This window comes from Oenanthe melanoleuca, chromosome 5 (assembly GCF_029582105.1).
Source record: "Oenanthe melanoleuca isolate GR-GAL-2019-014 chromosome 5, OMel1.0, whole genome shotgun sequence".
In the NCBI taxonomy this organism is placed as follows: domain Eukaryota; kingdom Metazoa; phylum Chordata; class Aves; order Passeriformes; family Muscicapidae; genus Oenanthe; species Oenanthe melanoleuca.
The window spans coordinates 45,791,964-45,931,276 of record NC_079339.1 but is presented as its reverse complement, the minus strand read 5'-3'; the positions used below and the strand labels follow the sequence as shown (position 1 = coordinate 45,931,276).

Genomic DNA, 139,313 nt, shown 5'->3' with positions numbered 1-139,313 from the left:
AGTGATAGGACAAAAGGAGACAGCCTCAAGTTGCACTAGGAGAGTTTTAGATCAGATATTAGGAAAAACTTGTACTTTTAAAGGTGGAAGTTAAGGGTTGTCAAGAATTGGAAGAAGCTGCCCAGGGAAGTGGTAGAGTCAGGAACCCTGGACCTATTTAAAAGACAGGTATTTGAAAAGCACTTGAGGACATGGTTTAGTGGTGAATGTGATGGTGCTGAATAAGTGCTGGGATTTGATGATCCTAGAGGCCTTTTCCAACCTAAACAACTCTATGTTTCTATGATGCAAAGTGGACAATGAATTACAGAAATAAACATCAAGCTATAGACTAAACCATCAGGTTTAAATATTAGACAGGTTTTGCAGAAGAAAACTTCCACATTAAAATCTCTATGTGACCATAAAGAACGTGCAGTAATTGATCCCTGCTTCAGGCATCAAAACTGTTGGATCAACATCCTTATCTCCAGTCGGCAGAAGAAGAAAGATGTCACTCTGGAGAGCAGGGCACACCCTGGTGTGGTCCCTCCAGTCCTACTAACCCTATCAGCCCCAGATTCTGCTGTTTGGCTGAGCTCTTGTCTTGCTTTAGTTATGATGAGGTGGTCACAACAAGCACTGGGAGGAAAATCTGGTTAGACCAGAGCACACTAAAAAACTGACATCAGGGTTATGTCTTGAGGATACCTGAAAACCTTGCTGAAGAGCCTGATGTTGCCTGATGTGCTCTTCCTTCACCATCCCATCACTGGGAACTGGTGTTATGATAGCCAGAGAGAAATTAGATTACTGGGGTTTGATATTTGGAGAGGGACCAAGAAATTGCAATGAGAGAGATGTGTATTCTGTGATTTGGGTGATATAAAATCATGAAGTGCTTTTCACGGGTTTCATCTGGACACATGTTGCCAAGGTCTACATCTTTTTAAAAGATGCCCAGTACAATTAGTTCCAAATCAGAACTTTCTACATTTCTGAAAGATGCTTTTATTTGGGCATGCTTTATTCATGCAGGTATAGTCTTGGCACACAAAGCAATCAAATGTTTAAAAAAAAAAAAAAAGCCAACTGACAACTGATGTTATAAGTATGTATTTGTCTTCAATTACTGAAGTCTTAACATATATTTAATTTTATATTTAATATTAATATATGTTTCTTTAAAAATATCCCTTTAGAGCTGATCTTCCATTAATAAAGATTTTATCTATTTAAGCCATTTCCTTAATTCTTTGATAATTGCAATGTCTTCAACCGTATTTATAGCACAGAAACAGTTGTCTAATTATGAGTTTACAGAGAAGCTGCCCTTGAAAGTGGCTTGAGACTAAGTTTTTTTAGTATTCAGGAAAAAATACTGAGAATATTAATACCAAGATAGCTGGCATGTTCTTAACTTGTTTTACTTTTGGCTTTAGTTAAAACAAAAGCACTCACTGCAACATTTAAACTCTTGTCCTGCTGCTTCTGTCTTGCACCATGGCCCAGTTTGATATGTGCATGGGGACTGGCAGTTCTCCTGATCAGACTGAGTGTCCTGCCAGCCCAGGCTGTGTGATGTGAGGGTCCAGGCAGGGCTGTGAGCCTGAGCAGCAAACACAGAGCACGTGGGATGTCCTGGGAGCCACCAGTGCCCTGATGGAGCGTGCAGTCCCTCAAGGGGACTTTCCTGGGGAGAGGAGGGATGTGCAAATGCTGGACACTGTGCAGCACCAGCACCCACTCTGAGCCTTTGTTTCAGGCAGTCATTGGACAAGTTAAGGTTCAGTTACAAAATATAGAGGTTGGATGTAGGTAGTTAAACTCCCTGTATCATATATTATTAAATTCTATAAAAAATACTACATCCATGAAAGAAGCATTATTGTACTGACTGGAGTCCTGCTCAGCCTCCAGGGATGCTGGGGAAGGTGCAGGACAGGGCAGACACAATGCATGGGACCAGTTCTGCCTCCCCTAACAACTTGAAAAGAAAATCCTACGGGTTTAGACTTCCCCTTGTATTATAGCAAGGCTTTAGGAAGCTGATTTTATCATGGCTAGATATATCAAATCCTTTTCAGTTGGTTTCCTTGATCTGTTAGTTCTCATTAAAAAAATAGTTACATGGTATTTATATATCTGCCTTGAAAGTATTTTATATGATATCTCACTGTGGCTGAAAGAGAAAGGAAGTTTCTTTGTAAATAGCAGCTGGCTGTTTTCCCTTCCTATGCATTGATATAAATTTCATGAATTCATTTTTGTGCAGCACAAAAAGAACTCGGAGCTGAACGTGAATAAATTTCCCGTTACGTTCACTTCCCCTGCACACGCACTCAGAAATGCTTTCAGTGTTCCAGTTCCATTGAGCACAGCCCCAGTCGGAAGCAGAAAAGAAAATATAAAGAAAAGCAGCAGCATGGCAGACACATCCCCGTGAATGAGCCTGTGAGCCAGAGACAGCCTCCCCTATTTTGATTTGTAATTTGAGGATAATTCAATTAGACATTTCAGGCAATTTAAACATTCATGCATTGTCCAGCACCAAAGCATGAACCGCTCAGCAGCAAACGAGAGCTGACAGCCTTAGCAGGCCGAGGGAAAATCCCAATGTTTGAAAGGAAAAGCTCCCATCTAATTGATATGCCTACTGGAAAATTAAAAAAATAAAGGGGAGGGAGAGGAGAGGTCTGTGCAGGAGGTACCACGAGGGTGAGAGAGGTGCAAAGGGCAGAGTGAGGGGCATGGCCTGGCTGTGGGCTTCACACCTTATTTGCAGCCATTTGCTTCAAACAATATTTCAAAGCCTGGGTGTTCCTTTTAACAAGGGATTGAAATATGAATGCACCTGGTCACCCATCTGCTCACTTCTTCAGAGGTAGCTGAAAGGCAGGCAGGCGTTCAGGAGCAAAATGGGAGCATTCTCATTAACAGCTGCTTATGAAAGCCAGGTGCCCCTGCTCTGAGCCACACTGAGCTGGCTGAAATCATCCCCCTGTGCCAAGGTCCTGGCACTGCCTGCCCTGGCCACAGAAGCCAAATCCCCCCAGGATAACCATGAGGTGCATGGCTCTGAGCCCACAAATGGAGATATTGGCTGCTTGGGCAATAGCTTAGACATGTTAAACTCTGGGTGTGGTAATAACAACAACACAAGAATTTCAGGTGGAATTTCGAACAAGGATGTCTCAGAGCCTTGCTTACTTTGAATGCATTGTCCCTTGTGACCTCTGGATCCAGGGAAGAAATGCCATTTGTCTTGTCCCCAGGAAGCTGCCCTGGAAGCAGCAGGTCACCCTCACCTATCGACCATCTGGCTGGCAGACAAGACAGCTTTGACAGACACAGATCTGGGATGCTCAAAGTCATTCCTTTGGTAACTTTTAGAGGCAGGTGATGAAAGCACCAGGAATCATCAGGTGAAATCTTCTGGCAGGCTATGTGCCTCTGGTGCTCTTGCAATGGCCCCTCAGAAAATCTCTGGAGCAGAAAACTCACCTGTAAAACTTCCCAGGAATGTATCACACCTAGCCCATCTTCATTTTAAGTATTATGCAAGACCAAGTTTGGATGGTAAAAGCCTAAAAAGTACATACAGTACATGTGGATGGCAGATACAGTAGTCATTTTCCTTGAGTCATTCTATTTGAAGACTCAGCATTCAGTGTGTTTATAACCTATGAAGGTGTGAACAGTTTGTGCTGAAATTTTCCATGCTAACACTGCTTTAAGCTGACCTTTGCATTTGTCCAGGAGTTTCAGAACAGTCCTGTTGCTTCCAAGAATGATATTGGGGGAAAAAAAAACAATAAAACAAAACCTAGCAGCAACTTCTGGCTGTTTTATTAAGAATGTCTAATTCCTTGGGTATTTGGAGTTGGGGTTAAATCTGATGAGAAGAAGATCAATGCTTTCATCACCAGTTGCAAGCTTCTGGAAACTCATGGTTTCCCTTCTTCAGAGGCCATTTATCCTGGATAAACAAGTCCACTGAAAAGCCTCTCTGAGGTGAGGTTGCTCCATTTCTACCATTCCAATGAAAACTAAGATACTGAATTTCAATCAATTCTTGCTCAAGAATTACTCAGTATATGTGAATAAAGTCAGGGGTAGAGCTAAATAAAAGCAATTCAGCTCATGTATTTTTTTAAAACTATACTTTTGGAAGATCAAAACCATTGCAAATTAAGTTCTAAATTAGTGGTGAGTTTTGCTCAGCAAGGAAGTTTGCTGCTCTGATCTTTGGATATCTTGGTAGAAACAGACTTTAGCAGAATAGAAAAACCACTTAGTAGAAACAAAACAGAGATGCTTTCCACTCATGGTATTATTCCACCTTGAAACAGGTGATGTTGGTCACACATGCAGGTAGAGACCCTCAGATCAAGAAATGCCTCAGATGAATGACCACATAAATCTGCTCTGCTCTCCTGTTTCCTGACACCTTGGGCACTGCATGGACAAAGGTACAATTCTGCACTCCCTGCCTCCTGCATGGAGGCACAGACACACACTGCCTGTATAGAAATGAGCAGCAACCAGCTGCAATTTTCCATGACAATGCAGCACAAACTGTTCAGGACATCTTTTGAAGAAAGCTTTTCTCCCTGCCCCAGACACTGAGGCAAAATTGTTATAATTTGATTCTTCTTTGAAAAATTCAGAAATTCTAATCTTCTTTGGAGTGAGGGTAGGAAGGGAGTGGGAAATATCTCTGGATTTATCATTTTCCCCAATTTTTTTATGTACTGAAGGTGCATATCTGAAGTTACTGAAGGTATATGGGAATGTAGGAATGGACTCAAACTGACAAATTACTGATTTGGCAGCTGTGGTTTTTGGCTAGGTTTTTTTGTTGTTTCTCATCCCTTCTCACCTGAAATATTAATTGAGGTCTCCTAACTGAGTTTTCAGCTGCATTTAAGAGACTCATTGGTTTCAGGTAATGGTCTTTCTGAGCCAAAGCTGTATTCAAGGAGATTGTACAGGAGAGAAAAAAAAAAAAAAGGAAAATTTAGCAAGCACTTCCTTAGATCAAGCATCAGACTGTGCTGTCCACAGGGTCACACTCTAACAGCCCTACTAAAAGCAGTAGAACTACTCCATAGCAATAGGCTTGGGGTAAAGCACCAGAAGTTTATTTTTGTAATTGTAATGTTGTGTTGGAATTGTGTTGATAAGATACCAGATGGAGCCAAGCAATTTTAGAATTAAAATTTATCATTTCTGAGAGGAAAAAGAAAAGTCTTTTCTAAAATGCTATTTAGTGTACAAACACTAGGAAACCAATCTATCATAAATCTGAAAAATGCTCTAAATTCAACACTCTCTTAGAGAGTCTTAAGAGTTTTGATTAAAAAAGATGAGTCTTATAAAGAATTCCCATTTGGTATTTCTACTGTGCTGGCTGGTGTCTAAACATGGTGACAAATTCTCTGTGCAGCACCACGGGATCTGAATTGGTTTCACTTCTGCTGTCAGTACCTTGAGGAATATCAATAATAGTGCTCTGTCATTTGTTACAGTGGAGAAGAGGTTTATTTTCTACACCTGTGGCTTATGAAGCCTAAGCACCTGAGGCAGGATTCCTCTCATCTAATTTTAACCAAACTAAAAAATGTGGTGTTTAATATATCTGAAGTCTCCAGAACCTTGTTTTCAATGGAGAAAGATAGCAACTCCAGATGGCAACCCTGAAATAAGTACCTGTGCCTGGGGGGGCTGAACAACCTCATTCTCTTTGGTCACACAAGGACAACTGCTATAACACAGGACAAGGCTCACAGAGCTTGAATTTACTGATGCTGAGGGGGCAGATGATGCTCACTCAGGCAGTTTGGCAGGGCAGGTGGTATCCCATCCAGTGATGTCAGATACCCATCTTAGTGGAAAATAATGTGATTACTTAGTGAAAAAATAGGTGATTATAATCAATAATCAGGATACAAACAGTCCACCCAAAATAGGGCATAGTCATAAAAACTTGTAAAGAAAATGCAACTTTATTCTGGAAAACACAGTTGACTAATCAATACAAAACAAATTGTGTTTATACAAATTTAGGAAGTATACAATTTAGGAAACTTGAAAACACCTTGTATGTGTGTGTGTACATAGATGAAATTTAGTCCATCCTGCCTAGATGAATGTTATTCTAATAATAATAATTCTTGGGCAGACAATTCCTTTGAGGTCACTTGCACAATCTGAGGCACCCACTGCAGGGGCCAACCCAGCACTCAGAGCACAGGATTTCCCTGCAGCTGTGGGCTCAGGGCTGCTCCCTGAGAGAGACACAAACCCAGCCTGGGACCTCAGGGGTTCTGGAGAGCACATGGGAGAGGAGCCCAAGGTCCCAGCCCAGCTTGCTGGCAAGGCCAGGACTTTGTTGTTGAAGTGAACATAGAAATGCAGGTTGCAAATACATTACAGCATGAAGCCTCTGCCTACAATCCTTTTTCTTTTTTAGGTTAGTGCAGCAGCCACAGGACACCCCCTTCACATCTGTTTTTCCTCCTGTTTTGGGCAGTTTCTCCTAGAGGGGAGCGAGCTGGGAGCGTGAGCAGCCCCAGGGCTGCCCTCTGCCCAACCTGGCTGCTCACAGCTGTCAGCAGAAATGACCAGAGCTGCCCAAACAGCCAGCTCAACCCTTGTGATGGCTGCAGCCTGTCAGTGTCACCTGAATTCAGCCCTGCACAGACGTGCCCTTTCTCCAAGGGAACCGAGCAGCTGAAAACAACATGACACTCCATCAGCTTAGACAGCTTAAAAACAATCAGCACTCAGATTGGTTTTGTGTTTTCAGGGGTTTTCTGCCTTGGCTTGCATTTAATCAGCAGAAATAAAAAAATAAAAATAATATTAAAAAAAAAATTAAAATATACTAGATATCAACCCACCTTTTCCCAACCATTTCAAACTCTCAAGCACATTTACACCAGGAAAATATGCCTTTATTCCAGGCATGCTCTTGTTGATGCTATTTGTAGCATGAACTGAATTTTTTTTTTAAGTAGCTGCTTCACATTTGTTTTTCCAACCTGTTAACCAGTCTCCTGCTTACACAAATAACTTGTCTATACAAGGTGAGATCTGCTTCAGGATACTTTGTCAGATTATGCATCAGTCTTCAGAGTGTGTCTGGAAAACAGTCATTATGTAAAATCTTGCTTTGACCTGTATTCATTTTCATGTGTAACTGAATTAAGACAGTGGACTGTAAATAATGTGTGTGAATGAAACAGATCACCAGCTGAGGCTGCAAACCCTTGATATCAGAGAGGGGAATTTAACTATCAAAGGTGTTGCAGAAAGTGCAGTGCCCAGCAGATGATTGTGGCTGCTAATGATTAAGGATCTGCTGAAGCTGCCAGACCTGAGGAACTGAGGAGGGGAGGCAGACTTGAGGGTTCAGGGTTTTTACAGGGCTGTGCACTAAGTGTGCTCATTTGAGTGCCTGGTTTCCCATGGACCTGGCTGCTGTGATACCTTGGCTGCTGGTGGGTTCATATTCAGGCTTTCCAGACTAAAGAGAGTGAGTTCTGTTACACAGAGAGCTCTGGAGCTTGGAGTAGGGAACATAATGTTTGTTGAAACCAAAGTATAAAACAGTTGTCTAAAATATACTTTTGCATAAAGGAACATATTTTAAAACTACACTGGATGCACAAGTGGTGAGATTATTATTTGCAGGATAGAGGGGAAAGCCCTTCAATAACAAAGACAGAATTGACCCTCTTATCATATGATAGTGATAACTAAGCTAATATACATTAGACATGACATTTGGATGCTGAAGAATAACCTATATTCCACATTTGTTGTGACGATTTACAGCAATGGACTTGACCCAAAAAATGCTACTTGAGTGCTCAGTGTTATTAATAATAATAATTCAGAGAATTCTCAGATGGATTACTTCAACTTCCTTTCTGCTACAGCTCTGCTCTCCTTTTTATTCTGCGCTTTCATTTTATTCCCTTCTAATTAAATGTGATTTTCTCAGTGGATGCTTATATTTTTTTTCTTTGAATATTTGACTCGATGGGGCTGAGCAATGAGCATCCCATCCCACTCCCCACCTTACCACCCTGCTCAGCCTCACAGCCCCTTGTGCTGCGTGGAGCCATCCTTAGAGAAAGTCACAGCTCTGGAAAAGCACTGGAGGGAAAAGCTGTCCTGTTTTGATGAAGCCCATGGTGCAGATCATGTCTTCCACTCTGCATTAATGCTGAATGGGAAGCACAAGGGCCAGCCTGTGCATTCTTGGTACAACTTTCAGGGAATCAGTTTTACTGATAGAATAAAGGAAACAGGCTGGGTCTTTGAAATCTGAAACTAACCTGGTAAAGGAAGGTGTTAGTTTTTTTTTTTCCTGGTTCTTCATCTTTGTCATTCAAAATAATTCAACAAAAAGATAGAATTTTAGCTAGGAGTCACAGTTTCAGACCAAACTTAAAACCTCTCTGTGCTGTAATAAATGTGAGAGCACTCCAATGGACAGTACCTGCATCCACAAGCCAGCAGCGCCTCAGGAGATGTTGCCAGCTGTGTGGAAACTGAGTGTATGGAATTAGGGATGGTGACAGGAGCTTGTCCCCTTGACAGCTGGCAGGCTGAGGGTACCTGTGTGAGGCTGCAGAGGTGTGCTCTTCTGTCCTTACCCCTGCACAAGAGCCTGTGGGCCATGTCGGGCTCCGATGGACTGCAGGTACCCAGATAATCTTCTGCAGACACAGCATCCATTCTTCTCTGTTTCTTCTCTGCTCATTGCCTACATGGGTGTCATATCATAGAGGACTTCATTTTGTTTGTTTGTTTGTTTGTTTGTTTGTTTGTTTGTTTTGAGCATAAATGTTTTCTGGATTTAGCTTGCACTTTTAAGGCTTTGGACAAAGGAGGGACCCAGCACTAGATACCCTGTGAAATCTGTGGGACACCAAAGCCTTAGTTTAGACACCAAACCCTGGACCATGTGGGTGAAAGAGATGACAGATAAACCATCTCTTGCTGACTTTGTATTAGCCCTCAGGTGCCACAGAGTACAACTGTTCTCTCTCAGCCAGCATTGAGTCTCAAAGTTGGGGTAAACTGAGACCTATTTTGGAGACATCAATGCAGGGCCCACAAGCAGCATTTACTGGAGTCAGAAGAATTTTTTTCCCTAGTTCCCCAGGGCACTAATTATTTCCATTTGCAGCAACCACCTCCCTGAAGGCAAATGTGACTGCTCAGACAGAGCCCCTTAGCTCCCCATGGGAACATGTACCTTATGTTTAAAGACAGTGAGTTTTGTAGGAAGGGATAAATTTGGCAAAAAGTCATTTGTCTGATTCCATTTCCAGTCACTTAGTTCAAATGATTGAGGCAACAGAACTGAAACCACACTTCAAAATTTTGTTCTCTTTTCATTTCCCTTTTCTCTTTTGTTCGATATTTTGATTTTTTATTGGTTAATACTGTTATCATCAGTGGCTTTTTTTCCTCTTTATATGTTTTATAGATAGATATATATACTCTATGTATATGTTGTATTACCATGGCTTATAGAAACTTTTTTCTTCACAAAAAAAAAGCCTAAGGTAATGAAAGAAGGAACTGTCTTATGGGTAACTTATCAATTTCTGATTGTCAGCACAGAACAGAAATAGTGCACAGTCTTGCCCCACTAATACTTCATGCTTCAGTCTCTCCCTCCCATAGAATTGTGTTACTTCATTCAAAATACAGCAACTGCCATAAATCTGCTCCATTCACAGAAATGAGCTGAGATCTGCACCTTGTAAAAGGTCACCTCTCACTGGAGCAAAGGATCTTCAGTTTTATTGAAAGCAAAGATAGTTCTTCCTCCTTTCACCAAACTGTCAGGAAAGAAGAAGTGGTCCTGTTTGGAGCCAGGATCTGCCCCATTCCCTCTCCCTGCCCGTGTGGCTGTGGCTGCTCCTGCACAGCCCTGTGCCCTCTGCCTGCAGCCCAAGGATGGTTCCAGCATCCCAGGGCTTTTCATTACCTTATCTCCATTATTTAGGCAAACACAGAACGCTTCTCCAGACAGGTTCCAGGGCGCCAGTTTATCTGCATTATTACAGTAATGCTCCTTTATCCACAGTACCCAGCCCTTCCTTAAAAATCAATCACTGCCTGATTAATGCTCTGCAAATAGGGGATCTCCACACTGCAGTACTAGATGTACTGCCCTCCTCTTCTGATCTGCTCTGCTGTGTTTCACTTCTTCATTCTTGTTTTGCTCTCCTGACATCACCTGACTATTCTCCTTATTCAGTCACTGTCTGTGGTGGAAATTACTGCCTCTTCTTGCTGCTTTTTTACTTGGCATTTTTTCCTTTTGGAAGAAATACATTTATTTTTCAATGGATGACCCAGTTCAAAAGCTGTTTATCTTTTCCTAACTTTCCTAAAGATAAAGAGAACATATATGCTGGCATTTTCTTATAACCACTCTAAACATCTGCCTCCCTTCTTGATTTGCTTGTCCAAACCAGATAGGACAGGAAGGTTTCTATTTTTTTTTCTAGCTGGGGGAGAAAGTCCATAAAACAAAAAAGAACATGCCTCAGAGAAGCATTTCAATCAGAAAATTATCTACCCCGAAGATGTGAAAACCAATTTTGCTATATTTATCCGTTTCATAGCAAAGAAAAGTGAAAATGTGAATATATCCAGCAAAACTGGCAAAGCCTCTTAGGCTTCCACTGCCCAAATGGGCATAAAACTAAAACTCTGTGTTACGGTCTAATGTCAGCTTTGTTTTTTTGTTATATATGAAAATATTCTACAGAAGTTTTGAGGTATTGAGACAACACAGAATCAGAAAAATTTTATTAAAATTAACATTGCTCAAATGTGGAATTAAAAAGAACCAAACAACAGCAAGACAAATATGCAAAAAACCACAAGGAAAAATGATGCAGAACCACTTCTCTAGAGAGAGCCAAATCCATTAAGCTAATTAGTTGAGCAGCTGATGTTCTGACTTGACATTGTTTCTTCATTTAGGATCGTTAATTCTTCATGCAAGAAGATTTCTCGTTATTTCTTATCCAAACAAACCCTAATATCTGGATATCCTTCTGCTGATAAAACTTTCCTCTAACAGTCACAATCTGAAATTTGAACAGTGTAACCCATGTGACCTATTACATAAATTCTATTTTCTCTTCTCTTGTGAACCAATGACCCACACTTTGTAAACAACTTCTTTTATTCCTCCCTTAACAATTAATTTCAATCCAAAATAACTTTCCCTTTGAAATTTTTAGTTTGGTTTTTTTTTTTGTTTGTTTTTTTTTTTAAGCAGGGAGATATTTACTGTTGTGTAAATCCCATCCTGTCATGTTCTTCTTGTAAGACATGGACACAACAAACAAAGCCAGACCCCAGCAGATATCCAACAGACAACCCAAAGGAGGTGGCAGCCAGTCAGTCCTTTTTGCAGAAAGCCTCCTCTAGAAACATCAAACACAAGGATTGCTGCAAGGATTGAAAACAAGCTTGCTTGTTTTCATCAGCTTCCACAGCTTCCCAAAAAGTACTCCATGGGCTCCCAAGGGCCCTGAGTGTTGAAAAGCATTAAGTCAGAGAGTGAAGACCTGTCTGTGCTCTGAGTGCAGCAGTGTACAGAGGTACCTCAGCTGGCATTGGGTGAATCATCTCTGAAAGTGACACTCCCATTTTCATGCCAGAGTATAAATAGGCACCCATTTGTAGGACCTTATATGCCCCAACTCCATTCCCCTGCAAGAATTCATTCATGCATATATTTTGTATAAATATTCATATACTTGAAGAGCACATCTATCATCCCTCTTCTCCATCCCATGCAGCCACGACCAAAGCTGATGGGCACTGAATTTATGTGACACTAAGGAAACAAGCAGCTGTCCTTCAGGGTGGCTGCTCCACACCACACTCACAGCAGCAAGCAGGCAAGCACTGAGCACCAGAGCCCCACACCTTCATCCCAGACAGAGTGGGGGGAAGCTGAGGAGAAGGCAGGCTGCAGTGGGTGCCACTGTGCCCAGCCCGTCACCATGCCACATCAAAAGGCTTTGCTGCCTGTTCAGTACATTCCTGCTCCTTTCCTCCCCCACAGAAGTTTCTGAGATTAAGAGCTTGGAAGTTCTTCTAGTCATGGCAGGAAGAGTGGGTGCATTACCTAGGGTGCCTTTAGCCTCTCTGTCAGGATCAGGAGAGGAAAGTGCTTGCATCCAGCCCAGAGCTTCCCCTAGGTGAAGTGTACAGGATCTCCACCACTGTCTCTGGGATGGGTAATTAAATTGCTCCAACACAGGCTCACACACTTGAAAGAGCTGGCAGAGGGCACTTAGCAGGAAATCTGGTGCAGAGCATTGTCCTAGGTTACAATATAAAGATGTGCCCAAAATTATGTATTCTATCACCAGCTGCTGAAAACAGGTGGGACAGTGATTCTTTGTGGGAGATATCCTCTGCTAATGGGCCATCTGTTAATACCAGATGGGGCGATGTTCTTTATCTTTCCCACAACCCACCTTCCTCCAGGCAGATATCTTCTGCTAATGGGCCATGGAGTCCCACTGCATGACTGATAAAATTACTTCATCCCACTGGGAGATGCTCCACCCGGGGGAGGAGCCAAACAGTTCCTACCTAGATAAAAACTGAGATTTGGAACACCAAAGCTGCCCTTACCCACTGGTTTCCAGAGGACAAGAGTTACCAGGATCATTGCCAGGATTCCTACAGGATCCCTACTTCAACAAGACCACTTCATCTGGACTGCTGCCACCACCCTAACTAGAAGGGTGTCAGGTTGTATCCTGACTTTGTCAGTGGTTTTTCTTTTGTACTATTGCATGTATTTTATTTTTCTCTTTTTTCCTATTAAATTGTATTTCTTACTTAGAGTCTTTCACTGGTTTTGCTTTCAAAACCATCTCAAGCAGGGAGCAGGCCTTCAGAGGCCAGAGCGCTTGTTTTCTATTGCTCTTCCTACTCCGTCATGCTCTATAGAAGATGAATGACCAAGCTTGACTTTTAGCAATTTAATTTTCTGAGTGTGTTTTGTCATTGATCAAGAAGTGGCCTGTTTTGGACTTTAACTGATTGCCTCTGAATTGTTACTCTAAACACATGCCTGCAAGCAAGGCACCCTGTGACATCTTTGCTAAGCTAATCGCTTCCTGGCACTGAAGCTTAATAGGTGTTACTTCTCTGCCATGCAAGGCCTGAAGTTGTTCTGCTGAGGAAAATTGAGAAGAAATTGGATCTCAGGAGAAAATATTTTCTGCAGGCTTATATAAAATTCTGAAGAATTTTATTTAAACCTTAACCTTTAACTAAAATACCTCATCAAAAATAAGGAAATTAAAATGTCTACTTTTCTAAGCAGCAATATATTTTTCTCCAAAAACTCCAATTTTCTTACATATCTGGAGAAAAGAGCAAACTGGATTGCCTTTATGGGCTGGATTCTGCCATCCCTCCTGCTTTGAACCCACTCCATTTCCCAAGCCAAAGCTGTTCTCACTGCTGATGACTGCTGAACAATAGCACTGGATTTTCACAGAATCACCCAGAATCACTAGGTTGGAAGAGACCTTCAAGATCATCGAGTTCAACCCATGCCCTAACACCTCAACTAAACCATGGCACTGAGTGTCACATCCAATCTTTTCCTAAACACATCCAGGGATGGTGACTCCACCACCTCTCTGAGCAGACCATTCCAGTACTTTTTGGTCTGGTATTTGCAAAATTCCACCTTTTTGGTCTTTTGGGGTGGTTGGTAACTGCATTTCAAACCTTTGAAGGAGTGAAGAAGTTTGGATTTTTAGCAGAATTTTCCCAATCAGCAAATCCTGCCCCACGGGAGGGACTGCACACACTGCCCCTCAGGAGAAAGATGGGCTACAAATCCCTTGTGCAGAAGCAGCAACTTAATGTTCCCCTCCTGCATCACAGGCAGGTGTCCTACATTTACCAAGGAGCTAATTCAGGCATACAAATTACCCTGAAGGGATCAGACATGTACCACGTCATGAATGACCACTGGTACTCAGAATCCAGAACCTCACTAATACAAAACACTGAATGCATCAGATGTTCAGAAAACTAAAAACCATCTCTCTAGAGAAAATGCAAACTATTCCCACAGTCAGCTGTGCTTCCTCCTTCTGCCCTTTTATTACTAAGACCTTTCTTTCCCAATTTTCCCCTTTGCTTAAATTTAAGAATATCTCTTTTCTTCATAACAGGAAGAAATATTTCATCCCAGAAATGTTTTGGGTCACTGACAGTGATGCACAATTTGTATTTTGCTCATTAAGGACTTCCCAGCCAAACTTCAGCTCTTCCCTGACTGTCGCTTCAATTAATCTTCTGTTTGGCATTTGGCTGCCTATTAACACTAACAAAATTTTGTTATGAAAACATATCAAATTGCCCTTCTTATGGTATAATCAGTCTTTTTGGCATGAAGTACAGTCAGATTCAATCTCAACTATAAGTTCGCTTCTAAATTTTAAAATGTGATGCAATCTGTAAAGGTTCAATAAATTAAATTCCTTCTGCCCCATGTGATACCTGAGCTAATCTACCTTTTCATTTAATTTGATATGCCCTCAAAGTCAGGTATCACATCCAGAAAAAGTTTATCTGTTTGTTGAGTGGGTAACATCCTCTCTGGAAGTACTGGAATCTACTAAAAACTGGCAAACAAATGTTTGGTTTGGCTTTGTTTTGCTTACAGGTCCTTATGGAATTTCCTGCACTGACCCATTGAGACTCCATAGCTACCTCAGATCTCCACCTCTTGGGCCTTTCAAATTCCTTTTGAACCATCTTTTGTGCACATATCTTTCCACAGAGACAAGGGGATGGGCAAGTTCCTTTGACAGTTCTCAGAGGGCTTTACAAATAAAAACCTCATTTTCATAAAATTGCTCTGAGGGAGGTCAGTCTTACCTCCCTTGAAGTATGACAAAGGAAATGAGATATAGATGGTTTGTCTAAGACTGGCACTAGTCTGGGACCAAGAAGGTGGAAGTCAGACCTCTCTTCTCCATGTCCTATCCCAGAGTATTCCCATGAAGGTCATTTGGCTGCTGACAATTACTGGAGTCAATGTAATCACTGTACCTCAATGAATAATTTTTCTTCCCTATTTGTATATTACAGAGTGGATCTACACAAGTCTCTTATTTAATTTGCCTAACAAAAGCATAAAATGGTTGCTTCAGTACTTCAGTGACAACTTAAAGCTGTATATGCTGGAATTTGATGTAATATCAAAGTGTGCAAATTTTGAAATATGACTCTCTGTGATGGCAAAGGAGATCAGATAATTTGAGGACAAACAAATCTAATTATGTAAATATTATTCCTTTTATTACAGATGTTTTGTTCCTGAGCATTAATATAGAGGGGATTTTAGCTTGGCTAATCCAATAAAGAGCAGTGACTTGGAATAAAAACAGCAACAATTACTCCAAGTCCTCTGCTTTCTCATGTAGCAAGAAGCATATTCCATCATTATCTTCTAAGCTCTCAAACACATCTTTTCCATCTCACCCACTGCTGACATTTCCCAAATGAACCACCTCCATGGACAGCAGTGTTTCTGCAGTCACTCTCTCCTCACAGCAGATCCCACAGCTGTCTTATCCAAGGTACCTAATCAACCTGCTGGGGAGAGCTGAATTATTACTAATGTAAGAGTGATTGAAATGAGTTATTCCCTCCACTTAATTGCAGTGTGGAAAATAGAGACTTTGCATAGATAAATACCAAGATATTACAAGTATGGAGCAAAAACCCACTGAAATACCTAGGCTGTTCTGTCACTACTGCCTGATTTACTGGAATATCCTGTTAACCAGCTGAATGGTGATTCCAAGTTTGTTTCAGATTGTCATCCTGGCTGTAGCTTTGTATATGAATGAGCCATAACTATTACAACTTATCTGATTTCTTAGGAAAGATTCTCAAGGGTCTAGCCCCAGTCACTTTCATTTCATAGGAAGAAGTCTTACAGAAGCCTTTGAGGTTCTAACAAAGAGTTTGTGCATCTTTGTGATGGCAGCTGATTCTGAAAAAAGACCCTCCAGCAACAATGATCACAGATTCCCAGCCCTGGATCTAGAACAGAGCAGAATAAAATAGAATAAAATCCAGTACAACAGAATACATTACTTCTGTTATAGGGGACCTACAATGATTATCTAGTCCAAGTGCCTGAGCAGCTCTGGGCTGATAACAAGTTAGATCCTAAGTTTGTCATGTCAAAAGGAAAAGTTCTGTAGAAGTCAAAGAAAAGTTCTGTACCCCCACATCAGTCAGCGAAGGAAACTGTCCAGCCTGTGTGAACAAACAGCTCAGATTTCTCAGAAAGAGAGACTCCATCAAAAGTACACATAGTCTGAAATAATTTTTGCTCTTTCACACTGGGCTCATTCTTGGAGAATACCCCTCTTATGATTTCTAGTCTCCCACAGGCCAGATGGTGAAACTCTGCTCCTGAGAGGGTGCCCTGAACCATGAAACCAGTGGGTACCACACTCCAATCTCCCTATTTGCTCCAAGCAGTGCCTCACATTGCAAGAGACTGTAATGAAGTCATTAGGTCTAATGGAGGAGAAAATAGCTATTTAAAGTAGATCTAACACCAGAACTGGACTGAAGTGGAATTTTCCATTTTATACATGTGAAAGATTAGCTGCTACTGCACCTCAGTGCTGCAGAATTAACCATGGATCCAATTGTGACTGTTCAGCTCTGCAAAGCTCCTTTCTAAATTCTTGGTCAGCAATAAAGCAGTCAATGTTTATCTAAAATGCTTATAGTGCTTCCCTCTCCCTTGTGTCCTAGTCAGTTTACCTTTAGATTGCAAGAAAATACCTTGTTTTTCCACCCTGGAAACCTTTCCCAGATGCCTAGGGAAGCCCTTCACACACCAGGTGCTGCTTTTAATGAGTAAGGCTTTTAACTTTCATAACTGTGGTGTCACTACCAGAAGTGCTATTTGCTGCATGCTGCGATTTAAGGAGGAAAAAAAAAATAACCAAATGCCCCAGAAACCCCCCCAAAACCTCAAAAAAAACCAAAAAATGAAAAAGCCAGTAACACAACTGTCCACTCAGCTCAGAGCCTCTCCCTGTCCTGGGCTATCACAGAGCATGAGCCCTCTGAAGGTTACTTCTCTGCCAATTTCAAATATTGACCTTGATGTCCTGTCCCTGACAATATTCTTTAAAATCCATCATCTGCAAACTAAGTTTAAGTCAGGAAACCTAATTAGTAACAGAGACAATAAATAACAAGCTTAAGGGGAGGGAGGAGAGAACCTCTTGCAGGTGGCCAGCTCTTAGCTGAATAATTCTCTGTGCAATGGTCATGCTTCAAAAATTTAATTCTCTGTAATTTCATTTAGGATGGGGAAAACAAAACAAAATGAGCAAAGTGATATAGGATTTCATTTATATTCTGACAAGTACATTCATCTAAAGTTTAACCATAACAGCTGCAGCTATGGTATCTTTCTTCCAAAGCATTTAATGGTGTGAAGCAAGTGGCAATACAATTTTTTAAAAAAATAAAATTAAATTAAAGGGACCTACTTGTCATTATTATTTTCTATTTTTATACCAAAAAAAAGAAGAAGTCTCCCTACTGTCAGGCTGATTGTATTAATCTGAGATTCCTATGGTCCTTCAGACTTGATTGCTTTTGATTCTTGCTTAGTAGAAGTGGTGATGAAGAAGCTGAAATCATAATTCCTATTTAGAAGGCAAAGAGGAGGCCACTTCACTTCTGTGGTGAGTAGCACATTTTGTTGTTTTAATTAAAAAGTTGTTCTGAGAAGCTTCTGCAGTATTTACAAAGACACTTTGAGGATCACTCCTGCAGTTTTTCTGAGCTATGTTGATGTTGCTTAAACACACTGAGGAATAGAAGCAATCATTGAATGTGAAATATGTTTTCTATCTCAAAAATCATAAATCAATCCTCTCAGTGATGAAAATATGTTTTCCTTTATGAAGTTCTTAAATTGCTATCCATCTCTATTAAGGCTCTTAGAGAGAGATTTTCAGCAACAGAACACCCTCTAAAACAAACAAAATGAAGATTTAGGTATCAAGAGCTGAAGGTGTTTAGCCCAGAATTCCAATCATTTTCAAGTGTCTGTTCCCTTTGAGAAGAATGACCAGAAAACTACAGATCAAGGCTTGAACTCCCTGAGAATTTGCCAAGAGTGAGCAGCATTCTACAGCCATTCTGCATTCTCTTCTGGAGACAGCAATGGCTGTCAGTTCATCAGTGCATTACACAACCCTCTGAGCTAGCCAGACTCCCTTGAGACTTAATTTTCACTTTTAAAAATCAATGCACTTCACTGGTACTTTCAGCTTTTCATATGACAGCAGCATTGAAAATTAATATTTTACTGAGATTACTGAGAGTAGACTTAGGAGAGCATATAAGATTTGGATCCACTTCAGAAGCATGTGACAGCTCAAGTAAGATCCTGTTGGCTTAGAGAAACTAAAATAAATTATATTTAGGGTTTTTATTTGATGATGCCAGGATCCTTCACATTGTCTGTGACTCAGATCAGCTGTTCCTTTTGCTCTGGAATAATGACAAAAGCGTCTTAGCCTCTTAGATTTAGCTCTAACCTCAGCTCAAACTACACAGATGTATTTGAGGTGCCTGCTGTGTTTCCCTCTGCTCAAGGTACCAGCCAAAATAGCTCTCCCATGGCAAAGAGTAAAACTATTTGCAAGGGATGTAAAGGTCCCAACATCAAAAGTTCATTTCCTAATCTCTGGAACTACCCTTTATTAGAGCTGCATTTTAAATATCCCAAGATGCTATCACTTACCTGAAAACTAACTTCTGGTTAAAAGTTAAGATCCAGTTTTCTCTGCTGGAAATTTGTCAGGGAAGCCTCAGACTGGCACAGGTCCACCTACACATCCCAAAGCTTCTTAGTGTGACCTTTCCTACCCACACCTGGAACAGGGCAGGGACTCTTCAGGTCCCTACAGGCCATGCTCTGTGCATTCATGAAGAGGTAAGGGAGACCAAAATCTCACCAAACAGCTCCTTGTTTTGAATTATGAGGGAGTACATTATGTCATACTTGAGGCTGCTCCATAAACAGAGGCCATAAGAGGTTGTTTGTCCTGCTCTCCTTTACACATTCTGAGCAGCACTGTGAAGCCCAGGACAGATGTCACAGTACCCAGGAAAACACTCTCAAGCTGGGACCAAAAAGAGCCTTGAAATCCTGCTGTGGTTTCCAAGCCCTGTGATTCTGCACTGCCTTGTGACACTTGAGGCAGCATTAAATTCCCTGCATCTAATCCTCTCCTTGGAGTGAAGCATCTTCAGCAGCCCTAATGTTTGATCTCAGCCCCACAGCTGGGGAAAACTAGCAGCTGGTTTGTGATTCAAAAGGAACAGAACAATAACCCATTGAGGCTACTCCTCCTGTCTGTGGATGGGTGAATCAGATGAATAATTGGACAACATAGATCAGTTAAGCCCAATTCAGTTAATAGAAGTAATTGGCAAATTAGTACACATTAGGTGAATCAGCTGCAATTCATTTTGACAGAAATGTTAAGAAATACTAAAGTAGTTATAATGAAACAGATAAATATTAGTGCAGAAAATATTCCAAAGAAGGTAGTCTCTACGTGGAAATTTTTATCTGTAAATGCTGGGAATGCATAGGTTGAATTCATATATACATATAATAAGTAGGAAACATACCTTCTTCCTGGCTTGTACAGCTTTTATTACCCTGACAAGCCTTAATGGGTCTTAAATAATCATTAGACATGGGCTAAGAAAGTTCTGACTGGCATCCAGGCATAGATGTTGGGATAGACAGAGGGTCTTGTGCAAGGAAAAGGAAATAAACAATTTTAAATTTAAAGGCTGGCCTAGGAAAATTAGTTAGTAAAATAATTTGGTCCCCTAACATTCTTCCTAGGAAAGCTTGGAAACATGTCTGGACAGCTGTAACTCAGTGACACAGACTTAGAGCAGATAAACATCTGATATTTGAACAAAATCAGTGTCTTCAGGGTGGTGATCACAGGGAAGAAAATGCCAATAGCATGTTTTTATCATTGAAAGGCTTGGAAAATGCCTTGGTAAGGTAAGTTAATAGGATCTCCTGAGCAAAAGTTGAGCTGCAGCTCCTGGAGCACTAAGATGATTTAGGAAAATGCTGGGCTCTGACCTTTGTGTGGTCAGAGTAAACCAAGAGGCAAGAGCAGGGGAACAAATGTGCTATACACGTGTGACCCAGAAACCCTCAGTTGTTGGCTTGGCTGCACAACGATGGCAATGCCTGGTGTTGAATAAATGTATCTGCAGGAAGAAGATCAAGTCATGGCTGCATCAGTATAGCAGTTTAATAACACCTCCCTGCAGTCCATGAGCTCCTGAAACACATTTTGCTGTGGTCACTTCACTGTACCAATCTTTGCTCCTTCTGAGCTATATCTGGGGGTTTGAGCCCTAACAGGGACAAATTGTGCCTCTCTGTAGACTTGGGTACAACTGCACTTTGTACTTGCCTTGGATTTCACAAATCAACACTGTACACAGGGTTTTGTTAGCAGTGCAAATTAGGCAACAGTTTTATTTATTTATTTATTTATTTATCTGTTTATTTATTTATTTATTTATTTATTTATTTATTTATTTATTTATTTATTTATTTATTTTAGTGATCATCCTTTATATTCTGTTTTACTGACACTTTCCTGCATGGCAAAGATTCACAGGTGTAGCAAACCTTTTGTAAAGTACTTCACTGCCATCAATTTGACTTCACCCAAAAGCAGTGGAGCTGCCAGAAAAGCTAACCTGTCCAAAAAATCTGTTACCTATAATATTTTTATTCTGTGTGTCAAACTTCACAGGCATGCTATTGTGCCGTTCTGAAAGGGTTTAAAGTTGCAGAACAACCATAATAGTTATGTTGTTCAGTCACTGAATTATACCTTGAGAAAACTGACCTAGCATTATATGGTGTCTATCAAACTTAGAGCCTCCAGCTCACAGTCATGGCTTGTCAGGCTGGTGGGGGAGCTGGTTAAACACAGTGCCAGAGCAGGTACCTGGGCAGTGCACTGAAGGCTGCTTGCCAGTTGGCTGGAAGCCCTCTGGTATCCATCAAATCCAGCAAAATACTGGGAAATAGCTCACAATGTAAACTTCCAGTGACTGAGTCATGGGTTCCACTTGTTAATCCTCTGTAAGTATGGATGAGAAACGAGCTGCTCTTCCCAAGCTCTGCCAGCTCTTCACAGTTCCCTGTTCCTTGTACACGTTACCATTCACAAACCACAGGCAGTGACAGCTGGAACCCCAGCTCACAGCTGCAGGACTGAGGCACAGCAGGTCACCAGGGCCAGGACTCTGCCATGTGGCCTTCTGTCCTTTGACCTGAGGCATTTCTAGTGGTGGCCACTGACTCCACCAGTGCCCAGGGTGGATCCAGGTTCTCTTCCTCATCACTTTGCAGCTGGGGAGCATCAGGACACCTTCCCCTTCAATGGCTACTCTCACTGCTGTCCCTTGATGTCACACCCCGCAGGGAGAGGCAGAAATGGATAGAATAATTCAGAGTTAGAAACCAAGTGACAAATGGAGAGCCCTTCTTTTCAAATCCAATCAAGCCAAACAAACTGTAGCGCCGCTGCCTCTGCCTGGCTTCAGGCTGGCTGCTCAGCTGAAGACCCACATCATTGACTAAGCAGCTCTTGTGCAATCAAGATTCAGATCCTGTTGAAAAAAAAATAGACTTCAGTTTTGTCCAAGAGTCACATTAAGAGGCAACAAGAAACACTGTGGATAGAACTCTCCCAGAGCTGCGTGCAGCTGGGGGAATAGCACAGGATTCTTGGCTGCAGAACTCTTTTCCAGGACACGCTAGCAAAGACAAACAGCCCTGGGCTCTGGTAATCCTCATCCAGCCTGAAAGGAGGCTTTGCAGGCCAGAGTTCAGAGACATCTTCTGTCTCAGAACGTTCATCAGTCCTAGAGCATATCGACTGCTGTCACAGCATGGAAAACAAAGCCAGAAAACCCCTGTGTTTGAGGGCTTTGAACGGCCCTGATGACAGGCAGCAGAAAGATGACGTGTGAGATAAGGCATGGCTGCAGGTGGAAGGGATGTGCTGTGGAAGCCTTTGCTGTGTGAGGCTGCGTGCAGCTCAGGTTCCTCCCGAGGCTCAGGAAAGCCCCTGAGACGCCCAGGCAGCGTGAACCCGCGCTCAGGACACGGCTTACGTAACCCAGCACCAGTGGGGCTTCAACCATCCCTTCATCCTAAGTGCCCCTTGTTGTTGGGAATTTCACAGTTCAGCACACACCAAATTAATTCTTTTACTAGGTCAGGCCTGGTAACAAGCGTTGATTTAAGCAGCTTATTGCAACAGAAGACTAAACAGTGTTCCTAAATGGCAGCTCTCTGTGATCCTACAGAGGATGGATTCTGCTCCTGCTGACACACACCCGAGACACAGCCCTGCTGGGAGCGTGGCAGAGCTGAAAGATTTGCTGCTGCTGTTTGGTAGCATTTTCAGGGAACACCAAATGTTATTTACTTCCTAATCTTCCTACAGAATATAAAGAATTGCTGCTCTGGGCTATTTCAGAGAGATAATGTGAGTGACTCATTTGAGTTGTATATTGACCTCAGGCACTGTAAAGATATATTTTACAGTGCTTTAAAAAACTACTAATGCAGATTTCTGTATTTCTGAAGATCCCTAGAGTGCACTTCAAAGATTTTCCTGAAGTCTTAAACCGCACATATCCGGTCAAGCCCCATGTTATTTGTTGTTATTAGTAAAACACCCCTAATCACTGGTCATACCATCTTTCAGCTATATCCCCTATGCCAAAGCAGCTGTTTAATAACTTGCTAATTTGCCTAGGCACAACAGCTCCATAAGAACCATATTAATTATAATCAGTGACAGATACATACTAAATTCTATGTTGAAACATGGGAGCAGTTTCTGTGACCAACTCTTATCTCTAAACCCAGAGCTGAAACCAAATCTCAATTCCCAGAGTGTTAAACAGTTTAAAGACCTGGATTCAGCAGGTCTGTCTTTGGCTTGTGATTAATTTTAATAATTCCCCATCACTGTATTTGCTTTTTTTTTTTTTTTTTTTTTAGTTTTGCCAGTCTGAACATAGATGCTTTGCAGCAGATTTTGCTAGGAAGGGAAAGAGCTTTCACCATGTTACTTCCATGCATTATCCACTGAAGTGCCAAATCACAAATTCTACTTTCCAGAAGTGAGTTTTAACAAGCCTTTTCAGGCTGTGCTCTTCTCAAATCAATCTCTTCATCCTTTAGGGTTCTACAATTCCCACTGCACCCATCTGAGCTCACCCACCTCAAAACCAATGGCCTCAAATTCCCTCCCTCTCTTTGTCTTTCAGTTCTCTTTCAGATTCACCAGCTCACAGCATATCAAAATACAAAGATCTCTCTCCTACACATCCCACTTTCAGGGAGCCAACAGCACTTCTATTTCAGTAGTGTGACCCAGCCCCTACACCTGGGCCCCGTTAATGTGGTTACCTAGCAAAGCTATAACCTGTGTCACAGGCACAAGATTGAAGAAGACACAGTTGAGGGATGGAAGGAGTGAGTCCCACTGGAAACACAGACCACAGCTCCTTTTTTTCTGAGGGCAAAGCTCCAATTGCTTACCACTTAGCATGGCACTGCACCCCCATGAGGGAGTGGCAGAGCTCGGGGTGAAAGGAGGGGATCCCAAAATCAACAGAACATGGCTCACCCACCAGCATTCTGCAGATGAGCAAGGAAGTGCCTACAGGGAATCACTGTGGGAAAAAAAACCCAAAACCCCTTCAGGAAATCTTGCTGGGCACCCCTCTGAATATCTGTATATAAATGCACACAGTATGGGGAATAAACATGAGATAAGAGAGCTAAGAGTCCTAAGAGATAAGATCCTGGATGAAAGAAGGATGCAAGAAGGACAGTTAATATTTGAGAAAAACCTACTGCAAGCTCAAGAGCATGCTGTGCTGGTGCATCCCCCTCCCTGCTCCTCCTCAGGCCACACTATGATCTCAGAAAGGCTCCTTGGCCACCATGCCCTGAGCAGATGCTGCTGATGGAGCCTGGGCTGCTTGCCCCACCCTTGAAGGTGACTTTCACCATCACTGTTGAGAAGATGCAAAGGCACCCAATGTGAGCACTTCACTGAACCCAGGGGGAGTGTTCCACAATCACCTTGTGCACACTCTAGGTCTGTGTGCATGGGACTGTGAATGTACTGTACTAAGTGTACTGTGAATCTTCTCTCTTGGATTCTTAGGTATGTTAGGTGTGTAAGTAAGACCGGCTTCTGAGTGAGTTGGTGTGTTTATAGAATACTTTATAAACTCTTTAAATTAGGCCATTGATTAAGTGCTGTTAAAACCTTTAGGCCCAAAAAATGCTGCTCACATCTGGAGATCACTTTGGCAAGGGAATCCACTCTGAATCTTGACTCAGTGGGAGGATCTCTCTCATTCCCTTTTATCCCTACTGTCTTTTCATCCCCAATTTCCATGTAGATCATTTTAGGTTGCTTTCAGTTTTAGATTAGCCAAATCAATTTCTCTCCAATGAAAACACACAGAGGGGCAATATTTTAAGCAAGCTAGCTTAAAACATGCCTTACTGTTTTTCCTTTGTTTCATTGGTTGGCTTTATTTTTGTTGTTTTTGTAAATGGCATATCTGCAAACATTTCCATTTTTATATTAGTAAATGCAATGAGGGAAGACTGACCTTCCATAAAACCTGAAACTCAGGCAGATTGTGAGAGTGGCAATAAAGACTAGGAATTTAATACCATTCCAATATACAACTTAATGTTGGCTATTTTTCTCATCAGTGCATTACAGAATAAATACAAAAAATACAACTGGGATTGCACAGACTTAAGTATTTATTAAAAGAGGTGGTAAATAATTATGCTTTCAAGATTTTATGCAAAGTCCACTGAGTTAATTGATTCTCCTTAGATTCCAATAGGCTTTGGCTGAGTCTCCTAATGATATTAAAATCCATCTGTTATTAAACATCATGTTTAATACAACAGTATGCAAATGCTGGGATTTGTAAATATCATTATGCAAAAGTTCAAGTTCAATCATGCTCCTCTTGAAGTTTGCAACATAAATTCTGTAGACATCAATAAGAATAGATTGGGGATATCTTTTTAATTGCACTGTATACAAGTATTGACAGAAGAATACAATACAGTAGTCACAAAAATAAAGAGGCTTCTATGAAACCTACAAAGAAGAGCAGCAGAGAATCAATGAAGTAAGAGCAGTATTTAAAGAAAAAATAAATCAGACCTGGCAGTTTTGGAAAATGTACTGAAAAAACCCACAAATTAATTGGCACAGTTTAACAACCTAATTTCTAAGTGCACTTCATAACGACTCTCCTTACAAGCTGCTGTTTTCCCAGAAGATGATGACAAAAAGCCTCATTAGAACATCACTGTTTTATAGTGACAGATTTTATTGCATTGCCAGCTGTGAATCTAAAAAAAAAAAAAAAAAAAAAAAAAAGACATCCCCCCTAAAAACTTATATAAAGGTTCCTAAAAACCCTATTTTCTTTTGGAATTGTCAAAAAATAGCAACATAGCACTTCCATGTTTGTGAATACCCACAATTCTATTTTTAAAAAAAATAGAAGTTAAAGAAAAGCGATTTTTGTTTTAGCTTCAAAAATAATGTAAAGGAACATTTAAGAACAAGTTATTTCAATGATTAGAGAGATATGTACAACATGATAGGTTTGAGTCCAATCCATGTTTATGAACACAGACTTAGAGCCTGTTGATCCTGAGTAACTGTAATTAAAAACTGGCAGGAGCAGGCTCTTAGCTTCACCCATTATAAGCTTTTTCACAATCTGTCCTAGGCTAAAAAGTTTAGATATAGTATATACTCTGTATATTTATACAAAAGGTCTTTTACAGCTCTAATCCTGTTATTGCTAGGCTAAAAAAAATGAATATTTTGGAACAAATTACATGAATCATAAAGGATAAAACTGAGATGCAGCTTCTGATGACTGAATTTCTACTTGAGCCATTTTAAACTGGGTACACTGCAGCCACTTGCGGAGCACAGAGGAGCTGTTGTTCATTTGTCCTGAGCCCTGTAACATCCTCAGGCTGTGATGGTTCACATTGCTCTGGATGGCTTGGAGGCGCAGCTGAAGGCCAGCAGATAAATGCTGTTGAAATAACACAAAACATTTAGTTTATCACCTTTAATATACACATTAATATAGCAATGTGAAGGGTATTGGTTGTTGAGTTTCTAACACTGCCCCATGTTAAATTTCTCTCTTCCACATCTGTGGTGTTGCCACGGAAGGCAAATGTGTTTACAGACACAACTCCATACTGAGACCAACCCCAAAACTTCTCTTCACCAAAAATCTCTTAACTCATAAATCCCACATCCACCTTGTTCTCCCTCACAAAGAGGACCATGTGGCACAGTTTTATCCAAGCAAATAGGCCCACAATATCTTCTTCAGAACCCAAATCTATCTCCTGAGCCAAGAGTCCCAATCCTGATTTGTCAGGGAACTCTCAAGCCTAAGGCATAGAGAAAACCACAGTTCAGGGAAGAACCAATCTCAGTAAATAGAGGAAAGGGCCCAGTGCAGAACCTGGCTAGAGGAAAGTGCTCCAGAAGGGAAATGGAGAGCAGTACTGACCAGAGGGCAAGCATCTCAGCAAATGATGCTCTATCTATGCTCACACTTCAGAGTTTCAGCTCAACTGCATACGCTACAATTACCTATTTTCAGAGAATTTGGAGATCACATCTTATTTCCAGAATTTACAGAAATGTATAATACTAACAATAAAAGAATAAGGTACTAGAAACAACTTACCTTTAGGTTTGACTGTATCATTGGCAGCCACATTGGTATGAGCTGCAAGCAGAGGCACATTTTGTTATTATACAAGTGATTGTAAACATGCTACAGGTACTGTGAGACAGGGAAGGATACATCTAATTCATTCAGCCATTTGAACTGGCGTGGTCTGAACCAAAAATCTGTGAATGTGGTTATTTTAAGTACTTGGAGATGGTAACTCTCAAAAGGAAGCCAGTTTCCCTTGTCTGTAGCTTGATAAACCAACAGTAGCAATTATTGATTTCCTGTTTAAGGCAATGATGAAAATACAGAATTAAACTTGTTACAGGAAGTGACTTCTTGCTTTCCATGCAAGGGTGTTTCTGTATGTGCAGGTGAGAAATATTGGAGTAAACAGAGTAAACGTTTTGCATGGTGAGGTATACAACAAGAAATGAAAAAAAAAAAAAAATACATGCAGAAGTAGTTCTTAATAACAGATCATATATTTAAATGGCAACCAACATTTTTTAAGCCACTAGTCCCATCAGTGCTTCACTGCAGAATATGTTCTGTAGGCTGGGGAGCACAGGTAAAAGCTATCCAGAATGACCAGGTGAGAAGGACTACAAATTTGTCAGCTGTGATTGGACTGGACTGATATGTATTTCAGACTCCTGCTCTTCAGGGAACTTTGACTTCTAAGGAAGTGTAACATGACAACCTTGTGAAAGCCAGAGAGGCATTTCTAGCAAAAGTATTCATGTTTTTCAATATTAAATTAACCACTGAGGTTACTGTTCTAAAATGTTCCATTAAAATTTGCAATTTGCCAATTATGCTGCCGGGAGCTCCAAGTTAAACCTAATCACTATTGACAACATTAGATAAAGTGCTGTTTCCTTGTGCAAGGAATGATAATTGTTTCAGTTTCAGTACTCTTTTGCTGGAGAATCATATGCAGCTCTGTCAGGAATCATTACTTAGCCTACCACATGAAGAACCATATTCAAACCTCAGCATTTACAGACAGATGAATGCCAAAACAGCTGGAATGCAGCCAGATGCAGCAGACAGGAGTTCTGTATATCCCTCCGTGGGCTCTCACATTAATGAAGTGCTTCATAAGATGCAGTGACCACAATCCCAATGTGTGTTTTTGGTGAAAACAGGTCTGAGAGGCCACACCCCACTGCCATCAACAAAACACCCCTGACACTTTTGTCTGGCACTGATGGAGTTCCTGTGGAGTTAGCCAGTGGTGGCAGGACTGGTGTCAGAAGTACATCAAGCAAGAAGGGAAGCCAGGCAGAAAACTCGGGGTACCCCTCTGCATATGAACCAACTCACTGGACAACTTTTACAGTCAGCTGAGAGAATCAAGCACTTCACATGCAGTTCATCTTGTCCCAAAGCAAGAATCTAAAATAGATCAAGATGAATCATGTCCAAAAATACTGACGGCAAAGGGCAGTCATGGAAACTAGCTTTTATCAGTGTCTCTTCTGGACAAGTCTGAGGTCAGATACAGATCTTTGTCCTCCAGCACCAGTTCTGTCTTGCAGGGTCTGGACATATTTAGGGAAATGAAACATTCTGCTGCAGGCACAAGTAAGCAAGCCCTCCAGTGCTACAGCTGCCAGATAGATAAGTCACACAAGAAGACATTTTTATGGAAGCACTTGAGTTTTAACTAATCCTCAGCCAGCCTTTTCTTCACAAAGGAAGAATACAAAACACTAGTTAGAAAGAACAGCTGGAAGAACAGAGTGCTGTCAGACACTATCAAATTTTTTGAGTTTATATTTTCAACAGAACTATATTGACTCCAGTTTAATTTTTAAAGGAAAACTAGGCTGGTAGAACAGGCTGGTCAGGCACAGTTCTGGCTCCCCAAATCTGCTGCCTGCCCATCTCTCTAAAGAGCTGCACAGCAGCTGCTGGAGCTGCCCAAAACCCTTGGGTCTTTCTGCAACAACCCTGAGCTGTTCCTGTCTTTACTGCAGGCTCCCTAGTTCCTCAGAGATATATTTGATGGTCAAAGATGTGACCAGCAAGAATACTGGTCTCCAACATCAATGCCTAACCTGGTGTGGCCACTTTCCTGGTTTCTTTGACATAGAAAAGCAGGAGAAAAGTTGAGCACTTTCATTTCATTGCAGTCACTGAAGAAGAGACTGCCTCAAATTTGATATTTTAAATTAGAGACACCACTCACTGGTTCCTGTGTGAATAAGCTTTGCACCACGGTGTCTTTGAAGGACTTCAAACATACAGTAAGTCCCTAAATCATGGCACTCATTTTTCAGATTTACAATAAATATTTTTACAATCAATTCAGAAAAAAATTAGTCATCTGGAACTATGAATCCTAAAGTACTGTTATTCATGCATATTGTTCGTGCAGGATTTCACTTTAGGGCTGAGTAAAGTGGATTTGGTCACCCAAATTTTTTTCTTCCATCTCCCATCCACTAAACATGAAAGCTTAGCACTTTAACTCAGAGTTCCACAGTTTTATGAGCTTGATTTTATAGTAACAACAATGTCCTTTTAACCTGACTTAGCATTACATTGATATATACTCTAAAACATATCCCTCTGAAAGCATTCATTTGATTTGTGACAGGGATTTGGCCCTAAAGGCCTCTTTTTTCACAGCTTTAAAGCCACTCTTCATCTTTGTCAAATTCTGAACATCCTGGACTGGCTAAAAGAGAAGGCCATATGTCTTTCAGACATAGCTATAATCACTTTAACATCCCTTAGTGACAGAATTTCTGCAGTGAATCAAGCCATTACAAATCTGTATTTTCACAATGAGTGTGAATGCTTTAATGTCAGTTGACATAAAGATCTTCAATTTTAGCTACTTTATTTTCAATTCTTCCTTGATCATAAAAGACTGGAGTAAAACAAGTCAGAAATTTCCTTTATGGCAACAGAAGAACTATATTAACCTTAACTACTTCTGTGGAAACTCTCTTGTACTCAGAAAACATAAAAAAGGATAGTAAAATTGATTTATGCTTGTGAGACTACCTCAACCCTTCTACAAACACTATGATAACCCATGGAAGACCGACTGTGGATTTCCAAACAAACAACTCATACACATATAATAACATGAAAACCACTGTGGAAAAAGTTTGTCCACCTAAAAGAATGTGAGGCTCAGAACACAGAGGACATTGCAAAGGACCTATGATGATTAAAAGATACAGAATGGCTAAAAATTCAGGCAATAGCTAGAGATTCTCAAAATCAGTGACATTAGCTGTGTCTATTAGAGGAATTAGATCATTACTGACATTAGTGGCAATGGAAAGAGGAAGTAGACTAGATGTTAATTTTAAAAAAATCAGGAGAACTTGAATTTGAGAATTGTGGTCTTGTCTTCCTACCATGGATTTTATTTTTCAATATGCTCTGCTAGGGTATATTGTAGCATTAACATTCAACTTCAGTTTCTTCCACTTTCTTTTTTTGAGTGGGAGGGGAAACAGAGGACAATACATTTAGAAATCAGAATAATCAGGCAATATCATTTAACAGATTTATGGTATGGTATACCTACCTTTACAAAGATAGTAGAGTTGCATTCTTGTAAAGCCTCCATTAAGCTGATCACATGCAGGCACACCATTTCCACCATCTTGGAAAAGAAGCATCAAGCATAAAAACAAATTAATACCCAGCATAACAATGTGGTAAGATAAGCCAACAGTCTCTAAGAAGGATCTTCCTTTATTTATTAGGCAGTTATACTGAACCACAAGGTGTGCATTTATCAACCACTGACACACAAGATTAAATGTTACATAAGCACATATGGGATGTTTTTACTTTATTTAGTTTTGTCCCAGTGTGGTAACATATATCTGTTAAGTATTTCAACCCTTGATGTATTTTAATTCTTACCACACATCAAAACAATCAACACATCAAAAAAAAGTTGTCTTTGTCTTTGTTCTTTTCAGACATCATAAATTGTTTTTTATGTCCTCACTATGTAATTCTCATCAATCTGTGTGTCAGAAACTGGTATTTTTATTTATTGAATCTTTGAAAATTAACATGCTCACAAAACCTATCTTTTTATTCCCCATCAAAAGACAATTTATTGTTTTGAACTGAGAGCTAGTCTGTAATTCTTCCATTTTGTATCATAATTTATGACAGATGTAAATATGAGTTATTTGGTAATAGACAGCTTTTTATGTTTTATATTGTGTTAATTCACAGGTACAAGACAACACTCTGAGCCAGCAATGACTATTTACAGTGCCTGTCTAAACTACATGTAAATTCCCCTTGATAATAATAAACTTAGCTTTTATGTTGTACTTTTCATCTTCAAAGTGCAACAAAACACTAACTAACCCCACAACACGCCTGTGAGACAGGCAAGTATTATTATCTACATTTCACAGAGCAAGAGCTGAGGCAGAGAGTTAAGAACTGTGTCTCTGAAGCTACATAATGATATACTTTCAGAACAAGGATGGGAACTTGAGACTTCCCAGTCATATTCTTGTCCTAGGGCTTGACAAGAGGCTTTTGTGTCTGACCAAACAACTGGCTGGTTGGAAATGTACACTTCCCTTTCCTTATTGGGCTCTTATTGTACAAAATTGCTCCAACAGAAGAGAGTATTTGGGATAAACAAATGTTTAAAGGCTATTTCCAAGCAAAGAGTAGGAAAGATTTATGGACACAGTGAACATTTCCGTTTTAAATCTTATCTCTAGAGATGCCTTCCTCCAGTCACTCATTACTCAAAAATGTTTCAAGAGATATTTATGTAGTTTATTTTTGATGAGTAACCCTTGAATTATGGGTGGCCAATTGTCAGCAGTTGTTTATTTTTTCACAGCACATGGCAAAAAAATCATAAAATGGATATTCACAGAATTATCCTAGAACAGTTCATTTCTGCTGTAAGGCAGAACCAGATAAAACAACAGACCACAGTTAAGAGCAGGAATATGCACAAAATGAGATGGGATGAACAGCTCTTAATCCAACAAGCAGCGACTCAAGCTCCTGATGCTGTTTCAGGCAGGTTCTGGTTAGATCCTGTTTCAGGCCCACTGTGAGGTTAAATCACTACTAATTAGCTATCCCTTTAATTTCTCAAAAGCATCAAAGTCACTTTATGATGTTATTCATAGCCTGTTGTATCCCATTAAAACAGAGCCAAGCCTCCTCTGAGTTTAATCTGTACTAAATGTGTCTGCAGCACCTGACTTACCACTTTGTTATGTGCCATTAGCTGCAGGATGCTGGGTGTCACTCTGCTCCAGAACTCCAGGGCTGTGAGGATGGCTGTAAAGCTAAACTCATTCTGATTCTGAACTGTCGGAGCTACTGCTGTTTGTTCACAATACACTGTCCAGAGCTGAGCAAATATAAATGCATGGAACAGGGAACACATGTGCAGAACAGATGTCTGTAGAAACAGAAAACAGAAGAAAATGTTTATTTAAACAAGTGCATTGGGATACAGTGCAGAGGCTTTCATCCCCTGCCATGTGTCTGTCTCACTGTGCAGTTTTGCCTCTCCCATGTTTCTCTCCCATTAGGAACTAGTAAGTCAAATATACCTGAAAATGTCTTTTCCATGTTTTAAATATGGTTTTATTTTTTCAGACCAAAAACTGCATTTGCAAATATGCTCCCATGCCATCTAAGTGCCAGGCACTAAAGTCAGTCCCTTTAAAAGAAAGTTTGTTTAGCAAAACAGGTATTCAAAACTATTTCTGAAACTTTCTTAATGGAAATCTTCACTGCAGAAGGCTCTGGCACATATGACTCCAGAACCTGAAAGGACAGTTATCATACAAAATATATGATTTTACATTTGTTCTGTTAATCTGTCATCCATTTCTGTTTTGCTGGGACTGCTCATAGTCACATGGAAGCAGTCAAAGAAAGAGAATTCATTTTGCATACTCAGGCATGGCTCCTTGCTGATCCTTGTTATAGATCACAGTGTCTGAGCCTCCAGAACTGCTGGACTTTAACTACCTCATTACAAGAAAAATGTTTCTGGTCAGAGATGCTTTCTCAGTGTGCAAGTGCAAGACTGCTCCAAACATTGCAATGGTTGCCTGGTAACTGGAAGGAGGTATTTGAAAGACCAAAAAAAAAGGCCAAAGAAATGAATGGGAAGGACCAGTGTCTTGGCTGGGTGAAGGGAAAGAAAAGGGGATTTTATGTGTAATATAAATGTGTTGTCATTCTGCTTCTGTCACTAATAAAAACCTGATTGGTGTCAAAGACTGCTGCTACATTTGTGTTAAACTACTGTCACAAATGTCTTATAATCTGTAATATCTCTTCTTGTCCTGAACACCTGAGGAAAAAAGTTGTGCTTGAATCATCACTGTTTGTAATTATTTTGATCATAAAATTATTTACATGCTATCTAATGCAAATATGCAACAAGAATAAATAACCACCAGAGAATTTTGCCACAGACGGTCATTGCTGAAGGCTCAATCTCAAATTCAGCTTTTCTTTCCTCACTCCTGTGTTCAGACATTTTGAAATAGCCAAACTTCAAACTTAAGTGTACTAATTTCATCAGTTCTCTAGCATGTAAGAAAAACTGTATAGAGATTCCTTTCCCTGGGTCCTGGGTTTTATTAAAGTTTTAGCCCTCCTTTTATCTTACTTAAAATAAATGTTTGCAATAAGGCCAATACATAACACATCTCTACTTAAAACACATAATGCCTTACCTTTGATTGTTCTGGAAACCCAATCAGAATAACAATAAGGTGGTCAGCAATTTGTGAACCTGCATCCAGTGGAATAGGCATGCAAGATGATGGAGAATTTGGACAGACAACATTGTGTGTCAGAGACCCCAGAAGTAGCCAGGACAGCAAACGAATGTGTGAGACACATTCTATGAACTCTTTGGGCCTGTCAAGAAAGAGCAGATTTTACAATGATACTAAGTTTTCTGGCTTTCCCCAAAATGTGGAGTCTCCTTATGCACATTTGGCAGATGCAGTCTCAGTGTGCTGGAGACACAGATTGTTGGTACACCTTGTGGGAAGATTCCAACCACACCAAATTTGGTGGCCTTGACACACCATCTACAAGTCCAATAGAATGTATTTGGTGGGTCTAAGAAACAGTTTCTATAAAAGGTTAAAGCATTCACATATTCATTGCTTCCATATACAATGATTTTTTACACAGATATCATCAGATGGGAAGGACTGCCCAAGTGGAAATGCTCCTCTCAGCTCCCCCTGGACTCCACACAGCTGCTTTACCTCCACTGGGTTCCAGCTCTCCATTGATAAAGTGGAGGTGATTTCTGTGTTCTTCAGCCTCTCTTTGCACATTTGGATTGTGTTTCTGAGGGCAGGGGCTATGATTTTTTGAGACATTTAAGTATTTCTCCACCATCTAGTGCAGTGTCTAATTGCAAAACAGTGTGCTTATATAATCTAAAAAGGAAGAGCCCTTTACTGGTAACATCTTGTCCATCCCTCTGCTGCTTCCAAGTTCTGCCTAAATAAATACTCATTTGAATTCACAGGCACAGGAAAAAAGTAATTGTTTTTCCATCAATAAATCACTATTTACTAGGCCACTATCCCTGCTGGTTTTAGTTTCTAATTTGATGTCATTGTCAAAGACTCATATTACCCAAGAGGCATTCCATTAATTTTTGTTTTTTAATAAAATCTGATACAATGCTCTTCCTCAAGTCCCTATAGGATCTTAGAGTAATTCATTACTTTCAATTCAGAACACGTATTCCTTTTTTTACATGTAATAAAGTGCAGGGAGATAAGCACTCCATGATTTCCAAAAGCAGATATGCTCCCCATAAATGCACACACAGATGTATCGAAAGGACTGGAGCCTAAACAGCTTAGTCCCCAGAATCCTGGACAGGTACTCTGGGACAAAGCTGGCACAGGAATACACGTTTGTTGAAACATTGTTCAATTGCCTACACTCAAAACAATTTGTCACTGTAACACAAGGCACAGTACTCCTGTTTTTTTAGAAAATAAAACACTGTACACCAGGATTTCTCACAGTGAAAAGGGACAGAAAACATCTCGAGCAGGATTTGTCTCATTTAGCTTTAGCCAGGTGAAGTTGTTAGTTTATCACACACTAGTAGACCTACACTTAAGAGTTCTGACTCATTTGTACTCCATAATTTCAAAGGCCATTTCCTGTTGTATTGTCTATAATTCAGAGAATATTTTCTGTAATTCTAGGACTGATCAAGTGCCTGTGTGTTTTTCACTGTCTGTACCTAGACCAAGAACCAAGTTAATTTCCAGTGTTACTCCAGTCCAGTCCCTGGAGTTACCTCCACTATTTCTCTGGCATGTACTTTAAATACTACATTGACAAATTCCTCAGTTTAGGATCAGGGAACTGCTGAGCAGCTCTTTCAATGTCCCACTGTGGGTCTTATCTACGGAATCTGACAATAAAAACATAATTTTGTGAAGATTTCTAACCCATTTTAGTACTGCTTTTTGTGGAAAAGCGTTCTCACCCTTGCTGCATTGCTGAAGGAGGATGGTAAAGCCAAGGCAAATACCGGATCACAGCTTTGTTGTCCCTGTGGTTTCCCCGGGTGATTTCCATAGCAGCAATCTGAGCTAAACCAACTTTCAGATGTCCACCAAAGGTGTCTTCATGCAGTGGCTGAGAACAAGTCTTCATGTGACTCTGCAAGGCAAAGATCTGATTTCCTACCCAAAAAGAGTATTTTGCTCGAGCTAAGATCTTCCAGAAAAGAGCATATTCTATTTCACTCCCCTTCAATTCCTTCTCAGGATCTCTGTGTCCTCAAAACAAAGCTCAGAAATATATTTTTTAAAATTCTCCAATCCCTCTATTAGTAACACCTGTATGATGCATAACTTTCCACAGAGGGCCACAATTCCAAGAGGCCAGACAAAATGTATAGGCAGCTTTTGTATCAGCAAACTCAACAGCTGATAAACACAAACTAATGCTTGCACATCCAGAGAGCTTAGGTAAAAATGAAAAAATCTAACCATTTAACAAGATAGCATCTGGGCAGGGAATGCCTTCCATGTGCAATATTCCATTTGCATGTTCAGAAAGAAGCCCTCATTCACCAGCAATATGACTATATTGCACTAGTCAGTTATATTGCACTATTCACTTAAAAATGCCTTTAAACTCCAGCAATAAAAAGAGCCAAACCTCTTACCAAGAAACATTCAAATATTTATGCCTGTAAAGGTAATTTATCCTGCTTTGCCAGTTTTAATGGATGTTTCATTGCTGCTCCTTGAGATAATTCTGTATTTCTATTAAGCTAACTTTGCATTACCTTCTGGTACTAGACTATACCAGAACACATGCTAGCTGCAGTTGCTTGCTTAAAAGGAGAGCCATATGCTTCACACAAGAAAATCAGGTCATCAGTTATTCAATTATTATAACAGGATAAAAATCAGTGGACCAATAATATTTTTCTAACCGATAAGTATCTAACCTCAGAAATTTACACTCTCAAATTGCACTCACTTAAAGCCTCTTTCAAGAGAAAAAATCCCTATGTACCAGCATAAGTATTTAATGACTTTTGTTACACAGACAGGTAAAAAGGATAGACAGTTATGCAGGAAAATACATTACAAATCTTTAAAAAAGGTGGAATTTTCTAAACAAAATCCTGCAAAGCATTACCAATTAAGATGTTTTCTCAAAGGGAAAAAGAAACCATAATAAACTGAACAGAAACAGTACACTGAAATGCAATTATCTTGAGAATTAACATTTATACCATTTTTTTCATGCAGTAATTCCTAATATACAGGACTGAAAATAACTGACCTCTTTCAAAGAAATTTTTCTTGGATATGCAAAAGATGACATTGAATATAAATGAACAACTTTAACTAAGTCTATTCTCTGAATTCCTACAGAGAGCAGAAGATTCCAAACTTGAAAACCAACATTTAAAAATAACCTTTTGCTGTTGGGATTGTTACTGGCCATATAAACCACATGGCATTTTTTGTTAGCTATAACCCCAGATGCTGCTGATAATACACACTTGTGGTAAGAAACTGTACAACCAGCTGATCTTAGGACTCATTTTATAGGGAGTAACACCTCTGTTAATAAAACCCAAGCAATGTAAGTAAATATATTAAATGAGCTTGCAAGAATTTAAATCTAGATGTTGTTAATTTTTTTGAGATTCTGACTACTTGTAAACTTAGAAATGCTTACAAATATTTTCTCAAACATGCTGTAACCACAAAGTAAGTTTTATCTGTTTAAATAAAAACTGCCTTTTAATTTTATAAGACAGAAAACCTTATTGTTTGCAATACATAAAATTATGGTCATATTTGACTCTCCTATTATGCTAATTTTGTACTCAGATTCCTGTATTACATGGCTAAATCAAAACAACATGATATTTCTGACTTAGTTTTAAATGGCCAGATGACTGATTTGGGAAGCTTCTTGCCCAATTTCAAAACATGAAAGTGAAAAAATGGGTAAAAGTTTTAGTTAATGTTCTACCTACATCAATATATAAAATTTTTAAAAATAAATAGCCCCACTGAGGATAAGAAGCAATCACCAATCTTCAGCACTGTAAGAACAATTCTAAAAATCAGACTACAGCTCAATGACAAAAAGTTTTCTACAGAAACATTTTAAACAGGAGAGAGGATACCTGCAAGTATTTAAAGACAAATTTTCCCCATTCCTGGTTTCAGATAAGCTCATTTTTTTTCCTGTGAAACTAGAAAACCAGATGTATCTCTTGCCTCATTTATGATTCAATTGCCTAAATATTCTGAAAGCAGTTCTGAACTTTAGCAGAAATTGTTGAGTAACAAGAGGACAGAGTGGGAAGGCAATCCAATTCAACTTCAAACGACTAACTACTCTGTGCTTTGAAGTAAATTTCTACTCCAGCAGAACAGGTTGCTTCCCTTACACTATTTTTTTTTAATTCAAGGGAATTTATGGTCAACAGGGTAAGAATTTAAGAAAAGGAAAATTTTGTCCAGTAAAATACTTACAGTGAGTTTCAAGACCCAAGTTTCAGTTTAGTTGGGATTCTCTTTCCTTTGTGGTAAGTATTATTAACATGCAATAAGGTGTCCCCTCTGGGGCATAAGGTGTGGTTGAGAGGCCAGAGGGACAGTGGACAAGTGACTGTGTGAGAAATTAGTGGGGTAAACATTCTCATCTCATTGATTCATAAATAAACTTTGGAGCAGCAATGTAACTTAGACTACTTAGTTTTCAAAACATCTTAGAGAATTTCCATTCTGTAGGAAATTTAATAGGAATATGAAAATCCTCCATGAAAAGGAAATTCTAGGTTTTGATTAGCTAATTATTACTAGGATCTTTTTAAGAAATGTATTCCTAAATAAAATATTTTATGTTAAGAGAAGTATTTTCCTATCACTCCTGTTAACAATTTGTCATCCAGCTAATATAAAGAAACCAAAATGCAGTTTGGACTACAGAGGTAAAAGCTATTTGGTTTTTCCCCTCCTCAACAAAACATAACCTGACAATGAAAACAACAGCATCCATTAGAAAAACGACACCCCCTCTTTGGGTCAATTACTGTATTTTAATTACCTCCCAACTTCCAATTAATTTAAGTGTCTGTTTGGGTCTATAAGAGACACAGGATTTCTCCACAAGAGTGTACTTGTACAGGCAAGGAGTTTTATGCATTCAACACCACATCAGCTACTTATTACTAATGTCACAGAAGTCTCTAAATCTGTAACAGTGCCAATATTTTTTTTAAAGAGAAAGCAAAGAAATAACTGTCAGTCATCCTCAAATACTTCCTACAGTGTCTCCCAGGCAAGCTCCTTACAGAAAACATATTTTTGTCAAAAAAAACTCAAACACTTCAGATCAATGTATGCCAGAACCAACCTTCAATTTGGTTAATGTATGCATATCTGCAATGAAATCCAGCACTTCCCCAACATACTGCCTCATGCATTCCATTGCTGCTGTTCCACACTAAAATATAAAAGAAATAAGTTTAAGAAAGAAGGTTTTGCTTCACCAGAATACAACTGGTCTGTCTCAAGTTCTTCATTTTACTTTTTAGTTAGAAGAGTTAGGAATAGGTATTCTTTGATGTTCTTCTTCTCAGTGTATTATGTTCTCTTATCTGATTATAGTATAAGAAGATAGCCCAGCTGCTGTAATTTCTTCATGCATCATAAAATGCTCTTATCTATGACAGCAATAAAAGATTAACTGATGAAACTTTCAAAAATATTCTTGTCATATCATCCTGAAATTTATAGTGGTCCAGAATCAAAGTCTTAAAAACTTGATGAGAATTGAACAACTCAGTTTTTCAAGCAGCTGAGCATTTCTGCAATTAGAGCCAATCAGTTACAATCAAAGAAAACAAAATTCAGTCACAGGCAGAGATGCTCTTATTTCACATTAATCACAATGGAAAACAGTTTAAATAACTTCAGGTATTTTATGTGTAAACATCATTAAAATGAACATCACTGAAATGTATTTTTTTTTCCTTTTTGCAATAACTAAAGAATATTTCATGTATATTTCTGAAGAAAAAGCATTCAAACTACAGTATCTTAATGGCACTTAAGCTCCAGTTAGATCATAAAGGTATAAGCTTATTGAGAAGCCACCTGTGCCACAGCAAAAACAACCTCAAAGGGAAAACAAAAGGACTCAATGTGGTGCTTGCTGTATTCATGCACTACAAATTTTCATAATCCTTTTCCTAGAACAGTGACAAATGTGAATCTGGCCCTGAGCTAGCACAAGATGTGCCTGAGGTGCACAAAGCAGTGAATGGAACAAAGCTGTCAGATGAAATAAGGGCTTTGAATAGATCAGAGAACCCTGCAGGGCAGCTTTCCAAACGTGATACTACTGACCCACTAGGTATCACACAGACCTCTGTTTAGATGCTAGTGGTCTGAGGTGGAGATAATGGTGGCTGAATTCAACAGGAACTATGGATGCTTCATTCTTAGCAGCCAAGTAAAATAAATGCTTAACTTTTGAGGTTAAATGATCACATTATTAAATTAGATATCTTTTTGAAGTCACCAAAATCTACTTTATGCCAAATCATAGGCTCAGGGAAGAACACTGCAGTGAAGTTAATAGAAGAAAACTACTGTTCTTTGACCTATTTTTGATTACCTGCACTTTGAAGTATAGAAGCTGATTATCCTATCTGAGTATACAAATGAACTAGATTTAGTTTCAGTCACAAAATTGTTAAGTCACAATTGAGTTTTAGTGGCTGAAATTTAAAAAAACTGCTGGCATTCTATATTTAAACAACTGACCTGGGCACTCTTCATTTTTCTATGTTACCTTACTATGCCACCTTCTGGCTTTTCAAATGTTGTTCCTGCCAGTTTCCATGACAGAATAAAAACCAGTAAAATACAGTCACTGGGAACCCAGTCAGTATGTCCTCCATCCAGTTTATGTGCACTAAGGATTCAACCTAGGTTCTAGAATATTGAATAACAGAATTATGAAAGAGTCTCTGAAAATAAATGCTCAGTTGCACAAGACTTCTCTCCAACAACTTGTTCTGTTTCATGCAAGCAGTAGGCAGCCTAATTTTCTATGATTTATTCTGAAATGATCATGTTCCTATCATACCTTGTAACACCAGTGTTAGTCTATCTATTCAAAGCAAGTATAAATTAAAATATCCTATTAGGAGCAAAGGTGTAATTAAAGATTGGCATTTAAAACATCACACATTTCAGAAGATACATGGGAAAGATCCTATTAAGTCATCCCTAAAGCTGTCACACACACAGGGAAATAAGTTTTCCTCACTCAGCTTGTGAAGCAAACCTTGGCTAAGTCTTTCCCATCTGCTTGGGTACTCAGTCACATGTGTCATGGAACAAGTCAAGATCTCCCACTGTGCTACTTCCTCCCATATTCATCAGGTGCATATTCAGTGCCCAGGCAATTAGGAGGACTTGTAATTTAGCTACACTACCCAGCAGGATACAGATGAATGACTTACACAATACAAGAAAAATACCATTAACTCCCTTCTTAAATCAGATAATCTTTTGTGAGAAAGGAGGCAATCGTTTGTGGCTTTCCATCCTGCTACCATTTCTTGATGCACTCAGCTGGCCTGAGAACTGCAGATCTTAGATTTGTATTTTTGAGCACAGGTTTTCACTATAAGAAGTCAGTTACAGTTACAGGTTGTAATTGAAAGCAAGGAAAGCAACATCAAATTCAGAACTTTTCCACCATTTATAAAAAGGATGAAGCATCTCAACCTCTGCCCGTAATAATCTTGCCAGAGGAGAAATGAAAAGGAAAGAGCATTAAAATGAAGCAAAACAAACTGAATAAGATGTATTTTTTTAAAAATCAGAACAACAGAACTAAGAAATGGACTTGGGTTCAGTACTTACTCCAGGCATTGAGGCAATCATCTGTTTATGTAGGATTGTTGACTCAGCTAGTTTTGTTCCAGCATCTGCACAAACAAACTAAGAAGAAATTAAAGACAAGTTATTTTTAATTATTTTTGAGGAACCTGAAGACACTAATAATTTATTCATTACTTCATTAAAACCAGTTCAGATCTCTTCTTGCTTTTATGCATGGTAATTTGCCTTTAGAGATCTCTTTCTTTATAAACAACCTACTTAACTCACCAGTATAAATGAGATAATTTTTTTTAAAAAAATCTGACTTTATTGTGGCTAATTAAAAAATATGCTGTGCAGGAGCAATTTGAAGAATATTGTGTAAAAAATCATACATTCTTTATGGAAAAAAAATTGCTATTTCTTCCATTTATCAAATGCTTCTCTTTCATTATAGAGTGAACCATGATAATGATAAGGCAGGATGGCATATTCTTCACTGTGATATTATAACATGTTCATTCAAGTTCTACAATGATGAATTAGATGAAGAGCTTTGAAGCTGTCAACATACTAGTATGGTCTGGTATAAACAAGCTGTTTCTAAGAGATGATCAGTGTCGTGCTATTACAGTGGAATAGCTCTCATTGCTTTTCTTATGCTTTTATTTTATCTTTTTTCTTGTTTCTGCTTGTTTTCAAATCCCTTGACCTAAAATCTCCAATGTCCACATCATTTATCCATTAAACCTGCTGATTATTTGCCTGTCCTACTTCTGCCTGTCCAACTTCTTGTCCTAACATTATATCTGCACTTGAGCAATTTTTGTCCATAGTGATGCAATGTAACTTCCTAAGAGCAGACAGAAAATAATGTCAAGTAAGGTCTAACCTTAATCTTCCTTCTTATTAAAAATGAATTGATACCATGGTACTTTCATAAACTGAGACAGATATTGACTACCATATCTGATGGTTGTCTAATGCATGTATATAAGCAGTACTCTCAATGACTGACTGCTCTTCATGAAAGTATTTCAAAATATCCTTTACAGCCCTAGCATTTACTCTTACAGTTCCACAAGCTTTACAACCAAACAGATCAGGTACACTGAATCTTAGAGAATGACTGAACAAGCAAATTCTAAAGACACACCAGTATAATCTGAAGTCAATGGAAATCCTGAAGATGTGTGCTGATGAGATGTGAGCAGGAGAAATAAAATGCTGTGTGAAGAAGCAGTTCCTATGGAAACCCATGGAACAGCAGCATGTACATGATGGCTTTCATTTGCTAGGACAAATCAAGGAGACAGTCTTTCCATACCCTTTGTCATCCAGGACACCTGAGCAAAGATTGAAGTGAGCTGGTTAAAAATTCTCATTCTTTGTGAAGTGGGATAATGTTAAGTCTCATCTTAGCCTTAATGTCACTGGTGACACTGATGGCACTATGTAATCTGGATAAATGTGGGTGTCAAATGTACCTTTCTAGGAACTCCTTTGTTAGTCAGCCCACGACTGATCTATCATTAAATTAAAGTGCTCCTAGCTCTTTTGTTATCTGGAACATTTTGACAGAATCTCTGTATTCTGTCTATATGGAGTCTTGCACACAGGCTAACATGTCCATGGAGACATGACTGTTGGAAATTAAAACCATTTCCATTTGGTGCTGTGTTACCTCTGCTATGGCTTTATTCATTCAAAAGCATACCATTTGAATTCATACTGTAGTGGCTTTGTGAGGTAAAGAGGTGAACTTATCCCTTCATTCTATCAATGGCACCAGAGAAAATTTTAAAAATAAGAGATATATGCATTTTTACTGATAGATTTCTTAAATTACAGTGGTGCTTAAGAAGGGCTTAGTGGTTACTATGGTATTGCAATTCCAGAGGCTGTTGAGTGATTCAGACCACATACTACTGAGAGCTGCCAATTTGCACAGTCAATGGCAGAAGCACTCATCATGCCTCCAGTAGGCATCTATGGCAGATGGTCTGAATACAACCCCTATTCTTCACCACTGACTGCATAAAAACAGAAGCTGGCTGCTTTGGATAGCAGGAAATATGAATCACTTCATCAGCCTCTGAAAGAGAGACATCATAAAAGACATTTATATCCACATTAGATGCTGTTGTGTAAGGTATGAATTCATCCCAAAGTGAATACAGCATATGGGAACAGTGCAAGGAGGAAAACCCAGGCAATTACCATTTTATCTTTATGAGATAAAGGTAAGAGACAGATTTGCTTATTGGGTCTCTCAGGCAATTGACTCAATATGAAGTGCAAGTGTAAATTAGTTAAACCCCACTGCCAATATTGACATGGCCTGTTTGCATCCTCAAATAACAAATTCAGGAAGAACTGAACTAGGGGATTTTCATGCTTTGGAGTAGCCACAGGACTGAACTTTAGGAGTAATGCAGAATAATTGCTTTATTCTGTAATACAGGAAAAGTCAGTTCAACAAAAACCAATGTACATGGTATCATGGTGCATCACAGCAGCCATAAGAGACAAAGAAGTCAGTGGTTGTTACTTGATGGTATTGACTGGGACTGAAAAAAAATAAGTTTGGGTTTAATAATAATTTTAAAAAAAGACAAACTTGTGCTTTTCAACTTAAATGGATTTTTAAAAACAACTCTTAACCATCAAAAGAAAAAAAACCCCATGTGTTATTCTTCCCTTCCCAACTTCTTCCCCTAACACTGATGGCATAATAATTGTTTTCAGAGTTATCCTAACTGCTATATACTTTTGTCAGTATTTGTCAGCATTATTTCTCTGTCATCTGGCAATCCCTTACTTACTATGAGTAATGTACCAGTATTCAAAAGAAAATGAGTCCATAGTAAGCTACATGAAGCTTTGACTCATAATGGGAAGGGAAAAAGTGAATGGAGCTGTGATGCTGGGAGCATTATGAGATGTCTATGTAATCAACACCTCACCTGGACCTTATAAAGTGCTGTTATGCTGGTCCCCTATAATTTTAAGTTTCTAAATTTAAGTTTCTAACATACCATTATCTCATTGTAAACAATGAGAGCCCACTACCTGTGATTACATTTGATGGACTTCAGCAAATTGTTTTCATGGGACAGGCTTGTGATGCCAAACTGAGCCACACTTGCCTTCTTGGAGGCAGAAGTTTTCACAAGTATGTATCTTATTTTCTCATATTTTCCAATGGTAGCTTGACTAGGTTGACTCCACAGAATGAAAGCAGCAGAAATACTGTCAATGTATTCTTTGCTGGAAAACTACAGGTCAGAAGAAAATGGCCTTCATAAACTGGAGACAGCTTACTGCCAGAAACTGAGCTGTGACCCATGATCACCTAGCAGCCCTTCCCACACAAGCTGGGGACAGGGTTTGAGGCCAGGATAGGAAGACAAGGCAGCAGCAGGGGCATGATAGTAAACTCAATGGACTCAGTCTTATGGGTCCCTTCCAACTCAATATATATTCTGTGATCTTCAGTACATCAGCAGTGATGCACAGGTGATTATCATTAGTGAAATTCGGATTCCAAACTTATTCTCTTAAATTTTAATGTAGGAGCCCAAATGTGTGCACCAATGCATCCAAATGGAACTGAATTTGGATTTAAAAAGTTCTTGCTTCCCCAGATATTACAGGTACTTTCTGAAACCATGTTGGACTTGGTTCTTCAGCCTCTGCCCCACTCCCTATCCTGGGCCAAGACAGGATCAGTATGAGAATTACATCAGAATTTCCTGTACCTGCACCAATAGCAGCAGATTCAGGTCTGGTAAGGGCGACTTTAATTTGAGTGCCTGCAGTAACTCCAATATAACACAGCGTGTCAAGTAGAATTTGTCCCTTTCCTGCAACAAAAAACCACAGAATTATGAATGCCCTGAAATTCACTGACAGCCACTAGTAAACCATAAGATACTCTTTATCTAAGTTTGAGAATAGCAAAGTTACAAAAATGTACTGGTTTCTGCTGTCTTAAAAAATGCCAACATCACTCATAATTTATATAATTCTGCAGACTTAATGGAACAGACATCAATGAAGGTGATTTTTTTTTATGTTTTATCAGACATCATATCCAAGATTTAATATTTCACATATGAAATACAGATAGATTTTATACAATAGTTATAAAGCCCAGGTATGCAAACAAAGCTTTCATTAAGTAGTTCCATAAAAAGAGAAAAGAGGGAAGCAGTAAGAAATGACACAGAAGAACAAAACTGGTATAGTATTTAGAGTTATTCTTTCACTGAACCTGCTAAAAACAGTCTACATTTCACCATGCTCTTTTTCAGTGGTTATTCCCCTTTAAAAAAGAGTGCCTCCACTACAGCTGCTTGTACCATCTATTTCCACTCATTAGACTGGCAGTACTTTTCCACTTCCACAATAAAAACAGTCTTGGCTACAGCTGCTACAACAGAAACACTTTCAAACATAGGGGGAAATCAGCCAGTGGAGATTAGAACACAGAAGTCTAAGAATAGAGTTGTAGGGCTGAGTCAGCAAGGAGATACAAGAGATAAGATGGACTTGTTATACATCTTACTTTGACATTCTCTGACTTTAAGTGGTAAGATAAAAAAAAGTGAAAAAAATCTATAACCTGCTACTGACCACAGCAACTCAAGAATTTTGATAAGCAGGAGCACCGTGCTCTATTTCAGACAACCTCTAGAGAGGAGATAAATTGTCTAATAATGAGAGCATATTCAGACTGTGCTTAAAAATCTAAACCTAGTATTCTCCATGTTGTTCATCCCATGCACTTGCCTGCTCACTTAAGTTAAATGTGTGAAAATTTCAACTCAGACTGGGCCTCAGCTTCTCCACAAAACCTGTAAAATGGGATAATTTCTCTATTCCTCAGAGAAGTCTTGTTGTGAGACAACATGAAGGCCACCTCCAGCTGCACACAGGAGCAGCTGAGAGTGAGAGTGAGCTTTTGTTGCAGCAGACCAAGCAGTCACCAGTGATCCTCTCCAGAGAACTGATGTCCCCACACTACCTGTGTGTCACACTGTCAAACAAAGCTTGCAGCAACAGTGCTTGTCTCCTACAGCACACACACATCTCTGAATGCAAACAGATTTTAATATCAGGCCTTGATTTGAGAGAAGCTGCCAAAACACCAGAATGATATGTATTTCATGGAAGTTATGATGCCAGTGTGTGACTCAAGAGACCCTACTTCAAGCTCCTGGTTTCCTCTTCAATTACATGGAGTGTGCAGACAGATAACACATTGAGATGACAGAATGGGTCCCAAACTGCAGTCCTTGTCCTTGTCTGACTATATTGCTGCAGTCAAGGAAGCTAAACTTGCAGGAAGCTAACACTCCAGGATCAGCTGTATTATGAAACCATTACTGGAGGGGATAAATATTCAAAAGTCACACATTCCACATGCATGAGTGGTGCTCTGATAAAAAATATACAATATAAGAATATCTAGGAGAGGTCAGATGGGAACAAATGTCTTCAGTAAGTTATCTCCAACAAGGTCACAAGCAGAAGCAAAAGGAAGAATAAGAACAAGGCAAGCATGTATAATTTCACCAACTATTTTCAGCTCAGGGAATTTCTGAGCTCAGTGTAGTTTCTGTATAATTCAAAACTCTCAAAATATTTCTCTTCCATGTAACTGTCCATTGACCTCTGGGACTCATGCCAACCTTTAGCACAAATGGTATTTAGCAAAAAGTCACACACGTTGAAGAATTACTTCCCTTTACTTGCTTTGACCAGTTCTTATAAACTTAGTATGTTCTTTGCACTGGAAAGGGAAGGAATTGCCCATCCCTGTCTGGATCACTTGTGACCTTGCAGACCTCTCTCACATTCCCATCAGTGGCTGCTCTTTCAGACTGAAGAGCTCTGACTTCATGTGGAACTCCAACCATTTGATCATTCTTGCTATCATTACCTGAACTTTCTCTAACCCTACAACATTCTGAGTGGGAATGGAGAACCAGAATGATGCAAAATACCCATGGTGTAAACAAATCCTGATTACTTATTAGAATTCCCCAGGAAGAGTGTCCCTTCCCACCATCATATGACTTCCCAGACTTGAGTGTGCAGTGCCAAGTCAGACGATTACATCCCCCCAAAGAGTGGACAGAAGTTCCTAGCAGTAACCCAGTTCAGTAGCCTACACATACTAAAAAATAAGGAAGACATAATTCTTTCAAAAGCAGCTATTTTACATACCAACATCTATGCTGTACAGGATATAATTGGGCCATAATAAATTACTTTGTCAGAATACTGGAAAGGAAGTATAGGCTTCATGAATCCCAGTTTTTCTTGGCTTTAGGAATAATACAACAGCTAATTGCCTCTTTCTCAAAGAAGCCTCCTATCTCACAGTCTAAACTCTTAAAGTTTGTTAAGCACATGCAGTGAAAAGAGATTGAAAGAATCAGGCAAAATGGTTTTTTGACATCTGACCTCTTGCTTCCTGCACTGTAAATCAGGAGTGATGACATGTAAGTCAATGGCCCAGAGTATCCTTCCTATCCCAAGTCTACTTATTCCTATCATCCTGCTGGTGATAAATATGTATAAACTTTATATTCTGCCACAAAGCCATTTTTTCTTGAGAATAACACCCAGGGGAGCCACATGTATAAATCTGGTACCAGAAGTGTCACAAATACATTACTTCAGCCACTGATCAGCCAAATTAACTCTCTCAAATGTCTATGCATCCCTGTAGAAAATGGCTTTACAACCTTCCAACTGTGACTAACCACATGTCAATGTAGAACGTGAAACTCCTGAAGTTCTAGTAGTACCTCAGGGTCCAAAGTTAGTAATAAAAGTAAATTTGGATCTTTAATGGAGGTTGCTATCCTCCAAGTAAGTCAGTATAAAGCAAAAACCTTAATTTAATCATTGCTGCTACTACAGTAATTAAAAATACTGATGATCCGCCTCTTAATATCATTTTAAAAAATCAATAGAAAAATTGTGGCATTTTGCATTTACTTAGTAAAGGACAACAGAACACTAGCAAAAGGCTAAGTTTAAGTTCAAGCTTCTGCAGCTGTAAGAGATAAGAAAGCCAGAAAGTGTCCATTTAGGACCTGAAGACCTTGCAAGGAAAACTAAAGATAAGAAAACTATAATCCATAGAAGAAATGGTACTCTCAATTGAGAGATCCAAAGGCACTGAAAAAACCAAACTGCTGACCTGGAACAGAAACTCAGACAAGGAAATATCAGATTGACATGAGTCTTCAGGCTCCAAGACAAGAGAAACTCAGACATTCCTGCCAAGGGGTATTAGGAAAACGTTGGAAAAAGGTCTGGAGTGGCTGTACAGCACTGACCTCTACAAAGTGCATGTTAGAGTAGCTTCTCTTTGAAAAGACAAGAATCCTCCACAGCTTAGCTGAAAGTTGTGTTTTGTTCCAGTCAGCACACTCAAAGTAGCAAAACAAGCAATTACATTTGAATAGTTTCAATGCTCACAATTATATTCCTTCTGGAATTTACTTCTATGTGGTCCTCTACCACAACACTCTTATTTATCTATAGTGATTTTTGCTGTAGAGACACACAGCATCATAACTGATTTGGTGTTTTTTCTAACAGGAGTCATTAACTTGACACTTCTAAGGCAAAACTGTGGTAAGTTTTCAGAAATAACAAAGATAATGTAGTGTGGAGTTCCACTAAATTAATTATTTTGTGGATATACAATGCAGAACATTCACTAATGCTTCCATTTCTGGGTCATCAGGTTGCATTAAACTAAATCAAAAAGATTTTACCAAGCACTGTAATCCAAGCTTCCTGTGTGCAATAAAGTCCTCACTATATTAATAGAACAATCAACCAGGAAGCATGCAAGAGACACGTGTGGGTTTTCTAATACCATGGTTTTAATTACATTTTTCTGAAACTGCAGAGCCTCAGGAAAGTGAAAAATTCCCTGTAGTTCACAATTTGCTTTAGCAGATATTTGAAGCACTCTGCTAAGACCACAACTGCAAGAGGGGTATCTCTGCTTCAGTTTTAAATAAGGCTTTTCTGTTTCAATGAAAAAAGCACTATTAGACTTCAAGTTAACAATTTACTCTCTTTGCCTTGCCCAAAATCTTAACTATAGGTATAACTCAAAATAATTCCAAAAGCTAGGCAAACTCTTCTGTATTCAGGATTACTCCATTGCATAAACTCTTCTCTTTCAAATGAGACAAAAAGATAGAACTTACTTGTTGTCATTAAACATACTGTTAATTTCTATTTAATGCTTCAAACCATTACATTTTGTAAAAATATTTCTTATTTTCTTGTGGTGCAGTTTTTCTGTGAGAGTTTCACTGCTTTTATCACTTCTTCACTGTTTGTACAGTGATATTTTAAGTCTTAACAAGACTCAAACAATGCATGCTCCAGTTGTACATCATCAAAACAGAAAATCATGTAGCTATTTATGACAGAATGTTTCCTCAGGATTAATTACTGTTCTGACAAATGTATCAAGGATGGAAAACTGTGCACTTAGTGGCAAAAGCAACATTTTTCAGTACCTTGACAATCTACGTAATGGAGTAAATATGACCTTAGGTTCAATTGCTTTTTTGTTGTTAAACTTCTCACTGATAGCTACAAAAATGAACCCAAGTAATAACTGTTATTGCACACAATAACTTCCATCCAAGAATCTTTAAAACTTAAAAGTGCACATATATTGTTCTCTTTTTTACACTGCAGCAGCCCTGCATGCCAAAGGAAAATACTCAATCCAGAATTAACAGGATCTAAGATGGAAAGCTCCTAACTTGGAGTCTTCTATTTTAGTTAGTTGTCTACTGCCTCCCCTCACAGCTGTGCTCTCAAAAGGCAAGGAATACTTAAGCTTTTACTCACAAGTTACATGGCTAAACTTGTGCACTATGAAAGATATGACTGTACAGATATTTTAAGTGATGCATGAATACCAGGTATCCTCTCAACATGAGAAAAAAGTGTCCAATACCCAAAATCACATCAAAATACTTTTCTGAGCAACACTTGCAGCAGGTTCCCATCACCTGTGTCTTTACTGTGGATGTAAAACTCAGCATTATTAAAAGGCACTGAACCATGATCATTACTTGATGAACCAAACTACATTAAAACTGCTGACATCCCTGAAACTTGACACTGATTCCATCTTTACTTCCAAACTGCTTGTAGAAAGCACGACTTTGTCCTATTTTCAGTTGTCTCTAAAGGAAGATAGAGTCACTGTTACCTTTGTGAAGGCTCTGTAGCACAAACCACATAGCTCCACCAGGTAGGCCAGAGTGAAGACAGCATTCTGAATTACAAAACTTAGTAATTTTGAAAAAGGTTCCAGAAGACTCTGCAATGACATGTGTTACAGAAATCAATAACTCGTTGCCCAAATTAGCAAAGAAGCATTCCAGCTCTGAAATGCCTGAATGAAGAAGCATTATTTTTAGCTCAGAGGCTATCTGCCTGGGATTCACACTGCTTTGGTCAAACAGCTGTATCATATGCCTTCATGCTTCTGTCAGAAATTAGAAACAAAAAGTTAGAAAATAGCTTCACTTGTGACACCGTGTTTATAAGAGATTCTGTATAGTTTATGCAGGAAAACCTCACTGACTTCAGTGGAATTGTACTGAAAAACGTCTAAGGAAGCTCATTACTCTTTTTTTTTTAAAGAAAAAAATAAAGGAGGGAAAAAAAAAAAGAGAACATCACATCACATCTTTAAGAAGACATACATTCACACCCACACAGGAATGTAATTCTACCCCCACTTTACTGTAACCTAGATTCCAAAGCTCTTATCATTCTCCAAGCAGTATTGGACTGCACAATTTTATGCTTCCATATAATACTTTCCTAGCCAGGGGATATGAACACATTCATACAGTTACACAGGCTGGCTAAATCTGACAAAATAGAATTTTGTCTTCTTGGAACTTACCCTAGTGGCACTAGTGGTAGGTATCTTCAACAAGCAAATCATGATTCTTAAACTAGAGTCTAAAGAACACTGAACATATTTGAAGGCAGAAAAGAAAAAGAAAGTAAGTTAGTACCTTTCTGTGTACAGATCTTGCTTATAGTGGTAGCAGCTATGAATAACTTACAAGTGAAGTCTGAAAAATTATCCCTGATAATTGATTTTTAATTACTTTCTCTAAACTGGCTTATTATTAAACACAGTCATATCCCAGTCATACCCCTTCAGTGGTAACATACTACAGCATAGGTGCATAACTACCTTATTTTATATTTCTGGGCTTGTCCTGGACTATGATATTTTCCCCTCACATCTCAAGACATCTCACAACCTGTAACATTGGAATATGGCCTAGCAGCAGCTGTTTCAGATTCCTTAAATCGTTCCTTATGATTTCAAGTAAATCACACAGGTTACAGCACAGAATGGACTTTTCAGCATCAATCCATTGTCTTGCCTCACTCTTGCTGTAAACCTCTAGAATATCAAAGTGTTCCCTACATCCCTAAAGAAAAGAACAGGGGATTTAAAGTTCAGGAGCAAGCAATTGCTTTACTTGTATCACTCCCATGAATAGAAGGGAAATCAGTGTAAACACTCCACCTAAAGGTTCCGTGAATGATGGATATGCAGTTGGAAGCACTAAAATCCAATTAACTTCTTTCTATTTATTTCAGTTACAAAAGATGCAGTACATTGGGGTGGCTAGTACACAGAGGGAATGGTTATTGCCTGTGTCTTAGTAAGTGCTGAAGGATGCCACAATTTACCAAAATCTAAATATGTTTCAAGATCTGACTATTGAGTAATAGTGCCAAGGGATTTAATATCATTCATGTAACCAAGTGGTATCAACCAGTTTAAAAGACAATGTTATCAGTCACAGATTTAGGTTTTGGATCCCTCAGCACATAGGGAACAACAGTGCTTTGTACAGAAGAAATTACCACTGGGTTCCCTAGGAAATAGTGTAAGTGCATCAGAATTCCATGCAATTTACTGAAGTTTACTGGAAAGACTAAGAAGTTTTTACTGCATTTGCTGAAATATACACACCAGGAGATTAAGATCTGAGCACTCAGAAATCAGAGCCCAGAGCCTCTGGATTCAGTTTCTGTAACAATATTCTATTAGAATCAAAAATACAACCTGGTCAGCCAAACAGGCTAAGCCCAGTAGTCCCAGTTCTCTCTGCCTGACTACTGTGTACCTTTAGCAAATTAATTAGGTGTGCTGCTCTTCTTAAGAGCTTTATTTAGTTTTAACAGTTAAAACCAGATGGATTTTCATTGTCTAAATACTGACTCTCTCAAATGCAGTATTCTAATCTGACAGAGACAGGGCACAGAAAACACATAGGAAAAATGCCAAGAAAGAAGTGAAAAGCACCCTGGCCAGAGTTGCTGTTGTTATCCATGGAAAACGTAATTAAAGGGATGGATCAGAGATAAAATAAATCTACTGCTCTGGAAAAATTAGCTGAATCATTAGCAAACATTCACAACAACCCACACTGACTGGTTATCCACAGTTTTTGCACAGTTCCAGTACATCCTGACCAATGGCAATATAACTTGTTTCAGATGGCCACACATCATACCTTCAGAGGCAAAACACATGGGAGTTTAGTAAGGAAGGTCTGAAACTGATTACTGATTGTGGTCCAGAGGTTGCTGGGGGAATCCATCGGCAAGGCTTCCATAAAAGTAGCGATGTTTTCCAAACAGCGAAGCATCGCACCCCCTGCTGGCAAATTCTTTTTGTTGTTTAAGCCCTGGGAAACGAAACGAGAGCTGTGATCAATCAGACACATGCAGAAATGGTCCCTGACATGCTATTTGGAAGTGCTGAGGTTAACTTGCTGAGACCAAATACTGCAAACCTTTTCTATTGTGCTAATGAAATGTGCAGGGAATTTGAGCTGTGTATAGAAAAGTTAGTCTAGCAGTTCCTGAAGTATTGACCAAAAGATTTTGAGCCAAAATGTATAAGCAGGGTCTTAACTCATAATCTGCTTAGACTGGCATGGCAGTAGAAAAAGCAAAAACTCAAAGTATTCAGCAGCAGATTTTTCATGTTGTCCTTCAGACAGTTTTAAAGAAAATAGGTTCATTAATGTTCTGTAGATCATGTATGCTTTTGTGGCTTCTGTCCTAGGGTGAGGCCTGAATAGACAAGAAGAAGTTTTAATGGGATGCCAACATCTTGTATGAGACAATTGGCAAGTTCTTGGAAGAGCAGGATACATGCAAGCAACTAGTTCTAGCAGGAGGAAAATGGTACAACAGAAATAAGCCAGCTCATAGAAGGCAGTCAGTCAAAGGCAGGCAATAGATTTTTGGAATACTTAAGAGAAACTGTCATCAGATAAAATGAAGAGGGAGAACTGAGATGTATGAGAGAAATGCTCCTGAAAAATAAAAATAGTGCTTGGGGAAGGAATGGGACACACTATTAGTGGTGAGGACAGCTAATTATTTCCAGGGAGGACAAAACAGAAAATTCAGTGTTTTTGATGAAGCAAGTTTGAACTCGAATGAGGAGAAATGACCCTGATAATGCCAATAAATTAGCATCACTAACACAGCCAACTGTCAGCATACCTCTAACAGCTGGCTCAGAGCAGCAATGGAACTCAGCTCACTGAAGTCCATCAGAGACGTGGCTAAGGTCCGTAAAAAGCTTCCATCTGAAATTTGAATGATATTTTTGCACTGGCTATTCATACAGGGGAAACTGAGGGTCAGAAATGCACTCAGGTATTGCACATTACCTTTAATAATGCTCTGGAAGAGCTGAGGGAAGATGCCATTGGGAGCTAGCTGGTGGAACACACAACGGAGGAACTGCTTGGCCACACCTGCAGCATTTCCAGGGATCATCATGCTGAAAATGAAGGGAAAAGAAGAAACAAATTGCATTGCAGATTAAACACTTGTCACAGCTGACTACATGGACAAAATAAAGATGATGCTATTCTTTTTAACTATGGAAGTATTTAGTTATGAGACACTCAAAAACAGAAGTGTCCTGATCCTGAAAAACAGTGCAGCATATTGATTTTATTACTTCAGCTCAACTATGAATAGATTAAAAAATTACATACACATACTTAAAGTATTTGTCTCAATAAATGGCTGTATTTTTCCTGATTCTCCATGTAGTTTTATTTGTGAGTCATCTGAATTTAAAATATAATCCTGTTCTCACCTTGTGTATTTCAGCGAACAGAATAAGGTTTCTGGCTTTTCATAGAACACATGAACAACAGGTAAACAAAAACATCTTAATTTGCCTCTTGCAGTTTCCTTCAAAAGATGAAGTATTCCCTAATCATTCATAAATGAATGGTTTAATTTTAAAAGCCTAAGAATTATCTATTTACTCATCAATTGCATATCTTAACATGCTTTACAGCTTCACAAAATGAATTTATCCTATTCAGCATCTGATTTACATAATGAGGCATCACTGCCAGGGATTCTCCATGGCCAAGGATGATTCACTTGAATAAATGTATGGAGAGAGTTTATCAAGACAAATACTGAACACAGAACCAGTTAGAAAAAGCTGCACTGAAATTGTGAAGGCCAAACAGCATCTGAATCTGATTTTTTCCAGATTTAACACATATAAATATAGGCTTCTGTTCATCTCCAGAAAATACAGGATATTTCAAACAAGGGGGAAAGGCAGTTTTTTTTCCTTCTACTCACAAAATTTAAGCTATTTTTTAAAGTAAAATTTAGTTGATTTCAGGGTCAGGGAAGATGATGCTTTAGGTTGATTGTTTCACTTTTGTCAAGGTATCCTTTGCTACTGTACCTTTCTGCTTGATTAGAAAAAGTGGTACTTGATGCCAACCTGGAATAAAAATAAAAAAGAAATTGAAGCTCATATGCTTTTTGTCTGTTTGTGTATGTGTATTTCATTTTTAAGTAAGCCAATAAAGTACCATTTTATATACATAATATACACAAATTTAAAAGACCATTTAAAATGTTTGCAGAAAGATCTTCTGAAGAGCTGAATAATTCAGAAAAATCATGTTTGCGTGACAAACTCTAGAGAGTCTTGCAGTATCACTAATGCTCAACTGCTCTAAAGACAAATCTTGCCCCCCTCTAGTAGCACAAAGATAATGGAGTATGTTTCTGCCCTACAGGACATCATGGATAACTAAGTTTTTTAGAGAGAAAAGAAGTTTGCCAGAAGCTGCCTGCTGGCTGAATTGTTTCTGATTAATGCAGCAACACAGACTAAGCAAAAATTCTTCCCTTGGCTGTCTAAATTGAGGCCTCTAGTTCCAGATATTGGCACCTAAATAACTAGCCTCATTTCAAGAACACTAATTACCTACAACCTCTTCCAAAGTCAGATCAGAACTACTGTATTCTCAAAAATCAGGTCATTTATTTTAGTACCTAAATATAGACTTTAAAGCCAAATATGGGCATTTGGTGGTGACAATATTGAACACAATCTTAAAGTAAAATCATGCACTTCAATATGCTGGACACATAAATGAATAGAATCAGGGCTTACAATACCAAAATACCTTTAATGTCAAAAGCCACTAAAAAACTGTACACTGTAAAGCCAATATAAAGATGGACACTGGAAGCACCCCTTATATACAAAATACCATAAAATTTTTACTTTAATCTGCTGCAAATCAGTGTTTCAGATGGTATAAGTTGATAAGTCTAAGGGAAAAGTTCATAGAGCTATACTATTTTATATCTAATTTTCAATGGGATTTTTTGGATTCATGATCCTTTCATCCTGGATTTAGCTGTTGCTCATCCTTGGTCACTCCCTGTTCTGAAGACAGTTTCCTCCTAATCAACATAATAAAATCCAAAAAGGACCCTAAGTCAGCTCAGTCAAATGCAAAGTGTGAACCAAAATTATGGTGATTTTCATAAATTATGCATGACACAGTATACTTCCAGCAATGCCTTCAATTCCAACAAAAATCTCAAACTTGATGGTGCAGGGGATTAAAGGTTATATTACCTTCAGTTGTTCTACTGGAAATCAGGAAAACACATTAGAGTTTCTAACTCCAGGATTGTTAAAAGGAATCCAGACTAAAATACAAAATATTATTTCTGTGCAAAGCTAATTCTGGGTGAGAAAGGTCTGAAGCTATCATCAAGCAATACAAGTTTTTATTCTGGCATAACTGTAGCATCAGCTTACATTAAGGTACAGAAGGATTTCTGCAGAATGCAATGAGACCAATCACATACCCAATGGACATGATACCTATTCTCAAAAATCTACTGAAGTACAGAAACACAACAATGTAAAATCTTTTTCCTAAAAGAAATCCAAGTCTAAAGTTTGCTCTCCTTTTGAATGTGACACTGCAAGTATGGGTTTTACGACAAACAAAACACTAGGTTTCTAACTTTGGAAAAACTTCACCTGACATGAACTACTGTAAACACTTGGGAACATCTGAAACTTCCTGAAATGTACAGTCTGTATATATTTATCATTACTACTCTAAATATTTTATTGCCCAAATGCCATGAACTCTCATCATTACCTCCACTTTGCAGACCACAAAGCAGAACAGGAAATGGATGTGTTCAAATCTGTACACGTTAGGAACAGAAGTTAAGCTTTTCACAGCTCCTCACTAACTCAAGTCTAAATGTAACTTTCAAACACAGTTTTAATGCTTGAAAAGATCACTGGAAATCAGTTACATAAAAATCACCAAGTCAAAAATCTTCAGGAAGCAGATCATAAATTTAAATGCATGTCTGGGTCTTAGAAACACTTTAATTTTTAATTGTCAGTAACTTGACCCCAGAAATTTTTTCCCTTCTGAAAATCCCTATGCCTATCGGTGCCTGTGGGTACCCAAATAACTTTTGAAAAATCTTTCTCTGTGTTGTTTAGGTGTTCTGTTATACCTTGGACTTCCTAACTCTTTATCTCCTGTTCTATGCATGAAAGGAGTTACTTTATTCAGAAGAATAAAAATGCAAAAAAGTCTAATTTATTTTCACTTCTGCTGTTAGATGGGTATTTGGAGGTATATAAATATATATATGGCACCACTCGATGAAAGACAGAGCAAGGTGTGTGTATATATATGAGGGACCTGAATGCCTCTCTGCTTATATATACTACTTACTTTGCATATTTTCAAAGTAATTCCTTTGTAGGGAAACTCTTAATGGACCTAGAATTCATCAGAAATTGCAACCAGCAGGAATAAGACAAGACATTTACCAGAAATACCCCATGTTGCACTGTCATCTGCTGCTCTAAAATAATCAGCTATCTCTCTCTAAAGATGCAGCATTTGCCCTTCAATACACAGAAAAAGGTAGCCCCTTATCCCTCATCCCTTGACAATTCATTTTCCAAATTATTTACTCTCTGTGGCTGTAGTACTGCTGTATTTACAAGAGTCACACAGAATGGGCAGCATCCATCTAGATCAGAAACTCTGCCTCCATCAGAGTTAATTAGCAGTGACAGCAGGGAACTGCAGCCTTGCAATTAATGGAAATGGAGGACTTGAAGAGCTGCTGTGTTTAAATGGATCTAGGAGGTAGTGGAGAAGCAGGGCTATGCAGAAGCCACAGTCAAACAATTTGAACTTCAGCCACCAAAAAAAACGTGGAGGAGGAGAGCTGTGCAATGTTTCTGCATGTCTAGTGCTGCTCAGAAATTGATTCTGGAACACCCCACCACATCCATCCCACCTCTGAGACAAGAAGTTGTGCAAGTGGCCAAGACAGCAACCACACATAACTCAAAGCTAATGGTACATCTTAATTATCCCATGCACACTGGGTAAAAGCAACAAGAGAAGAAGAATGGCAGCAAATCTGCAAGACTTTCTCAGAGACAATTTCATACAGCAGCTGGTTTGAAAGCCCTTATAAAGCAATTTTCACCCAGCATGCAAAATATGGTTGAAAAGTCTGAAGAGCATCAGGTATGCTTATAAATGATCATACCTAGGAGTCAACTCTCCTCCAGGAGCAAAGTTCAGAAAATCTGACCACATTTCTGCATAACTTCTAAAGCAGGAACCACATAAAAGTGAAAAATTCTGTCAAGGCAGCAACAAGGGGGAGCCAAGATAATTGAATTTTTGTAAGAAGCACAGAATCTGTTTATGAGCATTACACTGCAAGTGCAGGGCCAAGGTACTCTAGCTGTTGAGAACGACTTCAAGAGAGCAGAAGAAAATAAAGTAAGGGAGGTTATTAGAAAAGAGAAGGCTTCTTTCAAAAAGATGAAGTCCTGTCCCAAATGAAAGCAAGAAAGAGCATAAATTCTGACAAATGGGGTATAAAACCCATTAGGAGGCAGAAAAAAACAAAACAAAACAAAAAAGTAAAACCCCAACAGTTTAAGGAGCAACTAGCAGGAGGAATAAAAACTGAGAGTAGAATTTTCTTTTCTTTTAAGGGCCAAGATTAAGAAGCACACCAATTGCTGCACCAGTTGCTGTTCAGGTAAAAACAGGGTAGTAAATAAATAAGGGTACTGTAGAAAATCTATATTTATTCTTTACACCACTGCTTACAGTGGGACAAGCTGAAGAAATCTCTCAGCTGGACTTTCCCTTTGGAGGGTAAAAGGGGAGAACATCAAAGAAGCTGAAAAAAATTGAACTGACAGTGGAAGAAGTTACATAACAAATTTATAAAATGATGAGTAACAAAGACAGAAGACAGAACCAGATGTTATTCACTTAAAAGTTTTAAAATATACACCTTTGTATACCGAAGTTTACATAAACCAATTCCAGGCACAAAATTCTTTCAAACTCATTGGAGAGAGCAAAGTCCTGGATTTACCTTCCTACAGACTGCATAATATCCAAGAGCAGAGGAGCAGCCAAGTCTGGACTGAGGTGAATGAAGGTTGAGAGCACAACTATGGCCAGACCAAGTGTTTCTTCATCATATTCTTCAAGAACAGCCCCACAGTCATGGCACCTGCAAGGAAGTTTTTAATCCCAATGTTAACAAACTTCAAACAAAGCACTACTATACATAGATCTGCGTATAATTATGTCTTTTTAAAGTATTATTACGTAGTACATTGTTCCACATTTCTTTACAAAGATAATGCAATTGTGATCTTTCTGTAATTAGTAACAGTCCACAGTTTTCAAAGATTAATAGAACTTCTCACTAGCTACACTGCCTGTTTTTTTAGTGACAGATGAAAGAGGGCAGGCCCTGTTTTGAGTCCTTCACTGGTAACTGCACTCCAGCTCCCTCCCTGTATGGGACTGCACCAGTTTGCCCTGTCCAAGAGAAATGTGCAGCAGTGAGGACTGGCCCTCAGCAGTGTGAGCACAGCCAATCTGTGCAGCCTGGGCTGAGTCCCAGGCACCACAGACACAAACAATGACACTCACAGATGATCTTAAAGAGATGGAACAATTTCACATTGCCCTTCCTGTCAGTCATGAACTATGAATAACAAATTATACAATTACAAAACAATGATCTGATTGGTTCCCACAGGAGTTACAGCTATTAAGAAATAAATGAAAAGACCTCTCAGGGGCACAAAACCTTAGATTTCAGAAAAGTCTCCTTTCCCAGGGCAGATTTGCTGCTGAGTCACTTATCCTTCCTGAAATGCTCAAAGACAACTGATGAAGGTCTGAAAGTGTTCCAAAATGCGTAATTATAAAGGGGATGTCAGATTTGGGAGAGATGAGACAGGCTTTCACAACCTATGAAAGAGGCAAACCAATGTGGGAAATTGGCTTATCTCAGCTCAGTAAGAAGCTGGCTTAATTTGATCAATCAGTTGCTAAAAATGACTCCAACAGATTGTGAGATTTTTAACTTAATGGAATTGAACAGGCAATTTTCTTGCTTTTACTGAACATAAAGAAAATGTGCCAACAAAGTCATGGAAGTCAAGCTCAGCTGGTCTGTATGTCAATAGGTAATTCTTGAGCTTTGGTGAAATGGCCAAGGGAAGTGCCACAGACCAGACTAACTCTGGGATGCTTCACTTTGTCACACAATAAGGTCCTCTAGCTGTCACAGCCTGCACAAAGGCCCCATCTTTCTCCAAGATCATCCTTGCAAGTCTGTCTGTCCTCTGGACTGAGCACACACAGGAACTTGTGGTTTCTCCTCCCAAGTTTTGAACAAATCAATGCATGGCTCCCTGCTGCCTGCTTTACTACTCTAATAAATGAGTACAATTCTGTTTAACTTCTCTTTACAGGCATTTTAACCAAACAATACAGGTTTGCAAAAGCTCTGAGGATCACTGAGTACCAGCATTAAAAATGCTGTGAAGATTACATTACTGTGTTGATGACACAGCAACAGCTACTGATTTCAACAGAAACCCAAATGAATTCCTAAATGGAACTTCTCTTTTTTTTTTTGTTTTCCTAAGACAAAAATAGGTTTCTGATGGATCAAAAGGCACCTCTGATTCAAAGTAAGATGGAAAATGCTTCCCCTGCCCTCTGTGCACAGACAATAGCCTGAGTCATCATTTCACCTGGGCACAATCATCCAGGTCCTACTGAATTGAAAACACACATTGCTAGCAGGGTTTAGAAAAAATGTTTACCTCAGGGTAAAAAAAAAATAGCATAGAAATAAATGACAGAATGTATTCTGTATTTGCATCAAGTATGTCTACACTTTACTTGAAGTTCAGCTAGTTCTTTGAAAGGAGGAAAAAAAAAAACCACTTACTTGTCAGTCATCAGAATGGGCTGGTCATCAGCAAATTCTTCTGGAGCAGGTACAAACATGCTGACTATACTGGGTGCTGACAGCAAACTGGATTTTGTAGCACCTTAAGGCAATTAGGAAAAGAATTTTAAAAATGTAAGAATCATCAAAATGCTTGATGAGCAGACTTCTAAAGAATAGCCATAATGGCTTTACTGTGGCTAGAAATAAGAAACAAATTGTGTCTATAAAAAGATATATAAGCACATTCCTTGCTTCTGCCAGATTATTCCAATTACCTAGAACTATCAATTAAAAATTCTTAAATCCCTGTGGCAAAACATGAACCAAAAATTCCAGGAAATTGGATGTAATTGTATCTACTAGGTAGAGAAGATGATTGTACAGTTGCTATGAGACTGGACACCAGAATATTTGCAGTATTCTCCCAGACATTTTGGGAATTAACTTCCCATAGTTCCCAGTTACATGAAGAAGGAATTAAGTTCACGTTTCAACAACAGGTCATCAGTCTATTCATACTATTCCTAACAGAGCCACAGGAGATAAACCAGGAAAGGACAGACAGAAGAAATAATTCATAAGGAATTGAGAACATTGGAGAGCTGATTATCAGAAATGCTTTCCATTGAAAATCTTCACAAGTATCTTTATTCTTCAAAGCTGAGAGCACAGCCACTGTGATCATGCCAACATATGGGGCTTCCTTTGCCCTTGGCCCTTTTTGTGCACCTAATTTCTGATAAATGCTTATTTTACTAGGAAAAGTTATGTATTATGGAAGATCCAAACTCCTGACTTCTCCAAGTTCTGCTTTCCCAAATTACAACTTAAGTAATCCATTGCCAATTTTATTTCTGGTTTCTTCAATCCGTAGATTTAGATTTAATGTTAACATTAGCCTGTTACATTAGCCTGTTAACATTAACATTATAATATTTAACTATGGAAATATGAGGAAGTTTCTCTGTGTAAGGTTTAGATGGAATTTATTATCACATAATCCTGGTCACTGCAGAAAAAGCAAATTCAACGTCAGCTCTCAGGCAAAATAAGTTAGAAGCTCCCACAATTTCTGAACTCAAAATAAGATGAGTGAAATGAGAATAAGGCAGGTTTTAAACAACCATTTTATGAAGCATGGAAGGAAAAACATTTATTTTACATCCATAGTTCAGAACTTTATAATTGCTCCCTAAGGTTCTATTGGATATAAGCAGACACTTCAGGAAGGCTAGAACACTCCAGTAATGTAGAACAACATCCAGAATGCAGGGGATAGGTATAGATTTTGTAGCCTCTCAGATGTATAAAGATCTGTCTGCCATGAATTTGGAAGTTTCACTGTCATATTGTCTATATGTAAGTCCCATTGCAGCACACAAATGCTAAAAGCAGCCATAATGCATGCTACAATGTTGGAATAAGACTTAAGTACTCAAAAATGTCCTGTCTTGAGCAGTGAACTGCAGGAAAAAACCATGATTTAGGCAAAGAAGGCAGGCCACTGCCCCATTAGAGAGCTATCGGAGAGTCTGGATGTATTGCAGCTGTGAGGGAGGAGAGTTTATATAGAAATGAGATTCAGCCACTCTCTATATGCTTTCTGCAGAACAGTTGAGGGCTTTAACAGCTGAATAGAACACAAAATTCAGCACCATTTCATATGAACCATTAAATCTTCCTGGTAGCCTTGGCAGAGGGCCAGGTCAGACACTCTGAACTAACCTCTGATTCTCAGTGGTGGTCCCTCCAAATCTGGGTTTAGGCAAACAGGAACATTGCACAGCCTCTTTCCATGCTGTATCTGCTCTGTGAATAAAGAAAGAACTTCAGTCTCCAGAACCACAAATCCAGTACCTGTCACCAGTCAACAGCACCACAACCTTAAACAGTTAAAACAAGAGAAGGACAAATAAAACTGCTATAGAAAAAAACAAACAAACAAACAAACAAAGAAAAAAGTTAATTTTTTAAGCATAGAAAGGAAGGGGGAAGAAAGATAAAAGTCCATACAGTAAAAAGGACACAGATAACCTAATAATAAAGAAGGCATTTTAGACAAGAGTCATTAAACAGGAAAATAAGTGCTAGCCATTAAGATTCTACCAGATATGGAATATATGAGCCACAAAATGAGAAAGAAACAAGTGTTTAGAAATACCAAGACACTAGAAGATATAGTTTGTACCGACAGAAGCCAGGCACAAAACTATTTTTTTTTTTTGCAGACAGCAAGCTTGGGAAAAGAGTGGTGTGAAATAAGATTGGAAGAGACACATGACACCTACCCAGGTAATAAAAAAATGAATTAATAAGGCATGCGTGGACCAAACACATCAAATATTTATGTGGGATGAGACTACTTCCTAGTTGGCATACGAGTATAAGTCTCAAAATTGTGGTGTGACATTGAAATGACAAACAGTCATACTGAGCATTAGTCCTGGGGGAAAAAAAAACCAAACCACTGTCCAAAAAAACAATTTACTTTGAAGCTAGTGGTTGAATAAGAGACTGAGAGATGCAAAGCTTTCCAGAAAAGAACATTTCATTTTGCCTCTCCATGCTTGAAGGCCTTTAGCTGAATTGAACATTGGAGGGAAAAGTCATAGATGTTGTGAAGAAGGCTACTGGATTTGGAACAGGATTAACTAGACAGAGATTCTGAACAGTTTTGAGTGTTGGCCTGGTCATTTTGAATACAGGCTAAATGCTACTTGCAGAACAAATGCAATAACTTCTAAATCTCTAAAACCCTGCCTGAGAGACCAGGTGATCCAGTTAAGTCTCTTCAATAAATAAACTTACCTGTTGATAGGACAAAACCCCCATTTTTACCACTGGCAAATTGTGACCTTTGTGATTTAAGGGTCTCATGCTGAGCATGCTGTTCAGCAGACTGGAATAGAAAGGATAATCCTGAACTATGCACCATATCTTCAGCCACTCTTGTCTACACAACTTAGTTTGAAGGAACTTGATGCTGAAGACTAAAGTAACCAAAAATTTCAACTCAACTGTCCAGGGCTGATGGTAAGACATTCATGCAGCATGCTAAGTTCCATATATTTTAAACATTCCTTTCTCTAGATGCATCTGGATCTGCTGATAAATTCCTGAGAAGCACAATTTTGTAATGTCACTAGTATAAAAATGGACACTAAAATATCTAGAATTTTTGATAAATCAGAATGAATTTATTGTTTAGTGGCATCTGCTATGAATTTGGGACAATTGAAAGTGTTTTTTACAGAAAAAAAAAAAAGAAAAAACAAATAAAATGAGTAGTGAGTAAATTACGTGCTTAATTCAGTTTTCATTGCTTTGCATTCATCTTAAAAGGAAAAGCAGTGAGTAAACAGAAACTTCTGGTGTTCAGCATGAGTTGGTAAAAGCTTCTTTAAAGAGAAACAAAACTGGCTGGTATAAGGCACAATTCTGTGGTGTACCAACACCATTGGAAACACACACACACAAACAAATGATTCCATGCACCAAGGATGAAATCCTATACCTAATGAATTCCACAGTGATACTTCCATTTCTTTCAATGAGAGCAGGAAATAATCTGAGTAATATGCACAATAAAAGGGACAACACTGTATCAGAGGGTCTACGTCCCAAATATGTAGCTATTCCAGCTCTTACTAGGTGATAATCTTGTACTCTCTATAAAGATTCACTTTAGACTTGATATTGATCACTTATCTGCAATCTGCAATGGTAGAATAGAAATACTCCTTTTTCTTTTTTCTTTTTTTTTTTTTTCTTTAAGTGGATTGTTACACAGTAATTGGTTTAGAAAATAGAAATAAAGAACAATAAATGCAGCTCACCAGTATCCCAAGTGCTGATATTGTGGGGAGCACTAGACTGGTGTTCCAGCTGCCTCTTCATTAGCTGGTTCATTGTCAGAGCTCCCAAAGAGCCTCTTTTCATTTGTCTGAACTGAGCTGCAAGTCAGAAATGCAAAAGGATTTCAGGAGCTCAGACAACACTTAGAACTACTCTCATTTCCTGATCTGACAAGCCAGCATGATATAAATACAGAAATGACAATGATGGCTTGCTCTAAGGATCTTGTTCAATTCAATATGCACCTTTCATACAACTACACAGGTACAATTCTGGCCCCAATGCCATCAGTCAGAAGAGACTTGGATTCACTGTGTCAACTGTCAGTGCCTTTTGCCTCCAAATATTATGAAAGCTCATAAAAAAAATTTGGTACCTGGAAGTGTTAAGATACTACCCCAAAACTCCAATGCTGAGAGGCAATAAATGCACACTCCAATCTCACTCACATACAACCTACCAAGGAAGGAAACTCAGTCTCCCCCCAGCAAAGGACAGAGGACTGCTGTGCCCATGCTGACCCCAGGAAAACAAATTCACTGCCTCTATGTACCACCAGCATCCCCCAGGGGTGGCAGGACCTGAACCTGCCTCCTACACAGCCCCCCCTCAGGCAGAGCACCTGCACATTCTGCTGGAGGGGAAGGCAGCAGCCTTGGGAGATGAGACCCTTTCTTACAGAGAGCTATCAAGCCACAAACATTCAATTTTCATTCATCCAATCATTTACTTCATAAAAAGATTGATTTATGAGATGCATCACTGGATAATGCTCAAAGTAAAATCATAAGGGAGACTTAAGACTTTTGGTTCATCTCAATGCACTGCTTAGGAACATGATGCAGTGATGGACTGGCAGTGTTAGGTTGGACTCAAGAATCTTAAAGCTCATTTCCAACTTAGATGGTTCTACATATTTTCTCTAATTAGAGTGAGGAAGAAGGAGATCATACACAACTCTTGACTTTCCCACTTTTTCTCCATTCATTAAAAAAATTCAAATTGAACTAGCATAATACATTCACGTGGACAATCAAGCCTAAGCAGTATACTTCCACCACTGCAACTAAAATTATTGTTCACTGTATGAAGCTTTAAGTATAGTTTTTTTCCTCAACAGGCCCTCAGAGCAAGGGCAACAAAGTAAAATCTTCTCTGAATGATCATTTCCATCTGTAAGTACATTCAACATTAAAAAGACCATTACCTATCCGGTAGTTCCATGCTAAAATTCCAAACAGTAGCCATCTAAGCTGTGAAATTAAACACAGCATTTCACATTGTTAACTGTGATAAAGAAGTACAGATAAAGGATAAACTGCAACTTTCAGAAAGCTCTGAAGGGTCGAGTGCCTTCTCCTAAACTTGCTCTACTCATTTTCTATCAGAGTTTAAAATCCAGACTAAGTAGCACACTCCCTCAAAAATGAACAAATACAAGTCTTGAGTAATAACAAGCAAAACAAATACTTCAGTGAAAATCTGCACTAAAATTATTTTATTAGATGAAGTATTTAAGCTTTTCCTCACTACATCCTTTCCAGTTCTATCCTTTGGAAGTGTATTTAAATTCCATTTTTTGCCCCAAGTACAGCATTTCAGCAGAGTAGTCCTGGTATAACTGAATATGCAGAATTGAGCCAGATGAGACCATTCCATCTTTCACTTTGAAAAGTTATTTTGCAGCTGCCTTTCACAGCAAATTAAGAGAAAAATAGAATTTCCATCATTCCCAGGGCAATGATTTTAAATAGATGCTTTATCACTTTATCAAGCATAGAGTTTCCTGATAAAAGAACAGCAATTAAGGTTAGAACTGACAAGACTGCTTGGAATGCAGATGACTGTCAAAACAGAGAAAATTATCTCTTTGAATTTTTCTTAGAAGCTTTTTGTGATTGTAATTTTAAAAATTTCATTAATATATCACATAATTCAGCTACTGTTGAGCAGGTCTGCATTTCCAGGATTATTCACCTGATTCCTCAATGACAGCAATGATTTCAAACAATGATAAGGGGAAAAAAACCCAAAAAACAACAAAATCCAAACCACCAGGGTGCTACAAAAAAACCCCTAAACCCCAAAAAATATCAGAATTGCCAACCTTTGAACAGTGTTGGATCCAGGATGATTGCTGTGGACCAGCATGTGACTTTTCATGCCTGTGACTGACTAGTGGCAAAGGGAGGTGTGCTGGTTTGGGCTGGGGTAGAGTCAATTTTCAACACCATGGCTGGTACAGGGCTGTGTTTGGGATCTGTGCTGAAGATAGGGTTGATAATACAGAGATGTTTTTGTTATTGCTGAGCAGGACTTGCACAGAGCCAAAGCCTTTTCTGCTTTCCATGCTATCACACTGGTGAGGAGACTGGGGGTGCCAAGAAGGTTGGAAGAAGATACAGCTGGGACAAGTGACACACACTGACCAAAGGAATATTCCAGACCATATGGTATGATGCTTAGTATATAAAGTGGGTGAAAGAAGGAGGAAGGGGGGACACATTTGGAATGACAGATTTCATCTTCACAAGTCACCATCACATGTGATGGGGCTCTGCTCTCCTGACTGAACACCTGCCTGTCCATGGGAGGCAGTGAATTAATTCCTTGTTTTGCCCTGTTTGCATGCATGGGTTTTGCTTTCCTTATTAAACTGTCTTTATCCCAACCCATGAGTTTCCCAGGTTTTACACTTTCCTCTCCTGCTGCTGGGAGCATGAGCAAGCAGCTGCCTGGGGCTTGGATGCTGGCTGGGATTAGACCATGACAGGGGGGAAGTTTTCCTCTAGCAGGTTTTCTACAAGAAACCTAACAAGCACATTAAAAGATCAGTAACCTTCATACAGTGCTGCCAACACTTTTCATTTGTTATCTACTGATCTCGCCAATTCTTCCACTCCTATAGAATTCTCTACTCAAAAAGACAAATCCAAAGGCAAAATTTTCCCGTTGCAGTCAAAGATGTATGCTTTGTGTGGCCAGGCACTGGCAGTACAACTAGTATTACCTATTTGTGTTTCAGAAGTGCCTTGTGCTCACAGTCCTGATCAGGGCCTACTATGCAAAGCACTGTAAAGATACATAGTAGAAGATTAAAACCATTTCAGTCTAAATGTATAAGAGACACAATGGAAGAATTCATATCCCTTTTTGCAGTTGGAAACTGAGGCAAGTTTCCAGAAAGAGGAAAGAAATATTTACATAGAAATACAGCCTCAACATCGTATAGGTACTATTCCCAGTTTCATACGTTGGAATTTACAGGGACCATTAGCACTAGGCTAAAAGCAAGACAGATAGGTCTTAACTGACACCTCCTCAGCTGCTTTAGTAAGTGACATCTGTATCATAAGGTGAGCAACAAATGTACTCTGTGAGATGCACATGACCTGAGATGCTTGTGGGAAAACTGGGGAGGTACTCAAGCAGCATGTCTAAAATAGCATTCTTCCTTTAATAAGCCAGACACCCCTTCCAGTCAAATCAGCAGATGATGAATTTCAGAAACTAAAATTTAACATTGCTATAGCAATCTGAAATTGGAGGTCAGCAAGACAGTTGAGCTGTTCATTGGTAACAAAGGAAGTAATTTCCCCTCCCTTTTTTACTAGCCATAGTCCTGCTCCACTGGCCTTCAGATGTGTTACCTAGATGGACACACCATTCTGAATTTTGCTAAGTGTTCTAAGGCACCTCCACCTTAACATCCCATCTTCATGTGCTCTGTTAAGCCAAGTGTCTGGTCTACTTTTAACAACACAGTTCACTTTCAACTGCAATGGTTATGGGAGTCCCAGATAAGGAGTTACCACATTTCAGCAAGCAGCTGAGGAAGTGGAATTCAAGGCATTTTGCAAAAACTGCAAGAGATCTTTTTTTCCTAAGCAAAAAATGTACCAAGGGCCAAAGCAACAGCTCTGTGGACTCTTGTCTTCTGCTTCTGTGCACTGACAGTTGACAATGCTTTCTCAGGAGAAAATAAACATTCAGCTTTAGTGAATTATTGCTTTTAGCTGCTACTTACTTTAATTCACGAAAACCACACTTGTCAAACTTGCCATGTCCCAGGAGAAAATCTTTAGCTACTAACTGTTAAAATGCATCAGAGATATAACAGTCCTAATCATATCCAAAACAGCTGTACTTCAAAAACAATCAAAGGAACTCAGAGGAAGGAATTTACCATACATGATGTGCATCTGATGCACAAATACAGTAACTTTGATTTTAGTCCTCAAATCAGAGGTAAACTTACTTGATATGGAAGAGTGACTACTTGTCTCTGGAACACCTGCTTCAAGGGTTGGTGCAGATGATGACTCTCTTGGCATTTCCAGTGTTGAAAGTCCTTTGGCAGCAGGATCTGCATGTGAAAATTGTGCTTAAACTCTCAGATTTAAAATCACCAGTTTTTTATTTTCCTTCTCCCTAGATGCCCTTTTTGCATAATTTCCGTCATCCATTCACCATCTGGCATTACCAATACTTTTAAAAGGATTCAGTGTGTTTGTCATAAGAATTTTTATAGGGCATAGGGATCTATTTCTTAAAATCACTTTTTAAAGGAGAATTCTGCCTATGGTCTGTAGAACTCCCAACTAATAAATGCACTTAGAGTTTTATATCGATCCCACTCAAGTAATTATTGGAACCACCAACATGGAAATAAGAGGGAGACCACTGATGTAAAGCTAATTTAAGTGACAGCTTCGCATCTTTTAAAAGCCTTAACTCCAATGTTATTGGTTTCTATTCAAGAGGCTGCTGATCTAGCATTTGATCCTGAAGATTCACAGTTTAAAATTCTGCATTAAAAAGGTTCCACGTGGTTCTTCAGAACTGGGACAGCCCTTCCAAGCATTTCAAGGGTAACAGTGCTCATCACTGCATGAAAACTGGCCCTTGTTAATGGTCAAAAAAAGCACTGAATCTAATTGAACAATTCTGTCAAGACCACGCTGCTCTAAATGAAAGGTTCAAAAGCACTCAACTCTCTTTAATTTTTATAAAGCTCCAGTAGTTCTTCAGCTTATTAGAACCATAAATGGGAGGACAGGCATGAAACATAAAATGAACAGTGTAACTATGATTACACGGAACAATTTCACCTTGTATAAGTGGAATATCCCAGGAAGAATTTATACTGTGGTTCCCTCTGAAGTAATTAAGAAAAAAGTAAAGTCACAAATGTATTAATATTCCCCTTCACTTTAAAGGCAACAAAGAACTGAGGCCTGACAGATTCTGTCCTTTTTCCTCAATATGTTTAAAAAGCTGGTAAAATTCTAAAAACTGAAAAATCCTAGGAAAAAAAAACAGCCAAGAAATTAAAAAGGCAGCAGCATACAGTTTTTCAAACGGTTTGATAGATCCAATTGGAATCTGAGGAAAAGCTAAAACTCACTTTCTCTCCACCTGAAAAAAATTAGTAACAAAACTTTGCATTGAAATCAACTGAAAAAGAAACCTAGGGTACACAGAGGATTGCCCATCTTTGAATTTTAAATCTTTTACAAACACAAGCCATGAAAACTTTATAGATACCCAGTACAAAGAAGGCCACAAACAGGTTTTAGTGTACAAAAACAAAATATATATGTCTTTGTCTAAATGCAAACTGAGGTTTATTCCAAGTGCTCTTACTTCTGAAGTCTAATGCCTACTCAGCCTTACACTTCCTGATCCGTATCATTTTGTGATAAGGCTTTCCACTGCCTTATGCTGGCAAAAGAAATAAGGGCCAAAAATCACTACACCAAAAGAGAATCAGTGTAGCATGGACTAGAATAGCAGGACAAAAGGCACAGAGGTATGACCATCTGTCTGACTCCCAGCATAAAGAGGACAAGGGGTTTCATTCCCAAACTTGGACATCAGAATGAGTATTTTTGTCACAGAACTCCACTTCCTTTTCAAATGGGCCCTTTGCACATCCATCATACCTGAATGGTTACACATTCCTTGTGAGAAACAAACACCTGAAAGCACTCAGCTAGCACATCAGATGCTATAAATACCCACATCCCACTATAAATATACACATCTCCTGGTCTGTTACTAAAACCTTCAAGCAAAAATAAGTTTTTTGATCGGGTGAGTGAGCTCACCTGCCTCCTTCTGCTCTCCCAGCTTGTCAAGGATGTTAAAAGAAATGTCCAGGTATTCTCTCTGAATAGCACTCACAGCAATCTTCCTTTGCTTCCTCTGGCGAGGAACAATCTGAATCTTAAATTCTGACTCCTCGGTCTCCCCTTCTTGTTTCTGCTCTGTGTTTTGTTCGGTGTCAGACTCTGTATTGGTATCAAGTTTATCACTCTCTATTTGCTTTTCAGAATCCTCAGGGACTTTAATAAGGACTGTCTTTACATTTGGGCTTGGAATTGTTCCACTAGGTTTAATTTCCTCCACACTGAGCTCAGAGTTATCATCAAGGGACATTTCTGGAAGGGCAGATGATTTCTGCAGCAGGTCTCTTTTCTGTTTCAATGTTAGTGAGTTTCCAGAGGACATGTCCTGAAATTCTTCCAGCTTAACTAACTCTGAAGAGTTCTTCTGATCTTTGGGAGAAGTGGAAATGACCTCCTCTATTCCTGCTGGAGCGCTGTTGCTTGCATCCTTGTAACTGAAGTCTTTGGAGCAATCTTCAATGCTGAACTGTACCAGTGGAGTTGTGCTGAGGCTGAGGGCAGACACATTGATAGGAGTTGAAGGAGATGAAACAGCAGTTTTGCCAGAGACCTCATCATTCAGCGGGTTTGCTGTTTCTTCTTCTTCATCACTCTCCACTATTCTAAGAGGAGGAAGTGGCTCAAAGACTAAAGAGTCACTGTCTGAAGTGGAGTGCACCGAGTGTTTTTCAGGACCCGATGTCGAATCGGAGGACAAATCTATCAGATCTAAATCTTCCTTGGGCCCAGCAGTTTGAATTGGGGAATCCACTTTCACTTCATATGTTTCCATGCAATTGAGCCTAACCTCTGGTATGACAGGCCTTTTAGCTTCCTGGAGGCTGTCAGCGCGGGGAAGGCCCTCCTGCGCGTCGGCGCCCTCGGCTCTGGCGGAGGAGCCGTGGCGGGAGCGGCCGTGGTCGCTGTGCCGGTGCGCGCCGTGCGCCGCGGGGACGGGCCGCTCCAGGTCGCAGCGCTCGATGCACGACTTCCTGCGGTGCTCGTCCAGCGAGAACAGCAGCGAGTCTGCGTTCCCTATGTCCAGGGACTTCTGCTTCAGAGAGCGCAGCCTCTTCTTCTGAATGCTCTCTTCTCTCACGCAGCGCAGAATGCTGTCTTGTAAGGCCCCCGTCTCTCTGTACTCAGCCAGCTCTATTTCACCTGACCAAAACAGAAAAAGCTAACACTACCTCAGTTGGAGACTTCTGGCAGACACCTTCATCTTTATAGCACAATACATGACTGACATTTTAAAAACAAGCCCAGTATTAGTCAAAATTGCCTACAATTTGTTTCAACTTCAGAACCAAATTACATGGATTTTTACAACAAATAATAACAAAAATCTGCTCTTTGGATAGTAGAGTTCACCTATATGCTGTCCAAAGTCTATTCATCCTGGACAGATGTACCCTGAAGATAGACTGTTTGACCTTGTGCATTGAAAGGAGGTGACACAGGCATGTAACTTCCACAGATACTTGGGATAGCTGCATGTAGTGCACCTGTTATTTACTGCAGCAGAACAGGCTTAAAATGAATGCTTCTGATTCAACATGCAAGGGTAGTATTGGCAGTGATGATATTGCAGGACAAGCCTGAGATCAGAGAATTTTTCCCTGGTGATCCCAGCAGGATCCAGCAGCTATGACAGCACTCAGTCCTCCCTCCTCATCCTGGGGAGGAGGGCAGCGAGCACAGCTGCACCTGCTGGCACTGCCACTGCTCTGGTGCTCTGCTATGTGAACACACTCACTGAGAACACCTTCAAAGACTATCACCATTGTTATTATTATAAATTATTATTTTCACATTAAACAGGATGTTCCTAACCATTAATAGCCCCGTATTTCAAAATATTCACATACACCACAATCATCATGAAGAAAAAAACAGTGATAGAAATTTTAGTGTTCGCTCTAGTCAGAATCACTTTCCCTCCCTTTGCAAACATCTAAAAGGAAAAAAATAAAAAGGCAGGTTGGTGGTAGTGGAAATCTCAACTTTTTTGTAGGCTATTGATTCCAGACACCTAAACTTGAAATCAAAATAGCTCTTACTTTTTGAAAACCCCGTTTTTGCCAATGGAAAACCATAATATTTGCAGCAGGAACAACAAATTTGCTTACTGTAGAGTCTCACCTTATCAACAAAATCAATTTCTGGTAAAAAATAATTTAAATAAAAAGTCTTCAGCCCAATGGTTGAAGAATTTTTTTTTAAAATCCTCTTAAATGTTTTTTAATTCAGAAGAGCTTAATGTTTCAGAAAACAACTTCTAATTTCATATATTTTTATTCTGGAGTGCCTACTTTGAGATTCCTGAATGATAACTCATTCAGGGAAGTGAGTGTTCTTAAAAGTCAGACAGAGTAGTTATATTAAAATTAGGTAGTGCAACAAACTCTACAAAGAAAGTTGGTAGCTTGAAATTAAAGAGTAGAAAATTGTATTTCTGCAGGAGTTTATACCAACAAAAAAATTCATACTTCTCTGAGCATTCATCTCAACTGGCTGATATTTCACCATTTTGCTGCCACCAATTCTCTTCAGTCTTGCAAAGAAAGTTTGAGATTCCTTATTACAAGGTCCAGTTGGTGTATCATGAATATCAGATTCATCAAAAACACTGTCTTCCTCTGCTGGAGAAAGAAAAAATATTATTACTATTAAAAGAGTGCAATTTCTTGAATGAAAAGCTGTCTATGTAACAAAACCTCAGGTAGTATTAATTAAACCTGAATTGAAAAATGGAGTTTGCAAGTAAATTTGTATCCCAGGTTTAACTTTGTCATTCTTATTACATCTTGAGTTAAGGTCAGAGACAAATGAAAAATGGGCTACAGTGCAACAAAAGCATAACAAAGCTTCTACCACTCTAAGTTGATCTTCTCTACTGATAATAATACAGATTCTTTAGATGGAAAAAATACACTAGATGGGGACACTGACTTAAGTAAACTATTTCTGTAGTGCTCAGTGAGAAGTGGTAAATTGAAGAAGATGGAAATTAGTGAAATAACTGCAAGATAAGAAATAAACCAGCAAAATAAGAAAGTGAAAAAGAAGAAATGGATAATCTTGGGAAGCTGATAATGGTAATAACAGAGTAAGACCTAAGAGTGTGAATAAAGACATTATTGATCTAGGTAGTAATAATACAACATTATGCCCTGATTTGAGACCAGCCAGATGAAAATGGCAAAGAGAAAGAAAGATCCACATCTATGTATCAATCAAAAAAAATGCCATATCATCTATATGAAATGGCTATTATAAAACAAAACAGAAATTAAAAAAAGAAAAAATCCATATCTATCATGTGGGACCATTCTGTAATTCTACATCCAGTGATTCATCTCCGAGGAAATAAGAAATACTACTGGGACAATAAAAACAGAGCACTCAAAAGAAAAACAAAGTTGGACTTGTTTAATGTAGCAAGCAAATATGGAGAGGAAATACACTTAGTGTCTGGGAGTGAAGGGGCAAATAAGGGACAAAAACTGAAGACTTAAATGAGACATAAATATCTTTAGCTCTGAAATTGCTGGGAAGCTGCTAGTACATGTGAAGCTATAAAACTGCCACCTAAAGACATCAGAGACAAGATACCTAATTAAAATGATGATCCAGAAAAATCAAAGTTGATAGTAAAAATTTCTTTAGGAACTGGCTTTAATAAGTTAGATTACTTTTAATGTCATGTCTTTCGTACAACTACTTCTTCCCCTTAGCAACAAATGCTTCTTGTCATAATATTTAGCATCAGTTCCACAGCAACCTGCACACTTGAACCCCACAACACTCATGATCCCCACAACAAAGTTTGGCAAAATAATCAGGAAAGAAGTTCAGTAGTGAGGAAATTCATCTCTAGCATAGGAATTCTTGCTGTCTGACAACAAAATCCTCATCTGTTCCCCATCTAAACACCACCTCTGATGATGACAGCAGCACACACACACTACCTGGCTAGTGATTAAACAAGTCTCTTTAGAAAAGGTGGGAAAGGCTTCAACTTTGGAATTTCACTGGCTGCTTTTTGCAGGTGAAAGAAAACTTTTCTACATCCTCCTTTTACTGAAGCCCTTCCACAAAGAAGAAGAACAAGCCCTGTGGTTAAGTCAGAATTTAAAGAGTAAAATTTGCCCATTTATGGTTCTTTACCTCTGTGCAGCCCAAAGCCCTTCACAACAGCTTTGGAAAGCAAGTAAATATTATTCTCCTTACTGTAAACATAAGGAAACAATGCTGAAGTGAGACACAAGGCCACCCAGGGAACCAGTATTGGACCAGCTGGGTACTTGGGCACCTCAATTTGTCTTTAAAACAGCTTAGAATGAATCCAGAAAGTTAATGCACTTTACAAATGTATTAGTAAGTAATTATGAATCAAGTCATTAACTTGTCTCAAAAAAAAAAAGACAAATTCATAGTAAAGCCACAGTTGCCTCTTAGCCCTCCACTAGCAATTCAAAATGTCCAACTGTGTGAGGTTATGCAATATGTAGTTTAAATGCACATTACGATTGCTTTAATTTGCTAGTGCAGAATAATAGTGTGCTCAGGTAAACAAAATGTGCTCTTGTTCTGCTGGACATGTTTTCACAAGCAACAAGCAGCAAAAGAAGAAAAGATACTGACAAGAAAACAAGAGAGTTTCTTGGAGTTTTCTTCAGAAGAGTTTGCTGCATGCTACAAAAGCTATATGAGAAGGAAGATGTAAACAGCAAATAAGCAGCTAAAAGGGAAAATAGCTGAAAGGAGTCTACAGAATATCAAAAGATCATGTTAATCATTAACACTTAGTATGTAACTAATTTCACAAACCTGAGGAATTACACTCAATGACCCCATGGATTTGAAGCCCCAAGCTTACACCAGTTTCACATCATCACAATACCTCTGCTACACTAAGCAAGCACATACAGAGCTCACAATCAGACACAAAGTACTGAACTTTTGCCTTTACATACCCACCTACATGTTGTATTAACCTTGTCAACTTCAGCTCCTTTCAAGAGAAAATCAAACTACAGACTGAATTCATAGTCTTCTCTTTCCAGTATCAATATTTGCTATTATTTCACGTTATTACAAAGTAAAATCAGAACATGGTGTCAGGCTGGCTGCACACTTTGTGTGTTTGCAGGATCAGCTAGTACTGCCATAGAAAAAGCCAAGAACTATCCAGCCATGGTGACTGAACCATTAAGTCTAAGATACACCCCCCTGAGAGATGTGAGACCACTGTGCTATGCTCAGCCTATGGAGCAGCTGAGAATGTCTCTTACTACACTTGGCTATGCTGGTCAGTCAGGTAAGTCACACTTCAGACTCAATTCCAAGTATTATGTTCTAAAGTTCAGACTATATTTACCCATTTATACAACATCTGCAAGACTTAATGAATTAAATCAATGACTTTTATACAAATTAGAGTGTTAAAAGTACCTTTCTCCTTTTCACTGTACCGGCTTATGTTGCTGTTGTCACTATACAAAGGACCAGCAGTTGCATGGGGCTTGCAGCTGTGATACTGAGCATTGAGGGTATTGACTGTGATGTGGATTAGGTGAAGTACAATCTTGCTGATTTCACAGTCTCTGTAGGGGTACTGTTCAGCAAAAGAGAAAAAATAAAAACTTCAGCTTAAAAACTAACTTTTCTCCTGGGATAAACATTTAGGCAGTAAAACAGAAAAATTACAATAATATTGTCAGCTGGATGCCCTTTGCCTTCCCTTTATTATACATTTCCAAATATATCATGAGAAGCAGGACTGTTGTCAGTTTTGTACACAGAATTATTTTAACAAAATCTTAAAAGTCCGTATTACTAACATTTAGTGTCTGCACTTCCTTGTACGCCCTATAGACCTGCTAGAAATTTGTTAAGCATATCAGAAGTATTCACAGCTCCATTTCAGAGCATAAAGGCACTACATTTTAACAGCATTTCTTTAAAAGCCTCACTCAATTGAAGAATAAAACTGCTGAACTGACACACTCTTCCATTTAAAATCATTACTGATTTTTGAAAACTGATTCTAAGTTACTCAAAATACTCCTCACTAGAATATCATACACAGTTTTTCTATTTTAATATCCATATTTTCCTTTCACAGCTAACACTTGAATAAAGACTGCAGAAGAACAGAGGAAGTCAGTACACAGACTAAATCCTATTTCAGACACTGAAATTAAATGCAGTGAGTAAGCGTATCAAAGAAAATTGTCCTTTACAGTTCCATTCACTTACCAGACTTTTAGGTGTTCCCTATAACAAATTTCAAGCTGAAGTGGACATTTTTCTGTGGACAATGTCTTGTTATGAGCACTCACCTTATAGAGAATTACAAGCAAAGCCTTTAACCACATCTGCCGAATGTGAGGCTTGAGGGACCAGAGGGAGCAGCGAGGAGGCTGCTGGAAGTAATGCCTCAGCTGAGGACAAGTACAATATTTCAACACTTGCACCACCAAGGGAAGAAGGTGCTTTCCCAGGTTGATGTTATAGTCCATCACCTGAAAAGAACACAGGAATTACCTCCCCAAAACCAAATCCACTGATGTCAAAAAGCAAAATAATTAATACAGTTGGGCTATTAGGTTAAATGAAAAGACATTTATGGTTTTAAGGAAATCTCACTACCATTTAGAAGCCTTCTGGCAGCTTGTCACCTTCTCATTTTAGCCAGATAGGCAGAATGAAACAAAGAAAATGTGTTCTGAAAACCTCTCATTCAGCACAGCTTAAATTTTAAGATAAACTGGCTAGTTCATAAAATATATTATGCTGAAATAGCTTTGTATTATGGCACAAGTTGATCATGCTTCAATACACAAAACCATAGCATTTATATCCCATGTTTAACAGAGATAATGCATTTGTGAGTTTTGGGGGTTGAGTAGTTTGGTGATTTGGGGGCTTTGTATTAGCATTCTAACATTGTACTGGCAGTACAAACTGACTAGAAGCCTTTCCTGTAAAATTCTTAAGTTTGATGTGCAGCTGTCTCAAATACTGGTGTTGCATGTGATGAATAAATAGATGAACCCCATGTCTATCCATGTAGGGTGAGCCAGTGGAATATGTGATTTATAATCACCAAATTTAGTCCTACCCCATACTGCTGTGTTCCCTCAGGGAGTGATAGTTACACAGCACAGTTAGGAAAAGCTCATCCATACAAAGCAGGCAGAGAATTGCCTAACAGAGCAATCTTGTAACACAAACATGCCTGGTGCTGAGCAGAGCCAATTTTCAAGCTGCTATAGGAAAATAAATAAAGGAATGAAGGAATAAAGGAATGAAAGAATGGAGGAACGAAGGAACGAAGTAATGGAGGAATAAAGGAATGAAAGAATGGAGGAACGAAGTAATGGAGGAATAAAAGAATGAAAGAATGGAGGAACGAAGGAATGAAGGAATAAAGGAATAAAAGAATGGAAGAACAAAGGTGTAAAGGAATAGAGGAATGAAGGAATGGAGGAATAAAGGAATAAAGGAATAAAGAAATGGAGGAATGAAGGAAAAAAGCAATAAAGGAATAAAGGCCGCAGGGGAGGAGGCGCGGAGCCCGCTCTGTCCAACAGCGCCACCGCGCGGGCACACAGCGCCACTGCAGAGAAACGCGGGCTTTCGGAACGCTCGGAGTTTACGGTAGAAAATACCGAGACATCGGATTTACTTTTTTTTTAATAGAACTATCCACTCGAATCAAGCCTGGAATCAAAATCAACGAACCAGCAATACAACCTAATCCCCACCTTTGTGGCGCTGGCGGGGTAAAGCAAGTATTTATGGCTTGGGAAAGAAGAGTAACTGAAATAGATCTCTTAAGAGCTCAGTACCAAGTTTGCACTCTGTAAACACATCTTCGGATTGCAAATGGCATTTCTCTTGTAGCAAACGTGATTCCAAACACAAGGCTAAGAAAATAATTCTCCTACAGCTAAGAAAATAATTCTCCCAAAATACAAATTGAAGTCGATGTCTGCTGCACAGAGAAAAACCCTGGCCTGCTGAAGCTCTCAAACCCCTTTTGACATCAGAGGAACCAGGATTCAATTATAAAGCTTTTAAACACAAATAGTGAATTTGGCTCACACAAGACATTTTAAAGGTGGAAGAGAAAGGCAGGGGCTGATATTTGCAGTTACAGTAAGGAGTCCTTCCAAAAATCAGGCCAATTATCATCACTGAAATTTGGACTTCAAAACTTGGAAAACACAAATGTGGAAAATGCTGCCCTGTGATCTGAACTGCCACTTCCAGACTATCAATACAAGAGCAACAGATCTGCACCCTTTAATTTAAAACTACACAGATGAAAGATGATTAACACAGAGCCACAGTGCTCTGGGACAATGGAACCCGATGCATTTGTATCTTTGCATTAACACCTTTTATTTTGCCACCTGAAATATGGATATCTGACATTTCCCCAGCAGTGAAAGTTTATACAACTATCAACATCATTTTTAACTTTGAAAAATCACTGATTCCAATGGATGAACCAGAAAATTGCAGATCCAGAAGAGACAAAGATAGCTCTGAGCAAAGTTTGAAGGTTACAGTAGACATGTGAAATCACATGCCTCTTCTTCCCCTAAGGTAATCCTTTTTGAGTGACTGTGATAATGAAAAAGCATTGAATTGATGATGATGCTCCACTGCAAATAGGAATTCTCTACAAGTGTGAAACATTCTTCAGCCCAGTATCACCCACTACTCCATCAGTGGGAATTAATTGAGCCTTAGAAGAGCCTTGTGAGGTAGAAAATTATGGTCGTCCTTACAAGATAGAGAAAGAAGGCTCAAGGCAAGGATGTTTTTGGTCATTTATCATACCAATATAGGCACAAGTTCATGATGGCAAGAGCACTCCCCAGGAAAGGGAGAACAGAAAGTCCTGGTGTACTGTCAGGAAGAAAAATGAGCCTCCTGCAAAGTAAAGAATGTTGAAGAGTTCACAGACCATTCACACAGGGAAACAAAACAGGAACACAGATTCCAGGTCTTTCTGAAGAAGAAAGGAAGAAATACTCCTGAGGAAAGTAAGGCATTCAAAGGCTAGTGAAAGAAGGCAGAGGTTAGAAGCAGTCTCTAGTTTTTCATACAGCAGTAGTATTTGCATGCTCTATTCACACAAAACTATAACCTCTTTGCCAGTGATGCAGCAATCTTAAACTACCAGTGGAAAGAAATTCTTTCACAAGCTGAAAAAGTGTTGAAGTTTTAAGTAGGATTACCTCATTCAGCCACTATTTTACTACAAAGAAGGCAGTGCTACCATTATTTCAACAACAGGCAATAATAAATGGCAGCAAAAAGTAGTAAGTGCCATCACCTACCTGTGCTATTCCAGCAATAAAGGCATTAAAGCAGGTTGAAACACGCATCTTTTGAGGTGCAATCATGAAGCATCCCTCCTGCTGGTCGTAGCCCAGCAGCACGTACAGATGGCGCTTGACTGTGTTGAAAGCTTTGGCGCTGCTGATGTCCGACTCTGCGCTGCTCTCATCCTTGGCCATGAACTTCATGAGCACTGTGATGAGCTGGTGGACAGTCTGGTGGTCAATCCCAGCATCCTCTGGCAGCAGGTCTTTTATTGTATTATCATTCTCTGGAGAAGGTTGTCCTATGGGCACAAGGGACATTGGTATCAGACACTAGAAAACACTGTGTCAACTCTGTAAATCCAAAAAACAGAACACACCAGAATTTTTTTCCAGAGTTCACTGCTCCATTTCTGCCCAAATACACACAGTGAATTTGCAGGATATAGGCATGCATTTCTGAGGACATTGTTCCTCTGTTGCCCCAGGTCCAACTGCACAGAAACACCAACTGTGTACATTTAACTCCATTTCTCAGCTTTCTCATATTTAGTGGAGCACCTTATTTCCCATCCCAGTGCATTTGTGCCAGATTCCACATTATTGTTCTTCCATATCCATCAAATCCCACTGCCACCAAATTCTCATCTGGTATGGTTATCAGTCTTTCCTCAGTAAACATTAACAGACATCAGTCTTTCCCAGTGGCAAGGGTAGGAAATATGAAAAATTGTACCAAATCATGATTAAGCAAAGAATGAAGACTTTCCCTATTAGCACAAATCTGTATTTCTCTTAAATAACTTGTATTACTACAAATAACTTATAAATAAACAGTGTTATTTTAATATTCTAATTTACCCATATTTTCAGTGTGATACACTATTCTGACCAAGGACTACTTTGCTGGTACCACTGTATCTGTCTTAGGTTCTTCACAAGAAAAACTCCAATGTCTGTAATTTTTAAAAATCATTTTAAAGTAAGTTGCATTTGTATTGGTGGGTGAACAGAGGTTTGTTTGGCTGTTTTTGCAAAACATGGGAGATGGCTGTCATTTCTATGACAGGTGAAAATTAAAACTATGCAGGGGGCAGGAATTTTCAGGTCCACTTCTATTAAGAATAACTTTCCTTTATTGGTCTTATTTGGGTTAGAAGAAATAATGAACTTTATGTAATACAATATTTTTTGTTCCAGACAGTTTTCACTGGGATTTTTTACTTAAAAACCCTTCTTCAAAATGGAAATTCTCTACCCAAGCTTTTGCTGGACCAAGATTTGCAGATACAAAAAGAAAACATTCAATTCTGAAATAATTAGAATCAGAAATAAAGCAAAAACCATTTTCAGAAGTACTTCAAAAATATACACAGAAAGTAATCTTAGTTTCATGGACATAAACTGAGAAATAATCCTATATTCTAATATAATACTACACCCAGGTTAAAATTTTCTGTGGAATTACATCCTAAAGACACAATCTGCATAAGGATGATATCTGACTGTATTATTCAGCCCTATTTATTTTCATCTCTATAACATGTTGTGAGATTTTTAATAAAACACAGAAGGAGATAAAATGAATGAAAGATCATTGAGCTCTAAATAAATACTGGTTCTCCAAACAGAATTCAACAAGTAATTAATCTGAATAGATTAAACCATTTTATTTTCCCTTGCTGAACAATATAATTCAGAAGCTCAGTGATAAAATGTTCAATTTTGAAAGCGTTTCATAACTCTAACACTAGCTTACAGATACTTCCCAGGACATTTCCTGACATTTTACTTTTCCAGAAATATTACTACACTTTCAGATGCATTAAAGATCTCATTTTTCCTACTCTACCCTCAGGAAAAACTGTACAGCAGGATAGAGTGAACAGAACTTCACCCTGATTTATTTGTAATAGCTCTACTAAGGATCAAGTCTATGGAATGTCAGCCACCCCATTTTTCATTTCTGATGTAGGAACCTGCAGAAAAACAGCAATGGAGAACTATTTGTTTAAAACTAAAAAAACTGTACAATCCAGTTTAATTAATAGATCTTCAGAGTCTGGAAAACTTCTTCTGCTGGAATGAATCTTAGGTTATATCAAGCCTGACTTAAACATTCATTTCCTCAACACAAAATACAGGGTATCCTGTTATCACATGAGCTTGCTTAAATCCAAGCTAGGAATGCAAAACCAAGACAGCTCTCTCTTTACAATGGCTAAGGTAGCTTTTATCCCTCAAAATTCATGTGCATTTGTATGTGCCTATACAAGGTATATAGATACACACACAGATCCTTCCCAACCCTCTTTAAAACCTTCTCACATCCCCAAACAAACAGCCAGGTAACACACAGCCTCAGCACATGAATTCAACCTAGCCTTACCTCCAAAGATTCATCTCTTTATTCAGGTGACCCTTATATCAGACCCCTTTACCTTCAAATTACTTTAAGGCATATCACAATGTCACATATAGCATCAGATCAGAATTACATCATCCATCATCCCAGCTGTGATCCCTACCAATGAAACTCTCACTGACTGCTCAGGATACTGAAGAGGACATAGGAACAAATGCATGATCCTGGTGTTTAATCCATACAGAATGCACACTGAATTCAGCTTGCATTTGGACTGTGCAAGGATGCCTGCTTTAAATCTAGAAAGAACAGATGAGCATGAAAACTGGTTCATTCAAGGGCTATGTATAAAATACATGTTTTTCTACAACAGATGTACATCCTCCATTTAGGAGTCAATCCTAAAGGAATCAGATATGCTCAGTACTGCCAACGCAGTGCTAAAAACTGAAACAAACCTCAAAAAAATTTTTTTATAGACATTTAAGAAATAATAAATATTGGACAGGAAAAAAGGGACAGTAATTAGTCTTCTAGTTCCCAATAATCTGCCATATTCTGAATCGTATTATCAGAATTTTCCTGAGATCAGTAGTTAGTAGCTACAAGAAACATTTTATATACACATTTTTAGTGGAAACTTTGTTTTAACCTTCAATGATGAACTACCTAAGCCTGCACATGTAGAAATACCAAAATACATCTAATAAAACCACACCTACTGTGAGACTGACACTTCTTATGCAATAAATTCCTTTAAGCCCAGTATTTAGCAGGTGGTTGGTGCCATTAAATGAAGAACAATCATCCACAGAAATACCTGTTTATTGCATCATTATGTCTCTTGCTCCCTCTGTGAGCCTGTGACAACCCACACATATGTTCTGTAAGGAGCTGGTTGATTTCCAGTTCTCACTGGGCTAGCACAGCAGGGCTATATCCTGCCAATTCAGAAACTCCCCTATTTCATTTCACAGCTCAGTCAGCTCCCACAGCGACAAGGTATCTTCCTTTCAGCTGGTCATCAAGTAAGTGGATATATTTTGATTAGGAATTTGCATCTGTTGGAAGTATTCCAAGACTTGAAGGCAGGACATGAAAAGATCTGAATCTGACATCTTTTCACTTCCAAATCATCAGTCTACACAGCACTCTGTGCAGTAACTGCAAGTAACCACAATTATTGAGAGATTACTTGGATCCTGCTGTGCTATCTATTCTACAGAAGCCTGACAGAAGGATGACATCTTCAGAAAATGTCAGTAAGTACAAAATAAGAGACTTGAGGTTATCTATAAGCATGCAGAGGAGACAAGTATAATATACAGTACTGACAGGCAAAAGCATTCTGTCTGCTGTCTTTAAAACCTGAAAGACTCAAAGATCAGACTCAAAACAGGTGAGCCATGTGGCCAGTCTAGCAAATATTTACTTGTGGGCAATCAAACACAGGAGGGTGAGGCACTACTGGCATAGCTGACTGACAAATAACCTTCTCCCAACTCCAAAGACTTATTTACAACTGGAGGCAGCTTTCAGTACAGATTGAGAGCAAAGCTTCAATTTACACTTTTTGGAACCATGCTGAGATGTGATTCACTCTGCCATTTAGACAACTTCCATCTTGTGTAAGTTTATCTCATGATTCAGCAAGAAAGTCAGAGTTAGAGCCTTTCTTTTCCTGTTCCATCAAAACACACCTCCTTTGTCACACCCACCTGGTGTTTGCTCTGGTGTTCCTCCAAGTGCTGGTGCAGACTGCTCATGTCTGGTCAAGCTCACAGCTTTAAAAAAAACAAGAGCAACTCTGTTTAACAAGGCAGCACTGACATCTCACACTTAGCCTATATTCAGTGCTAGCACATTTATGTTCATTTACTCATGCACTGTTGTCAGGCAGTGAGTGTAAATGCTTGGAACATGTCACTTGTGCCTACAGATTCTGTGCACCATGTTCTGTAACTCTAGTTTTCTCCATCATTTAAGTTTTCTGAGTCAGCACACAGGAGTCCCTGTGCAGCATCAGTAATTGGTCATGAAGGATTACCTAAGAATCCCAAAATATTCAGGGGGATTGTGTTGGAAAGATTATATACTGCAGTGTTGGAAAGTAAATTACCTTTTCAGTTAACAGCTCACTAGCACCCAGGTTCGAAAGTTTTATCAGTTACTATAATATGGGTAAGAGCAATGTGAGAGTCCAGTTTGAATATAAAGACTAATCTGTGTTTGCAAATTCTCTAAATGAGAACAGATAAGCTTTATTTCTACTTGGAAAGTTATCTGCATGGCACTCCATACAGTCCTATGGCTTTCCAGCACCTAGGTGCTCCTGTAGAAGCTGGCAGGAATGATGTGTTGCATGGAAACTGCCTCCTTAACAAAAGAATTCTGAATATATTAAAAAACTCATTTGAGACATTAACAGCTGTTTTTAAGACATAGCATATGCTGCATGCACTGATTAATAATTATAATTAATAAATATATTAGTAATTGAGGATTCTTTCTGTAAAATCTGTATCTATTTAAGACAAAACTACTGTTTATTAGCCACAAATAAAAACTAAGATCTAGAAAAGGCAAACTCGTCTTGGAGCATTTTATTCTGGGTTTTTAAACAGACACATCTAGACACAGCATCTACGTTCTTTGTCCAACTCACTAACTTGTCATTATCAGTAATGCCTAAACTTGCCATCCCAATTGGATAAATTCTGCCACCTCCAGTGTGCTCCCCTCAGCGGGTATGATCCTAGGGGAGAACAGAGGCGTGTCACAAACAAGCAGGTACTAACGGATTTTGGTGGTGAAGGTTTCGGGCAGGGAGAGCGCTCTCTTGGACTCGGCGGGGCCCTTGACGCTGTCGCGCAGGGAGCGCACGCTCTTCTGGCGGTTCCGCGCGAACCGCGCCCTCTTGATCTTCCACATCGCCGCGTCGCTCAGGTTGGCCACGTTCGTCCGGACAGCAGTGATGGCTTTAGAAACACAATGGACCAAGTCAGGAGTCATTCCACAGCCTGGGGAGGCCCTACTGCTGCAGGTGCCAAATGCAACTGGGCCCCGGAGCCCATTCACGCCAAGAAAGTTAAAAATGGGCCCAGGGGTCCATCTGCAAGGTACTTATCTGCATGCTCTCATTCTGAAAACCATAAAACCCCAAAAGGCATAACTATGTTAAAATACTGTGTTAAAAACACATTCTTGAAACCAAAAACTTAATCTCAAGCTAAGAGAATATGAGGTGCCCTCTACTTAAAAGAGCAGAAATCTCACAAGTATGGATCACATTTAGTGTGCTCATCCCTAACCATGGCCTCTAGTTTTGCCTTACTAAGCTCCTTCTCTGGCTGCACCTACCATCCTCATTTTGAACTCAAAAAACCTGTGAGTGTTGATTATGGAGTTATAGTATGTTATCAGCAGTAGCACTGCATATCTTAATGGGATCACCAATACTTTTCCATACTTATATCTACAGTGCACTGGAACCCTTTGAGTTTAATCATCTGAGTGACTGAAGTCAGTGAGCCCATCCTTTGCATCACCCAGCTCTTTGAAATGGCAAAGAGAAACATAAAAAAAAAATTCAAAAATTATCTTCTGCTTATTCTAAATCACTCCAAAATATTCCTATTTAAAGATATTGCCCTATATTTGCACCCAGAGGTGTCAGAAATTGGTGCCAAAACTCCCTCCTCAGGCCACAGCAGCGCTCCCTGTATTGGGTCAAGCTACTCACATTTGGGGAAGAAAATATCTTTGCAATTCCACCCCTCTCCTGTGGAGCAGCACCTAGACATTTTTAGGCACTGGGCTCCATGCAGAAGTAGAAGGAAGCACTAGGCTGCTGAGGGAACATGCCCTGTTCAAACAGCTGTTCCTATCTCCTCCAGGAAAATCAGATGGAAATAGATCTGACACTTCAGTTGGGAAGTTTTCAATTATTCAGCATTCTAAAAAATTATGCATGAATTAATTTTTAGTACCTCTCTAATGAAAGGAAGGAGATTTGCTTTCTCATCAAGAAACCAAGTACAAACAGGACAAACACTTAAAAACAGTTGTCACTGCAAAAATAGTTAACTGAGCACTGGCTCTAGGAGTCCACATATCTCTTATGTTGTGCCCCATACATTGGGGCTTTTTTGAGGGTCAAACAACTCCTAGGGCTGACTTTGTACAGACCACCACAGGACAGGGTTGGGCATGACCTGTGATTTGGAGAAATGCAAATGTGACAGCATTAGAACAGTAGGACAAGTGGGTTAATGCAGGTTGCATTAGAACCACACCACAATTCAGCCAAGGCTGGCAATCACATCCTAGTGAGAGCAAAACCTGACACACAAAGGTGCAACAGAATGGAGCCTAATCTGTATTCAGGAAGTAAAAAATGCTTACTTCAATTTATATTATTTTGGCCCGAAAGAATACCTAATTTCAAAGAATTTATAAATGTGAAACCTGCAACTCACTCAGATTTTTGCAGGCAGCTAAAATTCCAGAAGCTGATAAAAAGTGATCAGATTGATTTTAATTCTGCTTACTTGTTGGGAAAGGAAATTCTTTGTTGCAGTCCAGATGAAGCTGTGCCTCCAAAGACAGGGTCTCAAAGCGATTCACAAAAAACTCCCAGCTCAAAGCTGGGATATCTGCTTTTAGAAAATGAAGTAGCAAAAGCTTACTAAGAATTGTGGGCCTATCCTTGACAACTGTATCAAACTGGAAATCAAGGCAGAGGCAGAGACCCTATGGAGGGAAACAAAGAAAACAACACACGACTGAGATATGAGTTCTTTTAAGGATATTTTAAAGCAAAGGGAGATCAAAGCTCATAACTTCTCCTGTCAGTTAGTGCAGGATCAAGGTTTAGCTCCTTTTTTCTTACAAGTCCTTTAAATCAGAACTAATGCTACTGATATAAAAGAGAAAGTAACATAAGGAAAGAGATAAATAAGCATCACATTTTGAATGGAATTTTCTAAGATTTTGAGTAATAAAAAAGTACAGGCAAAGTTCTATCCTACTGCATATTTGGTACACAATAGCAAATTACTTTGCTCACAATCCCCATCTGAGAAAAATGTTACAATTAGATAAACTGAATCAAGCCCTTAATTACAAAAAGAATGAATCACCAAGGCTAAACAGAAGACAAATTGCATTGACAAGAGTATCAGAGGCACTTTACCTCAAAATTCATCTGTCCATTATCTGCATTAGAATTTTGTCTGTAGTGTCAAGATTTAAGCTTGAGAAGAAAGCCCACATATTGAATATCAAAGTGCAGTATACTGGTATCATTGAACCCAAGCTCAGTAATAGTGGCATTGAGTGGCATTGAACTCAAGCTCTCTGGAAACTATTTTGAACAGATACCAAATGGAATTAAACTAGCAAATATTAACAGCTTTTTGTACACAGTAACCCTGAACCCTGTCAAAATACATATTTATTCTACTTTCCAGAGAACTAGAACTGAATTGGTCTATGAGATTCTTCTTTTTTTATCATGCTTTTCTTGTTTATGTATCTGTTTAGATTTAATCATGACTGACTGGCAGATCTCTCACATTCATAAAATTACATGCCTAAGTAAATCTTGAAAAGATCAAGACCATGTTTGGTTTTGCTCAAATATATTTTCTCACCGTGAGCTCAGCAGGGTCTCGTAAGCCTTAAAATGTATTTTTTTAATTCAAAAATATCAAGCTATTTTCAAATAATAAAAAAAAAAACAACTTTTTTCTACAACAGCAGTTCAAACACAACAGTAAACCACTGCAACCATTAAAGTATTTATGGTTGGACTTGATCTTAAAAATTATTTTTTCCAATGTAAATGGTTCTAAGTTGTGGGTAGGGCAGTATTATTTCCCTTGGCTATTCTGTGCATTTGTCAAACACCAAGACCAATAATGCTTGCCTGAAGAAGTATTAGCATTGACTGTGATGTTGTACATCTGAACCCCAAGTGAAAAGCCAGTTTCCCATTGGAATGTATTTTTTCCCATGCAGTGCACCCACCTGCAAAGCTGGTCTCTTTATGGTGTCAAGTAAAAGCCCAGCTCTCGTAGCCACTGCTGGGTTGACATCTTCCACAGCAGTCAGGAAACAGCAGAATGCATGAGCCAAAGAGTACTTCAGTAGGTGGTTTTTTGTCACAGAGTGAATATCCAAAAATCTGCACAACACAGCCACTTTCTCAACTGTAGCAGTGAGACAAGAGACATATTCATTTAGGCAATGGTTTATGTACTGATTAATACAGAAATTACCCTAGAAATATGCACAGCTGAGAAAGCAACAATGAAAAATAGCTAGAAAGAGCTGTCATTTTGATTTTTATTATCCAAAATGTCTCATCTTCTATTTTATTCAACTGCACACTGTTGCGCCATAGTTTAGCACCAAACTACCTCTAAAACTCTCCAAAGCAGCAAAAAGATCATCCTCAGTTACTGCAAAGAAAGCTCTACTTCTTCAGAGAAGAAACAGAGAAAATAGAGAACATTTCTCAGGCCTACCTGCTTCAAATCTCATCTTCCAGTCTTTACTGTTGAAATTGCTGTTTATGATTGTCCAGAAAATGTCAGCTCCATGAGGAAGCGAAAGCGCATGAAGAAGAAGTGGGACAGCCAGGGAAGAAAGTTGAGAGAACTCAGACTTCACAACTCCCCATAAGCTAGCAAGACAAAAGAGAAAAAACCTGCTTATAAAGACACTCCCTTCATATCCTTTCTTCTAAATGTAAAGAACTTTCCATGAAAATCTTTATGAGCCATGCTGGGCATTTATGTGAATATTACAGAGTAGATTGTAGTAAAAACAGAGTAGGAAAACAGAGCTACTTGCAAATCTTCAACTACAGCATTTTTCTTTAAAATCCACCATTTTTTCTTAAAAATTCAAATACCTCTCACTTTGAAATACTTCATTTTGAATTAGTTTGCCTAATTCACAACAACTGCCATGAAACACAACCTATGCTATCAATTAGGAGCTTCAGCACGACCAGCTACACATAAACAACATGAACTCTCTTGGCACCACAAATCATGTGCATCCACGAATAACTAAGAAGTTGGATATGCACAATTTGCTGATATTTAGATTCAGGACAGATTCTTTAGGCTGCTAAAACCCTAAGTCTTGGGAGATGCTCAGTGAAATTGATACAGAGCAGCTGTTAACTGCTGACAAACATTATTATAGAAGATTATATGCTGATGTTCACTCAGCTAGTTTTCTGCAAAGGTCCCTCTCTCCAAAGAGAATCTTAAAATGCGCAGATTTCAATCCAATTCACTCTGACTCTAAGTGAACAAACCTTCTGTTCCTCATAAAAATAAGGTGAAATACTATTGTTCTCTCAGCTTTAATGCCAAGGCCCTATAAACTGCATGCCTGCCTCTGCAACATCCTTTATTTTATTTTGTAGCATCCAGGAAGATACATCAGCTTCAGGTAATGGTATTATTGAATATGAGAGACTCTGACTCATTGCAAAAGAGGGGGTTCACAAAGCAGTAGCCATGATGGACAATGCAGGGTTACCTTGATTTCATTAACATCTTAATTAGCCAGTGCAATAACTTTTATACAGGTTTCTTAATCTTTCCACACTTCTCTACCACTCTTGTTTATTTTTCATAGTGAACTTGCAAATTCTTTGACACTTACAACAAATGTATACCTGAAGAACCAACAAAGTATGAAGGCAAAATGTGCCATAAAAACCCACCTTGCAATCAACATGTGATCTTGAATATAGGCAAGAAATTGTGGATGGTCTTTTCTTGCTATATACAGGCATTCCCCATGAAGACACAGGATCTTCAGACAATTCAGCATGTTAAAAAGAATATCTGGTTCTTCAAACCTTGACATTTCCTGTGTAAACAGATGTTTCTCTCTCAACACAATGACACTACTTCACCAACAACACAAACTAAACTAACAAGTAATCAATGTTACCTGTAATATAGTGTATATGAGCTTCAAGGTAACTGGAAGTTGCTGATAACAAAACTTCCTTTCTGTGTCATTCTTTATTGCTGTTAAAAATGTAAATTACAGACAATATTAAAATTCTTTGATCTATAAATTCAAAATGAAACTAAAGAATGTTAAGGTGATGGGAGATAAATTAATAAATTAATTCTAGGCACATTAACCCTGCAGTCAGTAAAGTTAGCGTAGCAAGGAATGTGGAATCTAATGTTTTTTGCTGCTTTATATTTTCAAAATGCCAAGACTTCTTTCAATACTTTTGGGAGACAGTCACACTTGCTATCAATTTATTTACAGCCTATTCAATTAATATGTAGAAAAAATAAAATCCATGATAAAAAAATTGACTGTGCACTGTTGGTCTTGAAAGACTGCTTCAGAAACTTGTATATGAGTATAAGCATTTTCTTTTAAAGCCTTACTGCTAATAACCTTTTCAGCCTCTACCTACCAGCATTTTCTGTGGTCTCTGTGTGATTTCCTGGGTTTTCTCCATGCTTTGGTGCTGATTTGTCTTCCTCTTCTCCTTCAGTTCCTATAATAAACTCAGGTCTAGTATACAGAAGACTATCCTCCAGGTTATCTGTGGGCTCCTTTAAGAATATAATAAGTTAAATTCATTTATTGATGTTAACTACATACATGAGGCCATATCCTGCTGTCTAAGCTACATTTGGTGTGACCAACTGAGCTCAAACTGTTCCACGTACATTTGTGCACTCAAATCACTTGCACATCTAATATTTTGCATCAGCAAATGCATACTGACAAAAAGAGTGTGTTTCAGACACTGACTTAAAAGATGCTGTATATCCATATTGGAGCTGAGGTGGATTCAATCAAAGGGCCAATACTTCAAGTTTGTCATCCTTGCTGAAAGGAGTAACAGACAGGAGCAGGCTGTTTCCTGCACTACTGTGGAGTTACAGGCTTAGGGGCAGGACCTACCTCAAACACTTTTACATAGAAAAATGTAAACTCCAGGCTGGAGTTACTTCTGCCTATGGATTAAAGGTTCCATTGTGACATTTCTGTTGTAAATTTCCAGGTGAATTCTGGAAGTGTCCCAGCACCCAAAAGACTGCACTACTTGCTAATTCTCAGCTGAGATGAGAATCTGGACTGGAGGGGCATGAGATGATTTTTTTAGCACAAGTTATTGAATATCATGTGCAAAATATCTCCTTCTAGCATACACATCAAATGAAATTCTGAAAATAAAATTCATAAAAAGGCATCACTATTCCCTCCACTGAAGAAAAAAAGCTGAGAAAAATCTGCTACTAACATGCCACAGCAAATTAGCATCAGCATAAATGGAATGATGCCCTCTTCTCAACTACCAGATGGAACAGCTACATGTAATAGACATCCAGCTTAAAATACATTAATTATACCACCACCACCACGACAGAAAATGCTCCAATTCTTCTGCAAAGCTACAGAGAACTTTAATAATGACTAGTGATTGGAGACTACGTATCTGGGTCTGATAAAGCTGGAGGCTCAACCTGAAGTAAATTCAGTTTTCCCACAGTGCTCAGCATTTCAAACAGTCAACCTCCAACTAAGGCTTGCTCACTTGACAACTGATTCACTCAAAATCATTAATCATTTTGAAATACCCACTCTTCACTTTTAACAAAAGGTAAGTATTAACACTTCACATTTTATTTGAAACATAGTAGGACTGGAATGATGCACTTACAAAGTAAAATAGCACTTCAGTATTCATGGGGGAAGAGTTCATGGTGGATGAATATTGCCATCTTCCCTGGGCTCTTTGGATCAATTAAAACTTAGGAAATTTTACAGTTCAATGCCATTTTGCTTTAACCTCCCAAATCCTTCATGCCAAAAGTCAGTGCAGCTTTGCTCCCTTGAACACAGTGGAATGAGAATAGTGAAGGTGTTCCAGCACACCGGTAATAGAGACCTTTTCCTGCTCTACTTACCACAAGCCTGATTTCTTCCTTTGGAGCAAGCTGTTCCAGCAGCTCAAAACCCAGCTGGTAACACAGAATGCTGGACTGGCACAGACCACATTCAACTGCTTTTTCATCTTTCTGACAAGTGTGAGAACCACCCCAGGGTGCCTGAAACACATTGTTTATGATGGATATTATATCTTTTGAGATGCTGTTCTCTAGGCCCATAGTGACACCATCATCTTGGAGCTCCATCTGAAAGAAAGTGAAAAGAGGAAGGATTTATTCTTCATTTAAAAGGCAGAGTACAAACTGTCTGCTTCTTCCGATATTTCTGCTAGTTTTATATTACAGTACTGGGGAGAATCTGAGATAAACTGTAATTCAGAATTTTAAATTGCCACCTGATGTTGAGGTCCAAGCTCAAATAGCTAAACAGACAACTTCAAGCACAGAATCCATTAATTTTACCTGGAGACTGTCATCCAAAACACTTGGCCTTGGATTCACAATATAGAAACTTAGCTATCCAAAAATTACGTATCTAACCTAAGCTTACCAAGAAGTCTCTGCCTCTAGTCTGTAAAAATAAACAAAGCTCCAAGGAAAAGTTCCTTTCACTAGTGTCAGGTCAGTATCTAACCTGAATTTTGAGGTATCTACCTTCTTTGAATATGAACCTATAATTTCTATAGAGATAAAGACAGATGACAGCTGTACTGGGATTTAAATGCCTTACACTTCATGCCAGGTCCTTGGCAGAAAGAGAATCAATACAGGCTCAAAAGAATCAATGCCAGGCCCTTAGCAGAAAGAGAATCAAAACAGGAGAGCCAAAAGTGACTACAGAACATCAGTGTCCCTTCCACGTGGATGTTTTTCTTCTGCAAGTACCTGCTTCAGGATTAGATCAAACATCAGAATGAAGCAATTAAGATTCATTTCCTCATCTTCACACTCAAAATCAATTGCTTTTTCCACTAGGATGCCCAAAATTCTTGAAAGGGCTGTGGAAAGGACTACGAATTGGACTCCGAAATGGGCTCTGGAAGGGGCTTGGGAAAGGACTCAGCATGTTGTGCTGAACTCTGCGCCCAGGGTCAGAAGCAACGCTTACCTGAAAACATAAAAAAAACATGTCCAAATGACTGTTACACATTTAAGCAATCTCATTCTATATGAAAATGCCAAGAATAGCAAGAGCTCTCACAGCCTTGCCACTCCCTTCAGCAGCTTTTTTACAAAATATTCACATGTCCCTTAACACCATTGAATGGTAAGATACGATGGAAGTACAGGAACCACATGCTGCCTAGATGATACATTCTCTTAAGCTAAGTGGCTGAAATCCACTTATGTTATTCCTACTAAGGAGAATTTCAACATCAAAAACCAAACAGAAAATTGATGCAGGCAGTAGAGAAGCCATCAGGTCACAATGATCTGCCCCATAATCTGTGGACACTGACTTTAATAGCAGGAGGCTAATAAAGGAGCCCACCTCAAGAAAACTGTTAACTAAGGCTGTACCAAGGATGCAGGTAGCTGGAAATTACCTGGACACAATGGCAATAAGTTGTCCATGTCTGCACTGATTTATGCCCATACCACAGCAGATCATCTCAAACACCCTGAGACCTTCTAGGCATTGCAGGGAGATTCACATTTAGATGACACATGAGGTCAATTTTCACATCAGCTATGGTCTGAAAGACCAAACAATAAGTTTGTCTGTTTCTTCTGCTTAGTTTAGAAGTGATCATGGGCTAGGTGGGGCAGAGCTACATTAGAAGACTGTCAGACCACATATAAGGAATCAACAACTCCCTAGATGCTGCAGTTCCTTAAATCTGAAGAATTAGATCTTTCAAGCAACCTGATTCCTGGTGTCCTTGAAGCACTTCATCCAAACTGCTGGGCAGCTGAGTCACATCAGACAAAGTATGTGTAGTGCCTAAGTACTTGTACATGTTTTCTTCCAGACCATAAGCCTTTGACAGAACACTTCAGATGAAATTCTGCATCTCTTGTGTTTGGGATAAAAAGTGCAGGGAACCAGAAACAAATTCTGCTCTCTCACCCTTTCAAAACATACCCAGGCCCACCAAATTCATACCACAATACAAAAGGTCATTCTGGATGACCAGTTGTCCATAATGATTCGCTCCTGATGGTTGTTACTAGAAGGTGCAAAGAATAAAAAATGTTGGAAAAGATACCAAAGTTCCTACCTGTATATGTGTATATATGATAGAGTGATGTCATGACTGAAGTCATGCCCATTTTTTTTAATTTTCAAAATGTGTAGTGCTTTCAAGCAAATGCTGCCATATTGAAAGATTTTTTTTAATTCTTCATGTGGACTCTATTAGGAAGACTATTATAAGCAAAAAAAGTAAGCAGGTTAAATAACAGTTACCCTCCGAGCTGCAAGATTTCCTGCCAGTTCACTGACTCTTGATTTTCTTTGATTTGCTAATTCTTTTACAGAATTAACTCCATCAGAAAACATGCTGATTAGTAACTGAAGAGGAACAACAATGTCTAGTTCAGACAACACCTGAAGAAAGACAATAAATAAGAAAGCATGAGTTTCAAGTCAGATCACAAACACCAGCTACTTAATATGCATTTTTGTAACATGATCCTCAGTTCAGCAAGTCCTGTGCATTTAATTTTGGGATTCAATGAGGTGAGATGCAAGCTTAGATTTTTGTTAAATCAGGGCAAAATAAAACAGGCACTTTCAAAATATTTGTTGGCATCTACTTGGTGCACCTTGAGATCAGATTATTTACGCACAAACACACAGGGATGCAAGGTTATTCCACAAAAATATTTCTGTAAATCAGAAGTATTACCAGTACTTGAATGAATATTTACTTATTAGTCCTTAAAACTGAATTCCTTTTTTTTTATTCTAAGAATCTGGTCAGAATGGTAGCCTACATGGTGTCAACATAGCGACAGAATTGTTAATTGCACATCACTTGGAGAATATTCACAATCTATTATGCCACCAATACTCAGATAAATATAAGCTCATTTGTACTTGTCATTAAGTGGTATTAATTCAAGAAAAATCTAAAAAAATCATGCTTTACTTGAAAACTCTGTATACCTGAAAATTGAAATTACAGTCAAGTAAATTGGTCTTTGTAGAGGCTTAATTAAAATTACCCTCAGCAGGAAAGAAGCAAAAATGAAAAGTATTATCCTGAGGTGCTATGGAAAATTTTATATCCCTATTGAATTCATTGCCCTCAGCTGACATGATTATCCCTGTAACTTTTAATATGAACATTGGGTGAATGCCAGTTTTGTGGGCAAATATAGCACAAAAAGGGCCAGAGCAGCAGAAAGCTTGGTGGGTACAGACTAGTCTATGTAAGCTCTTCATATGCAGAAACAACTACAGCTGTTTCTGAAGCCTGGAATTAATTTTGGAATCTACATACCATTTTCTGTGGAGACTAAAAAGTGATGCCACAAAAAAGTCAGCCAACTGAATGGCCCTAAAGACTCAGCTGACAAAGGTTAAAGAAATTCCTAGGCTCCATTCTTAAAGAATCACAAAATCAATTAGGTTAGAAAAGATCCCCAAGATTACCAAGTGCAGCCATTGACAGATCCCCACCTTGTCACCTCAGTCATTGCTCATGATGGGTTAGCAACACTCAGGGTCTGCCTACCAGCCATCCTTAAAATGGAGCTAAGCAAAGGGAGAAGGGGTGCAGCAACTTTGGAAAAGCAGATTGTTTCAGCATGACTTGCCAAGCAAGGACACTTACATGCAGCCAGAGCAACGCCTGCTCTTGCACAGAAGATGGATACCCTGTGAATCGACAGCTAATAAAACCAAACATCTCCTCCAAGGAGAAGGGCAGAGGACAAAGTTCAGTGTCAAACATTTTGCTGAAAAACACAAACGTAGCATCACTGAGTTAGCATGGCATACACTCTGTGAGACAGAACAGAAAACTGGTATAAAGTTTATCCTACTTGCAGCCTCACCCCCCACGGGAGCTGAGCTAGGCTGCTGATATCCCCTGTCCTGACTACACAAGGTCATCTCTGAATTTGGTGATAAACCTTAAGAATTGACAATCACATTTGTCCAGTTTCATTTTACAGCAATATCTTTTCCAACATCCAGCGCAAAAATAGGAAAATTTCTCATCTGACAAGTCCATTATTCCACGTTTGCACTCAAAAAAGTCTACAGCAATATCTACAAATATGAACTTACAGTCAGTTTCAGAGCCCTGTCATCAGTTAAAAGGCAATGTGAAGTTTTACTGTCAAAGTCATACACCAGACATAGAATCACAATTCCACCACCATTCTTATTCTGGCATTTTCTTGGCTCAGTAGGGGAAGATATCAGCTACATAAATGTTGCATTTGAGCTATAGGAGGGTGGTGAAAAGGATAATGCAACATAGTTCTTTGTGTAATGGAGTAGCAAAAGATAGCTTTATTTAAAGAAACACTACACTTATATATAGGGTAGTTTGTGCAATACAAAACAGAAAAGGCTTATTGGTCCAAGAAGGCAACACCTCTTTCAAAACATGCTTTCTGTAAAACATCACCTCTCTCGTAGGTGTTTAATCATTGTTATAATTTCTTATCCTTGAGCAGCCTGAGAAACCCAAGGCTTCAAGGCTGCTTTTCCCCTCGTTCCCAGCAATATCTAACAACAAATAAATACATCAATGCCGGCTCTACTAATCCCTGACATTTCTCATCAACTGAACAGGAGAAAGATGATCCTTCCAACATGCTGCAGGAAGCACACTAAAAATGTGCCTTACTCACACCAAAGAAGCATCCATGTAGTTGGTTCTTAGATACCAGGAGCAAAAAAAGAAAAATTTCCTAAAGCTTAAATCCTTTAATCTAAACATAAAACATAAAAACAAACCCAAAGCACTTACACACTACTGTCTATTGCACACACAGAGTTGTCACTATTTTACAATGCTAAAACTCTCAACAAGCATATGCAAAAGAATGATTCCAACATATGCCTACATACCTCAGCACCTCCCGAAACTCCTTCAGCTGGTTATCAGGCACTTCTGTCCTTATAGCTTCCAGCCACTCTGGCATGATGCACTCCCACACCGACTGGTTTATCACGTTGTAGGGAATCAAGCAAAGGATTCGATTCAGCCCTTCTTTTAACTGGGTTACAGCACTGCATGATTTGTCCCAGTATCCACCAACCTGTGGGTATTTCCAAGAATTATACTGATGACAACACTTCTAGTCCCTGTAACTTGCTCAGTATCACAAATTTGCTCAGTATGTTGCAGCCAGGAAATATTTGGAAGTGATCATTAATACCTTCAAGGCAGAATTTAGTATTTAGACATAGAACTGCACTGTTTTTTTCCTCTTTCATTTGACTGACAGTACACAAAAGCATTGTCCAAGACTTGAATGAAGTTTGCTTGCTTCCAGGTCATGATTCAGTGTATTATAATTTACAATTCTCAAAAGGGCACAGATTTATTTGGTCAAACTTGCACCATCAATTTTTTGCTCTGGGCAGCTTGTTACAGTGCTGGGGCTTTATTTTGAAAAACTTGGTCAGTACAAGGTGTTCCTTCATGGGTGTTTATTTAGGGTTTTTTGAAGAAAGGCTCTAAGTGATGGAAGCAAAAAATATGCTTCTAAGTACATAAGTAATTGGCAAGCAGAGATTAATTATTCTAACTGACCTCAGAAAACATCTTCTGTTCCTGATAATGGCTCTAGAGACCCCTGCTGTTTTGGCAGCAATTACTGATAATCTCAGCCAGCAAACTATTTTTCCTTCATTCATCACAGCTAATTTCACGGCTATTTGTCTTCATGTTCTAGTGAAGCCTTGCAAATCTGGCAAATTTTTGGTCTAGTCTTAAGTACTGCAGTAGGGGATAACAAAATTCAAAAGAGGGGTTGGATCCAAGAAAAAAATCTGTAAGAGATTACAGCATGAGGTTCAGTCCTTCCTTTTTCCCTTAATCTCAAAGCCATGGTCTCTTTTGCTCAGCTTCCAACATCTGAAGCATCCACCCACCTCTCAGATTGCCTCAGCTGACCTCCAATCCTCCCACAGCCAGATGTACCTTATAGCAATGGTTCAGAGTAAAACACACATCTGTACTTGTCTGCACATTACAGTAAATTCCATACATTATGTCATGGAAAACCCATAGATGTACAGTTCATGTGTGATGCTATAATATATCACACAGAATCTTTATGGCCCTTCCAAGTCTAGCCACTTAATTTTAGGAAACAAGCCCAACATGCCCTCTGAACATATTACATGAGAGGCTCAGAAAAAACAGGTCTTTAAAAAGTATGACTAAGTGGTGAGTTCAGCTTCATAAATAATGGACAGAAAGAATGATTCTTCCTAGAAGAGGCTGCACCAATGGTTGCACTTAGGCACCCTGGATAACCTTCGAGGTAAATCTCTCTCTCTCCATCAGCAACAAGGCAAAGCATATCAGACTGGGATCTCAATTGACCCACTCAAATTAGGTCTCTGAAGACAGCATCAGTATTCCCAGAGTTCCCTTCAGTTACAACTGTATGATTTCATAAACCTTAATTCACAGCTGCAGACATGAAGTATGCAAAGAGCAAAGAAACATCACTAAAGGACAGGCTAATATCTGGGAGTACGCAAATGATATATTTTACCAAAGAAATTTTGGGTACTTCAGCAGTATAATGAAACTGTGCAGCTATCAAAAATGTACAGTATCTTTCGATACCTATAATATTCTTCTAACCTGCTTTCACATTAGTATAAATAATGGCTACTTTCTAATACAGTAAAACTAAAAATGCTATGAAGAAGAAAAACTCTCAAATTCCACTGCTCCTTCTAGCACTGAGACTCCTTTGTCTTGTCAGAGCTGGGAAAGAAAAGGTGATTTTACTTAAGACCTTAATCTCTGTAGCAAATAAGGGAGCCTTATTTAGATAAATTATCAGATAAATTGTTCTTACCCTGGCAAACTCCATTGGCTTGGGAAGGAGGCACATAACCATGACATCAAACCGGACATCACAAACAGTCTTCAACCACTTAGTAACAAACTGGGGCTTCAGCTTTTCAACCAGGCTACCAACTTCATCATCCATCATGTAAGCTGTAGAGTGAAACCACTGGAACACCATGCTAACCAGCCTTGCCAAGCTCTCTGTGGGTGTATTCTCACTGGGAGTGCAAAGGCTCACCTGAAAGAGAGAAACACAAACCAACTTTCATTTCTAGAAGTAAAAGGTGGCAATTTTTTTGTCTATTATATTTTGCATATTCTCAGAGTTATGAAGATGCAGATTACATAGGAGACAAATGAGATGATCAGTTTTAAGTAAAGGTTGCTACAGGACAATTGACAAAACCAGAAAATAAACAATAAAAGGGACAAAAATCCAGGCATTAAATTCTTCTGTTTACTTTCAACACGGAAAAAAACATCAGTAAAGAGTGCTTTGACAAATTTTTTGGTTTGAACTTTTAAATTATTTTAATTTCAGAAGGTACTGTAATACCTAGTAAAATATATGATATACATAGACACACATATATAAAATGTACCAGATATAAAGACAAGTCAAACCAAGAACTTTAAGAATTCTGAAAGAAAATGCCTACCTAATGTAATAAGTGATCCTTACTTTGCAAAAAGATTCCAATCTTGAAATTTTGTCCTCATTTGGGGCATGAGTATGATATTAAGTCTTCAGAAACTGCCACATAATGACTAACATTCTTCTCCGCTTCTCTGAACTCTCTAAAATGATACCTGGACAATAAAGCTATCACAAATCTGAGACCAAGTTTCTACCCCCTTTCACAAACCAGCACACTGCTAAGCCCTTAATTACCTGATGTTTGAGATCTTGGTATCCTCTGGGGACAGGAGACAAAGTTTCAAGTCAGGTTGCTGCACTGAATGCAAAGAATGGATGACAGGAGAATTTAGCAGCTTCTTTAACCACCTATCAGCTATTCACTGTCATTTCCTAGTGAAAGCTGCACTCTCAAGACTTGGCAAACTGAAACTGGTGACCACTGCCTCACAGCAAGTGAACAATGGGAAATGTTCCTATTATATGTGGGGAAAGAAATAACAGCTCTCCTTCCCAGAGAAACCAGAACCCATTTAACAAATGTTTTTCCTCCATGATTTTTCTTCAGATGAAGTAGCTATCAACCCTCCTGCCATTCAAAGCACAGTTTTCTACTTCACTGCAGGTTCAAGTTAAGGTGTTTGCTTCCTTGTGCTTGGCTCAGTTGAGCATTAACTCACAGGCAGTATCAGCCAGCAGCCTTTTCAGCAGGAACTCTCGACCTCTATGTATTTTCTGCATAAAAGAGTCATTTTATGAAGGAAAGCAGCAACCCAAGACTTTTCACAACTCATGTGGTCATCTCTGTCAATACCCACTACAGAGAGATCAAGAGATTTTACAAGAACAGAATGGAGACTGTTCTTCCTCCCTACCACAGAAAGGTACACTCAGAATGTCAGGGATGAGGCAGTGAAACATAACCTGTTCTGCTCACACTTCAATGCTGCTTCTGGAAATATAGGTCTTCAGTCTTCATAAAACATAATTTGATACAAAATAGATGCACAATAAAAAAAAAAATTAAAATAACAGATATCTCTAATTCTAAAATGTTAAACAACAAAACCCACAAGATGTCAGCAGAATATAAAGTTTATTCATGTAGTCCCTTGAAACTGCAGAGCAGGTTTTTTGGCACTATAGAATTCCACACCTACCACGACCCTGCCATCCAAAGATCTTATCTCTGTTTAAGTAATGGATGAGAGGTGCTGCTATTTGCCCACCTGTCACTGGGTGACTGAAGAGAGAGCATGAGAGGAAAGGTGGATTGGAAAGAGCCCGAGAAAGAGAATTCTCCTTAAGGAGAACTGCGGAATGCAGTTTCTGAGGATCTATCAGGCTGCAGCCTGGCCTGCTCATGAATAGCCAGCAGCAGTCCTGCTGTTTTGGAATAATCTCTGGTAGCTACTGTGGGGGTAGAACCAGCAGGGTTTCATTCTGTCAACCCACACCAGGTGAATGGAGTACACTGACTGACACAACTTGAACAAGCTGACTGCAAGAAGGAACAGCATCCCACTAAGAATCCTCCAGCCTATTCAGAGGTAAGAGAGAAAGCTCTGCTTCCAGAAAGCGATGTTGAAAGCTGGAAGGTGAAAAATAGATTTTTATGGGACTGTCTTTTAAAGTTAAAATAATGGCACTCACCAGAGAGCACCTGTGAACAGAAGCTGATGGCAAATACAAAGTCAAAAAACTGAGAGCGACTAATTCTGTTATACACTTTCTGGCAGACTCAGAGGCAGTCAGCAGCTCCACTCAAACTAGTTACAAAATCTCTGACAGTTTCACAAGACAAATTTTTGCTTACAAATCAGAATAAGTCTCCAACTAAAGCCAAGAAGTGAGAACAAAAAATAAAAATAGGTAAAACAAACTTCAGAAAGTAAAGGAGAGGCAACCAAGAATAGAGAAGAAACCAAGAATTTCTTACCAAGAACCATATACCAAACTGACTCAGGAGGCGCTGGTCATGCTTGTCATCATCTTTATTATCAAAGTCTGTGTTGTCCAGGGAGTGATGGGAAGAGGAAAGGCCCATCTGCCTCCTTCGGTTGAGTTCATGCTCCCTCTGCTCTGCATGAAACTCTGCTTCTTTCAGCAAGCTATAAAACAAGCTTGTGATCAGTGAATGCACCTTTCTAGCAGTGGATACAGGTATCAAGAGTAGCTAGATGTTAAGCCATATGGTGTCATCACTGTCCTGAAACAACACCAAATTGTGGGATTCCAGGCTGACTTCCTCATCAGGACAACACTCACACCTGAGCCATTCTCTGCTAAAGCAGCAGAAGTTCAGTTGCAGCGCATGTTTATTTTATTCAGTTTATTGTTAAAATGGTTTGTTCCTTTGTACCGCTATGTTTTCCCCAGTTGGTCTGTCCCCAAGTTGTATCCACACCTGAAACTGCCCTGCTTGGCATCACCTGCCCCTTGTCCATCACTGTAACCCTGCCCCTTGTTCCAGCACCTTCCCTGTCCATCACTGTAACCCTGCCCCTTGTTCCATCACCTTCCCTGTCAGTCTTACCCAGGGCCAATCCCTAGTTGTTCCACCCCTTTGGAAACCCGATGCCCCATTGACTCATGTGACCCTTTCTTCTCCCCCTGTTTCCCTCATTGGTTGTAACCCTGTAAGGCCTTGCCCTCACTCCTCCCCTAAGGACCCTTCATTGGTCAATTGTTGGTACCCACCCCTGATCTGCCCTTGTACTTAATGCTGAGCACAACAGCGCTCGCAGCTCTGTGTCCCTGAATGGTCCTGACTCAATGAACCCTTTGGAACCTCAGAAGAAGAGAGCCTCCCTTTCCTCCTTTACCCAATCCTCGACATGGGCCACACCAAAGAGCTACTAGCTCTTAAGGTTCTGCCTCCAGGAAATCTCTCCTTGAAGCAGTTCCCCACACCTGGCATGACAAAGAGCTAGCCTGGGCTCCCGTGACCCATGTCAGTGTCTCCTCTGAGATCATGCTGGTGAAACCAAAATCCCCCTGCACAAGTCCTGCAGGCACTTTCCACGAGAGCCTGCTCCTGCTCCTCGCAGGGATGGCTCAGGAGCCGTACCTGATGACAGCCTCCACCGTGCACACGAGCTCCTCGGCGCCGCACTCGCGCGTGTTGATGGGCGGGGGCGAGGTCTGGTACAGGTGTGTCTCTGCGGCCGCGCCCACCTCGCTGCTGTGGTGGTTCGAGTGGCACCTCTTGCAGTAGCGCACCGGCCTGTTGCCGTGGCGGCCGCAGCAGCCCGCCGAGAAGCAGGTGACAACAGCTCTTCTGACGTGGGAGCTGCAGTTCTGGAAAATAATAATGGGTTTATCAGGCCACAGGGATCAGGAAATGGAACTGGCAACAGGGACCAGAGTCAGCGCTAGGGAGCTGGCTCAAGGGGCAGCAATTCCCAAAATCACTCTTTGTAAGCACGATGGTGTGCAAACCTCCTGATGCCAAACATCACTGACCTTCCAGAAAGACAAGCTCAGGAGTAAATGCTGAGCCTGGACTTAAATGTCACAGTTGCTCCTCTTCTGAAACGCCAGACTGACATTTGAGTCATCAACCTCAACCTCCTGACTTGGAGCAACCTCTAAATTTTACACCTGCTTACCCTTCAGAAGGTCTTCTTAAGTTACAGGTAGCAACAGGTAGATCCTTAGGAGTGCAAAAACATGGTGCCACCATGCCACAGTTTATGCTATGTAAGGATTTGCCTTATCATAGGAAACTGTACAAGCCTTTGAAATAAGCACCTGACATTCCTGCCACCTAGTAATCCAACCCAACAGAAAAGCTTTCTTTACCACATGAGAACTAGAATATGTTATACACTGTATTCCTTGCTATTAAAACCTTATTAAAGCACATTAGCTGGTATGTACTGCAAGCAGATTCTTTTTGTTAGCAATCTTTTTACAGCCAAGCACTGAAGTTTCCAGTCCATGTATTTTAAAAAATACATATTTTTAAGTATGATTTTTACCCAATTTAGGATTAATCCAAGACTTCAAGAAGATGGGAAGATATATAAACACTTAGATTTAAAATTCATCTCTTGTTCTATTATCTTCATAAATAGAGTTCTAGAATACAAACAACTGCATAATTGCATTGCTTTATTAATTACCACTTAAACTGAAGCCTACAACTCACATAAACATTGTCAGTTTCAACAAAAAGAAACCTGCTGCTGCTGAATAATTTCCATCCACCAATAAATGCATTCATGAGTAAATTGTGAAGTTTTGGAATGGTACAGAGAAGAGCACACTACACAGTAATGGAATGACATTACACACAACATCAAATCATGCCCCATCACACAAATGGCTGAATCTTACCTTCTTCTGACATATAGCAGAAATTTCAGCTGTAAGGGGAAGGCATACAAAACATGAACACAAAGTGACCATCTTTCTGGGTTGCTATGGCAGCCATGGGAAAATGGACATCTTGCAAGAAGTCTCTGGGCTAAACTTGTGTTTCCAAATACAACTGAAACCCCTAAGCTGCATAAGTTAGGACACTTTGAAATGCAGTAAGAACCTTGGTGCATTAAGTGTGGTGTGCTCTGCAACCCATCCACCTTCTTTCTGCTTATGCTTCTGCCTCATCGACAGACCTGTAAAAGCACACCTTGTACACACTGTGGCATGTAGGGGACATGGCTCAGGTGGGCCTGCACTGCTTGTGAAAGCTCTTGGCATAAAAGAGATTATGGGTGTCGAAGCAGCCACTATGTCTGTGGCCCATAATTTCAGAGTGAAATGTTTGCAGATTCAACCTGTAAGCAGTAGCTATTTGATCTGTTGCCCTGGCAACATATGATTCAGTAATGATTGAAAAGAAGCGCTTCCCTTAAGTAATAAAAATATTCTTAATCTGGATAACATTTCAACTAAAAGCAGACAGCAAAAAAATCCTAACTGCTTAAGAATTTTCAGTTTGCAAAGCAAAGAGAGAGGCAGTGTCTTCATTCTATCCCTAGAGGGGTTAATTTAGACAACATGCTGATTAGTCTGTCAACACACTTTGTCTGCATTCCAGCAGATAACAAAATATCAGGTTTTGTCACTGGCCAAAGGACAATGATTGGATCGATGACTGGATTATTGAAAAATATTTTATGTCCTTCTCTGATATCCTTTGCAGTTTTTCAACAGCTTTTAGAGCTTTCAAATCAGACCCAGGTTACTATCCCCAATTTTTGGACAGCACTATGGGACACAAATACTTTTTAAAAACTTGGCTCCAATTGTGAATTCTTCAAGATTTGAAAATCTGTTCAATTGTCTCTGTTTTCTCACACATAAAGAGTTGCATAGTATTTCAGATAGAGGATTAGACAATTCTTCATAGTACTTTAAGGATTTAAAGTATTTAAAATAAAGTAGTTTGTACTTATTTGTACTACCAAACACTTTTGAACAGAATGCACCTGTTCAAGTATGGAAAAATATCAGCATAGCTTTGTACAACTATTATTAGTTTGTACCTACTCTTAAAATACCTCTTACCTTGTGGCAGAAGAACATCAATCAACCATTCACTGTGATCCCTGTAAAAATGTACATATATTTAGCTCTCTTTTTATACATATATATATATGTATAAGTGGATTTATTTTTGCACAGAGGAAATGTAGATAAATCAAAGTGATAGGAATACCATTATTCTGAAGCTGCTTTTTTCAAATGTAGTTTTGTAAATTGCAGACTGGTTTGTATTACATCCCTTTGTTGTGCTGTCTTACTGTAAATTACCACTTTGATGATGTTGGTCACCATGTTCAAGGCTTTCAAACATTACTTTTGAGACCTAAATTTATCAAATTAAAAGAGAGTGTGCTCTGAAAGTCTGACAGCTAAGAAATTACAGTGAAGAATAACAGATGAATGTAAAAAAGAAGCCAAAGTACCAGAACTGTTTTCTGTGAGTGTCCTTAGAAGCTATGCTTCTACCAAATTCAATTACTTTTTCCTGCAGCTTCAACTCAATGATGACTTAATAACCTCAGGTGAGATGTAATTGCTTTTCCCACAGCCAGTGTGATTTAAAGCTGTCTGAAACTGAGGAGAAAAACACTCCTTTAGGTTCTGACCAACCTGTAACCTTGTCCATTTGAAGTAACTACCAGCACTGTAAGTATTAGCAGATTTTGTATACTAATTGCAAACCAAAGTAACAATTTAAAGGTAAAAAAAGATAACCAAAACTGAAAACAAAGTAAGGTTATTTCATCTCAGAGTATATTCCTTCCAAGTACTGGCCAATTCTGGATCAATTTCTTTGATCTTTGCTGCTTCCTGGTATATTTTAGAGACTAATCTGAAATACATGTTACAAAACATTAGTGAAAGCTCTGTAAAAGAAGTTTGACTGTAATGTTCTGTTTTAAATGACAACTAATAGATAAGGACAAAAATGTTTCATAACCATAAGCTGGTTCATTAATGAGGCTTTCCTATCATAGTCAATGCACATAGCTCCCACAGTATCTATTCTTTTAGAGATCTCAAATTAAAAGCTCTGTTTGAGGTAGATGCAAATGCTGATTGTGTGGGGTAAACATCTGTAATCCTTATTCATGTTGAGTGGCAGTGTGCTCCATATATCTGAAGAGGTTTACCTATATGAATTACATGCTAATCATACTGCAGAAAAACAAAGCTTCAGAGTTCTGAACTCTAGAGTCTGACAGTATTTATCATTTTCCAGCTCTTGGTTTACCTACCCTGCAATTCTTTGGCTGCATTCTTCACAAAGATATAGGGGGGGTGGTTTATCACCCAAAGCCACTGACAGGGATGGGTCAATGCACATCTGAAACATGGAGAAGGAAAAGGATTAACATCTCTGTTCATTGAAGCTTGCTGAAAACATTCAACATGTTAAAGCTAGAACATAAAATATAACACAGCTTTGATATGTGTTAAGAGCATTTAGTATTCTGAAAGAAAATACACAGCACATGGCATACAAGATCTCAAACTGTTTCTAACAAAGATAGGGATGTGAGAGCCTGTAAAAAAATAGGACATGTTTCAGTACCAAGATTACCACTTTCTGAAAAACAAGTACATTTTGTTATATATTCACATCACACATTCATTGCTACTTTTTTTTTAATCCCCAAAGAAATAGTACTTAGAGGATCTATTGTTTAGGACAAGGTAACAGAAAGGTCTAGATTTTTCTCTCTCAAAAATGCCTCTTCCAGCAAAATCTAATTTTCAGTCATCACAGTTTTTAAGCATAGAGCACAACTGCAGTGACAGAACAAAGACTCACAGTTCCCTTGGCAACATAGGTCCAGACTTTGTCTTGCATTAGCTTTTATCCCTTCACATAAGTCAATTACAGAAAACAGTTACAGTTAACAGCCAGTTCCATACACATTTGTTCAAGTGTTTTGTACTAAGGAAACACTGAACAGTAGTATGTATACACTGTATCTTAACCACTCTGATCACTCTCACTCCCTTGGAGTGCAAGACTTTATTTATAAAGACAAATACCTCTTTGAATGTTTCTCATCTCTGTTAACCAAATCATCTATTTAGGACACAACAGGCTGCATTTTTCTGAGCGATGTCTTATCAAAACCAGTTCTGTCAAAATTAGGGTAACAGATCACTCAAAAATATTTAGGTATTTAATCTGCAAAGCTTGAAACTGTAGTTTTTAAATATTTTGCTCTTGTTGTGTTATTAGCCTGAATCTAGTGATGACTACATTACAGCATTTTTCCTGTGAGAGAGGAATCACTGAGATGACTGGAGTGGGCAGGAAGGTGGTCCCTTACAGGACTTCTAAGATGTGCCATCATTATGTCCTATCACAGCCTGTGGAAAAGGCTCACTGCAGAACTGTTTGACTGAAGAAATTATATTAGTATACAAATTGATGCCAGGAAAATAGGTTGTACCTACATATTTAACTAGATACAAATTAATTGATCAATACCCCTAACTGTGGTATGTTCTGAATTTGGGTTGCTCTTTTTGTCTCTGCTACCAGATTGTTCTGTGAGCCCAGTCAAACCTTTTCCATTTTTAATATGCCTGTAAACAGTTAAGAGAGAGTTTACCTTCCTCAAAGAGGGCTGCAGAAAAGTAAAGTTGTTGCTATTGGCTTTTTTTTTTTAGGACACATTCCAAGCAAAGGCTCATGACCAGAGTAGATGCATTGTATGAGCTCAATCAAGATACCAAGGTGAACATGTACCTACATAATTGAAATAATGTTTCCTGTACACAGTAGTTTTTGCATGTGTTTATTCACATACATGTGTTCATTCACATACATGTGTTCAAGAAAACATTTACATGCATTAGCCAGGAGCCAGCTTAGAATTTTATAAAGTGTTCTGCAACCATCACCACGTTTAATTTCAAGATTTCCCATGGTAGTTGCAGGAGAAACCTCATCTTGCTTTAGGCAGCCAAAGAACATATTCACAAAGGTGTGGCCCCCTTGGTCTCAAGAGACTTTGCTGTTCCCTTAGCACCTGCTTTTGGTCACCTGCACACCACCACAGCACATGGCTGGGGTCAAAGCACAACCTCCCCCACCCCGGACAGCTGGGTTTGGCCCCTAAAGTAACAGCAGTACCTTCACAGCTGGTTTGTTAATTGCATTATGGCATTCAATGTGCTGGCAATGAATAGGATTCCAGGCTGCAAAACCAAAACATGGCTGATTAATAACTGAGAACAGATATTGACATTCTTTGTATCTAGAGGTCTCAATTGAGAATCCTCTTGTACTAAGTACTATACAAATAGGAATATAATACCCATAGCCATTCCTCAGGAAGGAATAATTACAATAAACAACTTTGAACATAGAGGCCTCCTGCCTTATTTGCAATATAATTAAATGAACCATGGATTCAGTGAGAAAATGGAAAAAGTAAGACACAGACATTCCTGTTGCAGACTCATCTTGATCTCACCACCATCTTGAAATACTTAACTATCCTTCTACTCCAGAAGCAAGGTGGTAGGAGTAGCTGAGTAAATTCAATTACATTCCCAGGCAAAATGAAAACACAGCTATGACAAAGGAAAACTAGTCCAGTGGCAGAAGGAGCCGTAGCTGTGCAGTGACAAGAAGTAAATAACAAAGGGATGCTCAAATGGCATCACTTGGATGCTCTACAGGATGCCCCCTGGTCAAAATGCCATGCAGCTGCAGATAATACTCGTCCCATTCTGGGATATATTAGAAAAAAAGCCCAGTCTATCCAGTGCTAGTAACAGTTCAAAATGAACTCTCATCATCATTTTACAGACCTGCCTGTATGGAAGAAGTGATACAGAGCAGTACATGAAGAATTTTTCTTATTTTCTAAATAGTCAAGAAAACTTATCAACCCTTCAATGGAAGGCTTTAGAACAGATCAGACAAATTTCTAGTGGGAACATTCAGGCTGCACTTGAGTTGGTCTACAGGTCTTCTAAGGTTTCTTCCAACCCTTCATTTTCATAACTTAAAATGTTACATTCTGGTCCAGAAATGTTATAAGTGAACAAAACGTATGTCATGTGACAGAGATTATTTGAAACAGGTTGAGACAGACAAGCAGGAAAAGCAAGTGATGAGCTGTTGCTGGGCAGTCACCCCTGCTGCAGCACTATCCCATCAGTATCTCTGGGGAGTCTGGCAGAGGACTTTACACCATCCACCTACTCCAGCTGCATTCCTGACTTTGTCCCCATTTTAATCCTATAATCAACCTTGAGAATTTATTCATTACAGTAACTGCACTTGACATCACCTGACTTTTTTTGACAGTAACAGCCAGATAAGCTGTCTTAGCAACAGCAGCAATGTGAGCAGCTGGCACAACAAAAGCAACCAAAGCAATAACTGAAAGGAACATAAACCAGAACTGTTGGGAGGCCCAGGCAGCAGTTTCACAGACTAATTTTTACAAACACAATATTTAGTTCTTCTCCTGTTCAGGTTTAGTTAATATTGTAAGACAACATATTTACCAGCCACGATCTGAGTTTTTATTTTTCATAACATCTTTTGAAAATGCAGACAAATGGATATTGCATATTGTTATGAAAGCACAATTTATAAAACAAAAAAGTCAAAATACATCATAGAATTGCAAAAATATGACTTTAGCACTTCTCATCATTTATTTATTTTGGCTTATACAAAACCAGCTGCACTGACCTGTGTACTGCAGTCCTCTGTACTCACTGATTGCCCCAGGTGGTTTTAAATTGGGCCAATAGTGAAATAACATTTGTACTGCTGGAGGTTTAACTTGAGATGGTCCATAGGCTATTACATATAGCAAATCCTAAGGAAAGACATGTACAAAATGTTTATTTTTGCACAGTAACAAACTGCAATTCCATATATTGTACTTCTGTTCAAAGATAGCTGAACATACAAAATTAATACATTTCATGCCCTAAAAAACTTCCTTTTTATGCTCTTAGAGACAGATTAAATGACCAACTTCAATGCTTTTGAGTTTGATCAGAGCATGCAACAGCAACCACTCACCCCACATGCACTAACAGTTCAAAATGAATTCTCTGTCTAGCCATGGAGCAAAGAGGTGAGATACAGATAAATAACCAGATTCAGAGCAGATTCAGACAACAATACTCACAAATAGTTCTCGTGAAAGTCTAGTCCTACATGAACTGAGAAGTCTGCTCATTATTAAAATTTCATTGAAGCCACAACCACATAGTACTCAGGAAACAGAGCTCTGTTCTATAAAACGTAGAACTGCGTCTGTAAACTAAAAATTAGAGGGACCTTCCTCTCCATAATCCAGAGGGAGGACTGGATATAAAGATCATTTACAACTTCCTGGCATACAGTCAGTTCAGTTTTCAAGCCATCTGGTTTTTATTACTACCCAAGCACAGTCATTTCCACAAAGTATATATGATCATAAACTTACTTTCCATACTTCTTGCTTATATTTCATGAGGCATTCCAATAATTGGCAGTGATACACTGAGAGAGAAAAGACAGTATAGACTTAATGCAGACATGGAAACTCAGGTCACAGAAGTGATGTAATCAGCTAATTGGCTTTGCTTTGTCCATCCAAAACTCTCTGCCTCACTCAAATATTTTATATTTTAAAGGGCTCGCTAAAGAATCAGTGCCCTAAAAATCATCATAAAATATAAGAAATTGCATATTAGTAACATTTTCTGTCAAAAAAATGCAGGAAGATGATTACCATGAGGGTGCAGTTTTTTGCACAGCAATGGAGATCTTTTTCACACACATCTAGTTGAAAAATACCTGATGATTCACTAAAACTTTGTCCCTCTGTCACACTGTAAATGTGTATCTGGTCATTCATCTTGAGGCAGGAATGGAAGTCAAATATACCAATATATTATTCCCACATATACCAAAGGCTATAGGAGCCACTCTGTATCAAACAAACAGAGCCAAGTGAACTACTTTACATGTCTGACTTCCCAAAAACCACAGGGCAACATTTTTCTCTGACGGTTTGAAGACAGAAATCATAAAAAACAAAGACAGAACATTTAATGAAAAAAAACTTACTTCAGCAAACAGCTTTTAAAAATGGTGTTCTGCTTTTATTTACCTGTGTGAAGCAAGTCAGGATGATGTGACACTCCTCACACAATGCAGTGTGGGGTTCCTCCACACACACACCACCTACCCATTTACATAAGACAGCAGATAGTTGACAGCTGATGATCATGCAATTTAGCAGCTCATTGGGGTTAAATATTGTTTCAATTGGGTTCCCAATGGTTTAACAGGGACTGCCTCACTTTTCTTTAGCTATTTATAATTACATTTATCTTCTTTATACTTCCATTAAGTCTGCAGCCAGCATTGCCTGTCTTCTTTAGAAAGACAGTTGTGAATTCAGTGATATTTGAATCATAGTATAAGACAGTTACTATGAATTTCTGTAGTCAAGGTAAGTGGTATTTCTCTCCAACACAGACATTATATATATCAACAACACTACATTTCGATGTCAAGCATGAGTAGATCAGAGTCGCTAGTCCTGAGCCAAATTCTATTTCTTCATCACAAAGACAATTCTTATCTACATAATGATTATGTCCAGCATAATGTTCAGAAATCTCTCGGCTTTGACTAAAATAAATAATTTTTCATCCTGTGCCGGATAACACCAGTTTTTTCCCATCATGAAAACTTTTCTGATTGCATTTGACAATACTTCCTGACTGATAGTTTCAGAATGAATGATACTATGTTTACACATACCTGGGTTTGATGTGTACTGCATTGCAATCATCAGCATTGATGATGCAGACAAATTGACATGTGCTGGAACACCTTCTCGTTTTGAAGATCCCACTTAAAAGAAAGGAAAAAATAAATAAATTTTCTATTATAATAAAAAAATCAGGTGAGAATAGCATGTAACTGATTCCAACTCATGGAGATAAAATTTCTAAGGTGCCATGTCATGAAAACAAACAAACAAACAAACAAAAAACCCTAAAAAACTAGGAACACTCTGTAGTGGGGGGTGAACCACCTTTTCTGGTGGAAGGGAGAGATGGCTAGGTATTGATCCACAGAGCATGCACCTGGATTTCCAGATCAGTGCAACTTCATCCCTAAAACTGCATCAACCAGGTGCCTGCTCAGGCTCTTCAGAACCCACAGAAAAAATAACACCACTTGTAGGGCCAAGGGCACCTAGGCCTTGGACTGTAGGAAGGTAAAGAGGAACTGGAGGGTAAGGAATCAAGAACAAATGGGAAGCTGTTGAGGTGTGCTGAGGAAGGGCTGGGGCTGGTGATAGCTGCTGGTGTAGGGCACAGATTACTTCTCAGGGAGCATCTGCTAGGAGTCAAGTTACAGCTACATACCAGAAACATCAGTCCCATTGTTATGTGAACTGTGCTGAGATAATGATGAACAACTCCACTCAGTATCTTTTACCTCACACAGAAATTGGGTGGAGTTCCTCCTGGTCTCCCATAAAGTGAGTTACTATTAAATGGTACACATTTGGAAAAACCCTGCAGAACTTTTAAGGCAACATGGCTTTGAAGGTAAGCTCCTACACAGAGATGTCACAAGTATTTTTCCACCCTCATTTTCCCAAGCCTGGCTGCCAGACCCAAATACCAAGCATTTGGGATAGAAGCACAGAACTGTAGCTACCAGCTCAGTGAGCTGTTTTCATCCCTCCCATCTGGCTCTCCAACTGCTTAGATAATTTTTTGCATCCTCCCTTTTGGTTTGAATCAGAACTAAACACTAAGGGAAGGAAAGGTTCTGCACTTGCCTTGCAAAGGAGCATATAATTCCCAGCAGGGAAAGACAAGGAGACTAATTAAAAGAACACTCAAATAGAAATGAAGGAGGGAAGAGAAAATGGAGAATTTCTCCCTGTCTGTACTCCATATGACCCAACATTACTATGGCTCTCTTCGCTGCACTTCATTCATTTATTCTTGAATCTTATCCACACAAATAAGTGCCCTTAAATTATTACAGAAAGGTGTATTCTTATGGATTTAAATTGGAAAATACTTGGCAGCTCTAATTGGGCAATTAAACAGCCATCAGCAAAAAAGTAGGACACAGTACTAGATCAGTAAACTTAAAAAGCAGCAGACTGGTTTCATACAGAAATCTCACCAAAACTGATAGAGAAGAAAGCCAGCATGACAAATGCAAATGCAAGGATGAAATCTCTGTCAAGGGCAGATGGGGAACAGCATCTATTTAAGTAAACCAGGGATTTGACTCAACCAGTTCTTCTGAGACACAGTTCTACAGATCCGAGGACAGACAGGTTAAGTCAGCACCTTCAGCTGTTCTTTAACAGGTTACAGCAGTGGGAAAAGAAGTTGCTCAATGGAATATTCTGTTCTTAACCCAAAAAGGACCTATTGAACATACATATGAAATACATCTTAGCAATTTTGATTTGCACACTGTCATTAGACGTGCCAAAGTTAATGGAGAAAACCTCATTACAATGTATTAAAAATTAGTATTTTACATGGGAAAACTGAGGTCCAGGAGAGTTAGGGGACTTTTCCAAGATCATTGACTGGTCAAATCAGAAAAGACAGGTGATAAATTTGCATTAAATATTAATCTCAAAATACTGGACTATACTTCTTTCAGCATCTTCTGCATGCTTAAATGACATTATTCTTGATCTCTGTACAAAAGCTGTTCATATTTTTCCACAAATATTGGGAATACAGAGGCAAGACGAGATATTCTCACAAAACCACAAAATGGCTGATGTTAAAAGGGACCTCTAGTGATTATCTTGGCCAATTCCTCTGCTCAAAGGAAGGCAACTAGAGCAGGCACCCAGGGCTAATTGTGTTTCGAGCATCTGCTGGGATGCAGAATCTGGAACTGCTCTGGCAAACTGTTCCAGTGTTTGGTCACACAAACTAAAAAGCTTGTTGGTTAAAACTGACCTATTATTTACCCTAATGATTCTCTATGCAGAAGATGGTTATGTTTCTCATTACTGCTGAAGTCCTATCAAGCTTTTTGTCAGGTACATGGACAAGCATTCAGAACACACCTCAATATCCACACTGTGCAGGGACTGTGAAGTTAAGTAATCACATCTTCACAGAGGGGAAAAGAAAGAAGAGGAAAAAAGGCAGGGACCATCAGATTCAGTTCGAACTCTTATGAATAGGAGACATTACAGGCTATTCAGTACATTACAGCTATTTAGTACAGAACTCAGAGAGAAAGTGCCAAGACGACTGAGAGGTAGAAAATCAGAAATTCACAACATCGTAACATTGAGGAAAAAATCATACTTGTACATCCAGATACAGTCCAGATGCAAAAATTATGCATGCTGCTATTGCATCTATTATTTCAGGAGCAGTTTGCCCATTGATGCTGTACTCAAAACTTCCACTGCTGGCACTGAAAATTCTATGAGTCTGAAAACAGTGACTTCTTAAATAAACATCACACTTTAAATGAAGGAAGAATTCACAGCAAAACACAGTGCAATAAATAAATTAAAATTATAGAGCTATTTCCCTTTGAAAAACAGTCACATTAAATTATTTTATGTATGTAAGTAGATTGATGTTCCATTACAATTCAATGACAGTTCAAACTTTGACTCGTACAGTCTGATACTATTATGTGCCAAGACAAAACAATACTAGAATAAGTTCTACTTACATATAGCCATAGGCAGAAAAGATGTGCTGAGATACTCTATAATATCCTTGTGCAGAAATGGAGGAAAGGTAGCTAATGTTGAAATCATTGTATAGGGTAAAGTACTCAAAATATCATCACTGAGAAAAGGAAGTAAGCATGTAGTAGTGTAAAAAATTGACTGCCCAAGATCTGTTGAATAAAATGAAACAAATATAGAATCATTACAATGAAAACATAATTATGACTATGTACTCTCTTGTTTATAAAACTAAAAAATATATTATATTTAAATTCCAGCTTTCCTCTCAAAGTAATTTGGGAAGATAGTCACTGTAGACAAGTGAGCTCACCCCCAATTTTAAGTCCCTCCTAAATAGAGGGAAACAGCTGCTGAACACTACTCCAAAGAGTCTAAAGGGAGTAGGAAAGCTACAGCCTATAAAATAATCGATTAAAATCAATGTTGATTTTAATCATACGGTGATTGATGTATGATGGCTTAAATTTAAGCAGAGATATTACAAGAATCAGAATTTGAAATGCACATTCTATTGAAGGCCAGATTTTGCAAAAAGCATTCTAGTCTTCATCAGTCATATTAAAATAAGAACTTTATCTTAATTGCCCCCAAGAGTTCTGAAAACTGCCTCACACATATTGACTACAGGATATGTCACTGTATTTTTCAAACCACATGTGATTAAACTACAGATCTTGATTTCCAGGGAAACCATTGAGGCCAAAAGTGGCCAGAGCTTAAATGACAGGAATATTTATCAAGATTTTCTATGCTTACTCTAATAAATCATATTGTAACTCTTTGGAAAGGACACTAAATAACTGTGCAACATTTTAAGATCCAAAGGGAAGGCATAGTTTATTGTCTATCTGGGCACTGTGGAATAATCTTTATACTCTCTCCCAAATGAGAAAGTGAGCTGGTGCCCATAATTCCCTTACAAAGGTTACAGCACTCAGTGAACCTGAGTATGAGCCTGCATAACAATCCAAAGACATCAGAAGGCTTTCCTCACACATTTTTTAATTATTCCCCAGCCTTAAGTACATGACACCTAAAAAACTGCTGTGATTTAAAACTGTCTCTAAAGCACAGAGAGGTCTGCAGCTGTAAACATCCTGGGTCATGGCAAAAATTAAAAACTGACACTCCATTTCAGTGATTCTGGCCAGCCTTCTGTGCAAGAGTCTAAAGTCTTCTATGCAGACCCTCAAGGCTACAGAGTGCTTTTTTCTTTCAATACATATTCACCAGCTAAGTACAGTCTTTTACAGCCAGATGGGGCCAAAGCTCAGGACTGCCTTGCACAGCAGTTGTACTTACCCAAACAACACGGATTGTTCCGACAAAAAAAAATATACATTTCTTTTAATCAATCACTAGGCTGAGAAAGAAATAAATAACAAGTTCTATGGCAAAATTTAATTCTCTACACAAAAAATCATACAAAAAAGCAAGCAATCTCCCCTTGCCCCAAGCATGAGTCAACCAAATTATTCCTGGCACATATTTATCTAAAACATTCTTAAAAACCTGCAAGACAGTTCACTCCTTCTCCTGTCAATTCATCCTAATGCTTAATCACCTTTAAAATATAAGAATATTTTTTATTAAAAAAATTTCCATTGCTGCTATTTAAGTGTTTAACTTATCCTCATCAACTATAACCAAAAATAGATTGGTTTTGTTTATTTCTTCTCACAGCAACCTTTACATATTTTCATATGATAATCACATCTCCCTTCCATTTTTGTCTAAAATTTTTCTGGTTTTCTCTCACTGTTCATATTTTCTAGAAGTCAAATCATTCTTGTTTTTTCCTGGACTATTCATAAACAGTACATGTTTTTCTTGAAGCTAGATAGACTAAGCTGAAAATTGTACTCCAGCTGAGGCTTTGCTAAGGCTGTTAGAATAATAAACATAATGCTTTGGGTGTCTCATACATTAAAAAAATGTTTACACATTGCTAGAATATTTCTGTGTTACTGACTTATGGTCTTCTCTGATCTACTGTTAACACCCAGAGCTCTAAACTGCAGTACAGTTTCCAAGCTAGTATTGCCTCTATTTCCTTTAATTTCTCTCTTAAACATAGTATTTGACATTTCTCCTTTGGAGATGCTTCAAAACAGAATGCACTTGCCACAATTACTTGAATCACATATCTTTCACACAAAGCATATGCTAGAAACCATCTTGATAACACTTATAAATCAAAATTCTATCAACTAAATAAAAAAAAATTAAATATTTAGTAACAATAGACCCAGCACAGACTCCTGTAAGATTTCCTACTGGTATACCCTTCCAGCTGCCAAGCCACTGGTAATTACTCCCTAGAGTGCCTTCCTTACTCAAGTGGGGACCATGTCCCAGGAATGTTTATCAGGATGGAAAATGACACAGCAGCAAAAATGTGACTAGGGACAGGAAAACCACACAAGGACAGCCACTGTGTTGCCATAAAAAAATTATGTTTGCCCAATGTTATTTGTTCTTTACAGGACTCCATTGATTGTTAATTTTCACCATGTTATCTATTTAGGAAAAGATTTTTTGGATAATTAAATCTACCACTTCTAAGAACAGAAGTCAACGAGTCTGTATCTTGCTCTGGATCCTGCTTTTGCAAGATCATACCATTTCCTAGTGCAGCAGTCTTAGATTCAAACATATTGCTGCCAGCTCTAAGGGAATTCAGCACTTAACAGAAACAACTCCCCTCTGGAAGAATTTCAGCAGCATTATCAGATGGACAAACACCTTCCTCTACTGAACTATATAAGTAATACATCATGATCCCACAGTGGAAATTAATATTGGCTAATACATAGGGAGAATACTGGGCTACTGAATCCCAGTATGGAAAGACTAACAGATTAAGAAGGCAGACAGATGCAGAGCAACTTAAGGAAAACAATACAAACACAACATAGCCACAAAAACTGCTTATAGCTAATTTAAAACATAAGGCAATACTGTTTTTCTCTGAGTCAGATAGAGATGTTGCTAACTTTTTTACACAGGAGTATTTTAAAGCCATCTCAAAGCACAATTACTGTGTCTTTTTCTTCAATTAGATATATATTATATTCTGTGTAGAGATGGACCTTCACCAGAACACTCAATCTGTGTATTGATTATAGGCCAGATTCACGTTAGCAAACTTTTTGTGTGTTTTTAAGAGACCCATCCCAAAAATACAGTCTGAAGTTATCCCACCAGATTCAAGTTAAAAAATCTGGGTATTTTTACACCTATCTGTCTAATTTTTGTTACATACCATTGTATTTTAGTCACATACCACCAGCACATCACTAAAAATCAGACAACCTCAGAATTCAAACCCAAATCCACATTTAGCAAAAAAAATCCTTTATTTAAGAAAGTCAAACAGAACACTTGGATATAAATGCATCCCAGGAGATTTGAAATCCAGATCCAGGTCAGTTTAGGCCCATCTCTTCCACTGGATATATGCATCACTCATGGATTCACAGCACTGGAATCATTCAGGGGCCTGCTTACCATGTTGCCCATGCTGTAGCAAGGGAACTAGATCCAGTAGTGTCACCAGTGTCACGTAAAGTCCTTGATAGTCCAAGGATGGGTAGTCTGATAACTGAGCATCACGACTTTGCTGGCCACGTTCAGATGGAGCATCTCGCAGGACGCTGTAAAGGAGGGAGCGAGTAACAGTAGGGTTGATGGAACTGACCTGTGGTCTTAGAGATGGGGTGAGTGGGAATGGCACAGGAAAAAGACACATGGTCATGGGCACTGTCAAATTGGAGGCATCTTGATTCTCCTTCTTCCCTGTGCGGGACAAAATGCTGTTGGGGGGACAAAGAAAAAAAAGAGACAACAAAGACACAAAGAACAGCACATTACATTGAAATGACACTATAAAACAAATAATAAAAGACCAGATATATCCCACATAAGATGCAATCGCTACCAAAACCAGCATGACTACAAATCTTGCAACCATTTACTTCCATGCTTCAAGATAAGAGAATTAAAAATTGACAGCTAGGAAAATTTCATTGCATCTCATGTGTTATCTGGTTCATAAGGAGCAAAAATATAAAAATGCATGTTTCAGTGCCCTACCCATGTTTCACAGTTAAGAAAATTTCTAAGAATTATAAGTGTTTAACCATGTCAAAACAGGCTGGTATTTTGCTCTGAGATTCTGAGGATTTTGAGAGATTTACTTTTTTCCCCCCTGAAATCTTTTGAGCCAACTGACTGAAAACATGCAAAATATAGGTGTGGCACTTGCAGAAACATGTTTTAGCAAAGAATAAACATGTGTGTTTGTTAAGATAGTCTTAAAAATCACATGTTTATTGCATTAAAATAATGTCTGTATGTATTTTATGATACTGTTTCATGACCACTCACTCAGTATCATTTGAGATAATGAAATTTAAACAGGCACATGGATTTAGAAATAATATATTTCTAAAATGTTAACTAAACTACATTTGGAAAAGTCATAAAATAATATATAGTCGATGGTCTTTAGCATATGTTTGTGAGCTAATGATAATGGTTGTTTATGTGTGTTTTTAATTTTGCCCATGTTTAGGGAGGAAACATTTTGCTTTATGAATACAAACACTCCTTGGGTAAATAGTTACCTTCAAAAATCTAAGGGCTAAGCAAGCAAGACCAATTATGTAACTGCAGATCAGACAGTATGTTACCATACACTCCTGCTGTTACTTACGTTATTATTCAACAAAACTCACTACAAACTAAAGGAGAGATAATTTCAAAAAATAAAAATAATTTAGTGGGAATCAAAATAGAGGCTATACGTCAACCAGCTTGTTATGTAGTTTTTAAAAAGCTGCAAACATGGTTGTAAACATGGTAATCTAATTTATTTTAAAAAATAAACCCCACTATTTTAAATAGAATAAATTTTCACTTAAGCAGTGTTATATTTTAGTTATCAAGCAATTATAGGGTTAGTTCATAATCTCCATATGTGCCTATAAAATATAATACACTTTTAAAATATATTAACCCACACAAAACGCTTTTTTTTTTTCCTTTTTAAAACACCTTTGTGCACCTCTCAGTCATTGGGATTTCCAAAAGCAGTTGCTGTTGGTTTAACTCTGTTCCCACAGTCAGTTATAAAACTTACTAAAGACAAGTCAAAAACTAAGATTTCCACTGACTTGTGTAGGGCAGAATTATATCAAGAGAGAGCACTTCTGGAAACCTCTTTAACAGTACAGAAATCCCTACCATATAATCACCTCAGCAAATCTTACCTCCAAGTCAATTCAATTTACACAAGTAAGCCAAACTCTTGCTAAGGTGCTTATAACAGAAGCTATCATTCATTTGCCATATATAAAAAACAGTTTTACAAAAACAGTTCTTTGCCAAGTGGCTACTATCACATGGCTACTTGGCTACTATTACATCACCCTTGCAGTCAGAGATGACAGACACAGTCTGTCTTACAAAACTACCTTTTTTTTTTCTTTTTTAATTGTGCCTCGCATATTTGGCAGATTATTTTGGTTTCTGTTACCCAATGTCCAGTAAAAGAAACATGATCACTGTCAAGGTGGTGTTTATGAAATTGTATCAGAACATCACCTAAGATCTAGTATGACTTGAAAAATGAATTATCAGAGTGCTGATTCCTTTTAATTTGCTTGATGTTCATTTGCCGTATTTTCAGCTTATGTTTAAAGATTGAAGGTACTACATTATATTCCTTTCTTGTCTACCAACAGATAATACCAATTACCCATCTCTTTACTTGCCAAAACATCTCTCCAAATGTACTTATTTCCAGAAAGGATATTAATCCTTTCTTTTTACACTGAGCTACAGACCCATCTCTGGACTAGATGCCAAAGCACACTTATTGTATCCTGATCAGGGCATCCTTTTGTTTAATAGTAATAAGACTAGATCTAAATTCCAGCTGGAATCACATCAAATTTATTAGAAAACAAATTTAAAAACCAAAAAAATTCATGTCCAGGCTTTTGCCTGACCTGTATTTTCAGAAAGTCCCTTAAGACCAAAATGCAATGACTGCAATTTGCTTCTGGTTCAATTCAAAGCAAGTACTAAGAATGTGGAGTATCTGCAAATCAAAACTCCATACTGAACTTACTCCATACTGAACTTGCTCTGCAGTAAGGGGCAAAGCTACCAAGACTTGTTTCAAGATGTGTATATCTTTCCTGCAAATCTATCCCAAAATTACTGCCTTCTTGGAAAGGTTTCCTAAAATACCTACAAGTGAAATTACATCTCATCGAGGCAGCAAAACAAGCTTGATCATTAATTAGCCACCAAGGTATTTATAACTACGCCTCACATAAAGTATTTTACTTAGAAATACATATGGAGAATTTTCTTCAGGATAATGTGAAAGAATAAGCTTTTCTGTGAGATGTTTATTAAGCCCTAGATCATTCCTCAAATGAGGGAGAAATCACTGAAAATGAGTAGGGCATGAAACAAATTCATGCTGTAATGTAAAGAAATGCTTTTCCCAAAGAGAAAATTAAAGAAGAACTAAATGAATCAATGTGCTATGCATCGTGTATGGTGATTTTATGTGATGTTTGTTGTAGAAATAAGGAATTTATTTTTTTCAGTCATTCCACATCTGTTCCCCCCACCCCTGAGCTTGTAATTTATGAAGGCTGCATACAGAGCAAAGGAGCAAATTAATCTCTTGTGCAATCTATCTTTAGCCAGCAAAATGCCACCACACATGAATGTGATTTAAAACAGTGGGCACATCCCACTGAAAAGAACACAGTCAGCGTGTCCATAACATGGAAAGGTAAAAGCATAACAAACAGTAAAACCCAATCATTATGTGAAATTTCTCTGACTATTCCTCCATTATTTCTATGATTATACATGTTCATCACAAATTGTTTGTCCCTAACAGCCCAAATTCATTGCATATGCTCTGTGTTAAGCCAGAAAGATTATTCTCCACCATGTACTTCTATCATTGATGTTAAACCTTGTACAATGGAGTCTCAGTGTAGGAGGCAGAAAGGAGACTCAGCAAGCAAAATATTCAAATAAATTTTTGAACACACTCTTCAGAAAGGTTCTTAACCAGTCTGTTTAGTTTTAGGGTAAATCTTGCAGAGATCTGCACACAGTGGGTGGGAGTTTCCTTCTTTCCATCTGCCAAGCTAAATACAGGGTGTGTTGTTTTGCTTTTTTATCCATCTTCTTTCTTAGTATCAGCAAGTGTATAAACTTATACTGATTCAACCATAGCACTCAGCCTTCAACCCACAATTCAAACTCCCCAGTTACAGGGGTTTAAATGGGAACTTGACCTTGCTGAGTATCAGAACTCAGTTCACTTAAATTTAGATCCAAGTCCTGGCAATAATTTCTCATATCCTTTTAGTTCTGAGGCTGATCAGATCCCAGATCATGAAGGACAACACCATTTGTGTAGATCTGTGTATCAGATATGTGTATCACTTCTGCCCCATGGGGTTCAGCATTATCAACAAGAGGATTTTGGTTCAGTCCCATTCTGAAAATGAAATAAAACAAATGGAGCTGCATGACTGTGTAATTGATGCCCTGATTTCTGATCTGCTGTCATAATTGCTAAGTACAAAACTTCTTCAGTAAGCCCAGGAACATCACTGCTCCTGGAGTGTGAAGAATTTATCAACAGGACAGGTCAGATGTACTGTGTACAAAGAAAACCACAGAGTGGTATAAAGATGCTTTCTTTAAGCAGCACATTCTAAATGTGCTTGTTGGTTTCACATAAACCCAATGAACTTGTAACCAGAAAGAAACATATTTCATTATAGCACTTGGTAGTTACAGCTAAGAGAAAACATTAAGAATCATGTCCAACTTTCTTTCTTTAACAGCTTAAAGGCTCACAGTATTTAAGCAAAAGCTGTCCTGTCATAAATAATATTACTTAAATGCAATTTAAGTGTGTGTTGTACCAATAGTCCATCATAACAGCCTCATGTGGGAACACATTTCAGAAGTATCCTTACTCTTTGAACACTTTTTCCCACTGCTCAATACAATAAGACAAAATTTAATTTATTAACCTTCAAACAAAAAGTCCTACTTGCTGCTGTACAGTCTAAATGAGGAGGGAAACAAACAGTTCTGCTCCTGAAATTTTCAGAAGTAAACAAGAGGTTTCAAGTTTGCTGTGAACAGGTGTTCCACTAAAAATTATTTCTGTCTCTCTCATTGTTTATGTGTCTCTCCTTATAAACAGGGTCACTAAATTTTTTATGTATCCCAAGCTCTTTGAATGTTAGAATGAACTCATTCTCTCAAGTTTAAATTCTTGCTTTTCAACTTGTATACATCATAGGAGTATATTGTACAAATAAATGGGTACATTGTATTTTGTTAATGTTTTCTCCTCAAATGAGGCAAATAGCTTTATTTCCAACCTACCCTCTGACAATCTTTCCAGGTATAAATCAGGAAGCTATGTGTAGAAATGCAATGTGAACTGCATTTTTCTGGATGTGAAAACTAATGCCAGCCAAAACTAGCAGATAAAAATCCCCTCTTCATGGCCAAAAGCTATTTTAAAAACAATTTGGAAATATGAATCCACTAGGCAGCACTGTGGAATGTACATTATTCCTAAAAAAGCTTCACATTCTTTCCTATTTTTTTAGGAAAACAAGAGATAGTCTCTCCTATTAATAATGTATTCTGTATTCTTGTGGTATTTAGTACTATAACATTAGACTAAGTAAAAAACATTGGATCAGAACAATCCTGATGTGTTGCTGCCATCCAAATCCAGATCTGTACACAAACTTTGTGTCTACTCCTGTGGTTCTAAGGGACTGAACCAGAACCCAGAAGAGCTGAACTAGGGCACAGTAAGAACCCAGCTCTGCTTGCTCGTCTGCCTGATCACTCTGGGATTCTGAGGCACCAGGACTGTTGAGGTCATGATTATACACATCTAAAACTCTGTAGGTTACAAACTCCTTCCTTCACAAGTTCAGCATGTTTGTGCGTTCAGCTAAGTCTTAGGACCAAGCAAATGCATAATCAACCAAGTTTATTCTAGAATCAGCCACTCAGTAAGGGGGCTTAACTGGGCAAATTGGGCAACAGCCACTGAAGAGATTTGTTCATACCATATTTTTCTTAAATTATGCTCTGACTCTTTTTGGCTGACCATTGACCCATTAAATCTGGCAACCAATTCAAAGCCAATCAGTATCTCCTACAATTCTTTAGCTCTTTTTTTCTTCAAGAGCATTAGTCAAAACTTACCTCAATAACGTCTGAGAAAAGTATTTCAGAGTATTTGCAATGTCAGTTCCAGAGGGCACAGGGTATATGTTGTGGAGAACCCGGTTGTGGTATTCTTGAAGGTATCGGATTTTGGAAGCAACTACATAAAAAGACAAAAAGACAAACACAAAAACTTTCATTTAGGCTTTTCTGCAGACTTTGATAGAGTTGTGTCTGTTCCTTCCATTCCTCTCTTTTTTTTTTTTTTTTCTAATTTAAATATTAAACTCAACAAACAGAAAAATCTCTGTTCCTTCTGTTCTGACTGAATAAATTGCAAAAGAGTGCCAGGGACAACACATGGAAGTGAATTTCTGTATCTGTATTAAGCAAACTTAGTGCTAACAAATTAAAAAATATATATTACCACTCTGCACTTCTTCCATGTCTCCAAGCATCTCAAGATTCATTTATAATGAATGAGTCATTGGATCACAGGAGGTTCATGTGAGACATAGTATTTCTACAGCCAAAGCAGAGATACAAGCTAATACAGAGAGATCTTATGTGATTTACTGTGGGCCATACATTTACTTTATGCAATGAACTAAAGATATGAAAATATATGAAAAGAGCAAAGTGTTTGCTGTTTATTTGTCTTAGGAAGTGTGATCAAGCAGCTAAGGGGATTTCAAAGAGAAGTAGGAGGTGTACACCTTCACTGAAACCAATTTTTGTTGTGTTACAAGAAACAGTGGGTTTATTTTCTAACAGGAATCCTTGTTCAGTATTGGGAAAAAAAGTGATTACTAGCTGCATTGCCTATACAGCCTCATGTAGAGACACCTACACACACACAACTCTTCTTGTTCCACTCAGATTAATCAACTCTGCTGAGAGAGAGTGCATTGGCTGGGGCAGAGGGCTGCTCAGCTGTGCTGCATTGCAGACATGAAAGCTTCATGGAAGCACAGCTTCCTGGGAGCCCTTCAGCATGTTAAAAATGCACCAAAACTGTAACAAGCAGTTAAAAGGGGAGATGCTTCTGAATTCTTTCAGCCCTTAAGCATATGGATTATAACAGTCTTCCACTAGACCAAGAAACACCTTGCTCCCCCACAGGGCTCCTTCAGTGTGGAAGATAAACCATGCTTCCTAAACAAGCAATTAATCAACACTTTGTTTTATTCTCATGGTCAAATGGCATTTATTAAGGATTGAATACCATTAAGTCCTCCACTGAACAGAAAGGTACTAACAACCTGGGAGACATCACTATGCCTCTCACTGCTGAGATAGCTGAACAGTTCATTAATTTTCTGATTTTTTTCTGTGCCACTGTCAGGTTGAATGAGAAGGGGTGACATTGTATCCATATTGCAGAAAAAGACTGATGGACAGACACTGAAAGAAAAGTGTCTGCAAATACTGTTGCAGGCACAGCTTGAGATATTGAGAGCCATTTTGCCAGTACAGGTAACAGTACACACTGGACTTTCACATCCAGAAAACAAAATATTCCCTGAGTAGTAAGCCATACAACAAATGAGGTTTGACAGTTTCAAGTCAATAATCCATAAAATGAGGAACACTCAAATAATCATGAAATGAAGAACATTGTTTTCTTGAATGCATGACAAGAATCCAATCTTGCAGCACCCAACTAAAGTCATTCTTTAACTTATTTCCTGCTATAAGGACAGCACTCCCCAGTTCCTGCAGCAAGTGAAGTTTCTATGGACAAAAGTCTTCCTCATGATATTACTTGACTTCATCACAAGGAGAAAGTCCATCATGTGACTGAAGGGCTGGGGTCTATGTGAAACCAGTGACTCCATAAATGTGTTTTGTGATGTTACTTTCTCTTGTCAGGGGAAAAAAAAAGTATGAAGCCAAGTATATTTGTAAAGGGCACAGACTATGCAAGACAGTACCCAACAAGTCACAGCAAGGGCACAGATTACTGTGGCTGCCACGGTCTGCTGTCAGATATCTGTGAATTAAATGGACTAACAAAATGCCAAAGATTATTACAGAATTCTGATCTAGATGTATTTCAGAGAGCTGTGTGCCTCCCTGCAGTTACTAACTTTCAATAAAGGGCATAAGGTATCTAGAAGCACTTAAAATCTTTTCTTTTTGTAATAAAGATGGAAATCCATTTATTTCTATTAACTGGCATTGTTGTGCAATTAAACATTAGCTTTAGCCTAAAGGTTTCAGCCTCACTTCTCAATTCTGTTTCCCAAACCTTTGTCTATTTCAGCACAGCCTCCCAGAACACAAAGAAACTTCTGAAGGAAAGCCCCAGAGCAAAAACTTTGCCAGCCTTTAAGTGACAGCAAGTGTGTGAATGACCCAATTTTCTGAGTTTCTCAGTGCCCAGAGACACACTTCAAAAAGTGATGTCACCCTGTGGAAGTACTGGGCCACTGCCATAGGGTTATCACAAAAAACAAATGTGTATCTCTCCAGCATCTACACAGACCTCACTAAACTCCTCAGCCCCCGTGTAAGCACTGTCTGAACTGAGAGTGAAACCATTAGGAGTCCTCAAAGATGGCCTTGGCTGCTGCACTGTCCTGGAGGGGAACAGAGCAGGCTCAGGCATTCCCAGGACATTACTTACCACAACTGAACATCAACTACTGCTTTTTAAGGTGTAAAATAATTCATTTTCTTTGAATACAACAGAACACCTCAAGCATGTTGCAAAGAGTCAAATGATGAAAGTCACTGTTGATATATCTGGTATGCAATGCAAGATGTGTGTGGTCACAAAAAAGAGAAACTTTTCCAGTCAACTTCCCAGACTGACACCATTTTACCTGCTGTTCACAGAACCTGCCCAAGAGCTGTGGGATTCATGTTTAGACCAGCACATCTTCTGTTCCAATCAGTGTGATTCCTCAGTCGTAGTGTTTCACTGATGGTCTTGGTAAACTGAGATTCATTATGACTTGTAACTTGAGTCCTTCCCAAGACATTCTGGTTCTTGCCTGTCACTAGTGAGGGCAGAAGCAACAACAGCAACAGCTGGGGTTTGAAAGTTTGATTGGTAGTGATGTATGCACACCAACACATCCTTGTCAGAGTCCATTAATCAAAAATTGCTGGTAAGGGAATCTTGAAGTTATGTAGACACAAAGACATTTGGTAATGCCATAATGCTTCCCTAGTTAGGGAAGCAGCCTTGATAAAAAAAAAAATACATTTAGCAGGTTAGAATGCACAGGATATGTCCATTACCCAAATACTCTTCCTGGAGTATCATGAAAAGGAATATTAGAAGGCAGAAAGATCTGAAATCTGGATCCTAAGTAAATCTTTAAATAGAGAGCAATAGGGACATGGCAGGCCTAGATGCAGTATCTTGAAAAGTACAAAGGGATGAAAATAAAAAACAGTCAAGGATAAAATATGAAAGAGAAGCTCAAACAGAGCAGACCAAAAGTATTAGGAATGGAGGAACAGAGAAGACAGAATAGAAAAGGAAGACGACGCCGGTGCTGGGACAAAAAGTAGCACAAATTCTTCCATATAGCAGAGTGAAGGAAGTGTAATTAATGTATAAGTATCACATGAAAGAAAAAAAATTACAGACCTCAGGTGGAAGGTGAGGGAGGCAATAACAACAATGGTACAGATCCAAACATTGCACAATTAAGGGCTCCTGCACAGTCAGAACATTGTGCCTCTATTTGTGAGGCTAGAACTGCACCTTTACAGCAATAAATTAATATCTGCATAATACTTTTAAAGCAAGATCATCCATCACTGTGAATAAGCAGTAAACCCTAATGGGAAAAAATACAGGTATTGTTTTGTTAGATCAGTTCAGCAAAGGCATATATAAACACAAGGATCCTTCTCAGTGACCTGGAGGAAGAAGAGAGCAAGTCTCAGCATGTGAAGTGTCAAATCACATCACGTCATCATGACAAATATCAATCCAACCTCCTGGTCACAGACTGCCTGTTCATAACCATGACACTGTATCAGGAAAGTAGCTTTGACATGGGTGATGAGCTCCACTACCCCAGCATTTTCTTTTCAGCATCCCATCAGGGCTCTTGCAGACACACCAGGTGTCATGAGCACCAGCAGTGGGGAGCAGTTCCTCGGGCAGACGCAGGCATCCCAACCACCATGTCATCTAGTGATGCTCGGATCGCTGTGCCCAACATGGTGGTTACAGCACCCGCACCGAGCACAGCGGGCTGGCCGCGGGCAGGGGGATCCAGCACGGGGAGGGAATCCCGCTGGGCCCGGGCACTGGGGCACTGTGGCAATGTGGCCTGCAGGCGAGACACAAACACCCAGCCCACACTGCCCCGAAAGGTGAGCAGCCCGGGCAGAAGGACAGCGGACTCTCCTCGCTCCATCCCACGGCGAGCCCGCCCGCCAGGGACGGTGCGTCAGCTCCGCTCCCGCAGGTGGCCGCAGCCCCCGGGACACCGTGCAGCGCCGGCACGGGGCGGGCGGCACCGCTCCCGCCCGGGCCGGGGCGCGAAGCGATCTCGGTGTTAACTCTCAGCCCGAGCCCTCATTCCCCCGGCGCTGCCTTTGCACAAACACACCGAGCCCCAGCGGGCCGCCGGACAGCGAGGGGCTCCCTGCGCTGCGGCCGCCAGCACCGGCGGCGGCTCCGACAGAAAGAGCCAGAACGGCGCAGCCCCTTCCCCCTGCACCGCCTGCATCTCCCGCACCAGCCGCAGAGCCGGCAGCAGCGCGGGCAGCAGCGCGGGCAGCGCTGCCCCGCCGGGCTGAGGGAGGGCGGGCGGCGACGGGGCAGCGCCACCGGCGGGACGCGCCCCCGGCCCGCTCCGCTCCCCTCGGACAGACCCCGGCCCGGCCCCGCCCGGCCCCACTCACACTGCTCCGCCTTGGTGGACATGCTGCCGGCCCGCCGTGCCCGCGGAGCGCCGGCCCGGCCCGCTAGAGCCGCCGGTGCCGCTGCCGTGCGCCGCCGGTGCCGCAGGGCTGCGGGCCGGGGAGCGGCGGCGGGCGGCACCGGGCGGGAGCGCGCTTAAAGGGGCAGCGCGCCCGGCGGCCGCGGCACTCAGCACCTCGGGAGGGACGGGGGGACGGGACGGGAACGGGGGGCTGGGACGCGATGGGATGTGTGGGGACGGGCAGGCCGGCTGGCCCCGGGGCGCTCCTGGGCGCCCGCCCCGCCGGGTTTGTCACAGCATCGAGCTGGGAGCTGCCGAGCCTCAAGGTCTGGATAAGCGTCGGCGGGGCCCCAGGGCGTTCGGGGCTGCGGAGGGGCTGGCGGTGCCCGCGGGAGCTGCAGGAGCGGGACAGCACTGCCAGGAGCCGTGCCGAGGCTCCGTGTGATCCTGGACATGGAACAGGAATTGCTCCCTGGCGTACTCCCCTCCATTCCTGGGCTCCAGCTGTGCACCCAGGCGGGCTGTCAGTGCCTCTGGCCCCGCTTTCCCGCCTGGTTCCACAGTGCTCCCGCACTCGGGACCGCCACGCCTTTCAGAGGACACAAGGGCTGCGCTCAGCCCCACTGTGTCCCTCTCCATCACCGCATCCCAGCATGCTGACTGCCCCAGTACCGAGGTGGGATGACAAGTCCTTTGTCCAGTTGTGGAGGGAATATAGCAATAACAATAAAATTTATTTGCTCCAAGAGAAATTATTTCACTGCTGTGCGTCCTGTCAGTTTCCCCAGTGTCCTGACTTGACCTTACCATGTCTCAGAAATGAATGGTTAGCTATGAGTTCCTTTTCTGAAACTTTCCATACCAGTTTTTCAGAACCTCACACCTCTGAAAAAGCTATGTGGAAGCAGCAGTATTTCATCAGCCAGGACATGGCAGTCTTGATGTTTACACACACACAAAAAAAAAAAATTCATTGCAACCTACTCTCCTCAAAATGCTGGGCTGTATAAGGTAAGTAGGCCTGTGGCAGCCAAAGAGAACTGTGCTGTGGAGGTGGAGGAAAATAGGTATGTTTTGCTATTCATCATACAAGGCAGAACATCTAAATTACTGCTGCCCTGATTTGGGGACAATGCACATTCCGTGCCATGAATCACGAGGAAGGGGCAGATGCTGTTCACTGGCATTTAACTGGTTAGCTTTTTTACTGAAAGCAATTTTCTAAAAATAGTGCATGGGCAATGTTTCTTCAACACCACTTAATTAGGTACAAAACAGAGCTCTTACTGGAGGCCATAGTTCTTTCCACACTCCCTGCTGCTTGTAAGCCCCAGAGATAGAGCAAAGCCAACTTTTACCACTGTTTTCTCTCTTACATTCAAATACTTGAGAGTAAATATTTAATTTTTTTCTTTTATTAGAAGCTTTATTTAGTGAAGTGCACAGAGAGGTCATGTGGTGTTACAAACCTGCTTCCCCTAACCCTATGTCTCACAACATGGAACATAAGTGATGAAAATACAGACAAACGACTTTCAGACTTAATTGAAATAAGATATTGAAGACAGGTTTCATCTTTGAATTTCTGTCTGTTGATGCAACAAATCAATCTGAACTGCTTTATTGCTCATTACTGAACAATGGGGAACTCTCTGCACTGAGGGGAACTGAGCTTCCATAAGTATCTTTGAAATATACCAAGTGTTCACATACCAGACTGGTGAGCTTATTAAAAACACTCAGGTTGATAAAGCAGAAGTATACTGAGAAAATATTAATTCCATTTCTCATGTAAAATTTCTTCTTTGGTTTAAGTGCCTGAAAATTGCAGCTATGTCTGCATTTACTGAACAATAGTACAGCATGTAGTTCAGGTTCATGGTAAACAATTTGTTGCTTATGAGTCGTTCTGCATTGTCTAATCAATGTCTAAGCCCTAAATAAATCCTATACAAGTAGTCTGTTGTTCAGTCAAACAATTTAATGGTTGCCTAATTTGTTAATTCAAGTATAGAGACTGACACTTTAAATTGTGAACAAATGTCATTAAGGAGCAAATACAGAAATGTGGTACTGTGGGAATTAATTTATCAAGTCTCTGGGCTGAACCAAAGTTATAATTTCTCAGCAAGATCCTCATGAATATGCCTAACCAAATGGGTACAGTGCTCCACTGGAAACCGTTTTAAGCAGCCAAGGTTTATGTCCATATGGTTTTTCCTCTGCACAGACTCAGTTAAGAGAACACATAAAAGCTTCAGGCATCTTAAAGCCCACAAATCATTAATGAAAGAAAATATTTTTAACATTAAATTAATGGGGAGTGGAAAATTTACATTCCAGCTGATGAAAACTGAAAGAATAAATGCAACTGAGTTCATGAGTGGAAATTTCACAGAATTGTGGAATCTTCAAGGTTGAAAAGACTCTCTGGAGTTTGCCTACTCTAACTTCCTGCTCAAAGCAAGGTCAGCTAGAATAAGTTGCTCAGGGCCATGTCCAGCCAGGTTTCAAATATGTGCAAGCATGAAGGCACCACAGCTTCTCTAAGCAACTTACTTGTCCAAAGGTTTCACCATCCTCACAGTAGAAAGTTCTTCTGTTTTAGTGGAAATTCTTGTATTTCAGTCTGTGTCAATTGCCTGTGGTCCTGTCACTGAACTCCCCTGGTTCCATCTTCTTAGTCCCTCTCCTAAGGTATTTTTACACACTGACAAGATGCACTCCCCACACCAAACCTTCTGGCTTTGGTGCTAACCACTCCCAGCTCTCCCAGTACCCTTTATATGACAGGTGCTCCAGTCTCTTCATCACTGAGCCCTTCCCTCGACTTGCTCCAGTATAGCCATGTCTTTCTTATACTGGTGAGCCCAGAACCAGACACAGAACTCCAGCTGGGTCTAACCAGTGCCAAGTAGAAGAGTATAAACACCTCCCTTGACCATCTGGCCGTGCTTTTCCTGCTGCAGCCCAGGATCTTGATGGCCTTCTTTCCACAAAGGCTCATTGCTGGCTCAAAGAAAACTTGGTGTCTACCAGGACCCCTGTGTCACTTTTTGCAGAGCTGCTTTTCAGTAGCTCAGCCCCAGCCTGTACTGGTGCTTAGTTATTCCCTCTGATGTGCTTAACATGGATTGTCACCTGTTGAACTTCATGAGACTTGTGTTGGCCCACATCTCCAAGCTCCAAGATGCATTTCAATGGCAGCACAACCATCAGCTGCTGGTGCATCAACTGCTTCTCCCAGTTTTGCATCATCTGCAGAGGGTGTCCCATCACCTGGATCTCTGGCAGAGACATGAAGCAGCGCTGGCCCAGGGTTGACCCCTGCAGTGCAGCACTGGCAGCTGGTTTCCATCTGGACTTTTAGCCCCTGACCACAACCCTTTGAGCCTGGCAGTTTGTCTGGCCATTTTCAATTCTCATCATTGTCAACTTGCCTAGTCCATATTTCATCAGTTTCTCCTTGCTGATGTGATGGGAAGCATTGATGGAAGTCTTGCTAAAGATGAACTTTCACTGCTTTCTCTTCCAAGTTAGTAATTTTCTTGCAGAAGGCCATCAAGTTGGTCAAACATGGTTTTCCCTTTGCAAATGCACGCTGACTACTCCAAATAACCTTCCTGTCCTTAATGTGTTTGAAAGTGGTTCACAGGATTATTTGCTCCATCATCTCCCCATGGATCAAAGTGAAGATAAATGACCTATAATTTCCCAGATACTCCTGCTTGTCCTTCTTGAAAATAGGAGTGACACTTGCTTTCTTCTATTTCTCAGGATACTCCCTGTTACTTTGGCCTTTTCAAAATATAATAAAAATTAGTCTTACAGTGTCATTGGCCGACTTCCTCAGCACTCGTGCGTGCATCCTATCATGTCCCATGGACTTATGTATGTCTGGTTGTTTTGAAATGTGAGTTTTGAAGTATAAAGTAGATAAGGTGTGGAAGGGATGTGGAACATATTTTTTCTATGAATTGTGCTAGCTTTTAACTAAATTTTGCCTGCCTAAGAGTGTGTAGTGTGGTTACAAAATACTTCAGGAATAAATTAATGAAATATCCTGTAAGGAGAAAAGAAGTAATCAAAAGCAGAAGTCACTATTTATGTGACTGTTGTCACTTTGAATTACATTTTCAAGTATTCAGGTCTGAAAAGACAAAGCCTAGTGTTGTTCCTTTTTTTTTAAATCTCCAAGCATTAGCAAATCTACTTTTAGAAAGGTAATCCTTTCTGAAAAATACAAATCCTAAGCCCTCCTACCTTGAATCATGTACAGAAAATTTATTAAACTGTTCATAAACTGATGAATTCATACACGCATACAAATTAATCAATGTATCCATTTACAGGGATATATATGTGCACATCTCTATCCAGACATGTTCACTCTTACCAACTCTTAAAACATTCTCATGGTGTTTTCCTTAAAGGCTCAGCTTCCTGAGTTATGCAATTACATGGGTCTCTATTTGAATTTTAAATAAAAACTGGTTCTTGCCTCACATATTCAAAGACTCTAATACAACACAAACAATGTTTGAAATGAGGATTTCAGTGCCTGAATAAAAGGCAAGGACCTAAGTGCTTTGTAAGTTTATCAAAACACAAAACAAACAGCTAACTTCCAATGTCATTTATTTTAAGCCAATGCCTCAATTTTTTAAACTTCCTCACCACTTTTGGCAGGAGATTATCAGTAACTACATTGTGACAGGGATATTAAAAACTGCAGTACTGGGGACAAATTTGAAATGTCTCAAATTTTTCCTTTAATCACGACAAGCCTATCTGAATTGGAGGCTGTGGCATGGAGGGAGGCAAGGGTAATTGGAATAAGAAAAGCCAAACAGAGTGAACTGGAACAGGAAGAGGCAAGTTCCTCTGGCTTTTGGGATTTTTCAATCCACCTGGTGCTTTCTGGATACTTACAAGGCTAAACTAATGCCAGTGAAAGGGTCTTGGTGTGGAACTGGAGCCCCTGAGCAGCTCCTGCATAGGGACCAACCTCCTCCCTGTCAGATTCAAGCAGCAGATGGAGTCCCTCAGCTCAGATGAGTGTATTTCAGAGCAATAGTTACACCATATTATATTAGATTTATCTCTAAATCTTTGCTCTGTGTAAGAATTAATCCTCATGAATGATTGTAAAATATATAATCGCTTGAAGAAAAGTCTGTTTGGGATTAAACAGAACAGTTAGGCTTAGCTCAGATAGGCTACAGCGTGTATCCTGGTTGCCACAGGATGGTTTCTGGAGCAGTTCCTCAGGGCTCTGACAGCTGGATCAACCAGCATGAGCCAAGAGACAGTGAACAGGAAAAGCACCTCTTCTTGCTCACAGAAAATGATGTCTGCACAAAAGTAACACAATGTTACTGTCATTTTGTAGATTCTCATGCAAGGAAATAGTTTCTTCTGAAGTGAAGATATCTAATTTTAGCCTCTGTGCTGAGACTTAAAGATGAAAGGAAAGCTTCCTTTAGTGATACTCTCACACAGCACTATGTACAGGAAAAAATATGAACTGACCTTCCTCCTGTGGGAGGGCAGAAAAGTAACTCTCCTGAGAAGGAAGGTGTATAGTAGGATAGACATTTGGATGGGGTAGAGAATTAGAATAGAATAGAGAATGAGCTGGCAGTAATGGCAGAAGTGATGGTGATGTGACCAGAAGCTTGGCTGAAGCCACCGACCCATATCAGTTATGCCATCTGGCATGTGACAAATTCATTTCAGTCATCACTGGCTTGGGCTGCTTTAAAGTGAGAGATGAAGCAGCACAGGGCTCTGTGTCTCACTGCTAGTACTGTGGTTCCAACAGAGTAGCCAGACTGTGATGCTGATATTTGTTCTTTCTTTCCCCAGTTTAGAATAATTAAGACTTTGGAAAAACAAAATGTCGCAAAGAAATACAGTGGTTATTTGATTGTACTTACAAAACTGTAATTTTCCTCTTATTCTGATAATTACATCAGCTAAGTCTGTGGATGTTTGCTTTATTATTACATTTGTCAGCATCTGTCACTGTAAAAAACTCTGATAAATGCCCTCAATTTCTCTTCTAGAGTAATGTCATTAGCCTCTAAGTGAACAAAATACCTAATTTGTTGCTATAGCAGTGGAGTTTGAGAAATACATGGTGACCTGCATAAAGAATTAGCACAAATTTGAGAAGCATGCACTAAGATTATAATAAAATCAGAGACTGGATATACTGCTCTAAGAGGCACAGTCTTTGTGACAGCTAACATGCCAAATTTATGGAAATTAGAACTGGCTGAATTATATCTTCTCCACAAAAAGCTGAGTTTTTTCCTTACCTTTAATATTGGACTTGTGCAGAATTGACTATACAACATACCTACATGGCTAAAATAAAAGCACATTGTAGTGGTAGCAATGCTTTAGGAATCAGAATGACAAGTGTCAAAATACTGCCTTCTTAAACCTATCACAGCATCATGGCCCAAAGGCAGAGAAATGAACAGAGAAATCAAGAAAACCAGATATTTACTTTGCTTCAGTATTCCTACGGTCAAGCAAAAACTTTATAAAATGTCTCTGCTGGACAAAAACAGTTACAGAGAGCAAAAGGTGTGAGACTTTCCACAGGGAAGTGAGGAGAAAGCATGTGACACTCAATGCTGCTGAGGCCCTTGGTACCAAGTTTGTGACCCATGCCAGGGTCACAGGTTAGACCAGCTAAAGCTGACTGACCTTGCTCCTGCATCTGGAGGCTGCCTCCCTAGGACCCAGTGAGCTGCCTAATCTCTCCTCCAAATTGGTTTGCTCCACACAGGAGTCGAGGGGTAACCTAGGACCATACAAAGGGTGGACTATCTGAGACAGGAACCTTGGTGGAAACAGAAAGTGAAGTGAATTGACGGAACTGGGACACTCCTAAAGCAGCCTGTAGGAAAGCTGCTGCACTTTATATGGGAATGTATTTTTCTCATCTACAGATCTTTTCAAATTGTCTTATCTGTTCCAAATTCAGGAGTACTGACAATTGCATAATATTCCCCAACTAATTTTTGCAGACCCAGAGTGTTTATGGACCATAAGCTGAACACTACTCGGCCTTTTAATTTAAGTGTAAGCTCATCCAGAGCATCCATTCTTAAGAAGAGACAACAGAGTGACTGAAAGACACTTCCACTTACTCAGAACTATGAGTATTTTAGCTTAATTGTACCATAATCACGAAGCATGTAAATGTTACAAAGTTTAGTTCAATGCTAGATCTTCTGCCTTACCTGGAATGGCTACTTGTGTTCCCATGGAAGATGCTTCAGCCACTTCCCCTTAGGAATATATGTGTTAGCTGTGCTGCTACCTATAGTCAGCTTAAAACCAGCTTTGGCCCAGCAAAGAAATGCAAACCATTGATGTAGAGATACCATGAGAAGCATGGCAGGGAACCATCCTCCAGCTCTCTGTTTCCACTTCCTGCTACCCTGCTGCCTTATCTTGGGCAAGCATTTCGTGTTTGGTGCTCCCCATCTGTGGAATTACAGGAGGGAGTCTCTTGCCTTTCTTTGCAAGGACTCCATTGATGTCCACCACAGCACTCAGCATCACTCAGTGAGCCTGAGTGGTACCCATCAAGCTGCAGGTAGGGTCACTGCTGTGAAATGAAAAACCCACCAACCATTTTCACCAAACACCTTCGGGAGACGTAGGAAGCCTGAGGAAAAAAAACAGCTGTTGGAGCCAGACCCCTGGGCATAGCTGGCTATTTATCAGCCCAGTTCTGGCTGGTTTAGACTAATAAATAAACACACTTGCACATCCATACCACACTAACAGCAGTAAAGGTGCCTGCAATGACCTGGCTTCTCTCCTTTTAATCTTGGTTTTCTATGCACCACATTCCCCAGAGCTTCCAGTCTCAGGGTTAAAAATCCATTTGCAATCAGTACAGAGGGCTACATGAAGATTGAAGCATTTTTAAATGCCAGTAAAACGTAATTATTAGTACTTTTAGGAAGAAATTGTTGAAGTGGACTGAAAATCTGAAAAAAAAGTATTTGCATAAAACACTTAAATTTTAAGAGCTCTTCAGGTAAGTGGTTTCTAAAAATTATCACTGCTTCAATAGAAACACCCCTATATATCTGTTACCTCATCTCACCCAACACAATTCTCAGTGCTTTATTCACATCCCCAAGTATGTATTATAAGCAGGCAATCTTATTACTCATTGCCATAATTTAAGAGGACAGGTGCAACAACTGAAATGTAATATCTTACAGATTTATTTAAGCAATACTAGGTGAGAAAAGGATTATGAAATCAGATATAGAACAAGCAGATACACTGAAATGTCCAAACCTTATTTTTACAAAAGATTCTGCAAAATAGCCTTATTATTCCAAAGGATGCACTCCCAGTGTGCAGGAGCAAAGCTGCAGATTGCTTATCCAAGTGCCTTTCAGTTACTGGCACTGCTTTTTCTCTGGATACCAGGAATGCAGGCACATATCCAACACTTATTCAAATCTATGGGAAATTTCCACATACACAACTGGCCTTTCACATCAGACTGTTCAACTAAGTGGCAAAGCTATCATTTCTGGGAAAAAAATAAACCAATATGACTTTCTTTAAACACAGGATGAATGTCTCCATTCTCGCTCTGAAAACTTCAGGCACGGTTACAAGGCTGAAGGGAACTCCAACAATTTATCTGAAAATCATACTTTAGAAGTACAGCAAGAATATACACTTTCACAGCCCTACTTTCAGAATCTGTTTTGATATTTGATATTATAAATTACTTAATGGAATTTTAAATTAGATTCTGCTAATACATAAACATCACAACTAATACTTAAGCATCACAAAAGGTTCATATTCTGTATTTTCTAGCAAGATAGACTGAATTCATTAGAAGACATTCTTTTATTACACATCCAACATGGCATAACAAGTTTTATTTACTATACTTTTCCCAAATTTAGTCTAGACTTCAAAGTATTTATCATGTCTCAAAGGTCAAAAATCTTAATCTAAAAACTGAAAATAAATTGAAACATCTGTCAATCATGGCCCACAGAAAAACATTTATCCTGGTGGAAGAGGAACACACCAAAAGAATACATGTAAAGATTAAAGAGAAACTCTAAAGAAAACCATCCTAAATTCTCAGAGGTTTAGTCTGAGATTACTATAAATTTTTTTCTATATTTTTCCCATTTACTTTAAACTTTTGATGATATGAGCTGGTGCAGACAGGACACAGGAACAATGACAAAACCATGGATGAATGGCAAAGAGTAAACTCACTTTTGTTACCTCACCAAGCAGGGATCCCCACAGAAGCAGACAGGAGAGGCACACAAGTGGGAACACAGGCTCTGCAAAGCTTGGTCCCTGATGGAGTACCAGCAAGCCTGCTACTTTTTCCTGTATTTCAGGGATTCACACAAGTATAATTTACCACCGTGCTTTGATCTTGCCCACAGGAGGGCAGGATTCTCAAGCACGTTTGATAGGTGCCTCT

The 139,313-nt window shown here is 39.2% G+C and overlaps 1 protein-coding gene across 1 annotated transcript; it reads right to left on the bottom strand.

The window, feature by feature from the left end:
- Positions 1 to 25,247: 25,247 nt before the first annotated feature.
- Positions 25,248 to 129,902, bottom strand: UNC79 (unc-79 homolog, NALCN channel complex subunit). The gene is given in 53 exon segments (XM_056493611.1): positions 25,248 to 26,298; positions 26,971 to 27,012; positions 30,515 to 30,592; positions 32,192 to 32,389; positions 33,684 to 33,870; positions 35,483 to 35,658; positions 38,893 to 38,982; positions 41,418 to 41,495; positions 45,137 to 45,241; positions 50,647 to 50,757; positions 51,352 to 51,420; positions 52,991 to 53,164; positions 53,994 to 54,079; positions 54,164 to 54,276; positions 55,216 to 55,254; positions 59,229 to 59,369; positions 61,113 to 61,215; positions 62,841 to 62,924; positions 64,952 to 65,068; positions 69,229 to 69,336; positions 71,081 to 72,301; positions 73,630 to 73,782; positions 76,598 to 76,760; positions 77,488 to 77,670; positions 80,503 to 80,789; positions 84,571 to 84,636; positions 85,651 to 85,830; positions 87,403 to 87,604; positions 88,883 to 89,064; positions 89,383 to 89,540; positions 90,600 to 90,748; positions 90,833 to 90,912; positions 91,320 to 91,461; positions 92,824 to 93,051; positions 93,691 to 93,765; positions 93,767 to 93,913; positions 95,216 to 95,356; positions 96,588 to 96,711; positions 97,838 to 98,028; positions 99,811 to 100,041; positions 102,380 to 102,551; positions 103,511 to 103,740; positions 104,782 to 104,810; positions 105,958 to 105,998; positions 107,175 to 107,263; positions 109,055 to 109,119; positions 110,633 to 110,762; positions 111,381 to 111,436; positions 112,709 to 112,801; positions 115,640 to 115,810; positions 119,172 to 119,476; positions 124,950 to 125,070; positions 129,786 to 129,902. Coding segments are annotated over 53 exon segments (8,127 nt in total). The 5' UTR covers positions 129,808 to 129,902; the 3' UTR covers positions 25,248 to 26,097.
- Positions 129,903 to 139,313: the final 9,411 nt, after the last annotated feature.